This window comes from Phyllostomus discolor, chromosome 4 (genome assembly GCF_004126475.2).
Source record: "Phyllostomus discolor isolate MPI-MPIP mPhyDis1 chromosome 4, mPhyDis1.pri.v3, whole genome shotgun sequence".
NCBI classification, from domain to species: domain Eukaryota; kingdom Metazoa; phylum Chordata; class Mammalia; order Chiroptera; family Phyllostomidae; genus Phyllostomus; species Phyllostomus discolor.
In genome coordinates, this window is record NC_040906.2 from 124,760,666 (window position 1) to 124,891,684 (window position 131,019).

General features: G+C 40.4%; 1 protein-coding gene and 1 long non-coding RNA gene across 2 annotated transcripts; both read right to left on the reverse strand.

Moving 5' to 3' along the window:
* Nucleotides 1-8,712: 8,712 nt before the first annotated feature.
* On the reverse strand, nt 8,713-53,553 carry GCLC (glutamate-cysteine ligase catalytic subunit). Its single transcript, XM_028509331.2, has 16 exons — nt 52,935-53,553; nt 30,505-30,617; nt 29,528-29,710; nt 26,189-26,302; nt 24,277-24,335; nt 24,041-24,174; nt 19,742-19,816; nt 19,153-19,269; nt 17,457-17,595; nt 16,887-16,999; nt 16,305-16,397; nt 15,917-16,021; nt 11,728-11,809; nt 11,537-11,640; nt 11,342-11,462; nt 8,713-10,334 (listed from the first exon to the last, which is right to left on the reverse strand). Exons 1-16 carry the CDS (start codon nt 53,082-53,084, stop codon nt 10,123-10,125), a joined length of 1,914 nt encoding a protein of 637 aa, XP_028365132.1. The 5' UTR covers nt 53,085-53,553; the 3' UTR covers nt 8,713-10,122.
* On the reverse strand, nt 12,788-15,909 carry LOC118500217. The gene is made up of 2 exons (XR_004902773.1): nt 15,607-15,909; nt 12,788-14,596 (listed from the first exon to the last, which is right to left on the reverse strand). It is a non-coding gene; the product is annotated as an uncharacterized LOC118500217 (long non-coding RNA).
* Nucleotides 53,554-131,019: the final 77,466 nt, after the last annotated feature.

Below are 131,019 nucleotides of genomic sequence, written 5' to 3' on the forward strand. Positions count from 1 at the left end.
TCTCTTTCTCCCTCCCTTCCCCTTTCTCTAAAAGGTAATTAAATAAAATCTTTTAAAAAAAGAACACTCCACCTCCTAAAAAATGATCTTCTGAAAGTCTTAAAGGGGTACACAATTTTCCCAGGTGTGGCCAAATTAGGTAGGTGAGAGTTTGAGACCTGCCTTACCTACCACGTACCACAGTTGGTGAGTGTCCTTAGACTAGCTGCTTGGGTTTCCTAAGCCTCAGGTGTCAAAAAGCAATGGTACTATCCATTTCATTGGGTTCTGTGTTGATTGAGTGGCCTTGCAGTGTCAGTCTTTAGCACGTGGAAAGCTCTCAAGAAATGACTGCTATTGTTATCTGAAATTGGCTGTGCTGAGTGTTCCATAGGAAGAAAGAGAAAGGTGACAGGGGAAGGGGCGGGGGTGGAAAGGAGGTGCATCAGTAACCCAATAGAACCAAAAACTCAGTGTACACCTTGGAGCAAATGAGCAACGTTGTGGGCTGGGGACAAGAATAATATCACAGGAGATGGCTCTAATTGTCAAAATGGGGACAAAAACTTTCTTTTTTTACTATTAGTTTAGAGTCAGGGAATTATATAAATATAGAATGCTCATGTGGTAATGATTCTAGAAATGTACTCCAATTTCTTTTTTTCAAATGGAGCAACCAAGTGATTGAATCACTTCTCAAATTAAAGTGTAGCTCAATCAGTAGCACACTGAGATTAGAACCTAAGACCTTTGACAAATCATCTGGGCCCTTTATAAAATGCTGAAATAATATGAACCAAGCAAACAACTAGAACAGGAACAGAATCACAGAAATGGAGATCACGTGGAGGGTTATCAGCAGGGGTGGGGAGGATGGGCGAAAAGGTATAGGGAATAAGAAGCATAATTGGTAAGTACAAAATAGACAGGAGGAGGTTAAGAATAGTATGGGAAATGGAGAAGCCAAAGAACTCATATGTATGACCCATGGACATGAGCTAAGCGGGGAGAGATTCTGGTGGGAAGGGGGTTGCAGGGCAGAGGGGAATAAAGGGAGGGAAAAAAATGAGACAACTGTAACAGCATAATCAATAAAATATACTTAAAAAAAAGATTGGCCAAATCAGGACTGCCCTAGATTTAAAAAAAATTCCTTGGGCAAGTCTGTGGTTTCCCTACTTCAGAGGGTTGTAGTACAGATCAAATGAGATACTACATATAAAGTATTTTGAACTATGTATTAAATGCTCACCAGTATGATACCCTGACAGTGGAGGTCACCTCTGACAACTGATCTGTCTCCTGGATGTGACCATTCAGCCTTTGCCACCATTTGAACCATTCACTCCTAACTCCGGGTCTCCATGATTAGAAAAAACTGATGGCAAGAACATGTGCTGGTTACTTCTTTATACATCCTGGCAGCTGGCACAACTACCTTTTTTAAACTATGCTTTTTTATTTTGAGACAATTATATTCATATGCAGTTGTAAGAGATAATACAGAGAGATCACATGACTTTTATCCAATTTTCTCCAATGGAGACAGTCTGCAGAATCACAGTACAGTATCACAACCAACGTGCTGACATCGACGTAATCCACTGAGCTCATTCAGATTTTCCCCGTTTCAATTGTCCTCGTGTATATTTGGTTCTTTACAATTCTAGTACACGTGCAGGTTTGTATGTTCATCATCAGTCTAGGCTCAGGGCAAGTCAATCATTCACGAAGGTCCCTCATGCTGTTCCTTCGTAACCACACCCATTTCTCTGCTGCACTCGCCCCTGCCCATCCCTAAACTCTGGGGACCACTGAGGGGTATTGGGCCTATTGGGTCCTTTTCACTCCACATAACTCACGGGGGAGCCATCCAGATTGCTGTTTGCATCTATAGTTTGTTCCTTTTTACTGCTGATGAGTATTTGGTGATATAGATGGACCACTGTTTGTTTAACCATTCACCCCTTGAATGACATTTGGGTTGTTTCCTGTGCTTGGCCACTAGGAGTAAAGCTGCAATGGAAGTTTGTATACAGGTTTTGTGTAGATATATGTTCTTATTTCTCTGGAATAAATGCCCAAGAGTGCAACTGCTACGTCAAAAGTAATTACATTTTTATTTTGTCTATTTATTTCCCACCCCCACTCCTGCCACATACCCACCCTTCCCCTTTGGCAACCATGGGCTTGTTCTCTACATCTATGGGCCTGTTTTTTTTTTTAAATAATTAATTTGTTCTGTTTTTTTTAGGTTCCACATTGAAGTGAGACCATATGGTATTGGTCTTTCCTTGACTTATTTCTTTAGCATAATAACCTCTAGGTCTATCCATGTTGTCACAAATGGCAATATTTCATTCTTTTTTATGGCTGAATAATATTCCATTATATATATATACGCCATATCTTTATCCACTCATCTACTGATGGACATCTAGGCTGCTTTCAGATCTTGGCTGTCACTAGTAATGCCACAATGAACACAGGGGTGCATATATCTCTTTGATTTGTGCTGTTTTCTTTGGATAAACATCCAGAAGTGGAATTGCTAGATCATATAGCAGCTTTATTCTTAATTTCTTGAGACATCTCCACACTACTTTCCACAGTGGCTGCACCAATTTACAGTCCCAGCAACAGTGTACAAGGGTTCCCTTTTCTCCACGTCCTTGCCAATGCTTGTGATTTGCCAATGTATTGATGGTAGCCATCTGAAGCTGTGAGGTGGTATCTCACTGTGGCTTTAATTTGCATTTCTCTGATGATTACTAACATTGAGCATCTTTTCATATGTCTCTTGGCCATCTGTATGCCTGCTTTGAAGAAGTGTTTATTCAGTCCTTTGCCCATATTTTAATTGGATTGTTAAGGGTTTTTTGGTGTTGAGTTGTATGAGTTCCTTATATATTTATTTTGGATGTTAACCCCTTATTGGATGTATCATTCACAAATATCCTTTCCTATTCAGTAGGTTGTCTTTTCATTTTGCACATAGTTACTGTTATAAGAAACTGTGAAACTTTTTTTCTGGAGTGACTGCACATTTTGCACCCACCAGCAATGTATAAGTGATCTATTTTTTGGCACCCTTGCCAGTATTTAGTATTATTGCTGCTTTTAATTTTAACTTGTCTACTAGGTGTGTAGTAATATTGTGGCTTTAATTTGTATCTCTCTATTGGCTAATGATGTTGTACATCTTTTCAGATGCTTCTTTGCCTCTTTCCGATGAAATATCTCTTCATATATTTTGCCCATCTTAAAATTGAACTATGTGCTTTGTACTCGAATTTTGCAAGTTCTTTATATATTTTAGATATAAGGCCTTATGACATTTTGCTTTTAAGGTACCACAATCCTGTTGGACTATGAGTAGCATAACACATGTAGTAGTAAAATATATGACCATAGCACAAGAATGGGAAGGGGTAGATGAAATATACTGTTGTGTGGTTCTTAGCATCACATGTAGACTGATACAGTGTTAATTCATGCTAGACTGTGATAAGTTAGAGATGTATATTTTAGCCATTTAAAAAAATTCAGAATGAGGAAACATAAAAAAAAACCCCAACCTAGACATATAACTAAGTCAGTAGAAGAAATAAAATGGAATAACCAAAAGAAGAAAGGGGAATTAAAGGAACAAAGAACAGCAAATACAAATAGGAAACAAATTACAAAAAGGTAGACATAACCCTAACCATATTACCATATTACAGGAAGTGTTCGTGGGTGTGCACTTCAGTGAAAAAGGATTTAAAAAGTAAGACCAATAACTAAGCTGTTTACAAGAGATACAACTTAAACATAAAATCATAGATAAGTGGTAAGTAAAAATGATAGAAAATAATTATTATGCAAACCCTAATCATCAGAAATTTGGTGCAACTATCTTAGTATCAGACATAGTGAACTTCAAAACAAGGGGAGTATTACCAGAGATAAAAAGGGGTCCTTTATTATGACATCAGGGTCAACTGGTCCAGAGGACATAGCAATTCTAAGTGTGAAAGTACCAAGCTTCAAAACACAGGACACAAAACCTGACAGGACTAAATGGAGAGATAGACAGAGCCACAGTCATATGTATGAGTCACAATCTCCAACTGAGATTTCTTCTCTACTCTTTAGTAGTTGCTAGTAAAACAGACAATAGGAAGTAGAGAGGATATGGAGACCCTGGACAGTGATTCAGCCTGGTAAACAACATTACACATTGCACATGTCAAACACATTTTTAAGTGCCCGTGGAATATTCATTAAGAAAGACTGTTGAGCTATATAAAAGAAGTCCAAAATTTAAAAGTTTGAATACAGAATATTCTGTGGCCACAATTAAATTGTTAGACATAAATAATAAAAAATAAATCTAGAAAATCCCTGAGATTTTTTTAATAAAGTAGCACACCACTAAACAACCCATGAATCAAAGAAAAAATCACAGGGGATTAGAAAACATGTAACTGAACAACAATGAATATACAACATAAGAAAAAAATATTACCTCTAAAACAGTAATAAAAGTGAAATCGATAGCTTTAACTGACCATGCCAGAACACAAACTTATTTCCATTTTAAAGTGGGAATAGAAATAAAATAGATTTCAATATGGATTTTCATTTCATAGCATCTTTGTTCAGAATGAGTCTCTGAATTGGGAAGTACTTGTAAACCAGTGAAACTAAATAAAAAGGCAACTACAGAATAGAGCACCAGAGGGCACTATTATCTAACACGCAGGAAAAAGCTTTTCACTGTGGAAAACTTGAGTTATTACTTCTGCAACAGACCTGAGATAGCACCGAGGTTTGTATCCCTTTATTTTTGAGAGTAAGACAGTTGAGTCCACAGGGAACAAATTAGTTGCCAAACAGCACACAGATAATAGGAATTGTATTAGAACTAGAACCCAGTCTCCTGATTTCCATGAAAGCAGAGACAGACCCAGACTTTCCTATAAGGCTTATGGCCCTGAGTTCTGTTCAGCTACTGAGCTGTCTGCCTGGAGCTGCCTGGCTGTGGGGACAGGCAGGTAAGGAGGGAGGAAGCACGGGCTCTTCGGAGAAAGCCTGCCTGAGTGCAAAACCTGGAGAGGGGCAAGCGCAGGCCAGTGATGGAGCAGCTAGGGACTGGTGGCATTTGAGCCCCAATAAGCTGTGCTTGAAACTAGTGATTGCCTGGGTGTTTCAGTTGTGCAAACTGGCACCAGCTTTCACCCATGGGTAACCACTAGTGGGGCTGAGATAATCGTCACTTAGGTCTTTGTCTGTTCTTGAGCTTAGAAATTGAATCATATTCTTTTTTTTTTTGTCTGACTTCTGAATGTGACATTTCTGAGATCATCCATGTTATCTGCAACTGTTCTTTCTTTTCCATTATTGTGTTATAGTCTATTGCTCTTTTTTTTTATGGAGGTATAATTGATGTATAACATTATGAGTTTCTGGAGTACAACACGATTTGATATTTGTACACATTGTGAAATGATCGCAAGTCTAGTTAGCATCCAACACCAGTCACAAAAATGTGGTGTTGCAGCGACTTTCAAATAAGCAATACAGTATTATAAACTATAGTCTCCATGCTGTACACTATAAACCTATAATACATTTATAACTGAAAGTTTGTACCTTTTTATCCCCTTCACCCATTCACCACCTCTGGCGACCACCAATTTATTCTTTGCATTCACGAGCTTGAGTTTTTGGTTTTGATTCCACATGCAAGTAAGATCATATAGCATTTGTCTGACTTATTTTACTTAGTGCAATATTGTTGCAAATGGCTAGATTTCACTTTTCATGGCCAAGTAATATTACATTGTATATATACTACATATTTATCAATTCATCCATTGATGGACATTTTGGTTGATTCCATAATTACCTTGGCTACTGAAAATACTGCAATGGACATAGGGGTGCAGATATATTTTCAAGGTACTGTTTTCATTTTCTTCAGAATTGCTGGGTCGTATGGCAGTTCTACTTTTAAGTTTTTTAGGAGCCTCCATACTGCTTTCTATGTGACTGCACCAATTTACATTCCCAGCAACAGTGCACAAGGGCTCCCTTTTTTCCAACACTTTTATTTCTAGTCTTTATCAAACATCCATTTGAACAGGTGTGGAGTAGGTGACATCTCATTGTGATTTTGATTTGCATTTCTCTCATGTTGGTGATGTTGAGCATCTTTTCAGATACATGTTGGTCACCTGCATGTCTCCTTTGGAAAAATGTCTATTCAGATCTCCCCCGTATTTTTTAAATGATTTTTATTATATTTTTTCCATTGTCACTATCCCTCTTATATCCTCTTCCACCTCCATCCACCCCCACCCCCCACAATCACCAAACTTTTGTCTGTATCTATGAGTTCTTTTTCTTTTTGCAGATCTGCCTATTTTTAAATAGGATTGCTTGGGAGGATTTTTGTGTTTTTTGCTATTGAGTTGTACGAGTTACTTATACAATTTGGATATTAACCCTTATCTGATACATGACTTGTAAATATTCTCTATTTAGTAGGTTGCCTTTTCATTTTGTGGATGGTTTCTTTTGCTGTGCAGAACACTTTTTAGTTTAATGTAGTCCCACCTGTTTTTCACTTTTGGTGTCAGATTTAAAATAAATCATCACCAGACCAGTATCAAAGAGCTTACCACCTACGTTTTCTTCTAGAATTTTTATGGTCTCAGGTCTTGATTTTCAAGTCTTTAATTCATACTGAATTAATTTTTGTGGATGGTTATGATAGTGGTCGTTTCCCCAATGGCATTTATTGAAGAGACTATATTCTTGGCTTGTCATAAATTGACAATATTTATTGTATGGAATACAATGGAATTGTATGGAAATATATCCATACAATGTATGTATGGATATATTTCCAGGCTCTCCATTCTACTCTTTAGGTCTGTGTGTCTATTTTTAAGCCAATACCACACTGTTTTGAGTATTATAGCTTTGCAATTAGTTTGAAATAAGAACAAAGTTGGTGGCACCATTGTTCTTTCTTAGTGCATCTTCCATACTTAGCTGTGTAATGTTTCATGTCATAGAATGTTAAGAGTGAAGGGGGCTTTAGGGATTATCCAGTCTATTTCAGCTCCACTTAACAAGAAACGTGAATGGGCTAAAAAGTGTATCTTTGCCAGCCAAGGCCGCCCACCCAGGTTTCACTTCTAGTCCAGACCTCATCAGCTCCCTTAAAATTTATACTTTTCTAAATATCACTTGGCATGTATGTTCAGAGAATGTTAAATATTTACACAAGCATAATGGAGAGGAGAGAGCAGCTGGCAGAACTCAGTGGCTATCTTCAGGGAAAGTGGAGACAACCTAAATAAAAAGCGTATTAGCAGCACCTCTAACAACCTTGCAATGAAGCAGCCTATTTAGTTCTGAAAAGGGCCCCTTATCTATCCAGAACTTTGAAAGGCCTGGCATCAAAAGGCTCACTTCCTGTGGTTCCTTCCCCCAAGTCGAGCACTACTAGCAGCCTGGATGCTTTCACCTTCTCTCTGCAAGGTTTCAGGTCCCCAGAAATCTACCTACAGCTCAAGTATAGCCTAACCCACACCACATCCTGGATTTCCACATCTCACTTGGTTAATTTTTCATCAGGTGGCCATTTACATGGGAGTGGCCAAGGCAAGCTCCCTCCATTTCTGAAGGGAAAGGCTCACTAATAGTTTCAGGGATGAGCCAAAAGGGAGGGGCACAGGCATCCTGGGGCTGGGAAGAAATCTCTTATTAATTCAGGAGAAACTGATGGGCAGGAAACTGGGCTTTGAGTTAGAAGTGGAGTAGGTTGTTTATTCTGAGGGTCTAAGAGTCTTTGCTGGGCCACTGAGGAGGGAGCCCGTTAACTTATCTTAGTGTTTCCAGCTCTGTTCCTAAAACTTGAGTCCTCAAGCTGTGTTCAGGTGATAAAGCTCAAGAAGGCGGAATTCACTTTCTCATCTTAGAGACAGAGTACTATTTATTCCCTGGTTTTTAGCAGCAGAAAAATCTAGATACATTCCATTAATTGAAAAGCAAGTACCATCTGAGATGTACAACTGATGTGTTTAAAACTTGGGCTTGGAAAAGTGATCAATCCCCGTCACTGGGTGTGGACCACAGACCAGCAGCAGGAGCATTACCTGGGAGCTTACTAGAAATGCGGAGACGTGGGCACCACCCCAGGCTGACTGAGCCAGAATGTGCACTTGAATAAGACTCCCAAGAGATTTGTATGCAGATTAACCTGACAAGCACAGCCCCAGGATCATTCAGGTAAAGTTATAGCTCTGAGAAAGGTAGATTGGCCCCAGGAGGAACATCAGTACAGAACTCAGGTGTGAGAAAAGGATGTGGATGCAAAGCCAGGGGTTGAAGACAGCTCTCTTGGGGGACTTGCTGATTCTCAACTAAGTGCCTCCCACTTGGATGGGAGTGTGCAACAGCACCCAGGTTGTTCAGTGTTCCCTGGGTGGCCACTGGCTCCCACAGGCAGCAGATTTGGAGGGGGAAAAAAAAGCACTTCCAGTGTCCCAGCAGTCACTTCGGTAGAACATTAAGTCCCTCCCTTCCTCCCTACAGGGGCTGACAGCTAGTAGAGGAGATGAGGCATCTGTTTTTGTTACTATTCTTTCCAAAAACATCTGAGGATTGCAATGAAAAAGATAATTTCACAGAACATCTGAACTAATTAAAAAAATGAATCCCAACACACACACACACTTGAAAGTTTTCAGACTATTAATTCCATTCTTTTATTTCCTCATACCACAAACACTTTAGTTTATCTTCCTCTTTACAACCTGATTTACAAGCAAATTGAAATGAAAAAACAGGCATTCTTTAATCTTCCAAAATACAAGTAAGAAATATAGCATAGACCCTAGTATTTATACATAAATAGGTTTAGCAGAAGCAGCTTTGACACAATCTGGTAAAATTAGCATTATAGTTTAAATATTGATGCCTGTTAATATTTGCATAATCTATGATACATAGTTGTTTCTGAAGCAGATAAGACTTTTAACTAATTGGAAAAAAAACCTTCAACAAAATGCTCTAACAACAATTATGTGAAACTTAAGTTATTTACAATTAAACATTTAGAGCCCTGATTCACAAACTTAGTGCATATCATGATTTATGTATGAGTTTCACAGACAGTAATAAGCAGCATGTAGACTATCTGCCAGGTAATGTCTAGATTGTCAATATGCTTACTGGAAACTGAAAAAGTAACAAAACAGACACTTCAGCAACTGCCCTTGATCTGCAAACGAAACACACAGCAGCAACCAGAATAGACATGGGCCACATCAGGAGCCCTGGTGCCGTTTTCGACAATACTCTGTGGATTATGCACAGGAGGAATCCCCCCCACCCCTTAACAACAGACTCACCCCAATAATCACTACATGTGAACTCAGGGTAACAGGTTCCTGCCTTCCTACAGAGTTCCCTGTACACTTAATGGCTGAATCAAATATATCAAATAAAGACAGAAGTATTGTATCTTTCCTAACAGGCATCCGTTCAACGGTGGCGAAAGCTTGGAGCAGGGTAGGGAGGTGGCTAGCTATTCCAATCACAGCAGAAACGGATAAGGTGCCAGAAATCCAGGGTTAAGTTACCCCTGAAGTCCTTCAATGGATTCAAAGTGATTCTGCGTACAAAGCAAAGGCGATGACTCAAAGAAAATTAACAAGATGAACTGTTTTTAAAGTGAAGTAATAAATTTCAGTGAATCAGGCCCCATGTAAAGTCTTTAAAAAAATTTACAGTAAACATTGTGAACTCTGGAATGCAGGTATAGTACAATTACTAGTACATCACATTCACGAAACTGCTCAGACAGTTGTTGCTCCAGAGTATGAATTCAAAAATGTACAAGCCAGTTCACAATGACTTTAGATGTGTTAATAAAATACACTGTTAATCATAAAAATACTTTACTATGTACATGTTCACTGTATAAACTCTAGATTTACCTACTGATGGAAGCCTCGAACCCACTTGTGGCCGACGGCCCGGAAACAGCGCAGCCTGAGTCTCGGCTCTCACACCCCGAGCTGGCCGAGAGACTGCAGCCGGCTCTGCAAAGAATGGCCACATGTCCTCCCTTCCGAAAAATGTCTAGTTGGAAGAGTCAGTTTTACTTCCGCTATATTTCACTTTCCTAAACGCTGGTCCAAGTAACTCTGGGCACTCACATAATTCATTTGCAATTTGGTTACACTTTAAGATAAGGCTGTAGTTCATTTTATCAGTTATTACACTGTCTTGCTTGTAGTCAGGATGGTTTGCGATAAACTCCCTCATCCACCTGGCAACTGTCATTAGCTCTCCTGAAAAAAGAAATTTAAAGACACTTTAATAGTAGGGCTTTTTAAAAATAAGTTGACATTTATTTAGTGGCCAGGAAAAACACAATCCTGAAGAAAAATCGGTTTGACCTTTTGGTGTAGCCAGATGGCAGGGGCTGGGGAAGAAGAATTTCAGGGTGCAGGCAGGCACCAGAACACATCCACCCATTGCTACCTGTTGGATGCTCCCCAATGACTGACCATGCCCACTGGTGAGAAACGGGAGACAACTCGGGTGCCAGGACAGGGGTCCTCCCATCTGGCCAGGGGGCTAAGACCACATATGCTGGTTGGTGCCATGAGACTATCTCAGGACGGCAGGTTGAGTTTTCCAGAGTGATCTTTGGTCAAAGGTGTGGAGCAAATAACTAGTAAGTGGAGTGGGTGAAGAGAGGAACTGGCAGGTATGCCATTTGGGGGGCATGTCTTTGTGACTGCAGAAGGTTTAGAGAAGGCTCAAGTGGAATCAGATGCCATAACCGTCATCACTGTTGCTCTTCTCACAGCTGACTGCTCCCTTAGGCCCAGCCAATGGGAGCTCCTCTCAGATAACAAGGCGAGTTGCTGGGGGTGCCTGCTGTACGCATGCAGGCTGATGACCCACACGCCCTAGCTGTGTTGCTCCTTTAGCCTCCGGAGTTACTGAGCCCTGAGAGAAGAGCCCGTGACGGTGCAGAGCGCACCCGGACAGACTTCGGTGACAGACAGGGCCCTCTACGTACTGTGTGGCATTGTCTACGATGCCACCAACTTAAAAATGGATGTTTTATGAACCAGTATTAAAAAAAGAAAGCACTGCTAATTAAGCTGTGACTGTCGAGAGTTATAAAGTATATCTGACTGCAGAGATGTCAAATGTGAAAAGGTGTGCACTGATAAATGCACCTCTTGAAAGACCACTTTAAGAAACAGTACTGTAAGCCTGTGAGGTTCTGCCTACATTATGAGATTTTTTTTTTTAAAAGAAGAGAAAGCAAAGGATACCATACCAGATGCTCTCTTCTTAATCAGCTTTAGGTAGTTCAGAATACTGCATCGGGTGTCCACATCCACTTCCATGCTTTCAAGGTAGGAGTTCAGAATCGGAATCAGCCCAGGAAACACGCCTTCCTACAAGAAGCAGGACATGCCGTCAGCCCCTCGCCCGTGGGTGTCATGGTGAAGGGCGCTCACAGGAACCCTACCTTCCCGTTGATGATGGTGTCGATGCTCATCAGGGTGTACTCCTCTGTGGCCAGCTCCGGGCTGTTCTGGGCCCTACCACAGCCATCCACCACAGCGTTGCCGCCTGCGGGGGGGAGGTGGGGGTGGCGGAGAGAAGCTTTTAGGGGCTTGGCGTAGCCTAAAGTGACCCAAGAAATCCCAGAGAACGTACCTTTGCAAATATCTTTCCTGAAATAGAACATTCCCTGCCGAACAGCATCTCGTCTCTGTGCTACTTTCATGTTTTCATCAACCTAAGGGAGAAAACAGTCATGGCTAAGTCTGGGTCCCTTGACTGAACAGGGGTCGTGCCTTCCTCACTTCTGCAGTCAGGACTCGCCCCCCTTTAGAATTCCGTCCTGTCAGTGCTCTCTGGTTGGAAAAACAGACTTTCTACTTTTATGTGGGGCCCTGTCACTCAACCACAAGTTGGTATGTGCTTTTCAATAACAATGGGACGTTCTAAGAGAAGCTTAGAAACAAAAACCCTACAATTACTAGGCTGCCTGCATTTCAAAGCACCTTTGTGAGGAAGCTTACAAGAAACTTGTCTTGTGTTGGTGGCTGGTTGCTTTTATACACGGGGTAAGGAAAGTCAGAGAACCCAGTCCTCCTGACTCCTCGTTCCACACTCTGCCCTCCCTTCCCCTGCAGTTTTGCTGCCCCCTCTGCTGTTGGATCTGGAACAAGGCTAGCCCTGCAGGGCCGGAGAGTCACGAATGCCGTTTGCCCACCTAGTGGCACTTGCCATGTCAACTAATTCCTGAGGCCAAAAACTCTTCATTTGTGAATTTTCCATTTCTCCAGCAACTTTTTAAGACAAAGTAGAGCTTTTAAAGCTTCTTAGAATCCCTTATTTCCTATAATGAAATCTCAGGGAATCTCAATATATAAAAGACATAAGGTAGAGGGTCACATCAAACCAGCACTGGCAGTACAAAGTCTTTGCTTACTTAGCCTCTTTACTGTACTCACTAACTCCTATTGTTGTTGTCTGTGTGTGTGTTTAAACCTCAGACCCTAGGATATGCCTGTTGATATTAGAGAGGGGAGAGTATGGGGAGAGAAAGAGAGAAACATCATTAGTTGCTGCCCATAGGCACCCTGACTGGGGTTTGAACCTGCAACCTAGGTATACACCCTGACTAGGAATCAGACCCACAACCGTTGGTGTACAGGATAATATTCCAACCTACTGAGCCACAGGGCCAGGGCTGTTGCTTTGTTGTCTTTTTTTTTTTTTTTTTAAAGACACGCATGACATGAATAATCTAGGTAGTTCCAGGAGCATATTCAAACAGTCTAAAATTCCACCATGGTTATGAATGTTTTCATTTCTAATAATTTTTTTTAGTTCTAACAAAAGTGCTTAAGATCACTGCCTTTATTTTAATTTCTGCTTTTGTGAATTCCTTTTTCAAAGTATATTTTCCTATTGCTCTTTAGATCCTCACTTTGATTGCCTAGGTTTGTTTACTTTTCCATCTTTCTTTAAAGCATTTAATAGTGTAATTTTCCCCTCAGTTTAGCTTTGCCAGCACCTCCCTGCCATTCACTCTCCTATACAATCTATAATTCTAGTTTTTACCTAATGTGAAACCAATTAGGAAAAACATTTAAATTTACATTAACAGTTAAATTTCTCAACATCTTGTTGTTGTATCTGGGTGGGAATGCGCCCTGCACGGTATCTACTTTTTAGAAGTAAAGATTTTCCGTGATTAATTTTTCTAAACCTGCCTCAGGGCATCTGAATAAATGACGTACCATGGTATGAGACCTGCGATGAAGGTTGTGTAGCTTATTAACTGAGTCATTCATCTCCCTGCAGCCTTTCTCCTTCTGTGTGGGACCTGTCAGTTACTGAGTAACACTCAAGGCACTCCTCTGCCAAGCGATGGACGACGACCTTGACTCCGGCCTGGCTGACAGCCCCCACTCACCCGACCCTACACTTGCAAACCGAGGCACTGACAGGATAAGGAACCTGCCCGGGTAAGAAGCTAGTAAGGAGTACAGTGATTTATGAGTTTACTGCTCACACCAAAGCTGTGTCTTTCTTACCATACTACAGTGCTTCTAAATGCTACCTCTGCTTCTCAAAACTGTGTACACTTTACAGTGTAAAAAGAATCACAAGCCTAACATTATCTTGGAAAAGCATAGAAAATCGCTGTGTCTATTTCATTTAATACTTTTGATTTCACATTTCATTTTCTGTTACTGATTTGTCATTCTGGCTATCTTTTTAAAGGTCACACCATGGAAATCTCTATTTTCCACGTTTATCCTTATTTTCTGCCTATCATAGGCAAACAACATATGCCATCATGTGGCCATTTTATATCATGTCTTTTAGCATTTTAATAGAGTGTTCAGATCTATTGTCTTCTTTCCTTTCTTGATCATTTTACGTTCTCGGAGCTGTCCTGTCTTACCACATCCCCGGCCCCACACCTCCTCTAAGGACTGGGAGGTTTCTTTCTTCTTTGCCCACCCCTTTTAGCTGGCAGATTAAAAGTAGTAAATCCTACTTCTATACTATTTATGGTTTGTCTTATAGTTTTAAACAAATAGTTTTAAAATTCTTTCTAAATGCCAAGCATTAAAGAGCATCTACCACCCCTTTCCTTCGCTATCCCTTCACGAGATAAGACTTCCAGCATGCTTTTAGCCCTAATAGTCTATTAGGTTTTGTTAGAATAACCTGAGATCTAAAGAATAATTAGTCTTGGAAGAAAATTCAATGGTTGAAATTCTTAACCCCTCAGGATTCTGAAGGCTTTTCTCAATCTCTTTTAGTATTTATGTTTTAGATGAGAAGTGATATCAATTGATTTTTCCCCCTTCTTGACAGCTACCCTAATTTTCTCTCCTATTTAGACAGCTGATTTTTTTTCCTTTGAGATTCAGAAAGTTCTAGATTTAGATTCGTCTTTAAATATTTCTGTCTCAACCTTAATGGACTCTTACAGGGAAAATAACTGTCTTATTTCTATGACTATTGTATCTCGCATTTCTTTTATGTTGACCATTCTTTTCTTCTAAATTATTATACAAACACTGAACTTTCCAGAGTGATTCTCCATGTTTGTTTTTCCCTTTCATTCCTTTGCCACCTGCTGGGATGAATCTCAGTTTGGTTTCCTAAATGACTGACTTTGATCTTCACTGACACCTGCCCTACTGGTGCACGTACTGGGTTTTAAATGTGTGGCTGCCATGTTCTTTGTTTCTGACAACTGTCCTCCAAATGCTCTGTGGTCCACAGTCCTTATTTGTTTCATGGATGTGACCCCTCTCTAGAATTTCTTATAGGGCACTAGTCAAAATTTCTTTAGGAGTTCTTTCCAATTTCTTGAATTAACTATGTTTCACTGAGGATAACATACTCAGCAGTCCCAGCTGGGCCCTTCTCTTTAAGGCTGTTAAAAGTTCTTAGTTCTCTATTGACTTTCAGACATCTAACTATTTATATTTGTAAACAAAGGTTTAGACTGGTAGCTTTCACAGACTGTCTCAGATGGGTTTCTCTCCCGAACAGAGCGAGCGTGATTCTGTGGCCACCACTGGCCTGGATGGGAAGAGCACACAGGGACAAGCTGACTGCCAGACTTCCTTCAGGTGTGTGGGTGGGACAGGTGCAGGCTGGAGCACCCTCCAGGAGGCAGGAGGGAAGAGGGAGCAGATGCCAGGCTAGGCAGTTTTCTTCCTCCTTCCGCACTTGCCGTGACAGGGCTGCTCTGCTTCTTTCTCTGCGCTAGCACCTCAGCAAACGTCTCACTGTGCCCACCAGCGTCTCCAGCCACTCTCTGTGCCAAGACACCTACTGCCCAGGAACCGGAGGCCTCCCTCTATTCGCTGCCTGTTCCAAGGCTCTGCCTGGAAACTGCTTCCAGCAAGCTCCTTGGGCTGGGGCCGATTAACTCTGATCTGTTTTTCTGATAGTGCAGGGTCATCTACATTCTCCAGAAACATCTCTAGTTTGGTTCCACTGAGGTGACTGCTCTCTGCATATTTTCTTCTCCCATCCTAATTTTCATACCAAAACCAAAATGAGATTTGGGGGAGAATGAAATCAGTTTGTGGGACCCACTCTAGCCATCATCTTTCAAACAGGCTGAGTAAGAACTAATATTAGCACTTTTGTTTTTCAGGAGTCTCCACCAATGTATTGTAGTACCAAAGTCTAGAGCATAAAATTAGGTTTAAAAGGGAAAAAAAGATAGGGTGGAGGGAGAAACATTTTATTCTACAGAGTGAACAATTCTAAATGAGGTCAGATTTAAAATGCATATATATATATGAACAGAATAATCTACACATATCTAGAATATTATGGTACTGAAATACATCTTTACCTTTGACAGTGGAATGAGAAAATCCAGTTTGTACGAAAGTATCACTCTGGTGAGCAGCACCACAAACACCACATACGCAGAGTTCTCGAAGTCTGTTAACTGAACCTGGACAAGCGGGAGCCCAGAGGGGTTACAGACCAACCACACAAACATGCTGTTCCCCAACAAAGCCCTCTGTGGGTCACGTCACTCCCTAATTCCCCATCTGCCCACAATCTATTCTCAGAAATCAATCCTCCTTAGCTTTTGGACTTGCTTATAGCACGCACACACTTGATTTGCATGGCCTTCCGACTAATTTGAGAGCCTCTGAGAAGAGCACCAGAAGGCTGGTAGGCAGTCAAAAGACAGGTGCACGTGAATTGGTTCCCGCTGTCGCATGTCTTACCTCCATGGGCCGGAATTCTACTCTCCATCCAATATCTGAGTTCGGAGGAGGAGGCTTAAATCTCATTGTCTGCCAATTTGTGGACTGAATATTCTATAATAAAAAGGCAGAGAATAAAACCACCTTTGCATAGGTCCAAAAAAATACTAAGATGATTTGATCTTTGATGAGGGAAGACTGTTCACTGTCCATACCTAATACCCTTCAATTTACAGTTATAAAAAGGTACAATTAAAGATTTTCTTGGAGTGTGACCTGCTAGGAAAACAAACAGCAAGTGTTCAACAAAAGTTGGGTGGTGTGTCAGCAGCACTGAAGTGACTGCTCAGGTTATTTTTACGCAGCATGTTTGAATGTTTCACCATTATGCAAACAAGAGAAAATACTGAACAAGAAATTTAGAATCAGAAATATAACCTGTATGAATCATAATAACAGCACTTGAAACCGATTTAAAATTTTCTTCAGTTCTTTACTGCACTGGGTAATGTAAGGCATATGAGATTTCTACTGTCACTAAGGTATAGAAAACTGCCTCCATCTTAGTTAGTGAAATAAAAATGCATTTAAAACAGGAAATACCTCAAAATGGTCAGACTCATTGGCATCATCCAGGTGTATTTTCTCCTCAAACAGAGTCAGTGGGTCTCTAATAAAGAGATGAGCGACATGCTGGGCCAGGAGATGATCAATGCCTGCAAAGAGAAGTCACGCTGGACTCACTTCAAAGCTCAAGACTCCACTGTTCTCTAAGCTCCGTAAGAAGACAGGACAGCTCAGGAAGTCTGAAGAGAGGGCATCTAGAAGCTTAGGCAACGGCTGGTTTGTTCAGTGTTCTGTTGTGGAAGATTTTATCCTACGGGCCCTGGGGAAGTGCCAGAGTTTCACTCACTACTTACACAATGCCTGCTGGGGCACTGAGGTGGACCTAGATACAGACCTCCAAAGTAAGTTCCTTTTGCTAAAAGTCAAGTAGATCTCACAAGTGTTTGGAACTTGAAACTTTAGGAACAAGCAGCCTCCTAAGAAAAGTTAGAGACTTCACACTAAAAACAGAAACCAGACCAGGAGTCAGCAAAAAAGGTTTAAAAGAGCTTTGAAGAACTGAAGGCATACAATAAAAATCTAGGAAAAAAAGGCATGGATGCTCACCTTCCTGTAACAGCTGTTTGTAGATTTCTTTATCTATTGTCAAGTCAATGTCATTGTATTTCTCGCCACACTCAGATAAATAACTGTCTATTGAATCATATCGGGATTTACTAATCCGATACTTATTGTTCTTCAGTGGCTAAAATTAAAAACATGTGAGTGAATGTCATATAAAATCATCTGGAAACAAACTAATGCCCCAAATAATTATATTAAAAATGCCATATGTTTTTATATATAATAATTATATAAAAGCATCCAAACTTAACATAAGACCCTGAAAGAAAAGTTAACATTGAAAAATACTGTTAGGAAAAATTATATTTAAAAAGCCTGGAGACTAAGTAGCCATTTTCCCTGATATAATTTAAATATACTTTAACTTTTTTCTTTTTTAAAGCAGATCAACTTCATTCTTGTTAAACTTCGAAAGTAAGTGCCAAATTGACAACAAAAAAACAAAAAAACTAAAACAAAAAATCTGTATAAACAGTTTATAATATAAAACACAGCTATCAAAATGATTTTTCCTTTAAAATTCTTTCATTTTACCCTTACTGGTATGCATCAGTTGGTTGGGCATCATTCCACAAAGTGAAAAGTCACCAGTTCAATTCCCAGTCCAGTCCCTGGTGTTTACAAGAGACAACCAATCAATGTATCTCTCACACATCAATGTTTCTCTCCTCATTCTCCTTCCCTACCCCCTTCTCTGAAAATAAATAAAATCTTTTTAAAAATTTATTTATTTTCAGAGAGAGGGGAAGGGAAGGAGAAAGAGGGAGAGAAGCATGAATGTGTGGTTGTCTCTCATGCACCCCCTACTGGGGACCATGCCCACAAACCCAGGCATGTGCCCTAACTTGGAATCAAACTGGTGACCTTTTGGTTTGCAGGCTGACAATCCACTGAGCCACACCAGCTGAGGCCAAAATAAATTTTTTAAAAGTTCATTTTATTTTGCTTTTAGAAAGCATGTTCAACAACTTATGAACAATTACATAAAGATCAGAGCAGCAGCTGCATGGTCCTGGTTGAGAAAATCAAGACCAATTATTTGTGAGGGCTCCTTTAAAAACACCTGTCAATAGTTCTTGTCCTGGAGATACTCATTAGGTCTAAGATGGGCCTGGGGGTCTGTTTTCCAAAGATCTCCAGAGGTGGTTGTGACAGACATTCTTGGATGGAGAAATGCACAGTCACAGTTCAACATGCAAACAAAACCACTAACCAACCATTATTAGGCAAAACCTAACCCTTTTATCAGATAAAAAAAATCTTTGATGACACAGTACACTTTCCATAGCAGAAAGCATCAAAAACAAAGCACTCCTGTAGCACCATAAAGCCTTGTGGTAAAAACAGCCATCAGCAATGACTTCCAAAATGTTAAAAAAAGAAAACAAAAACAAAAACAAAACTGCACTATTAATTTGAAACAAATAGATGTCAACAAATGATGAAAATTAATTCCCCACTCAAACCAAATCACATTTCCCACATATTCACCCCAAAACAAACACTATAAAGCCAAGACTACAAACAAAAAGAGGTTTATAACCCATAAATTTCACCCTATATGTGACTAACATATTCAAGGCAAAAAGTTAAAGGAAACTTCAAAATCGCAAGTAGTTACAATAACTCCATTTTACCTGCTTGATATTAAAAGGCTATTAAGGAAAATCATTCCCACCTCCAGGCCTCTTTCCTCCCGAGTTCTATCATCTACAGATGCAGAAATGACTCCCCAGCGACAATCAATGTCTGACACATAGCCTCGGTAAAAAGGAGACGCAGCACTCAAAGCCATCTAAAAACAAACAAAAGTCAGCACCTGCAGATTCAAAGTATCACTTACATGCTGAAAATAGCTCCATGCAATTATCTCTGATGAAGAAGACTCAGTTATGCAACACATACAGAGCCCTACTACATTATCTGTGGCTATTTCCCACAATGAAATAAACACACGAGAAGGGACTCAAACCCTTGGATCTGATCCATTTAAATCCTCTCTGTCATGTGAGGAACTGAAGGATGGGAGAGGGAAGATGGCTACACTCGAACTTGACACTTTCACACATGAATGTCTTACTAGCAACAGTAAATGCCTATGGCTTAGACTCTTAGACTCTTAGTCCGTTGGCTCTTTAACTATTGTCTGTGTTAGTTCATTTCTGAATGAAGTCTTAACTGGACTTAAATAGCACATTCAGCAAATTCTGCACATGCGGTCTTTATTTTATACAAAGTATTTACAATAAGATGTGATTTCTACTTACGACAATTGGGCAGATAGTGGCCAACTGATCATATAGGTATCTAGCCTCAGATATGCTGCAAGCCTGGAAGGTTACCTGTTTAAGAATTGCAAGTTATTAACAACAAAGAATGATTAACCTCCTTCCCCAAGGAGCGAAAGTCTGAGAAGGCGGCTCGAGAAGGGAGGGGACCTGGTATGTAGTGGTCATTCCACTAATGAAACATTTCATACAGGAGTTTTCTTGAAAAGTGGTCTTAGATGAACTGTGCTAGAAAATGGTATTTAATCATGTCCACAACTAATATCAATGACCATGTTCCTAAGCTAAGTAAGATTTTTAAAGGTGAAGCAAGAAAAACAAGGCACCAGATAAATGATGAAGTTCAGTAAGGCATTTCCTCTTCTGTTGAAGAGGAATTCAGCTGTCTTTCAAGAGCTTCCCATTCACTTTAGTTGGCTGAGGGGTTATATAGGTTCTGGTACAAAAGGGATTTGGAGATGCTAAGGATGGGTTTCAAATTCACTGGCAGCAGTATGAGGAATGGCTTAGAAGGGCAGCACTGGAGGAAAGCTGAACAGTTCAAACACTGCCACCAGCTAAGAAAATGTGGAGCACACCAGAATTAAAGCAGCAGGTTCTACCGCTGAGTACAGATAGTGAGGGCTTGACTTAGGACTTGGCTTGGGTGTTCCCAGGACAGACGGAGGAAGAAGCACCATGACAGATGGGGTTACAAGCCAAAGAACAATCAGACAAAGAGGCCCTATAAGTGGCCGGGCCCCAAGGCTGGTGCCTAGCAGAAAAACCTGAGCTGGGGAAATATCTGGGGAGTAGACTCAGATGATGTCCTGAAGACAGGCAGATCAGCAGAGTCTGTGCAAGGTGGGTAAGTAGTATGTTCAAGAGTTAGGCAAAGAAAAAGATCACAAAACAATTACTAGAAATATTCCATAAACAATTACCAAAAAGAAACTAAAAAAAATGTCCTACCTTCTTTGGGGTGGGAGCACTGGGCACGGTGGAGGAACAGGGTTACAAACCGTGGTTGTGTTAGCACATCTGTATTGACTGGACATCGGGAACAGTTCTAATTTCCTCTGTTGTTGTTATTTAATAATGACATTTTGAATTTAGTGTGGATGCAGGAAATGATTTAAGTGCTTATACTTGAAGTAACAGCTGAGTGAACATGTTTATTGTGATAATCCCAGTATGTTAGATCCAATAGTTTTAGCTGGGTCTCAGCTTTGCCTTTCTTAAACGCTGAGAAACTGTTGGAGAGTCACAGGTGTGCCTGCTCAAGCACAGTGGCATTTCATGTCCCTGTGGTAACTACAGAAGACAACCACTTAGACGAGATCTTGTAGCATAACGACCCAGCCACTACCGATTAATTCAACATGGAGTAGAGCTGTGTCACAGTCATCAAGGAATAGGAGTATGCATGGTTAAAACAGGTAAAGATTGAGAAGGACTGCAAATTAGGTCACTGATGACAAGAAGAAGGGTAGTTTCTGCAAAGAGGTAGGAACTCAGAAATCAGCTTGTGCCTGGGTAAGGGTTAACTGAGAAGTGAGGAGACGGGGAGGTGAGCAGAGTATTTACACACTCATCTGCTGTGACCCACCACGAAAAGCTCCAGCACAGCAGAGATCTATCAGCCTTGAGTTCTCGGTCTCAAGTACGCAGAACAATCTGACATCTACTTAGCATTTAATAGATATTTATTAAATGAGCAGTACATTGGCTTGAAGGACAGAGGATGCTAAAGAGAACACAGAGACAAAGATAAGTTGTATTTTTATACAATGGCTGAGACACTGAAAAACTATGACCTTACAGGCCAAATATATTATAGTACCTAAATGTTCCCCAAGTGTTTTGACTGCTGAATTCTTCTGAATATGTATCTCTAGTTTATTTAGGTCCTACTTCTACACTTTTGAGTTTTTTTAGTGTGTGTTTTACTTAGTTTTTAAGAAGATACTATGATAAGCACCTTCTCTCTTCAGTTTTTTGACTGGCCTCTCTGAGCTGGCCTAGTGCCTATCAGACGACCCACAGACAGATCCTGGAAAAGTCTGTAGAAAAGTACACTTCAGAAAATCAGCACCTGGAATTCACAGTGGAGTCACAACAGTGAAGGAACTTATACTGAATCTATTTACTAACATCTATTTGCTGCCAAGCTTCCTCCTTATTCTAGAGGCAACACGGTCATTACCAAACCAAACTCGACATCACGGTGGATAACAGCGTTAGCCAGGGGAGGGAAAACATGTTCCCATACCTTAAAAAGGTGTGAATATATGAACAGTTGGCTTCTGGTATCCTCTTAAAGTATATAAAGAGGAGAAGCAATGTCACTAGGAGACTGATGATGGGGGGAGGGAAACGAGGAAGTATAGAAAATAGATGTTAGAAACCTAAAGTATCTAGAACACAGTTTGAAGGCACACGATTTTCTTGAGGGCGGGAGACCTCTCACAACATGCATGGACTTACTGACACGAGCTCACGAAATGACTCCTGAAAAGCTCCCCAAGGGTCTAGAATCTGAATGCAGTTAAAATGACTTTTTGTTTTGTAAAGTAAATTTTCCATTAATTTTTAATTACTTTAAAACTATTATTTCTGCTTTACTGTAATAAGCAGTTTCTTGAGTTCCACTTGATATTCAAAGCAGGATTTCTGTGTGGATTTGTGGAAGTTGTCCCGTTTGCCACACGCTTCGCATTATCTGTGCTGATTTTTTTTGAGTACTGAAACCGGGGTGCTTGATATGCCACTGAGAAAAAAAACTTCATCTGGAACCCATATCAAAGCTTAAATTGGATGGGAAACTAGCAATAAAAGTGGTAACTCCTACCACTAGAACACATTTCTTTATTAAATACAGGATTTCAAAGGAAAGAACAGCCCTCTGGAACAGAAAAACTGTGATGTCCATGGCAACACACCCTGGTTTAATATTAAACTGAGAAAAGGCAAGCGGTACCCCCATGGCACCCGTACGCTTTTAAAGCCGCGCACTCTAAATTCTAGAGCTTAATGGTTCCCTTCGGAAATATTTGTAATTAAGATAGGAAAGCAGATATTCAGTTAACAGTCAAAAGGTCTCTTTTTTATGAAGTATAAACATTTGTAAGGAAACTTTCTGGCCTATGTTTGTTTGTAAGCTACATATTTTATACTACCTATGTAGTCAGGAAAAAATTTTATCCTTGGCCTTGGTTACCAAAGCACATTCACATGGAAAACTCTGACTCTGGCATTCCATTTTGATACACACAGCTGTAAAAATAAACACAACAGAGAGATGTGCAAGAAGGTGTGTGTCTACGTTGCAGCTGCTTTGGGATGAGGGGATGCTGGGTTTCCTGGCCGCTGCGGAGAGCGCTCAGGCTCAAGGCCGCGGGGGCCTTGCCTGGGGCCAGGCTCTGCACTGCTCCATGGACACCCTTCTAATCAGCCGAAATAATTAGAACTAGATAAAATCTCCTTGGAAAATAACAGGAGGCCTCTACTTTATTTTTCAACTTGAAAATTTTTATTTTTGAATTTTCAGCTCCTGTTCTAAACACTTTAAATAAATTAAAGGTTAAAACAAATACTTCTGTTAATGAAAACAATGAAATAAATATTAGTTTGGAGTCAGACCTAGAAGGGGCCTTAATATAAACCCTTCTTTCAACTGCTGAGAAAACTGACGCCAGAAGAACTGAAGGAAGTTACCCAAATCCCTGGGGAGCCAGACCTGAGCACCTTCACTGCCCGGGGCACCGTAATCTGATTAGAACCACAAAGGCCCTCCCACCTCCTGTGTACCTGAGCCAGGAGCAGAGCAAACTGGGGTTGCTGATGTTTATTCTTCATCTACTGCTGGATGGCCTTGCATGAATATAAAAATTTAAAGTGCAAAGGGCCCTTGCATTACACCCATCAGAGTTCATTTTCCGAAATAAGAGATTCGAGCCATGTTTACAACCTCAAAGCTGCACTGTCACTATGCCACTAGATGGCAGCAAAAATCGGGCATCAGACAGAACAGAGACGATGACCTGAGAGTATTTTGCATTTTAAGTTATTAAAAAACTACCTAACTTTGGAGTGAACAATAGAGTCTGTAAATTCTGTCGAGAGATAGCTTTCAGTGAATTTACTGAAATAATTTCATTGGTTTTCAGAAAGGCATGCTAGCTACCACTGCAACTTGATTAAATGTGATTTTTAAAAAGGAAGCACAAACACGTAAAGAGAAATCACACACAGAAATGGGTGCATGCACTCTGCCTCGCTGAGGGTTTGACACAATACCTGAAGACAGCAATTGCCCATCCCGAATCCCATGGCATCCATGTAGATGTGATCTGGCTTTGAGGCCTTTGCTGCCTCATCATCCTCAGGAAATATTTCTATAAATGGAGACGGTGTGTTCTTATCCTTAAATACTGCATTTAAAAAAATAAAATAAAAAAGGAAATGGTGAGACCCAAGGATTCAACACCAATGCAACAGGGACCTCTCCCGCTGCCACCTCCCTGTGGACCTACTTGGAACATTGATGACAACCTTTTCTCCCCTCCTGTGTCGGATATTTCTTGTCAGGGTGCTGAAAGAGACACCAAATGTCATAAAACTGGTCACCAAAGATCCATTATGTAAAAGATGAATTTGATCATATACTAGTAAATGAATGAAATCCTATACCTTCAAACTACTTCTGAGGCCACTGTACAGGTAATTTATGTGTATTAAGCTACTCTGAGGGATCTCCGAATGAGGGCTTCACCTTAATGCCGCTTCCTTGGGTGCTTACTCAAGAACACCACTCTCTCTCACCGGCTCAATCCCTCCTTCCCTAGCTCCTTGTAACCCAGCAGGCCAAGTGTTTCTCGTCTGCCCTGGTCAGGTCTCACCCTACCTTTCTGACACTCCCCACATGAACCAAACTTTAGTACTTGTTCTCCCCAGGCCCCAGTGTCTCTTTACTCCCTCCCACCCCAACCTGAGGCTTTAATACTTATCCCCTAGATCTGCAATGTTGAATCCGGAAACTACCAGGCAAATGTGGCTACCGAACACTTGAAATGTGGCTAGTTCTATCAAAATATGCTGTGTGGTTAAAACACACCAGATTTTGACAATTTAGTACAGAAAAATTTCTTATACTTTTTGAAATACTGAGATTACAAGTTGAAATGATATCTTAGATATATAGGTTTAAATAAAACATTATAAAAGTAAAAGTAAGTCTCCATTATTTCCTTTTTAAATGTGGCCACTAGAATATTGAACTGTGGCTCACATTCTGATTCCACTGGACAGCGCTGCTGTAGACTCAGCTTATGTGCCACCTCTTCCAGGACGCTGCTTTGGTCCCCTCAGTCAGAAGCACCCTCCTTTCTCCACGGAGTACCCCTGGTGCTGCCACTTTTTTTTTTTTTTAAAGATTTTATTTATTTATTTTTAGAGAGGGAAGGGAGGGAGGGAGAGAGAGAGAGAGAGAGAGAGAGAGAGAGAGAGAGAGAGAGAAACATCACTGTGCGGTTGCTGGGGGTTATGGCCTGCAACCCAGGAATGTACCCTGGCTGGGAATCGAACCTGGGACACTTTGGTTCCCAGCCCGCGCTCAATCCACTGAGCTACGCCAGCCAGGGCGTGCTGCCACTTTTTAACACAGTGATAATCTATCTTTTTTTACAGCTGAATATCTATCTGTTTTTTCCCCTTGGCACATTCTAACATTTGAAGTTGGGAGCTATGTCTGTAAACCTTTGTCGCCCCCACAAGACTTTGCATATGGCAAGTGTGCAGCCTTCTTTAAAAATGAATACTGAGAAGTCCCAACATCCCTAACTCTAGGTCAGGCTCCTGGGTTCAGGATAATGGGTGAGACTCAAGGTACAAAGCCAAGATCAGGCTGGTGTGGGCCCTGAAGTAACTTAAAACCTAAGAATTAAACTACAAACTAATAGAGCTAGAGAACAGAATAGAAGGTAAAGAGTACCTATTATATGCATATGTACATATTTTACCTTATTATCAAGGTACAGTGGGATGTGTAGATCACATATACTGGTGGTAACTTACAGAGGGAGAAAAAGAATGAAATAATTAAGAGAAAGCTCCCCAAATAGGTGTTTACAGAACTAGGATCTCCCTAGAAAAGAATCTGATAATGAAAGGAGAGGACAGTGGCTAAGTTAATGATTTTAAGATGAGCCGGGCTCGGGCAAGCCAAGCTCGGCACCACAGCAGCAATTGAGCAGCCTTGGCGGCACTGAGCACGCAATGGGGTGGGGTGTACGTGTGTGCACGTATCTGCTGTCTTCTCTGCTCAATTACAAAAAGAGCCAGAAATCAGCAAATGATCAAAGAGGACTCCTGTGCAGGAGCGTGGTCCCTCTGAGAAGGCAGGGACCTGAGTGAGGGGCACCTGTGTTGGAACAAAACCATACTCACCTGAAGCGGGGGTGCTTGTTTATTGCTTCATCAGGAAAGAAGAGCGACTTAGAGGCTCCACCTTCGACCCGATTGGGTTTGAACTCAGGCAGCGTGAACCCCGGGCAGCCTAATCTACAACAAATTTAGGAACTAAATAGATAGGCATTTTTTTCAAGGGTTATTACGCCTGGCAATCACTACACCTGTGCACCTGTTATAATAACTTGTGTGTATTATGCCCCTTTTCAGAGGGTCAAGCACACAAACATTTTGTAAATACTGGGCCCCATTACAACCACCCCTCTGCACTTTATCTTATTCACCAAGATGTCCTTTTGTGATGCCAGCCTTCTACTGACCTTGTCAGAGAACTTCCGTTCACACACTGTCTGCAGCACACCCTACCCATCCCTTCATTTAACAGCCACACCCACAGCACAGAAGTCCCTTCCCTTCCTCCTGTCAATTGCCAGGAGTTCCAGGTCCCCTTCCCCCCACAGAGCTTCTGCGGCTTCCTCTTTTACTAGCTATAAACTCTCAACTTATTTTTTGACCCCTGCACACTGTCACTGCCTGCAACCTCCGAGTAAGTTTTGCCTGAATCTGAAAGGGGTCTGCCGTTTTTTTGTCTCTGCAGGTCACCTCATGAACCCCTCAAGATTAAGGACTGTCCCTACAGGTGTCCTCATCCACCGGAAGCCTGAAACCCGACCCTATTATCTACTGGACCTAAAGAAGTTTTAACTCCAGCCTAGAAAAAAAAAGCGCTGGGTGTAATCCTAAATGCAGTGATACCACCAGTCAGTTCTTCAGAATTAAGAACTTTAAGGTCTTTGTTAAGTGCGCTGTGAGGGAAGACAAAGACCAAAAAGTTGGGGGAAGCAAAACTGGGAAGGGCTTTGGATCAGTGATGAGAAACTTTTGGTTGAGAGCCAAGACCAGTCTGCCTCATTTTCAACCCCTACCTTTTATAAAATGAAGTGCCAGTTGGCTGAACTTCTGCCTGTGAACAATCGAATTTGCTGATCTTATCTAGAAATAGTTCCCAGGGCTGCTGGGAGCTCCTGCAGCTCTGCGCACTATTTACTGGGAGCCCGCACCCTTGGGGAAAGGCCCTCAGGGAAGTGACAAACGTGCACCTGGGGGGTTCTCAGCCAGCCAGCAATTGCTGACCTGGCCAGTCAGAGCTCAGATCCCTGCTTCTCCACTAGACCAACCTGCACAGCCCACAGAGCCTCCTGCAGAGCAGCCGGCAGTGTGAGAGCCTGCGGGTCCAACACCAGCGCGGTGGTCACTGGCGGCAGGCGGCTACCGAGCCCTGAAATGCGGCTAGTGAATGAGGACTTGGATTGTTCAGTTTTTGTGCATTTGATTACATTTAAATTGACACAGACTATAATTCCACACTACAGTTTTGCCTCTTTACAGAAAGAAAAATCACAACGTTTACACTTAAAAGTGTAAATAATGGCTTTCTAAATAGATTTTTAGAATAAAACTTTTAGTTTGTCTCAACTCTCCCTCATAATAGCTTAAGAAAAAGAAGCTAAATCTTAAAAATAAAAAAAGGGGGGGTGGTGGCAACTATTCTATACGGAGCTGCTCTCACAGGTAGAAGTCACATTAGGTTTAATCAAAAGTTTCCCTTTGTGGCCCACTGCCACAATACTATACACTCTGAATTTTAAAGTATGAGCTAAAACCATTCTAGTTTGTATCACAAATGTCATTTTAAAACTTGCTAAGTAAAAGGCAGAACTCTAACGTTAAGGGGAAAAAGGAAAACCTAAGATATTGACTTTTCCAGTTCCCTGAAACTTGTCAAATGACATCTGTAACGTACTTCTTGGCCTTTATTATTCTAAATTTCATAATAATTACTTAAACAACAGCCTTGACATCTCTCCTCTCTGCCCTAGGTTTGTTGATTTTGCAGTCTCTTGATCTCCCCACCCACCTCACATGTCTGCAACTGTCCCCCTGCCTGAGGGTTCCCCCTTATTCCCCTCCCAGTGAGCCCCGTACTGTCCAACAAGCATGCTGATGCCAGAGCCCGAGTGAGCACTGCAGAGCTGAACTGTGATGCTTGCTGCCCAACGCAACCTTGCCAAGGTCTCCCATTGCTTTTAGGATAGCAACCAAAATTCTTAGCTAACACAATCTGGCCCACCAGCCATCTGCCCAGCGTCACCTTACCCCATACTTCTACTTCACTCTCAACATCCTTGGCTCACCAGCCTTCTTCTAGTTCTCCAGAGGCTCATGCTCCCTGGCTCATCCTAGGACTCATGTCCATCTGTGCTGCTCCCTCTCCCTAGGATATCCCTTCCCACTCTACTATTAAACTCCCGCCAGAACTTGGGGCGTCACTCTAGTCATCCTCCCTGGGAGGGGCCTTCCTCACTACGCCTTCCCCTCACTACGCCGGGTCTGGTGTGCAGCAGGCACTCTGACGTCTGAGTGAATGACAGTCATGATTTCTTTACCCGCTCCTTCAAACATCAGGGCAAAGGAACATACCAATTCTCTTCCAAGAAACCTGTCCACCCTCAACCAGCTAAGGAGTTTTATTTCTGGCAGGGAGAGGGGCATGGTCTGCACAAATGGATGAAGGAATCGCAGAAAATAAGAGACGGTTTTCTAAATGTTTGGTGAGTTGCTTAGCATAGATTTCAACTATTCAGATGTGACAATGGAAACTCCAAAAAATTGTTCAAGTGTCCTTCTGAGACCAATGGTATGTATGGCTCTTCCTGTGTTCATTACAAACACTTATCAGAAAAAAAGGAAGATATGAAAGTACGTTCAAACTGTTCCAGGACATGGATACTAATCCCTATGGATGACTGCCTCCCCTCACCCAGTTCACAGTTAATTCGTGTCTATAGTGCCCTGGGAGCACTGATGCTAGCCCTGCAACGGGTGCCCCTTTGATCGGCCACCAACATCATTATTTGCTGGTAGGCAAATGAGTGAGAAGAGCCCTTGATAATCATCAGGGACTCAGCGACTCCTTCACGGGGTCAGAGCTGCGTGGCATTAGGATGTGCTGCTCCCACCACCCTGCCTGGGGTGGATGCTGCCACATGCTAATCAGTCAACCAGTCACTGTGGTCCTCGCATCCTTCCCACCAGGCCCAGAGGAGGGCTCTCACCACAGCGCTCTAGGCCACCACCACCCACTGACGCTGGCGTGCGGCTTTTGCCCGTAGCTGTAACATTAGAGTCCACCCAAAGCAGGACTGTGCAGAATGACCTGTCTGTAACATATGAGAACTGCAGGGCCAAAGGCTTGGTCACGACGTACTCTCTTTATAAACTAAATGTCTGCCGGGGCAGGTTCATGGAGGAACTAACCTGGGAAATGAAGTTATTGTGCAAAGAGCTTGATTTTCTTTTAATAAAGAAGTCGCCTCCTGCCGGCGTTTTCTCATGTTGTCTTCAACTGTGTTGAACTCGGACATGGTCCCTCCATACGGCTGTCCGGGTGTCCCTTCAATCATGTAACTCCCATACTCAGGTCTCCAAAGTGTCGGGTGGCTACAGAGGAGAAAAAAATTCGCTCCATCTTATTCTTTGGCTGTAGTCTATTCAATTTTTAGAAGTTCCTTTGTTTTTTTAAAGCCGCCTCAACAATTTTAGTAACTGTTAGGTATAAATGAAGCTAAAAACTTCTTTATAATCCCCAAAGGCCACTCATTTTTCAGTTCTTCAACTACATAAGGGTTAAAAGTACTGGGTCCAAAATATTTATAAATAACTGAACAGGCATACAACAGGGCACTTGCTGTCTAAAACAAGCTCGTCCACTCGGCAGGAAAGAGATCAGGCCTTCAGGGCTCTTTCAGTTCTACGCTGAGGCCCAAACTCAGGCGCAGCCCACCCAAATCTGGTGAGGAGAGGAAGGCCCCTTCACCTCTGTCTACTTAAATATTTAGTAAACATCCTGCTAGCCAAACAAAACCCGTATGCAAGTTTTATCTGGTACCATAGTTCGTGATTTCAGTAACACTATGGCAATTTCTAAAAGCTTAATACTAGTAACAGGCTTTATATTGAGTTTACTATTGTAAGTGTTTTAAATATGTTAAAGGATTTAAAATGTCAATACCATACATGGTAGATATTATTATTATTCCTACCGCACAGATGAGGAAACTGAGCCGCAGAGAAGTGACGTGACTTGCCTAATAAGGTAACCTGGCCAGTAAGTATAGGAATCAGGGCCTGGGCTCAAAACTGCTATGCAATCCTGTCTCCTTCACATCTGAAGAAAGAGTCTGTTTTAGTAGTTCCAACAATTTCAAAAACACTAAAACAAGTCTTCAGCTTACTTTGGGTTTGTCCTTTCCCCCTTTTCTTGTAGAGTTTCAAGAAGTTCCTCTCCAAACAGGATCAATTGGACTTTTTCATGTTCATGATCAAAAGACACCAACATGTATTCCACCTATTGAAGAGAAGGAGAGAAAATTGAATGCTCTTTCAGATTGGTGCTCAGTGTGACCTTTAAGAGAAGAAGGCAGGAAAATGTGAAGTTCAGATAGGACTGACAGTAACTTGAGACTGTCACATTGCTTTAAACTACAGCAAATAATAAAGTGTTTGCATAATGTGGAAACCTAGAGAAAATGGTCAATGGTGGCATTGTGTGAGGACAAGAACTCCTGTATCTCGATTTCCTCTTTCCTGTGTTCTACTCCATATCCTCTACAGAAAGGTTGAGATGCCATGTTGACAAATTATACTTCGAGAGAGAAGTATTTCAAAGCTCAGATTCTTTACAGCTGCAAGAAGTCCAATTTTTTTCAACTTTATTTTACTTATTTTTACTTCATCTTTACTGTATTCTTTTCCACTACCATTTAGTCCCCTTATGCCCTCCTCCCCCCAGCAGCCACTACACTGTTGTCCCTGCTCAGCTGGCTTACTCTACGTTTATGGAGGCGGTTATCTGGGCATTCTGATCAAGGTACATTATCCTTACTCACAGGCAGGTTATTTAATAATCCCAGTGTAAGCCCTACTATTGGAGAGTTCAACACACCAATATAAAGCAGTTATTTTAGGAGTTTCAACCTATTAGTTTGGGTTTTTCAAAAATAATGTAAGACAACTTTCCGACTCTGAAATCAGATTAAATTGACAATGCAAGGTGCATTAGTGCATCTACAATACCTGAGGGAATTCTGATAAAAATCAAGAGTTCAAAACCAAAGTAGGACTTTTCTGGGCAGAGTACAAACAGAACTTGCTTTTGTTTTCCCTGAAAGCACATACTTTAGATCATCATTAGTGATAATAAACAATGAAGATTATGGATCACTATGGTTGAAATAAAACACACATTATGTGTATGTAAAGGAAAGGTATGGAACTGGATCATTCAGGCAAACGTTTGCAAGTGCTTTCTGCACAAGACAAAGAGGAGGAGGCAAAATGATGCTCCATGAGACAGACCAGTGCACGGATAGGTTTTGTTTAGTTTATCCTAATATTTAAATTAAAATTTTGAAAAAGGCTAGCAACAACATATCTACTACCTGCCTGATAGTTCACATGTGAATCCAGACTCTGTAGTCCTGCAGGGCTGGGGCCAGGCCGCTCTCCTTTGAGGGGGCACACGTGGTCTGCAGGGGACTATTCCCTCATTTATGTGCGTATGCCCAGTCTTGGAAGGCATTTACCCAGACATCCCTATCAGAGACTTGGTAACGATCAGAAAACTGTTTTGCCCTTTAGCTAAGAAATACAATTATGAAGGGGAAAAAAGTTAGTAATGATAGGAAATAGCCTGGCAGGTTTAAACAACAACAGAAAAGTATACTTTCCATTAACTTTTATTAGTTATTGCTATGGACTGAATGTTTGTGTCCCCCGCCCCCAAATTTGTATGTTGAAGCCCTTACTCTCCAGTAAGGGTGTTTGAGGTGAGGCCTTTTGGGTAATTAGGTCAGGAAGGTGGAGTCCTCATGATGCAATTAGTGCTCTTATAAAAAAGGATGAGGCCCTGGTGGGCAGCTCAATTGGTTAGAGCATCTCCTGATGGGCCAAGGTTGTGGGTTAGATCCCCCATCAGGGCTCATACAAGAAACAACCAATGAAGGCATAAATAAGTGGAACAACAAGTCAATGTTACCCTCTCCCTCTAAAAATAAATCAATAAAAATTTTAAAAGAAAGAGAGCTGAAAAATGATCTCTCTTCTCACCCTGTGAGGACACACCAAAAACACAGCCATTGGTAAGCCCGGATGAGGGCCCCTTACTTGGAACTGAATCTGTCAACACCTTTCACCTTGGACTTCCCAACCTTTTAAACTGTGAGAAATAAACCTCTGTTGAAGCCACTCAGTCTATGGTATTTTTTACAGCAGCCTGACAAAAAAAAATGAGGTTAAGTTCCTATTCATATTCCTTGATTAGAATTTTTTAGTTGGGGGGGAAAAAAGTAAGACTACTTGATTTCGGTACACGAACCGGAAATGTGAAATTTGTACCTGTACAATCACTCAGTGTCAAATGCCTGAAACCTATAGGCTGTAAAATCTGGAAGTGCTCCCAGTTTTAAGTACAGGTTTTCAGATAACATCTACAGATCCAAGATTCCTGAAGAGCTAAAACATGATGGAACAGGAAACTCTGTTAAATCTCAGGATGGGTATATAAAAATATAGGTATGAGAAACAAATTTATTTTTAAATGAGCAAAATGAGAAAAGGTATAACATGAACTTTTCATATATGGATCCTAACCTTCAAACCCATATGCAAAGTAGGCATGAACACCCTTTTTACAGATGGGCAAAGAGACTCAGAGATGCTAAGTTTCCCAGGGCCACAAGTATTAGGGCAGTGATTTGAGCCCAGCTTCTCTGGACTCAAGGCCCAGCACACCTTGCTGCTAGGACTATAGAGGATGCCAGTCTCGGTTAGTGATAAGCTTTTAAAAAATTGTTGTAAGGTATATGAAGAAAAGAAAGGTTATAATACTGCCTGAAAAATCTCTCAAATTGACTACGCTTCAATTTTACAAAGTGGGCTTGACATTGTATCATAGAGTTCACAGTTATAGATTTACATAGAGGGGCCAGCCCATCTCTCAGGCCCAGGACAGAGCACACTATGCAGCATTCCTAATTTTCCCAGTTAGAAGGAATCTTCTTCCTTCAGCACTTCCTCCTTCCATCACCGGTTCCAACACATCTGCTATCGGGATTAAGTTATCTTCTTCACCAGATAACCTGCTTCCTGATGATGAAAAGAAACTTCCCAGCATACTGGGTTCCCATCATTCGCTATTACAATGAGCAAGAACTTTTACACCAACTGTATAACCTCAATTGCAATAACTTTTGTTAGTTTCCTAGTTCTGAAATAGTTGAAGTCCCTAGTTTTCAAAAACACTCTTAGCCTACAATTTAGAGCATAGGAAAGGCAAAAAGAACAAAAAGCTTAAACTCAGTCTGAGTTTTAAGTATCAGCCAAATGAATGACATTTAAAATGCTAACAAACCAAATTCTCCTTAATTAAAAAATAATCATTCATGATCTCATTAAGTACGTGAAATAGAAAAACATCAGAATATTTATCAAGTGGAAAGCAAAACAAATTTACTGTTAGTAGCCTTAAGAATTCCCTAAAGATTTCTCAAACTCAAATTTAAGGTGTTCTAAAGTAATTGTCCCCTTTCCGCACCAGTGTTCAGAACGGTTCTTTAACCTCTTGGCTTTGTGTTATTTTGTTTAATCTTTTCCTCACCAACTTCAATACATTTATGTTTATTTCCAATTCTAGTTCATGCACTCAAATAATTAATTCAATCTTTAAGAGTCAAACTAGAGCTGAACTGGATTTTGGTTCAGTAACCTAGTTGTTAAGAGATAATAAAAAGTGATACAATAAGATAATCCTTTCCCAGTATAAAATACCTACAGCCACAGTAATTTATTTTCCTGTTTCTGGATTTTTGTCCCCAACCTAAATTTTCTTTTTGCATTTAAACGATGAGAGGAAAAGACAAAACTAAAGAGAAAATAACAAAACAGGATGGAGAGGCCCTTCTGCACAGAACACGGATTCTAAGGATTAACTGGCACCGGCTTCCTGACTTCGAGTATCATGCAGGCTGTTCACCCAGGGTCATAGCAACATCACATGCAGCGCACATGCACACTGCGAGGAGCGTGGGCCCAAAGAGCATTATTAATGGACTGCAGAGTGACTTATTCAAGTTTGTATAATTAACACATCATTTGGAAGAAGCAAAAATAGTACTATTCTCAGTGCACAGACTACAATGCCCCTGATGTACCTGTGGAACACTACTATTTGGTGCCCATCAGTTATCTCTTTAAACGGGGGAGAATAAGCCCAATAAAAATAACCTACCTCTCCTTGTGAGGCACTCAATTTTTTAAATGTACACAATTTTTTCTACAAATGAAAATCAAAGTCCTTTACATTTCACCGCTAATGGGCTTAAGTGGCTCAATTTTACCCCCCTACAAAAATAGTGATAATCACTAATGAGCTGCTGAATCAAAGACAAAGGCACATTCAAAAGGCTATCATACAGTTTACGGTTACATACTGTTGGTAGGAATGGACTGGACAGAGTAACTCTCTAGTCATTTAATACAGGTTTGGACAAGCACAAGGTGCCTTACGCTCACCTGAAATTAGGCCAATAAATATAATCTTAATTGAGGGTAATGTAAGTACCCAGTACATTGCTGAACACAAACTGTGAAATACTCAAGGCATTCAAGTTCAAGATAACAGTTAAAATATTAACTGTTAATATCACAATATTAAAACTTTTAGTATTTATGTTGTCTTTAAATGGCATTTACCCATAGTTCAAAATCAAAGTTTTCCTTTTTAAAACAACAAAAACATTTTTGATACTCTACCATTAAGGTAAGGGTTTCAGGTAGAGCTTAGAATTTAAGGAATGGCTCGACATTTTATGAAATACAAATTTTAAAATTTCTACTCTCTGGAGGTGAAAGCAGTGCTTCACTAGGAAAACAGTCTAGTTCCATATGACCCAGAAGCAGTTATAGGCAGGTCCCTACTCAGGGAGGTTATACTCTAGTCTCTGGCCACCCTACTGAAATCCGAATTCTGGGTGCGGGGCCAGCTCCTTCCTTCACTGCTGGCTCTCTCCCACTGGCCCAAGCCTGCAGTCCTGACTCCTGCTGGAACCACCTGCTGCTTCTCAGAGACCCAGTTTTCTCCCTACGCTAACTTGAAAAAAAAAGCCCACTGCCGTTTTGAGGGTTAAGGCTCTAGTGAGAGTTGATGACTAAATCAGTGCCAAAAAAGCATCTTGCTGTCTCCCTCTGCTGTGCCCACCTCCCTTACTCCCCCACCTGCCTTGTCCCTTCACCCCCTCAAGAAAGCCCTGTGCTGGGAATACTGTGGAGGGCCAGGCAAGTGTGGTTCCTGTTCTCAAGCTTACACTGCCGCTGGAGCCACAGTATTAACACAATAGAGCCAAACGATGTGTGGGAGTGCTTGAAATGTGCACATTACAGGAGAGTCAGATCCAGTCTGGGAGACCAGAAGGCTTCCAAGAGGAAAGCAACTCCCTGGGCAAAGGAAAGGGTCTGCTGCTGCTAGAATATAAACACAGCCTCCCACAGGGACCCTGTGCTTTCCTGGCCCAGCATTCTGACTGCTGCAGCAGAAATCACCTGCCTGGCTGGTGGGAGATGCAGATGAACTGGTCCCAACCAGCAGAGGTCAGGCCACAATAGTCCTTCCCTGGATTATACACTGTTTTAAAGCTAGTGACCGTGCTTTCTGTCCACAACACTGGTTCCCCACATGGCAAAATATTAATGACCAGTATTTTTGAGCACTCTCAACCACCTAATTGGATGGCATCCATTTCCATATCAAGCACAATATGGACACTTGGAGGGCCCAAAAAGGTGCTAGCCACAGATACACTTTTGAAAAAAATCACCTATATTTGGGGAAGACCTGAATTACAAGACCAAAAGAGCCACTGAGCCTAAAACAATGGCTACACGTCAGCAAGAAATTCTAACACAGACGTAATAAAATTTTATATGGCTCAGAATTTAGTCAAGCAGACTCCCAGGTTAGATGTATCTAAGGATGATATTGCTTCTGCTACCAAAACCAGTGTTTTATGTGGTAATATTTGAGCACTTTGGGGAAGCAAGTATAAAGCAGAAACTGTAACATGCTTTTTGTATTGTTGTGTATATATTTCAAGATGGTAGTTGTTGATATGTCAAATTAAACTGTCCTATGTCTCCCAAAGAAATGTTCTAGTAGTGTAGACTAAAGTTGTATCAAGTTCTTACGATGGGATATATTTTCACTCTCCCCCCACCCATCACCATGAAATGTCATTTTATACCACGGACTTGCACAGGTGAGCTCCAAAGAAGTTCACGCTTTTAGAAACCAAAATCAACGTGGCCTAACCCTGACCTTATCTTTGCTGGTATCCTAGAATACCTAGACTTCGGCTTACAGAGCAGCCTAAGAACAATTAATTTCCTTTATGATTAGGTGAAGTAACTTCCTTGAATCATTATCTTGGCCCACATTGAGAAAACAAATTCTTCACATGCCAAGATTAGTGATAGGAAGCCTCGGTAAAAAATCTGACTTTGAAAGAGAAGATACTGGGAGCTGCTGGAAAAATTGTGGTGACTCTCATAAGAGGGACAATGATACCTTTCACTAAAGAGAAGTAAAAAAAAAAATCACGATGTCAATTACCAGGCATGTGTGGCTATTTAGAGTTAAAATTAATTAAAATTCAGTTCCCAAACCCCACTAGCCAACTATGGCTAGTGGCCACCCTACTGGCTAGTGCAAACATTTCTATTACTGCAGTAAGTTGTACTGGACAGCACTAGACTGAACCCAACAGACACAACCTTTGAGCTGTACCTGGACACATGGAGTCATTACACAGGAAATCCCTGAATGTAGATCTGCTCTTTCATGGCCTGCAGATGAAATGAGACATTTCATTTCTGGCCCTGAGAATTTACATAGGCTGACTTTTTAAAAACAATACTATAAATGTAAATTGTTTTTATTGACCTCAAACCACCTGTACTTTAGACTACAGTTTCTGGGTTCCAAGGACAAGTGAATTCCTGGGAACATATTCCCCTGCCCGAGTCCCAGTTACTGCATGGCTGACAAGAAAGGGGGTATCCTGGTTCCCAGAGAGGGTGCTCCAGATCAACTGCTCTGCAGTGCTCAGCTGGATGTAGGGTAGAAGAATGTGAGGGAGTGAGGCCACATCAAGAACCTCTGAGGTGACTCCTACCAGGTGCAGAAGAGCTTAGGATTTGAGCAGAGGCATGGCTATTGCTAGAGAGAACACCCTCCATGGTGGAGCCCAGCTCAGGGCCTGATCAGACCTGAGCAAGCAAGAAAGCAAGCACATTCCCTTGTGACATGTGTTTATAAATTAGTTTGGCCTAACTTCAGGGACTGCCTATGTGAAAATCAGGGTTTTAGTTCTCAGCAACTGGTACAAAGAAGGGAAAGAGTGCTTTCTAAAGAGACTGTGATAATGAATGCTACAATACAGGAATTCTAACTCCCAAGTAATTGCTGTGCTCAGAAGGGGCCCACCATGTCCTCAGTGACAGTGATTCAAGACCTCCAAGTTTAATGTTAGTCCACCCTCATAAGAATCTGAGTGCAGTCACTCTTGCATGATCACATCTCATAAAGGCAGCACCAGGGCTCCCCTTAGGGAATTACTCCTGGATGGCAGGGCAGATCCCACCAACAGACCTGCTTCAGATGGGATTTGGAAGATGGAGACTCTTGCTACATAAACTCCTGCACTGCTGTATTTGAAATGCATGTTAAAGGAGCAAAAATACAGGTTAAGTCCAAGCTCCTGTCTTGGGCCTCTGATTCTGGCCCACTACCTGCTGCCCTGGGATGAGGCAGGCACAGGCTGCATAACTATCAAGTGAGGTCAGCTTGATCTTCATATAAAGGGCGCATCCATATCTGCCTTTTCATGGGACTCCACTGCCAGCAGGAGATTAGCTGAGAAGGCCGTGGCCACATTACTAACCCTGTTAGCATTCGTCCTGCAGACCGAGACATTAACCAAGCACTTTCAACATTATAGTTTTGAAGGAATGCTGGCTCGGTGGTGAGTGTACATCTCCTGCAGTGTGCTTGCCAGCTGCTGTGCTACCTGCTCCCTTGCACAGCTGCCTATGGCTGATTCTCGATTCTTGCAGGCAAGTAGGTCTACAGTGTGACGATAGGGTGGGAGGGGCAGGCGGGGGTGTTCACGTAGACTGGTATGTTATCCTCGAAGAAAGCATGAGCTCCCGGGACAGTGCCCCTTCCCAGACTCACCACTAAACTGGTGACTGAAAGCCTAAGGTTACGCTAGGCATCCCAGGGTAATGGTTCCTGCCACTTCAGGCTCTGACAAGAGCAGCCTAGTCAGACTATTATGGTGCCCCAACCAGGGACCTGGCTCACAACCCAGGCACGTGCCCTGACCACCCTGACCTTGTGTCAACCGCTGACCTTTTGCTTTGCGGGACAACTCTCAACCAACCAAATGATGAGTGACGGAGGATTCTGCTGACACAAAGTATGCCCTTGATCTGGTGTTGGGCAGATGCTAGGAACTTCCTGCATTAGCCAGCATGAGCAGCTGTCAACTTCCTGGAGAAAAAAACTGCCTTGAAATTTGGGGGAGCTTAAATATCATTTAGCTTTCTCTCCTCACTTTGTCTTAAACAAGTACTTAGTTTTATTAAAAAGATTCCAGTAATATATAGTAAAGAAATAATAACAAAAAAGAAAGAATGCTGGTATTTTACTAAAAGGGAACCATTGGCTACCTGGTAACAAAAATTACTTAAGCCTGCATTTGTGGCTCTAAGACATTTACATTTTCATTCAGAAACAATCACCTGCCCCCAGCCCCCAAGAACCCCTACTTTCTTTGTTGATACCACCCCTTCCTCTATTCTTCTTTTCCTCTCACCTTCCAGCTCATCTGGGCATGGAGCTGGGACCACTGTCAGAGCTCCTTTCCTCCCAGGTATCGGGAAGGGACATGCTCCCTGGGGGAGCAGCCAGGTGTGCAGGCTTTGGAGTCAATCCGTTTGAATCTTAGTAACTCTTGAGTTTCCGGTTTTGCTTTTGTAAAAGAGGGATAGGGCATAACAGCTACCTCAGAGTCACTGGGGGGAGGATAACAGAAAAGGATGCACGGAAGTATGTACACCACTCAAACGTCAGTGGTTATTACTTTCTAGCTCTAGGGCAGTGACACACTTATTGAGATAGAACAATGTCTTATAAATGTTTTTTCAATTCTGGTTACAACCCTTTAGTGAGCCATGGTAGGTGGCAATCAACATTATTAAAAAGCTTTGAAATAAAGTAGAATAAAATATCAGAATATGTCACTTATGGGAAGGGAAGTACTATTTTACCAACATTGTTTCAAACAGTTTCAAATAGCACTTGTATCAGGTACTACTGGTCTCAGTCAAAAGTGAAAGCTGCTAGAGTAGAATACTGCCTAAATCTGCAAGAAGGCAGACCTGGCTGGGCTCTTTTACCAGGTAGATCAAGTCACTCCCTCCTGAAGCTTACAGGTGGTTCACACTCAGCAGAAAATCCAAAGTCCCTTGCCAAGGGCATTCGGCCCTTCTTTTGGCCTCTGACTCCTCCATTTCAACCACCACCACGAAGCCACACTGTTTCTCCATCAACCACTTCAGGGCTTTGACACACTTTCATTCTCTCTGTTGGGAAGATTCTACCTCAGCCCTTCAAATAGTTTGCTCCTGTGGGTCTCAAGCCCAGCGCCACCTCTTGAGAGAAACCTTTGCTGACACTCCCCAACACTGTGACCCTCTTCTTGTCCCCACCCTCAAGGGGTCCCAACCACACTAGTGCCTCATGGACTTGTGCAAGGTGGTTACCCTGATCAGGGCAATCTTAATTTATCCTCTATTTTCACAAGTATTACAATTATAGGCACTAGAATGTGTTCTGATCTCTGGGCCTTAGTTTCATCATCTGAAAAATAAGAAAAAAATGTCCTTTCTGTAATTAAATTCTTCTGGAAATCCTCTTAGTATATAACCATCAATTTTTATTTCACTCTCAAATACATTACTTACTCTGCATTGCCAGGAACGTAATTTCATTCAAATGCATTTCTTGTTACTTATAGTTTATCCCCTCTTTTAGGAATACGATCTCTTAAAAACCTGTAAGTGTGTATCGGTGGAAATCTGTCTAAAATCAATTACATGCTCTTCCACTATCAATAAGGACATCTTCACTTTCCATTAAGGCCTCAGGCTTCATCAGCCACTTCAGTTCTAAACAGGGTCCTAACCGAGCCAGGTCCTAGAGGCCCACAGGGCTGCATCTAGATCTGCTTTTCACAGCTGCTCTCTGTGAATTGCTCTCATTTCTATCTCACATGATTTTTTGTAAGTTCATCCCGAGCTGGGAAAGGAGATGAAAGAGCTTGCAGGAATTGTGTATGAAGTCAGTGACCTCTGGGTAAGGAAGGACTGGAGATGCTTCCAGGAGTCAAGTGCACAAATTCTGTACTTACAGAACTTTCGATTACTTTCCAAAGTCAGCAGATCATGACCCCTAGATGGCCAACTTCACCTGATCGAAGTGGCCCTGGGAGCACAGAGGAGAGAACTACCATGCTTAGCACAGGGAGGCCTGTTGAAAAGTATTAGATCAGGGTCCCCAACCTCTGTGCCTGTTGGGAACTGAGCCATACAGCAGGAGGTGAGCTTGAATGCAATGCACTTGAATCATCCAGAAACCATCCCCCACCTCTCACCGCTGTCTGTGGAAAAACTCTTCCATGAAACTGGTTCCTGATGCTGAAAAGGCTGAGGACTACTGTATTCAATAACAACATACCTTCCAAGTATCTGATTTGTGTAACTATTTAGAGAGACAAATGAAGGAAGCCCCCTTAAATAGCCTCTTTAGGTCATCTGAAACTTACAGTTCTCTCAGAGTATATACAAGATTTTAAAAAACATAGAAAAACATCCCTTAACTTTGCAGTGTTTAAGGTCAACTGCTACAACCCCTAGCTCTTTAAAAAGTTTCCAAGAAGAGCCAGCCAGCTTTCACAGGTACTTCGAGATCTTCACTACCTCATCAGAGCGTTAGAACATGTGAAGTTCTGTGCGCTCCAGCCCATGACCCCAACCCTTGTGAGTGATCCAAAAGTGACAGGGTTGCAGCTCAGCTGAGTCTTACTAACTTCCAGGAAAGGGGTCATGGAATGCCTCTTGCTTTAGGGTTTTGTTTTAGAGCTGCAAAATCAGCATCCAGTTCAAAAAGAAGTTAACTGACTCCAAAGGACTGAAAAAGGAGCTGGGGGAAGGGAGGCAGAGAAGACAGTGTATCTTTGTGACTACTTATGTAATCAGGAACATCTGGTTTGGGGTTCTTTTATAATCTTGTAGTGGAAATAAGTTCAACTTCCAAATCCTGACCGTAACAGACACAAGTATCTAAGAATACAGAAAGCTTTCCCAAGAGTGTCCAACAGAGTAGAACCTTTGCCATATGAACTCTCCAAGGATATAGTGATCTGGACCAAGTTTTCCAGATACTTAAAAAGATGTAACCAAAATAAGCTCTTCTGGCTAGAAGTTTGAGGCTTATTCATGTTTTCCTATCTTCTTAAACAGTATCTAAGAAAGCTGACCTTTAAGTGGAGATTCAGGGTCACCATCCCAGCATACTCGATCCATTACAATCAGTTTCAATATACAACAGAGATAACTTAGCAGTCACATAGATACTACTTAAATGACCCAAGCTCATATGCTTTCTCAGTTCAATCCTGTTTGTTTCTGAAAATTATCATCCTGATTTCAAGGACTCTGCAAGCTGTGAAAACATGCATGGGCTCTGTGCTATTAATTTTGGCCTGAAACAGATTTTTGTTCTTTTCCCAAGTTCCTAATATGTTTGAGATAGGTTGCTGCCAAAGCCTCCATTTCTATCTAACTGGGAAATCCAATGGCTTCGCTTCAATTCCCATCCTTCCACACACGGCAGTCCTACTGCGCTCATCAGGATCCCACACCAAGTCCCTGTACCTTACCTACGTATTCATCAGGGGTCTGATCACCAGCAACACTTCCTCTCTGGGCTACCTGGCTCCCCATCTTTACGTCATGGCTGCGTGGACACATGCACAGCCAGCTGAGATCTTGCTCCAGCTGTCTCCCCACTATCCACCTGGGAGAGGTAGCACTGGGCTCCTTAAATTAAGGGTTCCAAACACTACCCAAACCAGTTCCCTCAAAAACTACCTCCACAGGGATTCTTACTCAGTTGGTCATCTAAGCTACCTGGGTGAGACATAACCAGGTGCCAGGTACTCAAACTCCTCCTCAAAGTGGCTCTTTAACATGCACAACTCTTTCTGGAGCCTCAGATTGGACTCCTCTCTCTGTAGAGATGTCCTGTGCAGTGTGGACCCCTGGTCCCTAGTGATCCTTCCAAACTCTTTTTCACACTATTACCAAAGGGGTCTTATCTAGAAAACAATCTCATACCCTTCCTGGACTTAAAAATGCCCTCACAGGCTATTATAAAGGGCCTCCAATAGCCTGAACCCCGCCCACTTTTCTAACCCTACCTTCCAGCCGTTCCCTAGTCCCTGCTTCAGTCCTGTGTTTTGGCAGTACTCCCTCAACTTTAGGAACCTTCACAGATTCACGTTTGCACATGCCCTTTGAGAGTCTCCCCAAAGATCCCCATCTATGCTCCCAGGACCCATGTATAGAGCAAACCCACCCCACCAACCACTGGAATTCTTCAAGGGCAGAGAGCTTCTCTCTTTTCTTGGTTTCTCTCTTCAACCCCATGACCTAGCACAGGAAGCATTCAATATGTAGGAGGTATTCAATAAGCACTTTTTATTTTAAAAGTCATCTACCATGGAAACAAAGGCTTTAGTGTTTTACCACATATAAGCAAAGGTTAAGTCTTAGCTTTTCTAAGAGAAACATTTTGTGATACCATCTTGCTTTTTATAAAAAAAGCTGTAAGGCTCAAACAGAAATGAGAAAGCTAAAGAAAAAAAATTCTAGAAATCTAATATCTATGGCTTTATGATTAGATTAGTTTCTCAGTAGCCAGTAAAATATGTTATCTTAGAAAAATGCTAAAACCCATAAGGTGATGGGGCAAGGAACTAGATTCTACCACTTCTGTATAATAGGCATTTCCTGATTTTCATTAGTTGTATTGAGTTTAAAGCATTCTGTCAAATTGTTAAAAGACACAATTAGAAATACATATAAATATATGTTATCTGTATATAAAAGTGTGCAATTCAAAACAGGATTTTTTCAATTTGTCTTACAGATGAGGAAATTGTGGTCCTAAAAATTTAAGTTCCATATCTAAGATCACACAACCATTTGAGAGAAGACTCAGGGCTTGGACTCCTATCTTCAACTTAAAGTCCATTCTGAAAATGTATGCAAACTTTCAAAATAATTGTTTTCACCAAATACCTGGTCAATATAGGATGATAACAGTGATACCAAGTGTTGAACATTGTAAGAGCAAAGAAAATCCTGACTTTAAAAATCTGTCTACATCTTGGTTGCTGGAGATACAACCACAAGGGTAGCCAGACTTTGGACAAAGTTTACAGACAAAGGAGAGCAGAGCTGAGAGAAGAGGACTTCCACTTCTGATCAAGATGGTGTAACAGCAACCAATTTTACCCTCCCATCTGAAACAGGGCAGGTGGTGGGGGAGAAAGGGAAGAGTCCACACAAGAAAGCAAGAGCATGCGAATAAATATGAGTGAAAATATAAAAGAATAGTTTATTTTTCAAGACACTGGACACCAGATAATCAAGGGCAGAAATACCTGAGATACAGGGAGGGGAGATTAAGTGAGCCCTACAACTGCCCCAACTTACTGACTGAGGGGAGACTCTAGATTGTGGCAGAGAGGTGAACTGAAGCATTGAGGACTCCCTGAATTGAAGAGATGGAGCAGAAGGTCTGAGGAAACCAAGTCAGTTAGAGTTCACAGGACCAAGTAAGTACCAAAGAGGAGAGAGCTGCACATAAAATCCCACAGAGCTGCAAAGGGAACCCCTTAAGGATTCAGCAGTAAATCAACCCATGCATGTGAAGCAAGCGCTCAAAGCAGCAACACAGTGTGTTCTCACAAATCATAATGGAGTAACTCCTAATTTTGGGCCACTGGGGAAAGTACTCATGAAGGACTTGTCTCAGTAGAAGGGAGTAATAGCCTTAAACTGAGTTTTCTCTGGATCTGCCTAATAAATTGTAAAAGCGAGTCCTGAGAGAGGAGTAAACTATCTCCCAATAACTATATTCCAGAACCAATACTTAAGAATACTTTTAGGAATACACAAATATCAAGTACCCAACAAGGTAAAATTCAGAATGTCTAGCACCCAATCAAAGATTACCACACATGCAAAGAAGCAGGAAAACATTCAAAATGAAGAGGGAGGGGAGGAAAAAAAACAATCCAACCTGCCCTTAAATGACAAAGATATTACAACAGTGATTAGAGCCCTGACTGATGTGGCTCAGTGGGTTGGGCATCATCCCACAAAGCAAAAGGTAACTGCTTCAATTCCTGGTTGGAGCACATGTCTGGGTTATGGGTCAGGTCCCGGATTGGTATGCAAGAGGTAACCCACTGATGTTTCTCTCCCTCTCTTTCTCTCTCCCTTAAAATTATTTAAAACAAACAAACAAACAAAAAACAAACAGTGATTACAACTGTTCTCTACATGTTCAAAAGTGAGTTTAGTAAAGCTGCAGAATATAAGACAAATATACAGAAATCAATTTTATTTCAATATACAGTATAGAGCAAAAATAGGTTTACAGTTGTTCATATGGAAAATAATACAATATAAATAATATAAGAATAAACTGTTTCACATATTCACAACTGTAAACCTACTTTTTAAAATATTTTATTTTTAGAGGGGGAAGAGAGAGAGAGAGAGAGAGAAACATCAATCAGATTGCCTCTCGCACGTGTCCTGACCGGGACCAACCTGCAACCCAGACGTGTGCCCTGACCAGCACCTTTTGCTCTGCTGGATGATGACCCATTAACTGAGCCATACCAGTCAAGAGCTGTAAACCTACATTTGTCTCACCCTGTATTAGCAATGAGCAATCAAAAATCAAAATGTAAAAGTAATAATACCATTTACAATAGAATAAAAAATATGAAAGTGATAAATCTGACAAAGATGTGAAAGACACTGAAAACTACAGACACTGATGAGAGAAGTTAAAGAAACCATAAATAATGAAGAGGTGTATTTGTTCATGGGTCAGAAGCCTCATTATGGTTAAGGTATCAATTTTCCCCAAATTGACCCATAGATTCAATGCAATCCCAGTAAAAAAATCCCAGCAGGGTTTGTTTTATTTGTTTCTGGTAGAAATTGCAGCTGGTTCCAAAATTCGTGTGGGAATTCAAAGATCCAAAAGAGTCAAAACAAGTTCAAACAGAAAAAGTTGTAAATCTAAGACTACCTGATCTCATGACTTACTGTAAAGCTTAGCAATACGAAGTGTGGTTTTTGCCATAAAGATAAAGCAATCAATGGAACAGTACAAAAAACCCCAGGAATAAAACCACACATACACTAACAACTGATATCAGACAAAAGTGCAAAGGCCATGCAACTCTGACAGCGGAGAAAAGATGGTCTTTTCAACAAATGCTGATGGGGTAACATGCAAAAAAACCAACCAAAATCAAAACCCATACTTTGCACCATATACAAAAATTAACTCCAAATGGATTATACAACTTCTAAAGAAAATATAGTAGAAAATCTTTGTGGCCTGGGAGTTAAGAAAGATTTCTTAGATACCACACCAAAAACATGATCCATAAAAGAACATAAGAACAAATTGGGCTTCATGAATATGAACAACTTCTGTTCTTCAAAAGACACAGTTAAAGAGAATGAAAATAGACTAGAACATAGGTGCAGAAGCATACTACTTACATCCAGAATACATAAGAAACTCTCAAAACTCACTAATAAGGAAATAGCCCAAATGGACAAACGATTTAACACAAAGAAGATAGAGACATGGCAAATAAGCACATGAAAAGATACTCAACATCACTGCTCTTTAGGGAAACACAATTAAAAATACAATGAAATACCACCACACACCTCTTAATGGCTAAAATTAATGAGATCGAGTATACCAAGTGTTAGCAAGAATTCAGAACTGGAACTGGTATATACGGCTGGTGAAAATGTAAAATGTGATACAACCACTTTGGAAACATTTGGTAGTTTTAATTTAAAACGCATCACTCCTAGATGATAATCAAGATTGAAAGCATAAGTCCATACAAAAACTTGTATGTTTATGTTCATGAATGTTGTGTTCGTAATACCTAAAAATTGGATACAATCCAAACAGTGAGCTACGTTGAAACAAAGAAAATCCCCTGGGGAAGGGGGGAAAGGAGAAAGTACAAAGGCCACAAGGACATGTTTGGAGATGAAGGATATGTTCATCATTTGAATTGTGTAAGGGTTTCACAGGTGGATACATATATCAAAAACTTATCAAACTGTACATTTTATATATGTGCAGTTTATTTTAAGTCAGTTATATCTACACAAAGCTGTTACAATGTTGAAAAAACAAACCAAAAACAAAAACTTGGCCTCTGGTCAGGTAGCTCCGTTGGTTAGAATGTCGTTCCCATACACCAGGGTTGTGGGTTTGATATCTAGTCAAGGCACATCCAAGCAACCGATGAATGCATCAATAAATGGAATAACAAATTGAGGTTTCTCCCTCTCCCCCAAAATGAAATTTTTTAAAAAAACTTGGTTAAATCATGAGTGTATAAACAGAGAAAATTAATTAACAAGCTCATTAGGATGATACATCCAATAATACCAACATCAGTAATGCCCCATATACAGTTTTCTAAATTAACAACAGTCAGATGACTTGAGTATCTAAAAATGTTCAGAAACACAAATTCTGAAGTTAAAGGTTCAATTAATATTCTGGCATCTTTTATTAAGATGTGGGGTCTTAGTGAGCTTTACCTAAATTCATACCTCAAAATGAAGCTACACACAGGATACTAGCAATTGCATTTGCTAATACCACTTCTTGACATTGCTGTAAGTGGCATCAGAAGTAATACGCCAGACATTCCTCTTCACAGAGGTATGCAACCATGGTATGGTAGGGATGTAGTAACTGGTTCAGAAACGTTTTCTAGAGGAGCCAGATACACAGAAGCATTAAATCTTTTCTTCCACTCTACTTTCCTCATGCTTTTAAAATACAGCAAAACCGCTACTTACCCAGAACTACATAAAGACCTGTACAAACTGATCATACCTATTCACAGCATGTACAATATCTAAGTGCACATAACCCTCACGTGCCAATGTTATTTCTCACCTTTCTTCCTTTATCACATTGGTTTTTTTGCCTGGAAGGCCTTTCCTTCTCTTCATCTAATTAAGAGCCACAGATTCTTAGGGCAGCTTCCCAGAGGTGGTGTCTGAAGAATCAGAACCACCTGGAGGGCTGTGTTTCTCTTTGTCCCTCTCTCACAAACATCTGCAAAGGAGCACAGGAGCTTCTGGATGGTGATGGAAGCATTATAGATACAAATGTTTTATTTTTAAGTTTGACAGTGTCGGCAGATATCTGGTCATATACACTTGTTAAAAGTCACTGAACTATACATTAAAATGAGTTCATATTATTTATGTAAATCATAAATCAATGAAATTGGTTTAAAAAGCAAGTCCATGCAAAACTAACACAAAATGAACAGCAAAAATCTGAAATTTACCCAGTCAAGCTCACATTTAAGCTTTAAATTCTCCACCTCAATACCTAATGTAAACACAGGGTCAGTTATCTGATTTCCTAACCTTCAAACATGAACCTCTTGGTACAAACAGTAATTATGGGGGGAAAAAATCACCAGAAGGCTCCAATCATGTTCCACTCCTTTCCTTCATTTCACCACTGTGCTTTAGGCACACACCAATAAATGCTATTAAACTAATATCCACAGTGACAGCTAAGAAAGAGATTCAACAACTTTGTTTTATGTGCCACAAACCCAAACTCTCCATAATGACTATCAAAAAATAATGAATTTGTGTCCAATCTTATTCTAAGAAGTAAATGTCAAATAATGATTTTTAAAAATAAAATTTAGATTTTGAAATGCAACTTAGAAATACCATCAAAAATTACTAAACCAATGGATTGTAATTATATCTAAGGAGGCAAATTTCAGTTAATTAGTTTAGAAAACCCATATACATGAAATTCCTCATTCCCCAATGACTATTCTATTTAAATGAGATATACCAGATATTAAACTTTTCAAGTAACATTTTAAGCTACTATTTATGAGTATTTTGTAAACTATTTCATCAACATTATCTCACTCAATTTTATCCCTTAAGGAAGGTATTATTAATGTCCCCATTTTATAGATGAAAAAAAATAAGGTTAAGAGAGATTAAGTAATTGGCCCAAAGCTACACAAAACTTTCCGTTAGACTAAAATGACTATGCCTATTCTAGATTTATAGCTCAGGATTACGTATTTTTGTTATAGGATCATAACCATAATCACTGACAAGCTACACATTTTTTAATTTAAAATATTTTTATTTTATTTTTAGACAGAGGGGAAGAAAGAGAAGGAGAGAAACATCAATGTGTGGTTGCCTCTCACACACCTCCTACTGGGGACCTGGCTTGCAACCCAGGCATGTGCCCTGACTGGGAATCAAACCGGCGACCCTGTGGTTCACAGGCCAAGGCTCAACCCACTGAATCACGGCATGCATTTTCTAAATAGTCACTTAAGCACTCTTAACCTACACAGGCAAATATGCAGTGCAAAAATCAATGGAAGATATTCCAGCCTTTAAATCCCACCTCAGTTTTATTAGTTTTATGCATGTTAAGAACATACTAATAAACATTAAAGACATTATATTTTCCTCTCAAAGTTCACATGCACTTTTCTACTAGAGGACAATTTACCCTCTTGCCTTTGAAAGCCACACTACATTGGGTTAAAAAAATTAAGAAAAATTATGTTTGCTTTTAAATGCTGTGTTCTGGTACCTCTGTATCCTGCAGAGTTTAAACTCTGTAAATGGAGATTTGATGAAATCTCATACATTGTAAATAATCCAAAACCTGGTATAAGGTGTTTAAGAAATGGACCTGGAGTCAGACAGATTTCAGTTCTGATAATGCCTCTGCCACTAAATAGCTGAAATGGCCTGGCAGGTAGCTAACAGTGGAGTGATTATTAAGAAAAACTCAAGAGTTGCATTTATTGCCACATTTGCAGCATAGATTTCCTAGGTTTGTCTTTTAATGTGCAGACTCCAAGTCATAAACAAAATCTGTAACTCAAAAGTTGTGTGTGAGCTGTGAAGAGAGGAGTGCTTACTTTTGGCATACACACAACGCTTAGCAGGCAACAGAGCACCCAGGAACATTCATCTTACTTCTCCCCTTTACCGCACCCCCCATCCTGGGGCAAAGAGAACAGATGAGTTCCTGGCACCTAGGAGTTACAACTTCTATTTCCCACAGAAACAGCACCATAAATGGTGGCAAAGCTTAGGACATGTCACACTAAAGGTGAAACACACATCTCTAAGCTGATCTGGGAATCTCCCTATTTACAAGGTTCTCACCTTTTGAGTTCCAATAAGCCAGCATACACACACCTTTATCATACAACCCATTTTTACCATGGCAGTCGATGACAGCCTTCTCTTTACTCGGCAGTCTAAAGATTATCTACAGGTGAATTTAAAAGAGGAACATTCCAGTTTGAAAGTTGTACATATTTAAAAATTTATTCAAACTGTACTTACTCAAACTGTAAAAGCTGGAAGGGAAAGAGGGTCCAACCCTCTCATTTGCCAAATGAGGAAGCCAAGGCCCAGAACCACACAGGCAGTTTTTGGCAGGCCCTGGAATACGGCAACACGAGTGAAACTCCAGATCCAGGGTTCTTTCTGAACAAACACTATCAGATAAATAACTGTCCTAGAAACTAGGGCTGAGCATTTCTAAAGTGGCAGTCTGTCCTTCCACGGTTTCAAGGCACTTTTTCTTTTTTTTTAAACATCCAAGTTCATGCCCCTGTAAGTACACCAAAACTTTCCATGAAGAGCAGTATTTGGGTATCACACTAACAACATCCAACATAATCGCACCCCAAACACCGTTTTCTGCCTGGCACAGCCATCCTTCATCTCAGGGCCCACACCACCCACCACACCCTTCTCTACTCTTATCTGCCCAGCCTGTTTCTCGGCTATTGCCCAAAGCTTCTGCGTCAAAACAAAGCTTGCTCGCTGTCTGCCCCTGCCTGAAGACCACTATTCAACAGCTGTGATAGTCAATTCCTACTATGTGTAAGGATTAGTGCTAACACTGGAGAAGTTGTAACTATGGCTTTTTTTTCGGAGGCTCATCTCATCAAGGAAGGCTTCCATGATAAACCTGGGACTCTGACTTTCAAACTCTTAACTGCGACCATGGTAAGAAATAATTTATACATGATCCAATTACACATGTCAAATAAATAACTCAAAAGTGTGACGTGATAGTCTTTCTATGTATGATAAATCAATATTCTTCATCCTACTCCATTTTTATAAAAGCCCTGGATAGAAAAAAATCTAGGGGATAGAGAAGCTAGATAATAAAATACACAAATACTTATATAAAATGTCCAATGTAAAGAAACAATGAACTTTAGACTTCTAAAATCTTTTAAATGTACTTCTTGACCCACTCACTAGAGGATCATGATGTAGTTTAAAAAATAATGCTCTGTAACATAAAAGTGATTCTGACCTGATGCTAGAGAAATAGAGGCATCAATAAATACTTAAGCGTGAGACCCTCCTCATTCCCAGGAAATGTCACACCTTGTGTCTGCCCCAAAGGATGTAGAGACAGAGATACTACAATGGAGAATGAGAATCACACTAAAGGTGAAGGATGGCAGAGAACCAACTCTGGGGGGAGTCTAAGGCTTCACTGAAGTGCCATTTCAGGAGCAGGAAGTAAAGTGGGTTTTTTTTCCTTTAACTACCTGGGAATTCTTCACTCTCTCAATTCTGTCTCTTGTGTCAGGCTGCCTGTTTCCAACTGGACTGTCAATATGCACAAACAGAAATTGTATTCCTCTTGAAAATCCTACACTCTACCCAGACATGACTGAACCAGAACTTAACAAACAAGAAGCAGGTTTTCTTTAAATCTAAGACAACTTTTCTACTTCATTGTTTCTATTAAACAGTAAACTCCCGACACCAAAGGACACCGGTTTATTAATGGGGGGAAAAAAGGAAAGGGAGGTGGGGGAGAGGAAAAAAAAACCTAGGGGGAATAGAGGATAGATCATAAAATACATACAACACACAAATGAGTATATAAAATGTCAGATGCCGTAAAGAAACAATGAACTTTAGACTTAAGCTGAACAATTACCATCAAACACATACTGTACACCAACACTTATAGTATCAATGTGAATTATTGGCCATTGTATTTTTTCTAACTTGAAGCAGCATAATTTCTTGCACTGCAGAAATGGAATTATGTTCCAATCTTGGAGAATAGAAAAACTTTTTGCAGGGATAGATTCTGTATTGGTGAAGCACTTCATTCGCACTTAGGTCAAGAGTGATAACAATGACTACAAGATGAATCATTAACACCTGACCAAGGCTACAAAAAACAAATGATAAAAGATTTAAGTGGACTTTTCAAAAAGTCAATTATCTGAACTGTACATACATGTGATTTTTTAAAAATGAGAGAGCACAAGATGCTTTGGCAGAAAATAATTTAACTCTAACGAGAGGCGATGCTTTCCAGATCATTCCAATTAAACAATGGTTCAACATATTGCGAATCCAGACACATTTCACCTCTAGGTAAAACATACGTTGATGAAGCACTGATTTGTCGAGTTTAGATGCTGGATTTAGGCCATGGAAAGGTACTAACAAATCCCGATTATGAAGAGCTACGAGTTCTCTGTTACAATTAAACAGGGCCAAAAAGGTTCCTCCCCTTTAGGACAAACGATTGGTTAATTTCTGTTTCAATTTATCCCTATAAGCGTGTGAGTGTTTGGGGAGGTGGACTGATGCGGAGTTGGCTGTTTAAAAGAGAGCTGGAATGAGGGGGGTGGCAGGCAGAAGTGACAACATCCTTTAGACCTAATTCCTAATAGCGACGGGCCTTCCTAGGACAACTTTCCCTTCATATTAACAGCAAAAGCGCATTTCGAGATGGGACAGTGGATAGCGGAAAAGAGGCTGTAAACTCCCCCAAGCACCAAATGCCACACTTTTCTCGGTGGCGCCCTGCAGGTGCCCTGATTGAATGGGAGAGACAAGTGTAGCCAGAAGGCTCAGAGCCGGGCCCCACGCCCTAGACAGTTTTGGACGCCCAGAGGGAGACGGCGCGCCCGGGGACCCTCAAGGGCGCAGTGCAAGACGCGGACAGCGCGGGGCCCAGGAGCCAGGGTCAGGGTGGCAGGTTGGGCCTTGCGGAACAAAGGCAGCGTGAGGTGGGCTGACAGGGGACCCCAGAGGAGACGGGGTCGCGGGCGCTCACCTCGTCGCCCCACTTGAGCACGTCCTTATGCCGGTCCTTGACGGCGTGATAGATGTTCAGGAACTGGAGAATCCCGTGCCGCCGCACGTGGTCGGCGTGGCGCTTGGTCTCCTCCCAGCTCAGCGGCGAGCCTTGGGACAGCAGCCCCATGGCCGCCCCCTGCTCCTTCTCCTCGGGGCTGAAGGCAGTCGCACGCTCCGGGCACGGGGAGCGAGCTGGACACTCAGCAGTTCACCGGAGGCGGCGGCAACTGCTCCACGCCGGGGATGCGCCCTCGGGCCGCAGTCGGTAGCAGGAGGATCCCGCCTGCCTCTCCCGGGAGGGATCTTTACCGCCCAGGTGACCGACCCAGGGGTCCGGCACACCTAGCGGGCTCAGAAGCAGAGGACTGGAGGGCAGGCTGGGCGGCTCTCGGCCCGGCAGCCTCGTCCCTCGCCTGCTCCAGCTTCCGCCCCGCTGTTGCTCTGAGGAGGCAGCGACGGACCCTACAGCCACCGTGCCGCAGCGGCTCCCGCTTCTCTTTGCCGGTGTCGTGCACTGGCTTCTTCCTACTTGTGACCAAAACCTGCGCCGCCGCGGAGCATGCCCAGTCCCGTCCGCTCACTCGCCCTTCCAGACAGCGATCCGACGCTCCGGATCTTATAAACTACGGGGCCGGGAGTGGGGTAGGCAGGGGGCGGGGACCGGAAAAAGGGGGCGGTGCCGGAGAGAAGGCGTGGCTGAGCTCCACCGGAGACCAAAGCAGACTGCAGAAGAGGCGTGCGCGGGAGTGGTTGGGCGGAGTCAAAGGGAAGGAGCTCTACCAGCGTGGCGAGTGTGGGTAGGCCTCGCTGGAAGCAAACGAGAGGTGTAAAAGTCCTGTTTTCTGTTATCTAAAGAGATCAACTCTGGTTTGGGGAAGAAAGTTGATTACTTGAATTAATGAAGAGCAGACCAGACTTTTTTTTAGGTTAGAGGGCCTTCACACTTATAAAAGCAGAGTGAGGACAGCAGGATATGTCAAGAAAAAATACTAACTTGGTAATCAGATGAAATACGTTCATTTCCAGTCTCCACCATTTACCGACGATGAGACATTGGACAAGTTATTTCCACACCTGTACAAAATTATATTCTATCTTTTATATATGTTGTAAAAGTTGTGCAGTGAAGAGGTGCATTGAGCTAATGTTCATTCAATAAATGACCTGGTTATTAAGAGGAGTCAGTTTGTCTACAAGTTTTTAGACATGCGTATATGTTACAAGCATTTGTGTATTCTCTATTTAATGATATACATTTTTTGGATGACAGACATGATTGATTGCAACAAAAGGGGCTTTGTTAATATCTCCAGATGGATCATTTGAAGGAAACATCTCTAAAAGTATATACTCAGTCCAAGCCTAAGAGTCACCCATAGAGTAAATTAAAATGATGTTCATGTGACTTTAACCATGGGGGTAGAAGATAGAAGAAACAACTGGGTTGGCCCCATCCTGGCAAGAAAGGGAAGATATGAGGCATCTTGCCCCAAAGTAATTGTTCAATAGATATGTGTTGAAAGAGCAATGAACACAACAGGTCAGAGGAAAAGTGACAGGAACTAGAACATACAAGTACTGAGGCCGGAAAATGTGTACTAATTGTGCCCACTTCCTTCACACTTTTACAAAATTAAAATTTAATAAGCACTTATTAACTGCTGAATGGATATATGATAGTAGGAATCTCTTCTTCCACACCCTTCATTCGGATGTACCTATCTCAGGGCCTGGGGACATGGGTTCCTAAAGTCTGGCTGTAATTTCCGCAGCAGGATGTATGTATGTGTGGGAGATTGTGTGATGGTGTTTGAAGCTCAGGGATGATGTTTCATTCCCCAAGAGCAGAGCCAGGATAAAAACCAAGCCTCATTTAATTTGTCCACAGCTGATTTAACATCTTCAACTATTGCCCCTACTCTTCCTTGTACCTCCCCACCAACTTCTCCAGACCTGTGTGGCCCTCGCTTTCTGTTGTTTGTTTCCTCTTGGAATGCCCCACCTGACACATTCCTGTTCATCATTTTGAGTTGCAGTTACGCCTTCCTGTATTTTGGTTACATTTATACATGCCTCTATTTCTACGTTATGATAGAGTCATTTAAAAAATATCTCCACACTAGAGAGTGACTTCCTCTGTTATAGAGACGATTTATGCCTTTGTATCTTTAACTCTAGAAAAGTGCTTTGCATAAATGTTTGCTTCCTACGAAAGGAGGGTAAGTGTGGGGGCAGGGGTGGGGACAGTGTTGGTCATTGTTTGAAATACAGGGGAGTCATCCAAAGGATCATTTTGTTATTCTCATAATCTCACCACATATTTGCATAGACCTGCATTGTCCAACACAATAGCCGTCCCACACAGGTGGCTACAGAGTGTTTGAAAGGTGGCTAATTTGACTGAAAAACTGATTTTTAGTTTTTTTAAACCACTTAAATATAAATTTCAAAACTGGTATCCCATTTGGTTGCTGGAAAACTTTTAACTAAATTTGGAAGACTGGGAATGTGAATCCACTTTTTCATCTGTTAATTTTATGCAACCTAAACACAGATCAAGTATTTCCAATGAAAATTTAGTGGCCTGGGAGATGTGCTGTGGATGTAATACACCCAATTCAAAGACTTAGTACAAAAAAGATATAAATATTTCAGTAATAATTTTATAGTGATTATGTTATTATACTAGTATTTTAAATGTTAAGATAAATTTACTGTTTCTTTTTAGTGTTTAAAGGTGGCTAATGGAAAATTTTAGATTACATATGTGGCTGGCAGCCCACTTAATTAGAACAGCGCAGGTGTAGACATTTACACTTTGCAAAGCACACACTTTCCCCCTACACCTGCTTCATTTCCTCACAATACTGTGAAGTTGGTCTCCTGGGAAAGTGTCAGTTTCACTTTAATAAGGAAACAGAGACGGGGAGGTGGGGGAGGGGGGAAGGGGAGTCAGGAAGAGACAGTTCTCTAGTCTAGCCAAAGCTCTATGTGATACTTAATATAGTGAGTGAATGCTATAATTGAGTCACTCAGTCTCAGGTTCCGGTTGATACTCACAGAAGGGTGCCTCTCCCACCCTGTGCCCAAATTCCAAACCGACATCCCAAGAGGGTACTCCTGGGCTCTGGACAATCCCAAATAGGCTACAGCGTGTTAGCACCATCTGGCAGTTATGTCATATTAAAACCATGATCTCTACAATGCCTTTGCCAATTACTGTTACAGGGTAAAGAAACTTACTACAGATCAACGAAGGTCATATTGAACAACAGTAATTCCCGTCTATTTGACAGTCTTTTGCATTTTTAGGTTTATTTCTTCTCGATTTCATTCTGTAGATTGCAACCAGAACTGGGTTTCGACTACCGGGAGTGAGTTTTCAGCAGACAGCCTCGCACTGATCATTTAGGACTTTAACGATCATTAAAGAGAAAAGAAGGAGCTCATATCTAATGTAATCAGCTCCTCCCCAGGTTTGCCCAAAGGCAGGTTCTTGGTCATTTCTTCTGCAGAAAAAACCTAGACTCCTTCGACCGGAACCACGCCCTGATAGTAGTGGTTCAGAAAGCGCCTCCAAGGCTCGTAGCACCCAGGGCAGCTGCCGGGAAAACCCGGACCGTGGAGTAGAGCGGCCGGGTACTCCGCGCAATCGCGCAGCCGAGCTGAGCATGCTCAGAGAGCTGGTTTGTCGCGGGAGGAAGAGGCGCGGGCTGCACGCTGCGCTGTTGTTGTGGTACAGCCCCTGCCATGTGACTGCACCGGGCCCGCCTCCCGGCGCAGCGCGGCACCGCCTCCCCGTGACTCAGCACTTTGTACGGGAGCGGTGCTTGAGGTCAATCCCAGGGGGCTCCTTGGGGGCAAAGTCACAGTTGGTCAATCCTGCCCCGGGCTGCTGCGAATGCTGGTATTCCCGCAGCCATATCAGGCTCCTCATTTTCGAGACTCCTGACAAGGAAGGAAAAAAACCCATCATTTCCCTGTAGTCACGCTGTTCCCATTTCCCTTAAGTCAGCGCTTCCGTGGAGAGCCTGGAGCTGGCTGAGCAGAGGTTAAATAAGGAAAGCAGAGGGGTGTGCCTAGGTGTCTCTGAGGGAGGAATTTGTAGGTTCGTGTCACTTGTCACTCGCCCCAGACCATACTGCCCTCTTTGGTCTGAGCATCCCCCTAGATGGTGTCTGGAGGTCTAAATAACTTGCTCTTTATGGAGCACTTGGTTTATGCTAAGCACTCTAATCTGGAATTCAAAGAACAGTCCTTGGTGCCGCATTTTATTGATGAAACAGCTGAATCCAGTACAGTAGTCCCCAGTTACTCCTGGGGGTACATTCCAAACCCACAGTGGATGCTTGAAAGCACAGATAATACTGGACCCTATATTTAGTGTTGTGGGGGTTTTTTGCTATATATACACATTTTTACAGTAAAGTTTAAATTACTCTTGTATTTTGGAGCTATTATTAAGTTAACTAAAGTTTATTTGAACATAAGCAAGCGAGATAGTTGAACTAATAATCGAGATGGCTACTAAATGGCTAGGGCAGGTAAGATACACAGAGTGAATGAATACCCCAGACAAAGGGATGATTCACATCTGGAGGGGGATGGTGTATCACCAAACTACTCAGAATGGCACACAGAATTTAAAACCTATAAATTAGTTTTGCAATTTTCCATTTAATATTTTCAGGCTGCAGTTGGCACTGGTAACTGAAACCGTAAAAGGAAAATCAAAACCCTGAATAATGGGGGATGGGGGGCTACTGTGACCATAAATAACAGGTAGTGGCTATGCAGGGATTTGAGCTCCAGAGTAATTTCAAAGCCTGTCCCTTTTCTACTACATCTCACAGCCTGGGGAAAACTGAGGGCCCCGTTCCGTGGGACTCCTCCTGAGGGTTGATACCACCTCTACAGAGCTCTCCTTCTGCTCTGACACACGGGTTCCCCAAAAGACCTCTGTTCTGCCAGTGAGGTGCTTAAGACTTACTTTTTGATTTTAATTAATTGGTAGGAATGAACACAGTTATTTCTTAACTTCAGTGTAGATGGTACAAAGTGCAAAAGGTGTAGAAAGGATTTCTCCTTACAATTGCATTATTCTTGGAATTTGATTTAATCACACTGAACAAGGCCCCCAGGAACTTATGATAGAAGGGCAGTAGCCAAAAGACATCGGAGTCTTCACACTAGCTCACAGGGTAACCTGCTGTGTTGATTTAAGCAAACTTCTGTTTATCTTCAGGGACCCCTCCCTCTTCAACTCTTCAAGTGAAAGTCTAGAATGAAATGATTATTCCCTTCTAACCTAAACATTGTCTGATGTCAATACTACTAAATTAGCCAGGAAAAGCACAAATCTTTTTGTATTGTGTATTATTTTTGACATATGCTTCTGAGATGCACTATTGCCATTTTAAGTAAATACATACCATCTTTTGATTTTTTAAAAGCATGTTATTTATTTACTTTTAAAGATAGGGTAAGGGAGGGAGAAAGAGGAAAAGAAACATCAATGTGTGAGAGATACATTGATCAGTTGCCTCTCACATGCCCCCAACTGGGGACAGGACATGTACCCTGACTGGGAATCGAACCAGCGACCTTTCGTTTCACAGGCCAGTGCTCAATTCACTGAACCACACTAGCCAGGGCTAATTTGGTTTTTAAAGCCATTTTTTTTTAGCTCCTGAAGGTTTTTAAAAATAAATATGGTCATTTTCTTGTAGAGTTACAAAAGGTCTGCTCTGTCAAATGAAGGCCTTCATTAAGATAGGGAAGCTTGAGTGAATAGAGAAGATGGATAGGAGTCAACGGTGGGGGGCAGGGTAAGATTAAAGATGTGGGAGTGAGGAAGGATGTGTTTAGCCCAAGGTGTCTCAGGAGACATAACTTGATGGGACCCAGAACACACGTGAAGTGGTGAGCTTTGTTTTGTAACAATATCAATGTTTTCCTGTCAGGTGCTAGGCAAGAAAGTAAGAATGCCAAAACAGTGTGTTGGGATGGGAAAGGTGATAGCTGGGTCAGTAGAATCAATCTTTTCACTGGCATATGGCTAAAGAAACACAACTTTTTATAATGGACTTTTTTCCAAATAAGCACAAAAACAGAGAGAACATAGTGTAATGTACCAGTTACCCATCTCCAGAATCACCACATGGCTAGTCCTTTTTCAGATATTCACCCTCTTTTGTTAGTTTAAAGCAAATCTCACTGGATTATGATCTGAGGTAGTTAACTTGATGTGAGGGCTGAAGAAAGAAAGAGGGACATGAAAGGCAGTTTGAGCAACTGGTATGAGGGACGGCGATCCAGGAAGATGGAAAAGAATGAGCAACAGGCTAATCCCTTACTGGAAACCAATTTCCTTCATTCAGAAATTGGAGACTACTGATATTAACCACTTGTTTTTATTCCAAATTGCTTAGCTATTGTGGTTCTAAATTATGGTATGTTGTACTTACAAGCAAAACTAAAAAAGTATGCTTGTTACACGTAGCATAAACTATTTCACAATGGCTGGCACAGATGATTATTATGGTCAAAGTAGGCCCATTGTTGAAAGGTGAGTGAAGTCTTTAAGGCAGTATTTACCCTTTTAAAGATTCCTAATCTGAGTTACCACCCTTTTCCTCCTATTTCACTCACCTTGGTTCACATAAAAATATGTAAATTTTATTCTACTTTAGATAACACCAAATAATTAATATTTGGCACATAGAAACCCATCATTTGCGGGTGATGAAATGTGAAAAAGTGGCTAACCATAATTACATCTATGCAGAAAGGCAATTATACTGGATATTGAGCAATTTGGCTTCAATAAGATCAGTTCCTCACAGATTAGAAAAATAACAGAATCATACTTCCTGAAAGTATTGTATTTTTCCACACACAATTCCCTCTGCCACCTATTGCAGTACTTAGGCTAAAATGTACCTGGTGTCTTTGGGGGGAAGGGGGAGGAGTCAGGTCATCTAGAAACAAGGTGTCCTACAATGTACAGGTCAGCCCCACACGAAGAATCATATATCCCAAAATGTCAACAGCACCAACGTTGAGACACTTTGGTCTGTGTGCATCAGGATTAATTCTAAGTATTACATGAGTCCCTTCCCTTAAATATTTGCAAGAGTTTCTAAGGTCATCAAAAGGATTAGTTGAGAAGTGAATATATGCAGCGGTTAGAATCATTTTCTGTGTAGTTATGAGTAGAGACATATACAGCTATCTAATATCCTACTGGGCCCTAGTGTGCTGATGGGCCCATTAGGAGGGGTTAGCACCCCTTCTTTATCTGGTTTCTTTCTCCCCCGTAGCCACTTACTGGTCTGTTCTCCACAGTGTCTCATTTTCTGTCCATGTGAGACTAGTTATATACTTGTACCAGTATTAACATTAACTGCAGAGTTCTTAGTCCCCCTTAAGACCATTCTTAAAGATTCAATTTTAAAGAATGAAAACTCACTAGATCTCTTAGAAGCTCTGTTACTACTCCAAAGGGAATATGGGTGCTGGGAAAAACCCCAGCATGAGTGTTAGAACTGAGCTGGCCCCAGCTCTGCCCACTTCCAGCTCTGTAACCTTGGGTAAACTACTCTGCTTCAGTTTTATCATCTGTTTAATGGGTGGGGGTGGGGGGGTGAGTGACACTTTGCTGAGTGGTTGTAAAGATTGAAAATAACATGTAGAGCATCTGGCACATATTGGGAACTCATTAAATGGTATGTCTTTTGCCTCAATCAAGGCAAGGTAGGACTTTGAGGAGGAGCAATACTGCTATGCTCTAGTATCAGTGAGCTCGGAAAACACCTTCCAGCCCTGGTTGCTTCTGTTGCTGCAGTGGCAAAAGTTCAGACTTTCCAGGAAAAGACACTCCCCTGTTACTCAAAAGCCCAGCACCTGTGAAATGCAAGGTTATAAGCTCTCTGCTGGCTACTAAAAGCTGCTTCTCTGGCACTTTAAGTTTTGAGGTTTTGTGACTATTGCCTATTTTTTTCTGCACATGTCATTCAGGCAAACCTTCCCCGGCTCCTCTGTCTTCTTCCTCCCCAAGTAGCACGCTGAACAAACTAGAGAACAAACTGCTATTCAGCAGCTGCTTGCATGGCCTCGGCAGGGGTGTGATAGAACCTTGCTTTAAGGAGGGCAGATGGCAGGGGGGGCCAGTGAGTTCACCAAAGAGATAGTCACCATGAAGCATCACTCGGTGTGGGCATCTCTGCTCTAGCACAACCCAACCTTCAGCCTTCAGAGGAGTTTTCAGCTAGGGTCATGGGCACGAGCTAAGCGAGTTGCTCTGTTTGTCCTTAATCTAGGGAAGGAAAGGAACTAAGAAATTATTTAACATCTTTTAGGATCAGGAAGGTTTACATTTATTTCTCTCCACAAACCAAATAGTGCAAAGCTTCCCAAAGAGTATGCCCAGATCCTAACGTGCCCTGAGTAGTCACGGAGTGCCAAAATGCCCATTCCCCCAGCCTTGCAATGGCAAAGCAAGACCCGATTTGGTGTTCAGAGCCCTCTGGTCTGGCTACATCTCACTGTGGGCAGTAACATCCTTGGCAGGAAAAATATTCTCATTTTCAAGACGTGCAGTATTATGAAAAAGGTTGGGAAAGATTACTACTAATGAGGTATGTACCCATTTTACAGAAGAGGAAACTGAGGCCCACTGATTAGGAAGCATACTCAAAAGCCATGCTTATAAAAGGCAGGTATATAGCAGAACTAGGATTTGATTCCAGGCCTTCAAAGTCCAAGTTCATTCTACTTCCCTTACATTGCTAAAAACAAAACAAAACCATATAAACAGTAATACCTAAATTTTGAATAGGCATTTATGGTCTATGAGAGTTTTGATAGAAAAGGGAATTAAAAGAGAAGGGAATGAGCATTTTTCAAATACCCACACTATAGCTGTGCTTTATATCAACAGTTTCATTTAATTTTCTAACAGTTTCAATTTCTTATGTATAATCTTGTGGTGGATAGCTTTCATATGTTTTATAAATTTAATATGCCCTTTCATAATTTTCTCTCTATACCTCACTCTTTCTAAGCTTTAATATAAGGTCTATCCAGAAAGTATCCTGCTATGTGCTATGCAAAATAGAGACAGTTATTGAAGAAGATACAAGAAACCTTGTACATAGGACAATGATGCCTCAGTCCCCTTCAAAGTGGACACCTTGGGACCTCACACAGTTCTCCCAATCACCATCAGCTGCCCTGTTATATTTCTCTGAATATCATTAATGGTCTGAAATCTCTTCCCTTGCAAAGGTGATTTTAGTTTTGGGAAAAGCCAGAAGTCACAGGGTACCAAATCTGGGTTGTAGGGTGGCTGAGTCACTTGGGTCACCAATCTTTGTTGATTGCAGCCCATACACATTCAACATTTTCAAGTGTTCTGCTTGTGGCAGGCCTTCCAGAATGTGGATCACTTTTAACAGATGCTCAACAATCTTTGAAGAGTTTGTGCCACACCTTTATTTGCACTGCACTCATTGCATCATCTCCAAAAGTCTTCTGAATCTTCCAAATAGTTTCTAGAGGAATGTTCAAGCTTAACGCAAAATTTGGTGCAGACTCATTGCTCGACTTGCTCAGTCATTTTGAATGCAATAGTCACACAGTACACATGCTCACTCAGTGGCATCTACTGCCTCCACTGACTAGTACTGTGAAGTCTGGTTGACATTGTTCACACACACATATTCCGTCCACCCCTCTTGGCTGCCAGGTACATCGATGTTGCACAAGCTGCTCTCATTACATTAACAATGGCTGGACTTTTTCTGGACAGACCTTATATATACACACTATTTTATATGCTCTATTTTCACACTGGATTATATAATCTTGAAGAATTTTAAAACAATTTCATTTTAGCGGTGAGAAAACTGAGCTAGAAATGACTTTAATGGTAGAACTTGTGCTGAAACCCAGGACTTTTGACTTCCAATTCAGGACCCTCTTTGCCCCATGAGTGATGGGGCAATTTCATTTAGTAGAAACTTTCAAAATATGATAGTCATCTTTACTGGGTAAACACTATACAAAAGAAACTCTTAAACATGATGACATTTAAAATTTTTATACATTTCTAATTTTCTCTCTATACCCTTTGATTTCTTTGCCCATAATTTCAGGATTTTTAGAATAGTACCTATGTCATGTGCTGAGAGAGGAAGATATAGAGAAAGAAAAAAGGCACATCAGATGTTAAATCATCAATCACGTGAACAGGCTCGAGAAGTGAGAGTACTTACCGTGAGCCCTAGTGTAGGTAGAAGACCCTTAAGAGATGATTCTTTTTAAAGGAAAACCTTCATTAAGTATGATTTGTAAAGTAAATCCGTGGATGGAAAACAACTCCTTTTTTACTGAAAAAGGAAGCTGCTGACATTTAGTAATATCATTCACTAAAAGAGAGAGAGAGAGAGAGAGAGAGAGAAGAGAGATGTCTCTTGAGTACACAGCAAAACCTTTTTCCTGCCTGGGAAAACCAAAGACAACTTTCATGAGCACTCATGAACCATTCTCACATACAGGGAACCAATCGTTGTTCACACGGACCTCAGTAAGGTCAGGGACACAGTCCTGTAGTTGCTGGCAAGTGTTCTGGGGAAAGTCAGTAGGTTTTCTGAGTCATGATTAGATTGCAATAATAATGGCAAATGCTGAAGCCTTGAATGTGAGAATTGTCCTTGGAAGTAAGATTATTTTGAGGTTAGATTTAGGTACTATCTTTTTGTTTTCACTGTGCAGAACAAGTAACTAAGAAATCTTTTACAGATGACTTTTAACATTTAATAGCATGGATTAAATATGTCAATAAGTTAGCTATGAAATCAGTATCAATGTTGATCTGGGTTACAAAAAACTGGAAGTTTGGACACTACATAAATGTCCATGATTGCATAACTAAGGTGACTCCCTGCCAGTTGGATTACATTTCTGATTATTGAACAAACATGTACTAGGTTCCCAGTCTCTACAGGTCTAGTTCTCGGTGCTGGGATGTCGGGTGAGTGGGAAGGGCAACACTGCTGTTCCCATGGAGCTTTCCTTCCAGAGGGAGAAGGCAGACAATAAACAAGGAGATAAACTCCTCCATTTGAGATGCCATTTTGAAGAAAGTATTGTTATTGCGGTGATTTTCGTGTGCCAGACGGTCTTCTGGTTAGTTTTGCTAATGACTTAGCTACCAGGGCTGGGGTTTTTCAGGCTGAAAAAGCTGCCAGTTCCAGAAAATTTTCCTTTGCTCCAGCTGGGGGTATAATCTGTCTGTTAAAGTAGAGAGAAAAAGTTTCCCCCCTTTTTCTTCAGATAGGGCACATACCTTCCTTCTTCAATTCCTTCAAAATGAGAAAATTATTATGAAAAGTTATTGAAAAACAGATGTTTTAGTTACCTTTGAGCATCCGTACTTTATGTTATAAATCTATAGATCGTTAGGAACATAATATCTAAACAATTTCTAAAGCCTGAAGGTTTTCTGAGAGATTTATGGTATGGTTTACTCAGAGAGCCAAACTGTGTCAAAATGTCAAATATTTGATTTGATATTTTAAGTTTGTTGATGAAATTGACTTATGTTGTTACATGGGTAAGATTTTAATTTTTTCACAATTTACTTGGGATGAAAATGATGATTAATTGCATGTCTTTACTAATATTACACTAAAATATTCTGTTGGCAGACAATATTGTTATCAAGTTCCTAGCATAGGGTGGCGGAAGGTACCCAGAATGTAAAACAAGAGAGAAAAAGTACAAATGGTTTTGTTCTTCAGAAATTCAGTGTGTTTGATAATGTCAGATTTGTAATAAATAGATAACCCATATTAAGTATATTACACCTAAGGGTACTTATAAAGCCCATTTTCTTTTCTTTAAAAGAAAGCAACAAATTCTTCTTTAAGATGGAATTCTCAACAAGACTTTTATCTCTTTTACCCATTTTTTGTGTTTTCTAGCTGTGAAAGGAGATTCAGGGTCATCACATTTTAACTAAAGTATTATGCTTAAAGGTTTCCAAGTTTTAGTTTTCAAGTTATGCCTAGTTTATACAGTTTTAGGCCTGTTTTATAGGCACATGATTATGTGGTAGTTTATTTAAAAGGCGAAAGCAATGCCAACGTAAGCCTGAAAATATTTACTTCAACATTCACAGCTCAATTCAGGTAACATGTTGTTGCATGATTCATGAAAGCTGGGTTTCTTTCAACTGTACTTAGAAAGAACACTGTTGCAATAATAAAAAACAATGGCTGTTATGTTTTGTTTTCTTTGAGGCTTGTAGTTTAGTAATCGCATTACTGTTGCATTCCAGAGTCCCAGAGGAAGCACATAAGAACCTGTGTAAATTATGGGAAATTACCAGAACGAGGCAAAGAGAAAGAATAGAGGGACAAATAGCAGAAGAAAGGGAGAAAAGGGAAAGGAAGGAGAGAAAACAATGATAGTATGGATTAGTGTCTTAGATTACTTGCTTACTACCTCATAAATTAACTCATTCATTTCTTCAAATATTAGTATGCTACTGGTAGGACTTTGGGCCAACAAATTAACCTCTTAGCCTGAGTTCTGGGGTTGGGGGATAGATTAAGAAAAAAAGTAAGAAAAAAACCCTGGAAATGATAATAATACCAGCCCTGTCTCACAGTGATTGTGAGGGTTAAACTACTGAACATATATGAAAGTGCTTTGAAAAAATTCTCTACCGAAGAAAATTCTCTATAGATACTATAAATAAAAGGCACAGGCCCATTTACCATTTTATTTCTAAACCATACTTGAGGTATTTCAAGGGGCCGCCGGGTGGGGCCCAGGCCCTGTGGCACAGAGAGTGAGGATGAACAACCCTGATCTTGTGAGAAAGCTTGCAGAGTGTCTCAGTACTCGAGCTGAGTGTGTGAGGATACAGTAGGAACAGAACATTATCTCTTTGATTGGTGCTTATGGTAAAATTTTAAAGAGCTATACTTTTGCATACTTAAATGTGCTATCTCATTGTTTGGGAAGAAATTGGGTAAATGATTCATTCCACAAGACAGGAAAGATTAAGGGGGCTGATTCATCTAATTCATGGTCAGGATCAAATCCTTAGGAAGACTAAGCTCCATCATTTGAGGCCAAAGTGTGTGTTTGTCACTGTGCTCAAACTCTTATGGATCCCCTATTTCAATTCTCCCAACAACCATATGAGATGGAATAATATCTCCATGTAGAAGCTGAAAAAGCAACTTTTGGAGGATTTAAGCATATTTTTAGAAGTTATACCTAATAAAAGGAAGAATCCCAATTCAAAAGTAGGTGTTCTCTTCCTTGCATTTCCAAGTATCCCTTTGCCCTCAGCTCCTCCCCAGCTCCGTGGGGGAACAAAGGCACTGGGCCCAGGGCTCTCCTGTAAAGTCAGCTGTGTGCTCTGGGGAGATCAGGGTCAGTGACCCCTCTTTCCCCACCCCTTCCCTATTTCCGGTAGCATTTCCAGAGAGTGTTGGTGCTCCTCACCTCTCCTGGTGTTGGCATCATCGTGGAGAGCAGCTGTCCATCTAGTTAAATCTAGTCATCCCCTGCCTCTCAGTCATGTTCTCTTAGCTGCAGTAGCCAGTGAATATTTTGTAGAGGTCATAGCATAGTTGGCCATTGGCCTGTGCTAGACCCTTCTCTTTTATTCATTCATTCATTCATTCATTCAATTTAATTTCCTTTGATTTCCACTTCTGATTCCATCTCCACTCCCACCAATCTAATGCACTTAATGTTTATACTTTTGGTGTTATACAAATACCACTATTTGTCAGCCAACAGCATGCTTTTGAATATACCCTTTATTATGAACTATGCATCATCCATTTGTAAGAATTGTAAATTTATGTCTAATCTTGCTTTATCTATAATCCAACCTACTTAGCAGTCCCTCCTCTGAGAGTATTTTAAAACAAATCACAGATATCATATTGTTTCTTCTGTAAATATTTCAGTATAAATCTTTTAAAGATAAGAACTTTTAAAAAGAAACATAACATTAAGGCTATTGCTTGAAAAGTAGTGACAATTTCTTGACTATTTCTTAAGTAAGTGTTGTTCCTATTTCCCAAATAGTTCTGCAGAATATTAGAAGAGATTAAAATTATTAATTTATAAATTTGGAAGAGGAGTCCGATAGAGCTGAATTGAGACCTCTGAATATTCCATTATATGAATGTACTGCAATTTGTTTATCTGTTCATCTGTTAATGGACATTTAGATTGCTGCCATTTGGGGCCATTACCAATAAATTCGTTATAAACATTCATGTAAGTCTTTGTTTGACCATATACTTTCTTTTTCCTTAAATAATGCATTAGAGTGGAATACCAAGTTAAACATATAGTAGTGTATGTTCAACTTTTTAAGAAATGGCCAAACTATTTTCAAAGTTGTTGCGCCACTCACATTCCAACCAGCAGTGATGCGAGTTCCAGTTCCTCCACAACCTTGGCAACAGTAGGTGTGGTTGGTGTGTGGAAGTATTTCATTATGGTTTAATTTGCATTTCCCAAATGACTAATTGTGTTGAGCATCTTCTCATGTGCTTATTTGCCATCTACATATCTTCTCTGGTAAAATATTTGCTCGAGAAAGACCATATTTTGGGCCATAAGACAAGTCTCAATAAATTTAAAAGGATTCATGTCACACACGGTATATTTTTAGGTCATGTGGAATTAAATTAGAAATCAGTAACAAGATAATATCTGGAAATTTCCCCAATATTTGGCAGTGTTGCTGTTAAGAAATGTGATGCCAATTGGGTTCTTGTACTTTTGTAGGAAGCTCTTATAATTCTCTCTTTTTCTTTGATGCTCTTAAATTTCCCAATGCTGTATATGAGTGCTTAACTTCTCTTATTTAGGACACAATTCTCTTCACCTAAGTTCTTCCATCTTTCTTTGATTCAGGAATATTTATTTTTATTATTTCCTGAAATATTCTCCCTCCTTTGGATTCCATTTTTGATATGTTAGCATGTCTACTTTTATCCTCCATGGCACTTAACTTTTTATTTCTATACTTATCTCTTTAATCTTTTTTTTCTGCTTCTGGGGGATTTTCTCAGTCTGCTCTTTTAGTTCTGCAATTTATCCCTTGGCTATATTCAGCTTGCTATTTATTCCATCTACTTTCTTTCAAGTGTTTTTTTTTATATATACTTGATCTTCCATTTGTTTCTTTTTAAATTTTTTACCTGCTTCCTATTACCAATATACCAATATCTTTTGATGTAATAAGGTGTGTTTATTTTAAATACGTAACCTGTTTGTTCTAGTATTTCTGCTTGATGTGTTGTATGTTGTTCGGTTTGTGGTTTTCCTTCTATAACAGTTCAAACCTCAGGTACTTTAAGCTGTAAACTAGTGTTCCCTTAGAGTTACCCCTTGGGTACCAGGATGAGATACCAACTACCAGGCCCTACTTTATGGCTTCCTTGTAATTTTAAGAAGAAGTTAGAAGATGAACCCAGCGCAGACAGTCCTAAACAAGAGAACTACAGTCAACCCATCTGTTGCCTCTCCACTAGGCATTTATCTGATAAGGGTTCACCTCTAAAGTTTTAAAAGGCGAAGATAGTCATCTTACACATGATGGGCCATCCCTCATCTAGGCTTGGTGAGAAGGATCGAAGAGATGAGTGCTCTGAGCAACTGGTCAACCTCCCCGACATTATGTGGGCTGTTGTTGCTGCCTTCTGACTCACAGTGGTCATGGAGCAGGCAATGATCCAAAGGAAATCTGAATGAGAAGCAGAGCAGAACCTAACAACGCTCTCTTTACCTGTTATTCCACCTCCGCATGTCTCTCCATCCAAAGTTTATGATGGCCTTCAGTCTTTTCAGGAATTTCTCAGTTTTTAAGATAAATGCATTCCTCCTTCTAGTTTCCTTAGAGCTGACTCCCTGGGGCCTGTGCCACATAAACATCTTGTCTGTACTTCATGGGGCGGCAGGGGCGAACAGGTTACTGAGAGCCTTTGGGCTATGCTGTGAGAGAATTAATTTTGCAGCAGAGTACAATAAAAAAGGAAGGAAACACACTTACTAGTCTAGGCAGGCAGTAATGAAGATCCAAAGTAATAGTTTGTATGTTGACGTGGGAAGATTTTTATTTCTGTATAAATGATTTGTTAGTCGAGCCCAACCTTGAAGAAAGCTGTTGTGGAAAGCTGTTATCCCAGGAACTGATATGCATGGTCCATGTGACTCCAGAAGGTCAACGAGCAGTTCAACCTTTGTGTAGCAGGGTGTCTGTCCGCAAGTGGTGGAGATGGTATCTGAGTTATTGATCAACTGATAAATTGATCAGCTGCTGTTTTACTTTCTATTTTTTCTCTGTACATTTACTCTTAGATTTTTTTCTTGTTTGAGTGAATTACAAACTCAGCACTGGCACAAAGTAGAGATGTGAAAAGGGATGCTAAGTAAGGCCAAACCAGAGAGCAAATTGTTATTATTTAAAACTTATGGACCACTCTGAATACTCCAAGTTCTACTTAAGAAAATAGAGAAACACAATCTCTTCCATTTACAGCTAACATTTTCAGGAAATACATGCCACATTTCTATGTGTGTTTTATTCCATATACCACTGATATTTACTCTTGTTTTGTTTGAGGAATTCCCTCAAATTTTTTGAGAGTGGTTCCCTTTTTCTTTCTGCAAAAATAAAGACCATGCATGAATGTTATTATATATATTCATAATTTAGTTGGTAACTAAACCACCACCTTTATCTGATGACTTTTCATAAATCAGGTTAGATGGAGTGTTTTTGAGCCCCTGGTAGCTGTTCATTGTGTTTGCCCCTCCACTCAATAGTGACTGGTTGGGGTCTATTTTTATTTTAGACTAAAATAAAAAAATTGAACTGTAACATGCTAGATTTGTGTTAACTATAAACATATGAAGAATGTTCAGTCTAAGACAAACAATTTTTTTTCTTGCCTATCAAGCTGCCAAAGATTACATGTAAAAAGATTTTGGCAGTAAGGACTCTCATAAAATACTGATGGAAACATAACTCTGCTGACCATGGAGGAGACTCACAGGCACAGCCTCTGTGGAGCAGATGAGCCCCACCCCTGGCACATCCCATACACGGGTGGTCCTAAAACTTCAGCAGGCATCAGAGTCACACAGGGGCTTGTTAAAACATGGATCGCTGGGCCTCACCCCCCAGATTTCTGACCCAGTAAGTCTGGGGGAAATGCCTGAGAATTTGTATTTCTACTAAGTTCCCAAGTGACACTGATAGTCCAGGACAAGCTTTAAGAACTGCTGCCATATAACAATGGTTCTCAACCCTGGATGTACCTGGGGATCTTTAAAAGAATACCTTTGCCAAAATCTACCAGAAGGGTCACATAGTAAACCTGAGAAGTTCAGGGGAGGAAGGCCTAGTGGACTTACAAACTCAGAGACCAAAAGTAACCACATAGGATGGTCTGAAATTAAAGCTTTCTAACTAAAAAATGTTCATGGTGGGTAATGATGTCCTAGACTGCTATATTTACCTAACAAAGGTCAATCTTTACCTTAACTGAGCCTGTCTGTTGTCTTTTCCCCCTATCTACAATAACATACCTGATAACAGTAACTTTGGAATATCAAATTTCCTTTCCTCTAGATTCCTCAAAGCACAACCACTACACCAGAGCAAAGACCACAAATCCCCCTCATTGTTATTATTATCATGTTAATTGTTAATTGTTAACTATCCTATACCCACCTACATAAAAGAAGTATGTGTCTGTCTGTTTCACTTTTTATCCAATCCTAGAGATTTCTCTCCCTCCCCACCCCCTAATCTATTGCCAATGAATTTCATGCAATCCCCTTAGGTCTCCTTCATTGGTTATAATGTGTAAGGTAAGGTGCAAAATTGCCATTCTCAGATGCATTTTCTTAATCCGTTGAGATTTTGCTTCCGGGCAATTGTCACTTTTGCTCAAGTAAACTTCTAAAAATTCTTACAAGTTTGGACGTTTCTTACACTGACATCGCAACAATTTCAACTGATTAGGAATGGGGTCTGTATATATTTATTTATAAAACTCTTCAGGAGATTCTACAGTGACCTCAAGATTGAGGACCACAGCCATAAACTCATTCTCTACCCATCATCCAGAGGAACTCATGCAGTTGCTGCTCCACTCCCATTCAAGCCTTCAGCATTAATGTATTATCAAGATATTTTTTTTAATTTGGTATGCCCATTGGTCTTGGTCACCATGAACATGCATCATTAACTTTTCTTTCTTACTCCTAATCATTTCCCATGATTTCTCTCCTCCTTTTTCTCTCTTCTCCCTCATCCTGATAGGGGAATTCAAGAGTTAAATATTTTAGCTTTATCAATAGGCTTAAGTGATTAATGCAAGTGAAAAGCTGTTATCCCAGGAACTGAAATGCACGGTCTATGTGACTCCAGAAGGTCAACGAGCAGTTCAACCTTTGTGTCCCAGGGGGTCTATCTGCAAGTGATGGAGATGGTCTCTGAGTTATTGATCAACTGATAAAGAAGTACTAGGAAAATCACCCCCAAACTGCAACTGTTATCCAATGAACCTTTTTCCAAAACCCTTACCTTCCATTTCTTCCCCTTATAAAAATGTCAGCTTGAGATGAGATGTTAAGATGTTTTTTGAGGGTACATAATCTGCCATCATCTCAGATTGCTGGCATCTGAATAAAGTGCCCATGGAGATTCAATCCTTGTCTCTACTCCTTAGTCCTGGTAGTGGCAGGTAACACGAGTGCTGACACGGTTTCTATCCCTCTCTCACCTTCCCATTGCTTCCTTTAGAGTTCTTCAGTAAGAGGTTATTAACAATATCACCTACACTTTCAATCTTCCTACCCTTTTCTCCTTTGCTGTGCCTGAACTTGGTTTGTTTCTGAAGTCAGTGCTTCCCTGCAGCCCTTCCAAATGCAGGCCAAATTTTTCCCACATTTCCTGGTTATTGCAATCTGGAGCCAGTTTGCAATCCTCTTTCCATCTCCCTGAAGCTTCCAGACATTCACTCTTATGTAAAGTTCCTGTTATGGAACTTTAGGTTATGATTTAGGAACTTTAGGTTAGGAACAGAGGTTATGCTATCTGGCTATGTATGCTACCTTCTTCCCTATATATTGTAGTTGTCCACCAACCTCCTCATCTCTTCTTTATTCACTAGAGTTTTTTATTTTTTTATTTATTGATTTTAGAGGAAGAAAGGAAGAGAGAAAGAAAGAGAGAGAAACATCGATTCGTTGTTCTACTTATTTATGCATTTATCGGTTGCTTCTTGTATGTGCCCTGACTGGGGATTGAATCCAAGAAGCTGAGTAACCAACTGAGCTAACCAGGTAACCAACTGAGCTACCTGGCCAAGGCTAATAATTATTTTTTGGTAGAGACAGTCATGTTCTGGCCCACTATACAGAAACTGGATGCACAGAAAGATAGGAGATATAGTGGGATTGTGGAAGGCGCAAAAGACCGGAACTCAGAGTGAGAATTTTTCGACTTACTAGCCTCACGATTTGGGGTAATTTACTTGGGTTGTGTGAGCTTCAGTTTCCTTACCTGCAGAATGGGGATCAGAGCATCTATTTTATTTTCCTCGCAGGGTCATTGTGAGGTTGAAATGATTTTATGTGTGTGCAAGTGCTTCAGTAATAGCAAGGCGCTAAAGATAAGGTGTTCTTATAGAATGGAGCATGGTGCTCTGCCGAGCTTCAAGGCGAATAGCAAGCCAAACTGACTTAAGAAACCTGTAAGGTTGATATATTAGTAATGATGCATTATAAATTTGAAAAATGATTGGGATAAATTGTAGTTTTTGGAATTATAAAATGACTAAGTGAAAATGAATAAAGATATCAGATATGTATTGAATTAAGAAGTATTTCAGGTTTTGAAATATTCTACATAAATAGAAGCAAATATTTTACTATGCAAATAAAAACACTTAGTCCTTGCATAAGCCCTTTTCTTTTATAATAATGATTCCTTGTTTTTTAAAATATTAAAAAGTTGGATGTAGGAATGGTTGAAGTATTCTACTCTACTATCAAGAATAATCTTTTATATTTTACATTAAAGAAAGACCAGTAAGTTTTCACATAGTGTATATGACAGTGTCAACTGTTTGGAGCATCTCGATTTCTGGAATCTCATTGGTCATGTAGGTTTCATACTCTATCAAGTTTATGATCCCTTATGAGCCCTTCAGACCAAAAATTCTCCCTACATAATCTCATTGTTTGACAAAGAATATGAATGCTCCTCTTAAGGAACATATCTCCTAAGACACTCTAGAAATAATTGCCAAATAAATAAGTAAAGAAGTAAAGAATAGATGTTCAGTGTGTCAATTGTGGCAGGAAGCTTGAAAAAGTTCAGGGCTAAAGGAAGTCACACAAATGTAATGGCAAATGCTAAGATTATGGGTGACTGAGAGAGTAGACACAGCAATCTATCTGCGGCAAAGTGTCTTTGTTCCTCCCAGCAAGACGTCATTGTTGGTTCCCCATCTCCCAAATTCCCACCAAAAGGGTTAAAGAAACATGAATAGGGGAAGTTAGCATTGTTCCCATGTGAGAAATAATCAAGGAAGTTCAGCCAAAGCTCTCATAGGGAGAAAGGCAACAGGGTAAGCAGTGGGGCCGTGGGTGGCATAGTATTGGGCCTCTCTCCTCTTTTTCATGCCTTCTGTAAGCCTAAAGTCTTCAACATTCAGGTTCCATCCAGAGACCCTGTTCTCACTGCCTTCTGCAGCTCACCCTGCCTTGTCCTATTGGAAGGCTGTAATTGCTATTTCTCTGGCTTTCTTCACTGCAGTCCACAAAGAGAGGAAGGGAGGGGCTGAGCTGACTATTAACTCCAGTCTAAGAGCTGAGTGTGAGCTGGGAGGCTGTGCCTGGGGTTCGAATTCCAATCTGTGCTTCTCAGGAGAACTGCTAAGGGATGTCCCCTTACTGAGTTGGGAAGAGCCGAGCAACGTTAGAAGAAAAGAAGTGATGTGAAGGAGGGTGGTCCTGGGAAAGAGGTTAAGGAAGAGAGAAGGTTAAGGATGGAGCTTACTTCCTGTTAGCATCAAAGGAGAAGTCTGGTGATACAGGAACCTGGAAGGGAGTGTGATGCACAAAGGGTGAAAGGACAGTCTGAACCCAGTGAAATAAATTGCCACTGTGGTCTGAAGCAACTCTTCTGTGTGTTCATTGAGAATTCTCTCTCTTCCCTCCCAAGTTTCTGTCTACACCATTGAGAACCAACACCACAGAACAGAGGGAAGAGTCAGGTCAGAGTCCATCTCTACAAGCCACCATCTATGGGCTTTGGTTCTTTGGCCCACTGGTTTCTACTAAGGCCTGTGGTAATTTTGACCGCAGGAGATGATTTTATGGCTCATTGCTGAGTACGTGAACGTACTTCCTTTTACACCATTTTGGGGAGTACGTGTTTTCTTTTTCTTTGAAGGGAGTTCATTCTCAATGCTTCTTCTTAGGAACTGTTCCTTGTGAGAAAACCCAATAGCCAAAGATCACCAGCAACAAATCAATATTTCAAAAAAGTTAGATTTATTTTATTCTCTCCCTTGTCTCCTCCTTCCTGGGTGATTGTGCTAAACCAACTGATACCAAAGTTGCATATGCAATGAATGAGAATCACTTACAAGCCTTCTGTTATTTGGTAGCCCACAGATGACACAAAGGAAGAACTGCCATTATGAAAGAAGGCTCTGACCGGGGCCAAAATGGGAAGAACACTGCATGGAATGCATTCTGTAAAGAGTGGTTTCTGCCTTCCCCAAGTCTATTTCCTTTAGCTCTTTCAGGGGAGCGCTGACAAGTATCAGCATATAATGAATGTGCCTTGCCAGTAAATATCTATCTGATATGTAGAACCTTGAAATAAAATGTACCATTGTTTCTTTAGTTCTTTTTTCTATTATATTTATAAACAACACAGAAGTTTCCTATCTAGAAACCAATAAAATAAAACTGAAACATATGCTTCAGTGTATTATTATATATTCTAATTTTATGTAATTCTTTCTTCTCTATTGTCAGAATGCATGAAATTAAAGGTCTATGAGAATCAGCAGCCCTTATTGTGTTTTTCCCTTGCTGTTTTGACTTTAGTAGATATAGGCTACAAACCATTCATTCAAATAAAATTACCGTACTGTTGCAGATGCAGACAAGAAGCAGACATGGATCCAGCCCTTAAGGAGTTTAAAGCCCACAGAATACACTTTCTACCTTGAACTTTGGAAGAAGCACAATTCTTCTGTTTTGAATACATGGTATATGTATGACTCATGATATTTATGATTCCTTTAAACTTAAATTAAGAGCAAGTTCCTTGAGTGACTATTTTGTACATTAAGCAAAAGATAGTTGTGATGGATTGCAAAGAGAGGCACAAATTATTTCATCCCTGCATGAAATGTGAATTTATCGTCTTTCCAGCAAGAGGTAAACTCTATTCCTCAAATCAGTAAATTTGAACTTGGCCGACGGGACACTGACAAATGTATTACAAGCAGAGACTTGAAAAGTACTTTAAGGTAATTAAGGCTTGCTGTCCTGCTGTATTTGGAATCCTGAGACAACCATGAATGAACGTCAGCTCTCTTGCTGGTTGAAAGGAGACACACGGTCATGGTCATGTCCATGTCACTCCAGCTAACATGTGCCAACCACCAGGTGTAAGACTGAGGCAATCCTGCACCCTACAACCCCAGCTGAGCTGCGATCTGTCTGTAGGTGTAGCCAGACAGACCCAGATGCTTCCCAACCCACAGAAATGTGGAAAACAATAAATGTTTGTTGTTTTAAGTCACGATATTTTGGGGTGCTCTTATACAGTAAAAACGAACTGATATAATAGTATTTTTAATCTCTTAAAATTTATTAAAATGCATTTTAACCTGATGCAACTGCAGGATTAGGATGAGTTTAGAAAGTAAAAATAAAGTCCTCTAATGTAACATTTCTTAAGACTGCTTGTCAAATCTATTGAAATTTTTACCTTAGGAATTAAGTAATTGGCAGAGGCAGAGGTCTTTTTTAAAAAAAAAATCTAATTAAGATATTATCAACATATTAAAAAGCTGTAGATATATTTATTATTTCTAGCACAAGATCTGAAATTAAAATGGGTTAGGGGTAATATTTTGAGTTAGTAGATGAATACAAGAATAACTTTTACTCTACCTATGCCTAATACATTATGACTTAATGTTTGCTTAATGAGTGATCAATATTTATTGCCTTTCAAGTCATATGTTTTAAATATAAAAATTACCATGGTGAGTTATCTGCACCAACCACTTGTCACTCAGCTACTCATTCCCTCTGTGCAATGGCTCCAAGGGATACATTCTAGGAAGCGATAGTTACGGTGCTTGGCTGGAAGCCCAGGGGATGCAGCAGTTGTCCGTGCTATCTTCCTCGCCTGCTGTTCTCCATCCTACTTTGACTGGGTTCCTGCTCTGCCATGCCAACAAAATGCTTCTCGTCAAGGTCACAAAGAACTCTATTGCTACATCTAATGGACACGTTTCAATTTCTATTTTAACCTTTTAGCAGCATATGACACTATTGGCCAATTCCTAATCCCTCCTGTAATTTCTGTTACTCCACTATGTTCTGGTTTTCTTCTTCCTTCTCTCAATACTCTGCAGTCTCCTTTGAGGGCTCTTTTTTCTTTTTTGAATCTCCCCATCTTTTAAGTACTGGTGTTCCTTCAGGGATGCTGTAGGCTACCTTCTGTCCTTATTCTATACTCTCTTTCTGGGCAATCTCATTCCTTACATAGATTTTTATCTTCTATGTATTAATCTCTTCCAGATTAATGTCTATGGTTGAAATCCCTATCCCAAGCATGAAAAATCAAGCCATCTACTGAGCAGCTTCCCTTTGATATCTCTCAAGCACACCATTCTCAACATGTTCAGGACTGGAGGCTGAAGTATGAATTGATAGTTATAGAATATCTCAGGTAAATACATTACAGCACAGGGGATATAGCCAACAGTGTGGGGGGCCTGGTGGGTAGTGGAAATATTAGGAGCAACACTTTGTAAAGTATATGACTGTCCAACCACTATGCTGTACACCTGAAACTAATAGAGAATCATATTGAGTGTAAACTGTAACTGAAAATAAAAATAAACAAAATGAAAAAACTTGAAGGCTGAATTCTTCTTCCTTTCCCCAGGACTCATACTGCTTTTTTCTTCCCCCATTCCTCAACTTCTTTCATGGTCCCAACTCTAATGAGTGGTGCTGCTATGTAATTGGTTACTGAAGAGAGAGACCCAGAAATCATCCTTGACTTTTCCTTCTCCTCTATCACACCCTCAACTAATTAACCAGTCTTGTCAATAGTTCTTAAGTGCATCTAGTCCTCCTCTACTTTCTCTCTCTCCATTTCAGGGAAGGCTTGTTCCCAAATCACATATGTCACTAAACCAACCAGTGTTCTGATTCTTGAAACTACAGGCCAAACTTCTTGACTCCATTGTTATTTTCATTTTGCCAAATATTACCTGCCCAGAAGTTATAAAGAAAATGCCCTGGATGACTTAATCTGAAAGGGCCAGAGACATGGAACTGTGAGTGGGTGCATGGGAACCTCTTTTATTTCAAAATATTATCCAGCTGCATCTGTAGTCATTTCTATAGCTTAGTCATTTCTCCATTTATTTTTGAGAGCTCCATATCTACTTTATGTAAATAACCCTGTAAATAGCACAGATTGCTTTTTTTCTCTCAGTAATTTTAGCTTTGAATTGCCTTTGTTGAAACTCAAATGTTTGTTTTCTAATTTCTCACATATTCTCGAAAGATATTTTTCCAGGCTGTTGGAATTTTTCATCCTCACATTTTTCACCCTATACTGCCTAGTGTACATGGCAAAATTAGAACTCTGTATAATAACAGATCACACTTTCAACTATAGGATGACTCCTCATTGCTCACAGTTTATTTTTTACTCTGAAAAGTGCTTATGTATACTATTTCCTTTTTTTGATTCCAAAAGATAATTAAAATCAAGAGGACTGCTTAAAAAATCTCCATATGTAGATATCACTAATACTTTGGGACTGAGAAAAAAAAGGTGGGTTATGAGAATATCTTCTTCAAAGATTCTTCTTATTTTCCTATGCTTTAAAGTACTTATTAGGTACCATGTGGCAGTCAATGGGCCTATAGAAATGGTGTTACCATTTGCGAACTGTATGAGGGATAGAATCATGGTGTATAGACTGCATGGATGTGTTTGGTGTATATGGGACTCTTGCGTGCCCCATCTGGCATCAGCAACCAGATGCGAAGGTGTAATCTAGCAAAGCCTTGCCTCAGTTGTACTGTGTGTCTCTTGCTGCCTGTTTCTTTTCTCTTCTTACAGGGTGTGAGGTCTTCAGGAACTCAGAGACATTGTAACAGATACATAAACCAGAAGTGAAAGAAAATAATACTCCAAGGGGCGATCTTGGACCAATGAGGGATGAGAGCCAGGCATATTGTGAATAAATATACTTTAATTACTTGATCTCTCTCAGCCTCAGTCCCCTGCTCTGTAAAGCAGAGAGAAAAATTTCTACATAATAATAAATACTCTCCAGCACAGAGAGGGTTAAATGAGGTAAAGTATGCAGAGGTTTGTCAAATAGTAGATGCTCAATGAATGTTAACTTTCCTCTCTGTTCTCACATTTATAAAATTGCGATAATGAGTGTTATTATTTGGTTAGTGGTTTTACTCTTAGATTTCAAAAATAATTTAAAGAAAATAATCTTTTAAACTTAAAACTCTTGGAAAATGGGAATTACTAACAATGACTAATAACTATAGCCCAATCGTATTGTTGAAAGAGATTCCTTTGTGTAATCAGAAAAACCTAGATTCTAGTTCTGGTCCCGACGATTGCCATCTGTATCACTTTGGACAATCTGTGGAGACTTATACAACATTGGATGAGGACATAGTCTTGTTTTAACTCCCAAGCAACTGTTGGCTGGAGAGGGGAAGCAAGATGGAGAGAAGAATGTTTAATAGTAACACAGTCAACAGGGAATTTATTTCCAGCTTTCACTCCAAGTAGGAAGTGATTCTTCACAACCAAAATAGGTTTAAAACCACACACACTTAGTTACAGCAGGCAAAATGATGATCCACAGAAAGGACACCATGACTTCAGATCCCTCAGGTGAGGCAACAGAGCTCAGCAATTCACGGCCAGAATTTTGCTGCTAATGAAGGACAAAGCCTTTCATGGAGATCAGCTGATAAAAACTCAGTCTTAACAGAATTTCTGTAAAACATCCAAGAAGCAATGCCAATTGCCTGAAATCCCCACTAAGGTTGCCTAAGCAAGAACCAGATATCTACTTGATTGAATGGCGTAAGCATATCGTAAGTCACACAGAGAACCCAGACTGAACTCTAACTAGTCCCTTTACTCCACTAAGAATTTTAGGGAAGAGGAGCCAGAGATGATATCAAACATGCTCTATGTTCTTTAGAATTTGTTGTATATATGGGTGGAGTGTGAACTGTATGGGAGTCTCATTATAAGGTACCATTTTGGTCATTCTCACCAATTGTTTAGTTGCTTTAAAACCCTTAATTAACTATTTTAGGGTGTTTTTTGGGGTCTTTTTATTGTGGTAAAAATATGTAACATTAAATGTTCCATCTTAACTATTTTAAAGTGTACAGTTCAGTAGTGTTAAATTTATTCACATTGTTGTGCAACAAATATGTAGAACTTTTTCATCCTGCAACACTGAAATTCTATACCCACTAAACACTAACTCTCCCTCTGTCCTAGCCCTTGGCAACCACATGTCAACTTTCTGTTTCTATGATTTTGACTACTCCAGATACTTCATATGAATGAAGCCATATACTATTTGTCCTCTTGTGATAGGCTTATTTTGCTCAGCATAATGTCCTCAAGTTTCATCCATATAGTAGCATGTATCAGGATTTCAGTTTTTCAAAATTGCATAATGTTTTATTGTATGTATATACCACATTTTCTTTACCCATTCCTCTCTTTATGCACATTTGCGTTGCTTTCCACCCCTTGGCTATTGTGAATAATACTGCCATGAACATTGGTGTCCAGATATCTCTTTGAAATCCTGCTTTGGATTCTTTTGGGTATATATGCAGAAGTGGAATTGCTGGATCACATGGTAGTTCTATTTTAATTTTTTTTTAAAGATTTTATTTATTTATTTTTAGGGAAGGAAGGGAGGGAGAGAGAGAGAGAGAGAGAGAGAGCGAGAGAGAGAGATATGTGCGGTTGCTGGGGGTTATGGCCTGCAACCCAGGAATGTACCCTGGCTGGGAATCGAACCTGGGACACTTTGGTTCCCAGCCCGCGCTCAATCCACTGAGCTATGCCAGCCAGGGCTCTATTTTAAATTTTTGAGAAATCTCCATTCTGTTTTCCATAATGGTTGTACCAGTTTACATTCATACCAATGGTGCACAAGGGTTCTGATTTCTCTGCAACCTTGGCAACACTTTTTATTTTCTGTTCCTTTAACAGTGGTCATCCTAGTGGTTTTGATTTGTGTATGTCTAATGATTACTGATATTGGGCATCTTTTCATATGCTTGTGGGTCATTTCTATATCTTTTTGGGGCAATACCTTATTCAAGATTTTCTCCTATTTTTAACATCAGTTAATTTGTTTTTTTGTTGTTGACTTGTAGAAATTCCTTATATTGTCTGGATATCAAATTTTATGTCAGACATATGATTTGCAAATATTTTCTCCCATTCTGTAAATTGCCTTTTTATTCTGTTAGTTGTTTTCTTTGATGCACGGAAGTTTTTAAGTTTGCTTTTGTTGCCTGTGTTTTTGGCATCGTATCCAAGTAATTATCACCAAATTCAACGCCTTGAGGCTTTTCTCCTATATTTCCTCTCTCTTCCCTCCCTCCCTCCCTCCTTCCCTCCCTCCCTCCCTCCCTCCTTCCCTCCCTTCCTTCCTTCCTTCCTTCCTTCCTTCCTTCCTTCCTTCCTTCCTTCCTTCCTTCCTTCCTTTCCTTTTCTTTTACATGTAGGCAGCCAAAGAAAGGTAAAGGAAGTTATGCATCACCTTCTCCCCCGGAAATCTGAGGCATGCCAGTCCCCTGTATTTTCTTTTCAGAGTTTTATAGGTCTTACAGGTCTTACATTTATGTCTTTCATTAGTTTTTACTTTGTTGTGGGTTTTTTTTTTTTTTTGCGTTTAGTGTAAGGTAAGTATTCAATTGTACTCTTTTGCACGTGGATATCCAGTTTTCCCAACATCATTTATTGAAGGCTCTACCCTTTCCCCATGTGCAGTTGTGTTGAAAATTATTTGGCTACATATGCAAAGGTTTACTTGTGGGCTTTCTATTCTGTTTTTTGGGTCTGTATATCCAGCTTTATGCCAGTACTGCCGCATCACCTTGATTACCGTTGATTTTTAGTATGGTTTGAAATCAGGAAGCATGAAGCCTCCAGTTTTATTCTTTTACAAGACCATTTTTGACTACTCAGTCCTTTAAGATTCTATATACATTTTACATGGTTTATTCTTTTCCTGCAAAATAGCCATTAGGATTTTGATAGCCATTTCACGGAATCTATAGATTGCTTTAGGTAGTATGCCCATCTTAATAACATTGTCTTCCAATCCATAAGCAAGGGATATCTTTCCATTTTTTTATCTCCTTTGATTTTTTTCCAAGCAATTTTGTAGCTTTCAGTGTACAAATCTGTTACCACCTTGGTTAAGTTTATTCCTAAGTATTAGTCATAGTAAATGGCGTTATTTTTTTTAAATTTCCATTTCAGATTGGTTATTGCTAGTATATAGAAATGCAATTGACCTTTATGTGTTGATTTTTCTATACTGCAATTTGCTAAAATCTTTTATTAGTTGTAACAGTTGTGTGTGTGTGGCTTTTAGAGTTTTCCGTGTATGAGATCAAGTCATCTGCAAACAGAGATCATTTTACTTCTTTTTCAATTTGGGTACCTTTTGTTTTTTTATGTTTGTTTTAGACATTTGAACAATAGAATTAAGATTCTAGCCTGATATGAAACACCTGGTGAGAAAAAACCAGAGCCTTTGCTGTCCCATATGGCACCTTTGTTTAAAGAGAGAAGTGAGACACTTCCTCCCCGTAAGTACAGCCTGCACCAGGGCTCATAATGTGTGAGCAGAGCACAGGATGAATTTCTGTTCCTCTAATCCTCTTGACTGAACGTTCTTAGATAATGGACACTTATGTATCACTTCACATCCTTTTGGCCTCCTCTCTAATTCCAGCCATAGCTCCAGTGACCAGTTCTGTGCAGGCATCAATGAGTTTCATGCAGGTGCCACTGAATAGTGCCTCACCTACCATCCCAGGCCTCTCAATTCCTGTTTGGGGTCTTTTGTGATTCCCTCATGATAAAGCCCATAGAAAACTTCTTGGAACTCACACATGTACAAGATTGGAGTGTGGAGCTGAGGAGGGGCAAGGCATGTGGGAGGGGATAGGACAGAGGAGTTAATAACATTCCATGGGGCAACCCTTGACCAGTGGGGGAGAGGAGTCTGTGGATAAATGCTCTGCCCACTCCACAAACTTCCAGGGGAGGTTCTGAGACATGGTTCACAAGAATTGTCATCGGGTTCCCCAGGATAGAGTAACTGATTGTCCGAAGCACTGCTTTGGGGAGCCTATACGTACTTGCACACCTGTATGCAGCAGTTCTGACAGCAACCCCTGACCCCGACCTGCTTCAGTTTCCCTTAAAAAGACTCATTTGTCTCTGGTGCTTACATGCTACATAACTTTGCATTTATTTTTTAAACTACATTTGACATTCAGTGTCATGGTATTATAGTTTCAGGTGTATAGCATACTGGTTACACATTGCCATCACTTACTGTTATATTAAACTTTTGTCTTATTTTTGTTATCAAAAATAGCCATTCACAGGGGAGAGGAAACACTGAATAAAATTTCTTCTCTTTATGCATTATAATACAATCAGACTGTGGGCATTCATTAAAGTATGTTTGCTTTTGATCCTTTGATGCTAAGTATTTTCATGACTGGAGTCAAGCTAGTATCAGAGGACACAGTGTTTATTGCTTTTCGTGACATGAGATCATCACATCACTGACTTCACGGTCACATTTTTGGTACAGTGCTGTGAAGACTGGGTGTTTAGGGACCTCGGCCTATGCCCATTTCTGCCACTGGCTGCGTAACCTTGGATAGTCACTTAATTTCTCTTGGCTTCAACTTCCACTTTTATAAAATGTGACATCACCCACCTTCTCTAAAATTCTGTGATTATCTGCTCTCTGAATTGGGGTCAACGGAGCACACACAGGGTCAAGGTCATCAATATCAGTGGGTCCTCCTTTCTTATTTTCTCAGTTATTTTCATTTTTTAAAGGACTTATACCAGTACTTTGCTCTGAATCTTATAAGGTGTATTGTCCTGGAGTGGCAAAGCCTTTTTTATTGTCAAGGCACGATACATGCCATGTATCTTTCCATATGTATTTCTACTCATGGAATACTCTTCAACATAGTCTTCCAGCCATGTGCAAATGTTCTGATTTCCTATTTAGCATTGGAGCAGTGAGAATAGTGACAATTTCAATTTAGTGACCTCCCATCTTTTGTCCACTCTGTTGTCAAAGAACACATTTCTTCGGGAGTATCCAGTGAGCACAAAGCAGGAGGGGCTTTGCTGAATGAGGGGCTATCGGAAGCAGCACCTCACTTCACCCAGGTGAGAGACTTAGGTCAAGGGGTTATGTTTTGTCTATTAATCATAGGAATAGCCTACAGAAGGAAGGTGCTTTGCTTGAAGACATGAGTTAACAAGTCAGTTTGAACTGATAAATGAAGTCAGGTGGCTAAAAGCAGAAGTTTCTGTCTTCATTTTTTATTCTTAACTTTAATTATACACTATTAGACTAGATGGTGAAGAAACCCTGAATTACTGTAAGGGAAAGCATATTCATAGATGAAATGGTGTAAATGTTACAGAACAGACCAGGGAGAGGGGGTGAATGATATACTATTACCAAGTGGACCCACCCTCGTGCGTCCCCCACCCCGTACTAGGTTCGCCTTGCCCGCCGCCAGGGAAAGATGTCTCTCAATGCCAGAGATTGGTGAAAAGGAAAGGGATTATTTATTTAAAGAGTTACACAAACTTAAGAGTAATGACTTAATGTCTTCATTGAGATCCCAAAGTCCTTTAGAACACCCATAAATGCACAATTCTTCCTTCCCCCTCTGCCCAGTCTGGGATACTGTATCTCAGAAAAAGAAACAGAAGTCCATGGTTCTTCTCTGACCAAGTCTTGAGTCCCCCAAAAAACCCCCATGGCTGCTGCGCCTGGGTTTAAATCCCAGCCCCAATCTTCCTCTGCCACACCATTTCCGACTCCTCCCACAATTGGCCACAGCTGCCAGCATTCCCATATTTTTCCAGCTTTCCTAGGCTGCCATGGTAAGTCTGGGCAGGTGTGGCCCTGTGGTGTGGAACCAAACATCTCCAAGCTCTTATGCAGGCTCTGTAAACAGGGGGAATTGCCTTCTAGTTACATCCCGGGTTGAAGTCACTCCCATCCCCCTGGCTCAAAGCATGGCCACAGCTATTTAACATATCTATGAAACCAGTTAAAGGTTATAGAAATGTTAAATGACCATGCCAGAGGTTAGCTTGCAAAACTCTTGCTATGCAAAACAGCTCCCAATGGCCCTATTCCAGGTGTCCTATCCCCCAGCTCAGACTTGTGGGGGTAAGAACATCCTATATATATATTTTTCTAATATTTCCTGGATACCCTGAGTTCTGGACCCCATTACAAACCCCTTTTTGGTATTTGCTGCACCCTGTTACATAAAGACTTTAATTAACTGTAACATCTAACATCTCTTTTTTCTTTTTTGCTAATTGGGTAAATGCTCTGTCCTTTTACTTTATAATTACAGACATCTTCCATTCATATACTTTAATTTTGGGAAAATTTTGGGAAAAATTTCATGGCTGCCATACTCTTCTATAGTTATAAGGAAAGTTCAACATTATGCATTTATGTTATCCTTTTCAAACTACCACTACTAGAAAATAACTCAAAGCTAATAGCACTATTTTCCTATGCTAAATAATTTATTTTTAGAACTGGAAAAACTGATCTGAAAGCTATAGATATCAGAGTATCTAGCTTTTATTTTATTGCTGCCTCCTCGTGTCAGATTGTGTGAGGTTCAGTGTTTCTGCTAATGCTCCCTAAATGTAAACTTCGAGGAACTGGAGGCAGGACATGTTTAGAGAAGGTGACGTGTTGTGCTCATTGATCAGATTTGCATGGCTAAGTTTTTTTTTTTCTTAATTTCTATGACTCAAAGAAGGTATAGATTAGCACATTAATTTGGGCTGTTTCCTTGAAATTTTAGTTATTTTACATTTTATCCCAATTTCAGAACTTATCACACCAGGATATTTTGGTTTTAAATGACTCAATTTTAAATTAACATTGGATTTTGAATAACTAAGTACCTCTTGGATGTCAAATTGATAAGTATCAATTTGAATTTTCACAGTAAGTGCCCATGGGCACAGCAATAAATTGCTGTCAGGAGGAAATTACTGGATTTCTGGGATGTGTCTGAATTACCTCAGAGGAACCACAGAAGGAGGTGAGGCCAGTGATGGACGTGCTAAGGTGACTTTGTAAGTGTACTGAGGGCTAGTCTCAGTGTGGAATAGACTATTCAGAGGCTTGCTTAAGCTTCAAAAGTTAATAATAAATTCTATAGTTACAGATTAAAAATCATAGTTTTTCCTTAAGCTTTAAAATTCAGCTTATAAATCTTATTTTGTTTATAAACTAAGCAAACTTCTACAATCACTTGCTTAACTTTGACAAATATTTGGTATTATTTATGGATTTGTAAGTTCTTTAAGAAATGGTTTGATGCATAAGTCTTTACAAGTACTTAAATAATTTTTATAAATCCAACACATTAAACTTATAAAGGTAACAAACTTAAGATCCTCTTAAAGGTTTCAGAGCTATTTCCTAAATTTAAAAGATCTTAACCAAAAACAACAAGTCTGTATTGAGTACTCAATTATACACTGAAATTCTATTTAGGAGGTTGAGACTGATAGACTTAATTCTCCTAAATATTCTCAATACAGAAAAAAACTAGATTTGCACACACAGTCCAGTCTCAATAGAGCAACATATGGCCTTGATTATCGTAAACATGTCTGTGTTTGACTCGGAGTCATCCTGGAGTCTAAAGGTGCTTGTCCTCGTGGAAGCAATTTCATCACCCGCGCAGTGTGGGGGCTGCTGTCTTGCTTGCATGAGTCTCCATAATGCCTGGAAACCTCAGCCAGGAGGCTGTGTTCTGTTTGGGGAGTTTGATGGGACACATGAAATCTTATTCCTGCAGATTTGTCACTGACTCCGTCATTTCCAGAGCCAGGTGGTCACTTGGCCTCTAAACATCTCATTCTCTCCTCAGGGAAGTCTACCACCCTTCTCTCCTCGACTCTCAAGGTTTGTTAATAATTATCTTTTACATGCAACTCTGCAGTGCTTTTCATTTTATGAAACCTCATAGAGCTATTGCCCATATTAAAATGATATCAAATTGAATATTGGAACTCTTGTGGCTTTGCACACTAGTTGGTCACAACTTCCAAAGTCACATGCCTGACAAGTCTGATAGGGATTCCTGCCTTATGCTGTACTAGGTGACTGGCCAGAACCCAGTAACCACGGATACAGGAATTCTATGATTCTCACAGGAACATCATTTGTTTGTTGGAACTGGGCATCCACAGATGCCTCATTTTACCTATGTAACAGGGGTTTTTCAAGAAATCTGGCCATTCAGTTATGAGCCATCTTAGTTTACAGCCCCGAGGTATTGTGTTCGGTGATGTTCTTCCTCTCGTCTTCCCTCCACCACCTGCCTCTCCTTTTCTACACAACACACATAGGCATGATTCTGGAAATAAATATGTAAGCAATGTTGACACAAATGGAGATTAAATCTGGAGAGGCACACTAATAATATTTTAAAATTTAAAAATATTGAGCTATAACTTTCATGTAGCAAAATGAACAAATCTTAAATATAAGTTCAATGAATTACCAATAACTTATGAGTTTTCATAAAAGCTAGAAAACTTATTCAGGGATAATGGAAATTTTACCAATGAGCACAATATCCCACATAAAATAAGTGGACTTTGGCTTGAAATTCCATTTGAAGGTCATTACAGAGATATCTCTGAGTCATTGGTTTAGAGCCAAATCAATAAACTATGGCCTGTGTGGGGGGCGGAACTGTTTCTGTGTGACCAAGGAGCTAAGAATAGTTTATATTTTTAAAGGATTTAACACAAAATAGAAGTAAAAAAGAAGAAGAAGGAAGAGTGACTATATGTGGACTGTAAAGTTTAAAATATTTACTGTCGGGCCCATTATAGAAAGAGTGTGTTTGCTGACTGTGGACCTGGAGGAAGGAAAGGTAGCTAGAAGCCAAGGATAATCGCTCCTCTTCTTTGCTCTCTAGCCTAGTCGGCCAGATATGTCAACAGGTTCTCTTGGACTGACATTAATATGTTACGCAATCGGAAAAGGGCTTAAATTTTCACTAGCTTATGTCAGCCCCACCTTGTGAAATTTAGTACAAGGAAGAGTGTGCTGAAACACTCACTGCCCAAGCTCCTGTCAGAACCTTCAGAGGCTGTGACCTCAATCTTGGTATGAATTCAATTTTTCAGAAGGATGGGAAGAGTGAGGGCTATGTTTAACTCTCGTTACAGCCACCTGTGTGTTCTAATGACTTTGCCACAGATGTTGTCATTATCTCCTGGCTTGAAGATCCCCTGAGACCTTTGCAGCTGATGAGGGGAGGGAAGGAGGCAGGAAATGGATGTGTGGGGCCGTGATTCAGCAATCTCCAACCATATACCCTACCCCTCCTTTTCTCTCCAAATAATCCGCATGCCTTTTCCTCAAGTCTATCCCAGCTTGGAGTGCGCACCAGCAGTCAATATTCTACTCTCCAGAGGGGAATTTATGCTCAAATCAGGCCAATCAGGCCAGTATTTGGCCTGATAACTGTTAACCGGTAAGGGGCAGCTAAGGAGTTTCCTGATGTTAGAATTGTGACTGTGGCTTGGATTGTTCTGTGTTATTGGATCAACTGTGGTTATGGCATAGAGAGGGGGCCAGAAAAAACTAGGAGAGAGTTTGAACCCTAATAAAATAGGTGGGTCTTGCCCTGACCTGTGTGGCTCGGTTGGGCGTCATGCCACAAAGCGAAAGGTCGCTGGTTCCATTCTTGCTCAGGGCACGTGCCTCTGTTGCAGGTTCAGTCCCCAGTGAAAGCATGTACGAGAGCCAACTGATCCGTGTTTCTCTCTCACATTGATGTTTCTCTTGCTCTCTTTCTTCCTCCCTTCCCTTCTCTCTAAAAATAAATAAAATCCTTTTAAAAAATGGGTGGATCTTAGGGGAAAGTTTGTCTTGGAGAGAAGAAGCTAGGGTGCAAGCCAGGAAGTTTGTGCAAAAGCCAAATTACACAAAGATATCCAAGGAAGAGAAAGATCAACGTTTGTTGGGCACAAGCCTCAGGATAGGGTCAGGAAGAGGAACTATAGACCCTCCCCATTTGCAAGGTCTCTAATAATCTTGACTTAGCTGTTGGGACTGAGCTTGGCAGTTAGAGGCCGAATGGCAATAGCAATAGCTGGGTGTGGTTGGGTTGGTAAGGCCCAGGATTCACAGGACATAGTATTATTGATATTATTACTAAGAAAAATACATAATGACACTTGCCATTTTACTGAGCAGGTGCTATGTGACAGACACCTTATAAACAATATCCCTACTCCTTACAGAGCAGACAACTGTAGGTCAATGAAGTGAAGTGATGACTTTGGGCTGGTAAGTAGCAGGACTGGGCTTTGTGTCATATCCCTCTGGGTCCAAAGCATAAAAACTACTTAATGTCATACCCAGTGTTCTTTTTCTGATGCACATTTAACGAATGCTGTAACCAAAAAGGTTACTTGTCACACATCCCAGAGTAGAGATACCTACCCTTGCGTAGATTTGGGTCTATTGAGGGACTTTGGATACAAAATACATCCACAGTACCTCACAACCCTCTGAAACATTAGTGTGAAATACCTACGTAGCCAATTTTAGCTGAGGATCTTTTTGTGTGTGTTTGTGAAGTACTGTGCTACCTGCTGTGAGTATGACAGCAAATGAAATATGCACAGTTGTAGCCCTCATTGGATAGAATGAATGTGTTAGACATTAAACAAGTAAGTAAGATAAAAGGTACATAATTATGAATTGTACGAATGTCTATTGAGGAAAGATCTGAGATGATAGAATAATAGAGGGTTTACTTTAGGTAATCAGAGAAGGCTTCTAAGAGGAGGTGACATTTAAGTTAAGACCTGGAGGATAAGCTGGAATCAGCTAGAATGATGCTGCTCAGCTGGGCTGATTTTGCCCCTGAAGGACATTTGACAATGCCTAGAGAGGTTCAGGTTGTCACAGCTGGGTGGGAGTAGGGTTCGGTGGGCTAGTACTTAACAAGGCTCAGAAATGGGAAATGAAGGCAGCAGGGCTAGAGGCTAGTCAGTGAGGTGGGGCCAAGGAGGACCTGGCCATGCAGGGAGGGCCAAAGCGTCCTGTCCTAATAAGGATTTAGATTTTATTGAAAAATGCTCAGTGAATTTGCTCATTCATCCATTTCAAAAGATGTGATACAATTGAGTTCCCATTTTCCGTAGGTGCTAACTCCAAATAAGGGGGATGTCTTACATGAAACATTGTAACAACCCTTCCTTACCTGCTTTTACAGTGTATAGTTGAAAAACAGCTGATACAGTTTTAAGCCTAAATTAACCAGGTCCAATGCTGTCTACTGGCTTTCTTGCATCCTTAACAAGACTTTTCTATCAAATGTTGCACTTGCCACTTTGGTGTCTTTCACATGTGCCCACAAGTTTCTTGCTGGTCTATGTACCCTATGGGCAGAGTCAGACTGAGTCATTTTAAATGGTTTGATATGACAATCATTTCTAGAATAATGCAGCATTGTGGAAATACATGAACTTTTCCTAGATTAAGTAGGAGCAAAAAGGTAAAAAAAAAAAAAAAGAAAGCTTTCCACAGTTGTTTTTGTGCAAGCTTCTAAATGTGATTTTTCTTTTCTATACAGCAGACTTTTGTTTAGTGGAATAGTTTTGGTATTGTTGCAATTCAGAACTAAGGTCGAAAATCCTAATTGCTTTATGGAGGGGATTAAAGAAAATAAAATATGAAGAACAAAAAATACCCGCCTTTACTCTGCCAGTGGTACATTTATACACTAGTCAGAAAGAAGTAATTTGATTAAAATGAATACATGAATCTAAATGCTCTGTGAGTAAATAGGTGAGACAAAGTGAGAACACTGTGAAGGCCTTGGTGTTCGCTCTTTCACTTGGGCACAGACGTGGGAGAGGAGCCAGTGATCCTTGGCCCTGGCTGCGTTTTCCTGGCACCTTCCCTGACCAATCTTCCCTACTCTGCTGGAACGCCTCGTGTCCAGGGACTGCTTCTTTCTTTTCTCTTTTCCAATAACTTGAAGCTTTTTCCTGGCCCTTTGGTAAGCACCCGACATGTTGGGATAGAGGTTAGCTGAATGGATGGGGGACTGAATATTAATTGTGGAACTGTTCTGTCCTTAATGCTTTTATTTGACCTCAAGGACAAACACGATGGAGTCTCTTGATAGCTGTGCAACCTGTCCATCTTTTAACCAGCGCACACAGTTCTGCCAATGACCTTTTGGTGTCCTGTGGAGTTCTCTTAGCCTCTGTTCTCTCCACATCAGATTATTATCTTGAAGACTGAAAGCACAGCAACGTGGATGGATTTTGAGGGCATTATGCTAAGTGGAATAAGTCGGACAAAGACAAATATTGTACTATCTCACTTGTATGTGGAATCTAAAGGGGGAAAAACAAGCTCACGGACACAGAGCCCAGGCTGGTGGATACCAGAGTTGGGGGTGAGGGGTGAAATGGGTAGAGGGTGTCAAAATACACACATTTCCAATTGTAAAATAAATGAGCTGTGGGTGTAATGTACAGCATGGTGACTGTAGTTCACAGGACTGTATTATCTATTTAAAAGTTGCTGAGAGAGTAGATTTTAAAAGTTCTCATCACAAAACAATTTTTGTAACTATATGTGGTGATGGATGTTAGCTAGAATTGTGATGATCATTTTGCTACGTATACAAATATTGAATCATTGTTGTATACCCGATGCTAATATAATGTTGTATGTCAATTGTACCTCAATGAAAAAGTGTGAAAAAAGGTAGTGGGTGATAAAAAAAAACTAAAAGTGGGTGTTATTGAAGAATTTTCTTTATTGTGTATTTTCTATGTTGTTCACATACTTAATTGCTTGTGATTTTAGGTTTTAATTTTTAGTTCTCAGCTTACATATTAGAATTACTTAAATGTTTTGGTATATATTTTTATTGTTATTGTGAGTGATTTTATTCTAGAGTGAGATTCCATTTCTCTCTAGCCAGCAGCTCTGTCCTTTTCCTGACATTTGACACACAAGCAGCTTTCCATCCTCTTATCTCATTCAGACCCTTATTTTTTAACCTTGATTCTTGGAACTGCAGCAAATGTGTTGAGACACTGTAAACATATCTAAGTAAACATAATATTGACAAGCAAGGGCAGTGTCCGGACCTAATGGGGACTACATAGCAGGTCCTACCTTCTCTTTGGCAAATACGACCAAGAGCGAAATACGGCTCATGGTGTGCACAGGGTCTACAAAGAGAAAGGAGGCAGTGTAGTCATTAAACAAACTGTCACCATCTGCTTCACCAGGCAAACAAGAGCACTTGTGCTTGAAAGTAAGCTGTGGAGAAAATACCCGCTTTCACAAGGCGCAGGGGTCTGGTTGCTGGACCAAAAAGGGAGAAAAGACTGGGGCTGGGAGAATGGGGGCTGTGTAAGAAGTGAAGTATAGGAAATAGGGAAAATGAAGTCTCTTCTTTCTCTTCAGAAGCACAGAGACTTAGGTTATGGTGAATGTGTGGAATGGCATATTGATTTTCCTTTGTGGGCTGACATGAATGTTGGCATTCATTCATTCATTCATTCTTCAACAAATGTTCATTGAGCACTGACTACTGGCCAGGTACAGCTCTAGGTGCTTGGGATACATCAGTGAAAAAAAAAACAAACACAAAGAGCTTAGATTTTTACCAAGAAGAGACACATAATGCACACAGGAAATGGGTAATTCTATAGGAAGTAGAAGGTTGTAAGTGTGAGGGAAAATACCAAAAATTAGAACAGGGGACCAAGAGTGTGAGGCTAGGTGTGTGGTCAGGACATGAGAAGGCCTAGATAGGGTGGCCAGGGTAGTTAGACCTCCCTGAGAAGGAGGCATTTGAGCAAGGGCTTGAAGGAAGTAAGTGATTCAGCCAAGTGACTAAGTGAGGGAAGAGCATTCCAGGCAAGGCAAATAGCCAGTGGAAACACTTGGGCAGGGAGCATGGCTAGAGAGGTCAAGGGGCAGCCAGCAGGTCAGGATGGTGGAGGTAGATGAGATAGGGGAGGTGACAGGAAAGGAGGCAAATCTGGGAATCGAACAGGGCTCTGTGTACTCCTTCTTTGTTCTCTAGTCTATGCCCACCCCACCCCCAACTTCTATAACCCTTCTACATTTCCTCTAGAATTCACAACCCATTATCATAAAACATATTTCCAATACCAGACTCTAAATATCTTTGCCTTCTTGTTCTAATGTGGGCTGTACTTCAGTAACTGTAAGAGGGGGTTTCTTCCACCTGGGAATGGCTCGGTTATTCTTATGGGCAAATAATTTTCCATCCTTTTATTCTCAACTGATACAATGGCTTGCTGTAGTTCATTTCTCCATAAGTGGTGTTCAGGAACAAAATCCAAGCTCAGGTTCGTGCTGTGGCAGTTAACTGTGGCTTCAGCAAGACATTTAATGACTTGTATCCTCATTTTCATTGAAAAATGTGGATAATAAAATCTGTCTTTTGGGTTTGTAGTGAAAGTAAAATGTGATAACATCTCTGAAAGTTATGTTACTTTCGTAACATTCTTGCTACTCTGATGGCTCAGTGGTCAGTGACCCACTGTGATGTGTCCTGACACTTCCATCTACATGCTCAAGCCTGTTCACTATGAATGCCTGAGACTCTCTACCTGAGATCTTTGTTTTGATCTTGGGATGTGCTCATTCAGCAGCATGTGAGACCAGCCAGAGTGCCAGAGAGTTAATGCCCCCAGGAAGAACCCTGAGCCAATGATGGGCAAAGGTTGGTGAGTAAATACCCCAGCTTCCTAGCACCTGGCTGGGCTCTGAGCTATGCTCTGTTCTGTCTCCCAGGATCCTCCAGAAGGATTGTGTTCCAGTTGCCCCCTGCGATAGTTGACTTGATAATACCCTTTATTAGCTTCCTTCCCTTTCCTATTCTATTTCTTTACTCCTTTGCAGTTGCTTCCAGGATTATCTCCAATATAAATGGCAGAACTAGAACTTGATCTCTGCCTATCTAGATTCAGAGTCTATGCCTTTAACCTCTAAATTATAATGCCATTGATATTGCTTTAAATAGTGTTTGAGATAAGGGTTATGTTATATGTGTAACTGGCTTTACCTACTTCAACTTGAGTATAGTTAATCACATTCTTTTAGATTTTCATATTAAGTTCAAGAAGACCCCCAGTTGCCAGGTTAATAGGAAGTCTAACAATCCCCTTTTCAGATTCCTTTCTATGAATTATTGAAATAAACCCCTCTAACATTGTGGTACTCCTGAAGTTTGAAGGGGCCCTTGTCTAATTTTCATAAATGATATAGCAGCTGTTGCCATTCATTCTTCCCCAGCCCCAGGCCCACTGTGCACACACTGTTACAGAACAATGAATCCTCCTCAACCCACAGATGATGATAGTGCACTCTGAAATGGTGCCTCCTGGTTACCTCCTGGCTCCTCCATTCATTGACCATAGGTGGGAGACCCCAGCCCTTGGTTCTGGGCCTTGATACAGGTGCATCGCTGCTTCTTTCACAACCCTATGTTCAGCTCCTGTTTTGGGGTCACAAACACCATGTGCTACTGGCTGACCAGGAGGTGTTCCAGCCTAAGTGGAATCTATGTTTAATGCATTCCTTCCCTATTGACTCTGGGGCCCTTGACCTGAACTTCCCTCACTCGTTTAGACCTCTGCTATCCTAGAGTTAACTGAGTTTCAGAGCCATTCTAGTCCACCTTAATAGCTCCTTGTCTTCACATATCAGAGAACTGAAGGTGGTTAAAACTTCGGTTTCTGGCTTCCCAGAAGATCCTGGACTCACTCAAATCGATCCGCTGCGTTCTCGGTGTTCAGTTTTGTATAACAAGCATCTCAGGCTTGACTGAAACACAAAAGTTTGGGTTCCATCCTGATCCCAGGACAATGCCTTCTTTCTTGTTCAGTGTTCACCTAAAAATGTTACTCATGTGACCATCTCAGGGCAAAAAAGGCTCACCTCTCTGGGAGAAATGATTTGAAAACCACTCATTGGTGCACATGCGTTTGTTAGATCCCAGACGAAGCTTTTTGGCCAACCTCTGTATTAAGGAGATACTATTTTCCTCCGAAGCTCTGATTCCAAAAGAATAAATGATAAAATAGGAGAAGGCTTTTTCCTGTCTTTGTGACTGGGAGAGTATATAACTTGTAGTTTTTTATTCTTCTGGACCCAGTTTCGAATGTCACTTTCTGCCTGTAAATTGGGACAAGTGTGGTCCTGAGAATAAAAGAGAAAAAGGAAGAGAGTTTTTTCAGAAAAACTCAGAACTCACATGTGAAGAGACTTTGCTGATCAGCTGCCGCTGCGGTTGTGTCCTTCCCATCCTAACCTGCGGCGTCCTGAACCACGCAGTCCGGCACAAGACTCTGTTGCAGCAGGCACAGTTTCCTACTTGCTCTCTATATAATCCTTGCCTCCTCAGGTGGGTTGAAAACCTCGGTTTCAGCCTCAGTGTCCAGCACAGTGTGAACATAGCAGCCTTTGCTTACGTCCAGGAATTCCAGTGTTCTTATTTTCTGGTAACATGTACTACTGTTCTCAGACTCTCGCAGAGTAGGGGGAAAGGAAGAGGGCCCAACATGGGATAGCAACAAATTTACAATACTCCTGTGAATAAAATGTTATTTTCCACAAAGGCTTCTGATGAGGACACTTGTACTATCTTCCAGAAAATATGTTTTCTTTGTTCTGTATTTTAGGCACACTCGTTTCTTTTCTCACTACTTTTAAGTTATTTGTAAATAGGCATTCAAGGATCCATCTGTCAGGTACTCTTGGGCAGCATTTAAAAATCCCACTTTGTGGGATGTGTAATGTGTACTTCCCAGTGTGCAGACACTGTTGGTTGATTAAGCCTCCTAGAGTCCACTTACTCTGGATAGTAGGGGTGGCCACATGGCTTACTTCATAGGCAGAATTCTTCTAGATGAAGCTGGTGAAATAGCTTTGACTTTTCTAGGTAAAAAGGGACAGATTTAGTTGTCAGGGCCCTGTACCTTCTGCTTCCTGTCTTGGCATAGGTGATGTTGCTTTAGCACATCTGTAAGATGCTGTGTCTCTGTGGGCTGCAGCTGTGGGAACTGCTAAGCTACCCTCAACCAACACAGAGATTTCTTCCAATCCCATTGCATCCCTGCTGGAGCCCATGCATGCCTCAGATTCCATGTAAGGAATGTGACTGATTTGAACTCTAGAGATGAGGAAATTGCTGAGGTTTTTTTTTAAAATGGGTTTTGATACAATTTTTCCATAAAGAGGCATGGATTTTATTTCTTATTTTCAGACAGTTTTTAGTTGTTAAAGTAACACATGCTTATAAAAAATTCAAACTATCCTAAAATTGTTAAGTGAAAGTCTCCTCTTTTCCTGCTAACAGAAACATGGTTAACATTTCATGTGCATTCCTCTAAAACCTCTCAGTTGCATGTATGGATATATGTTTATTTACACAAACATGATCATACCACGTTGTAGGAGACCATTCTGTGTGGTGTGGGCCCAGCTCCCACTCAGAGATGCACAGGACCCACGTCCACAGATAGGTTCTCCTGTGGGGAATCAGGCCTGCAATGTACCTAGGCCCCTTTGAGTCTTGCTCTTGCTAAAAAACTCCCTCACCCTGAATTGAGGACAATTACTGCAAAGTAACTTCCTAAAATCCATGCTAAACCTTCAAAGGATGAGTGTAACTGCTTCAACCACTTTTGCCTTTTCATTTGGGAATATCCCTCTTCTGTGATGTGATTAGTGGCATTGGCTCCTTACATTTTCTGTAAAATGTAACCACCTAAAGTGAACCTGTGCATAGTAAATGAAGACCATCATGTAATGTGCTGAGAAATCCAATAAAAACCAGTCATGGCAAGGGCCAAGGCTTTTGCTCCCCTTGAGAGAAAACCATGCTGTTTCTTTTCCTCCACTAGACTCAGTAGTCCGTGTGAATGTCCCATTTCATCCATAATGACTTGGACACTGCAGGCCAGTGTCTGCATCACCACATGATATTCTGCAACTTGCTTTTTAAACATATCTTTTCAAACACAGGTACACATACCATATTTTCAATTGGCACATGTTATAAAACACTATAGGGAGGACGGTCAAGGTGGAGGCATAGGGAGGAGACATACTTCGCCTCCTCAAACAATCACAGAAAGAATTACAACCAGATCTCAAAACTAATAACACCCAGAACCATCAGAAAAACAAGCTGTATGGAAGTCCAACAACCAAGAATTTAAAGAAGCCACATTCATCCAGCCGGGTAGGAGAGGCAGAATCGGAGAGATGGGGTGGAGAGGCAGTTGGCTTGGAAAGGCATCAGGGGCAGAACAGTTGGGAGAGATACCTTGGGAGCAAGTGATCCCAGCCCCAGGCCAGGCTGTACAGGCCTGGGCTCCACTGGGAATATAGATCCCCATTATCTGTGGCTGCAAAAACTAGTGGGGATTGGGGTGGTGGAAGAAACTGCTGGATTTTCACTGCCTAAATGTCCAGCACAGTCTTAGAATGTTCACAAACCCACCCACTCCAGGATTCACCATGGGGACAGCAGCTGGAAGGGCACCAGTTACACACGGAAAAGGGGCAAAGTGACTGGAAAAGGGGCAAGCACTGGAAAAACCATCAGAAGCCAGGTGGTAACATTGTCTCCTCTTGGAGCCCTCCCCACACAGCCACAAAGCAGTGAAGTGGTTGCCTCACCCTAGCAATTACCTAAGGCTCTGCCCCACACAATCACAGGTGCCTTTTCTATATACACCATACTCCTAAGACAGGGAGTAAAAGCAGCTCTACTTAGCAGCTGTATTAGCAGCTCCTAATACATAGGAACAAATACAGGAAGGCTGCTAAATTGAGTAGACAAAGAAAAATGACCCAAATGAAAGAACAGAACAAAACCCCAGAAAAAGAAATGAATGTAATGGTGATAGTCAACCTATCAGATGCAGAGTTCAAAATACTGGTTATCAGGATGCTCGGAGAACTCCTTGTAGGCAAAATAATAATAATAATAATAAAGAAAGAAATGAAGGTGAAATATAGAATAACCCACAGGAAGCCAATAGAGAAGGGAAGGAATCTGGGATTAAAACCAATGTTTTGGAACATAAGGAAGAGATAAACAATCAACCAGAACAAAAAGAAGAAATAAGAAATTTTTAAAATGAGGATAGGCTGAGGAACCTCTGGGATATCTCCAAACGTGTCAACATCCGAATCCTAGGGACGGAAGAAAGAAAAGAGGAAGAGCAAGAAACTGAAAACTTATTTGAAAAAATTATGAAAGAAAATTTCCCTAATTTGGAGAAGGAAAAAGACACACAAGTCCAGGAAGCACAGAAAGTCCCAAACAAGTTAGACCCAAAGAAGACTACACCAAGACACATATAATTAAAACGCCAAAAGCTAAACCTAAACAGAGAATCTTAAAAGCAGCACGAGCAAAGTAGTCAGTTCCCTATAGGGGAGCTCCCATAAGACTATTAGCAGATTTATCAAAAGAAACTTTGTAGGCAAGAAGGGGCTAGTAAAGAGTATTCAAAGGGATGAAAAACAAGGACCTACAACCTAGATTACTCTATCCAGCAAAGCTCTCATTTAGAATGGAAGGGCAGATAAAGTGCTTCCCAGACAAGGTAAAACTAAAGGAGTTCACCATCACTAAGCCATTATTACAGGAAATGTTAAAGGGACTTATTTAAGAAAAAAATGAAGATCAAAACCAGAACATTAAAAAGGCAAAAATTCAGTACTGGCAACAACTGAATTTAAAAGAAAAAAACCTAAGCAAACAACCAGAACAGGAACAGAATCATAGATATGGAGAGATCATTTGGAGAGTTACCAGCTGGGAAGGGGTAGAAGGAGAATGGGAAATGATTCAGGGATTAAAAAGCACAATTAGTAGGAACAAAATAGACAGGGGAAAGTTAAGAATAGCATAGGAAATAGACAAGCTGAAGAACTTACTTGCATAACCTATGGACATGAACCAAGACGGGGGGCGGGGAGAATGCTGGAGGGAAGAAGGGTACCAGGTGGAGGGAAGCAAAGGGGTAAAATTGGGACAACTGTAATAACATAACCAATAAAATATACTTAAAAATAAACACTGTATGGATAAACCATAATCATTTGCATTAGAGAAATGCAAATTGAAAGTACAATTTGATACTGCTATAGACCTACTAGAAGAACTCAGGTAAATTTATAAGAACCTGACAATATCAAATGCTGACAAATGCTGACAGTGTTCCTTCCTGATGGAAGTCGACAAGCTCTTTCCGTAGAATGTAGTCCACAGCACTTTAGAGTGAAAGGGGAACTTTTATTCCAAATACATGTTTGTGTGATTTTAAAAATATTAAGAGAACTTAGGTAAGGTGTACAAATTTTATGTATTAATATATCTTGCTTTTCAGAAAGGAAACAATCAAAATCAGACATTTTATAACAAATATTTTTTAACCAGGAGAATAACAAACTTATCAGAAAACTTCTACACTTTATTTACTTAAAATACTGATAAGTAGCTCACTGTTTTTGCATATCTTTATATAAGAAATATATTTCACTACTTTTTCTTTCACCAATTTGTCTGGAAACCTGGTGTGCCATTTTATGCTGTTTGTAATTATTGACATGTATTATAGTTTTAATAAATTAAATACATTTAAAATTGTGGTAAAATACACGCAATGTAAATTTACCATCATAACCATGTTCAAGTGTACAGCTCATTAGTGTTAAGTGTACAAATATTATGGAGAATATTCATATTGTTGTGCAAACAATCTCAGAATGTTTGATCTTGCAAACTAAAACTCTCTGACCATTGAGCAATAACAGCCTGTGTCCCCTTCCCCCGACCCCTGGCAATCACTCTTCTCCCCATCTGTCTCTACGAATTCAGCTACTTGAGATACCGCATGTAAGTGGAATCTTATGGGGTATCCTTTTGTGAGTGGCCTATTTCAGTTACCATAATGTCCTCAAGGTCTATCCATGTTGTAACATGTGTCAGAGCTCTTTTCTTTTTAAGGCTGAATTATACCTATTGTATAATACCTGTTGTACTGCATTTTGTTTGTCCATTTTGTTTATGGACACTTGGGCTGTTTCCATCCTTTGGCTTTTGTGAATAATGATGCTATGCCTATGCTTGTACAAATATCTCCTTCAGATCCTGCTTTTAATTCTTTGGGGTGTACAAGGTCTTTCTACAAAGTACCCAGCCATGTAATTTGAAAAACAGAGACATTTATTGAAGAAGATACAAGATATAAGAAGCATTGTACATAGGACAATGATGCCTCAGTCCCCCTCAAAGTAAGCCTCTTAGGACCTGACACAGTTCTCCTAATCTCCATCAGTGGCCCCAACGTATTTTCCTGAATCTCATTGATGGTCTGAAATCTCTTCCCTTTCAAAGGTGATTTTAGTTTTGGGAAAAGCCAGAAGTCAGATGACGCCAAATCTGGGGTGTAGGAGGGCTGAGTCACCTGGATGTTTGATGTTTCACCAAAAAACTCTACACGAGATATGATGCATGAGCAGGCCATGTTATTGTGAAGAGGTTGCCAATCACTAGTTACCCATAGCTGCAGCCTTCTGAATAGTTTTACTGGAGGAATGTCCAAGCTTAATGCAAAATTTGGTGCAGATTCGTTGCTCTACTCACTCAGTCATTTCAAATGCTATGGCCACACAGTATGTATGCTCACTCAATGGCATCTACTGCCCCCACTGACCAGTAGAGTGAAGTCATCATCGTTCATGCACATACATTCCAGTCCACTCTCCTTGGCTGCCAGGTTATATCAATGAATGTGCAAACCATTCTCTTATGTTAACAATGGCTGAACTTTTTCTGGGCAGACCTTGTATACCCAGAAGTGCAATTGCTGGATCATTTGGTAATTTTCTGTTTTATTTTTTGAGGAACTACTGTTTTCTATAGCAGCTGCACCATTTTTACCAACGGTACATCTATTTGATTATTAAATATTATGATTTATGTGAATTAGGCTAATTCATATAAATTAATTCTAATTTACTATTTACTATATCTGTTTGAATTAAACCTTGTATTAAAATTAATATGTGGTAAATCTCTGCTAAAAATTAAGTTTCAGAAATATAGCATCTAAAAACCAAGTGATACAATGTTTGGAAAAAGAAGAAAGAATACATGGCAAAATGGATCAAAATTTTATGGGGCAGTTACAAAGTTTGCTAGAAAACACAGTATTTCAACCATTAAAAATAATTGGGTCTCCAGGAGTGACATTATTAAAATAGAACAATCATCAAATTCAGAGTCAACTAAAGAATTGTTTTTAGAATTGTGAAGAAAAAAGGAAAAAATGTTAGATGTTTTAGTAACTAACTAGTAAGCAGAAATGTGAGTGAGAAAGTTAAGAAAATGCCATTTGTAATACATTTTGATGATACTCCATTATGGCCACCAATTTCCAATAAAAGAATAGTGATTTTAGTAGAACATACACTAAATTCAGGATAAGGATAAGACACAGATTGTAGAGAATTATTTTACATAAAGGAGGAAGATTTCAAAAGAATTTTTGTTTGTTTATGTTCTAAAAGCATGTAGGTTTACTGTGACTGGCTCATTTATTCTTAAGATGCTTTGTCTTAATTTTGCTTTCCATGCATACTTCTTAGCAGTAATACAACAAAATTAGGTATTTGCTACTCCAAAGGTTTTGAAGATTGGAATAATTTTAACTTTTTTGGCTATAAAAATTTCATGTTTCATGATGATGCTTTCTAAAAATATTCAAAATGATTAATAAATGATGTTTTGCAGAAGGAAATAAAATTAGAGAAACAAAAAATAAGGGAATATTTGCAAGTGTTTTCAGATGTTATGTTTTAGTGAAAAAATAATTTATTTCTTAGAGAATGAGAAGAAATTATCAAAAGTTCAGACGCTGGAATGTTTCTAAACTTAGTTTATTTTAACTTATAGGTCACTAATGTCAATAGAGCTAACCATCCAGCTAATCACAGAAAATAACTCATGATTTATCTAATAAAATTCAAAACAAATTAGTAACACTATTGGGAAATCATAGTAAAACTGAAATGTTATTGAGAATAGAAGAAGCAAAATACCGTATTTTGATTTTTCACCAGATGTAGCCCATTGTGGACAAGTGTGTCAGATTATCTATTAGGTGTGCTCACATTAAGAATAATGACATAACAAGAACCATATGATTTCAGTCATGTGCGTCTATAAAACAGCAAGCCACAAATGAACAAACAATCTCATAGACACAGACAACAGTGTGGTGCTTACCGAAGGGGGCAGGGGTCGGGGGCAGGTGAAGAGGTTAAAGAAAGTCAAATATGTGGTAACAGAAGGAAAGTAGACTTTGGGTGGTGAGCACACATACAATTCACAGGTGATGCATAACTGAATTGTACACCTGAAACTTATATAATGTTATTAACCAACGTTACCCCGCAAAATATAATTTAAAAATAATGTCATCAGTAAAAGAATGTTATGTTGATTTTATTGAAATAACAAACTTGATGTAGTCTAGCTCAGCGGTATCTAACACATTTTCACCAGCGGCCACATTAGCCTCTCGGTTGCCTTCAAGGAGCTCGGCACTGCGGCTGGGTAGAAACAAGGTGCCAGGCCAGATAAAACAAGGTGGAGGGCCGGATTTGGCCCGTGGGCCTTGTGTTTGCCATCTGTGGTCTAGCTTGTGAAATTATTAATCCATTGAAAAAATGATATTAACATAAAAATGCTCATACCCAGGCATATGATAATGGAACGAACATGGCTGGTGTACACAAGACTGTCTAAGCCATTATTTCCTCCCCAAACTGACTATGCCAAATTCCTGCAGTGCTCAGCTCTTAACCTTAATTTACTATGCAAAACCACTGCCTCTGTGAATTGAAATATGAATAGCTTTTAGTATTGTACATAGCATATATGCTTTTTTTGTGAGTTCAGTGAACAAATGGAACATTGTTATGAGTGTTCAAAAAATTCCATTACAGATACCTAATGGACACCAAGATCAACTGCAGTCAAGGCTCTTCTTCAGCTGTGTTAAGAAATGTAAATTCATACAAAAAGATTCCAGAGACAAGGGCATTGGTTTAAACCTAGTATAATATTCTTTGTAGAAATTGTTCATTCTGAATTCCTTTTTGTCTTTTATTTTTGTGTTCTTCACTTTGCTCTACTTTTTTATGGCCTATTATCTAGCTAACGTCTTATTTGTTTATGGGATCTAAGTGTTCCTTGCAAGCGCCAGACCTGAGGTGTTGACTGGGTCCTCTGGAATTGCCTAACCCTACCGAGGCTGAGAGTTCAAGAGCCTCTTTAGAACAAATATTTTCTCAAGGTTGGACCTAATTAGCTTTTAGTTAAATCTTGGCATAGGGACAACCATATTCTGGGTGCAGGTCAGAGCAAAGGCTTCTAATCTTTGGAGTTTTTTGTCCGCATCTCAATTATGTTTTTCATTATCGTCTTGGCAAGCCGGCTGGATTTCTAAATCACATGGAGCTCTCCTTAGACTTTGTATATTTCAAGAGGTGTTTTCCTCCTAAGTGACTAACAGTGGTAAACTGTTATTACTCTGTTTTCATAGTCCATTTCACAGATAGATTATATGAACCCTTTTATAAAGGATTATGATAACTTAGGGCTGGAAGAAGCTTTAGGACTTTGCTATTCAAACTGTGGCTCATCAGTAGGAATCTGAGTCACTTGGGAGTCTGGGAATGCAGCATCTTGGGCCCAGCTCCAGGCCCACTAAATCAGAATGTGCATTTTAACATCTCCCGTGGCCTCGGTTCGTGTGTACATTAAAATGAGAGGAGCCTAATCCGCTCCTGGTGCTGGGCTCTGCTGTTGCAGCCCTACAAAGAGTTTAATTAAGTCCGGTTAATTTGTTGTATTTTTGTACCTTACAGCACTATTGGTATACAACTTGTATAATACAATGCTTGTATATAGAATGCAGCTATTGAGCAAGATAATATATTGAATATCTTGGCTATCATTCATCATATAGATAAATGTGTTTTGGCAGAAGTTTGATAAGCACACAAAGTATTCAGAGGGGACTATTAGGTATCATTTGTATTCCAATGCTGAGAAATATGTGCTTAAATATTTTCAGGTAAAGGATCATATCTCAGAGTAAGAAACAGCAGCCAAGAATTCTTGTGCAATTGTTGTACCCTCACCCTTGTGACATCCTATGGTGACATGGGGTGGGGGACGAACATTAATGTTAAGTCATACTGGTCAGTGATAGTTCTGGGACTCATTAGCATTCAAATATGTATAATGTTCAAAATTTAGAAATAATTCTTGAAGCCTTTTTTCTAAGTGACTGATTTAAATAAATGGCTTAAATCACTCACACTTAGGCAACATATGCATCTGACCTTATTCCAGGATTTTATAATTTCAAGCTTTTTTTCAGATTATATTTTTAATTTCTGCCTTCTTAATTTAAAGTTATTACGTGAATACCCTTCCCCTTCTGCCAAACTGTGTACTTACATTAAGGCCATCTGTGCCAGTGAGGTTCCACAGCCTCCCATTCAAACCGTTGGACCTAGTGGTCTGCAGGAACTCAGAACTCCTACATTTAAAAGAGACTATTTACTACATGAATTCCCAAGAAGGGTCTAGGGTAGCATCTCTTAATCGCACATTATTATTTTTTCAACATTTAAAATAGACATTCACCCTAAATTATATAAAGCCTCTAAATAGCCTCTTTCTAGTCAAATCAAGTTTTGCCTTTATTATGTTTTTTCTTTGCCTTGGTCACAAAATTTCTTCTGTTTTAATAGTTTTCGTTTGTCATGTTTTCACATTTTGCAGTTGTGGCTAAAAACAGTAAAGCTGTTAATAACAACAAAATTAATAGAAAAATTTGGAAAGCTTTAGTTCACCTTTTCCCCGCAAATTGGGAGGAGGACTTAGCAAAAACTAATGAGTAGGTGTTTATTCAAATAAACTATAGTCATTCTCCATATAGTTTAGTTCATAACTTTCTCAACATTTAATAATAAGCATAGTCATAATATATGAGGCTGGGCTTCACCCTATATCTGCTGATGCCAATTCTCATCATCTCTTTCTAGAAGAGCCTAAGTTTATCCAATGTGCCAAACCAAACACATTTGCTTCACCACGCTGTCAAGCAGCTAGAGGGACCGGGCGATCCGGTAGTGTCCCATGAAGTATAAGCCGAGGCTTTCCGTGAAAGCTTTTGTTTTCCTGTAATGGATTCAGCCCTTTCCCACCTCCTTATTCCTGACTCTCTGCCTGGAATACAAATGTAATACCTGGAGGCGCAGCAACTATTTTGCAACAAAGCATGAAGACAAAAGCCTCTTCTCAGGATGGTGGAAGTAGAAAACAGAAAAAGCCTGTTGAGCCTCCTTAGCAATCTTGGACTGCCCTGGAATTCCTGTTGCACAGGGCAAGCTTATTATTTAACCTATTGTTCTCAAGCTTCTGTGATTTATGGCTAAACTCATTCTTGAATGCCACACTATATCACACTACCCTTTTTCTCTCATTTATTCTTATAAACAGTAAATTGGCTCTACCCACATACACTCCCAGGCATGATAATTACAGCTCAGTGCTATGTCCATGCCCCTAATTACTTACCTCACCAATTAAAAACACCTTTAATTTGCACTAGTTCTCAAGGTTACCTTTTATCTGTGAAGAAGAATTACTACACAATGCTTCCTCTCTCATCTTTTGGGCCACTCTGATCTTAAACACATGTTTTCTCAGGTAAAATGAAACCCTTTTTCTTCTAATTCAGGAAGAAATTAGAATGAGTGCTTTTTAATAATGTTTTATAGTACTATTAAACAAATAACTAGAACTTCAGGCAAAAGTTTAGAATTATTTTAAAGGTTTTTTTCTAAATAACTTTAGATTAACAATTTAATTGTCAAATTCATATTTGTTTTCTTCGTTTTTCTATTCTTTTTTCTGTTCTTATGCAATGTTAACAACAAAAGTATTTAACTATTTAATAATAGTTTAGTATTCAATTCAGGTCAGATCAGTGCACTATAATTCAATCCATTCCATGTGACCCTCTTTCAAGTATACTTGTTCTTTTCTCAAAGTGTTCTGTTCTTGCCTTACAGATTCTCTTCCTCTTTCTTTTTAACATTTGAAATGTTTGTTTGAAAGCTGCCTTCAGATGTCCTGTTGTGTTTAGAGTGACTGTGATTCCTCCTATCGGTGTGTCTGCCGACTCTCCTGGGCCTCTTGTTTTCCATGAGCACATCTGCAGAGGTCCTTGTGACCTCTGTTTAGAAGAACCTTCATGGGCTGGTTTCTTGTTGCTTTAGCTGGAATTTGACTATAGACTGAATATTTGTTTCCCCTAAAATTCACACGTTGAAAGCCTCATCCCCAATGTGATAGTATTTGGAGATGGAACACTTAGAGTGATTAGGTCATAAGGGCAGAGTCCTCATGAGTGGGATTTGTGCCTTATAAAATAGAACTCATCATGCCCTGGCCAGGTGGATCCGTTGGTTGGCGCATCATCCCATACACAAAAAGGCTGTGGGTTTCATTCCCAGTCAGGGAACATACCTAGGTGGCATATTTAATCTCTGGTCAGGGTGAGTAGGGGAGGCAACTGATTGATGTTTCCCTCTCACATTAATGTCACTCACTCTCTCTTCCATTTGCTCTAAAATCAATAAACACAGCCTCGTGTGAGGATTAAAAAAAGATACCCCTTCATGTAAAGTTATAGTGAGAAGAAAGCCATCTATGAACCAGGCAGAGGGCTCTCACCAGACACAGAATCTGTCGGTGCCTTGACCTTGGACTCCCCAGATTCCATTACTGCGAGAAATAAATTGCTGTTCTTTTAGAGCCACTCAGTCTGTGGGATGCTGTTGCAGCAGCTGGACCAGACTAAGACAGGCTCCATGGTGTTCACTGTTCCTGCATACATTTTTACCTTTGTCTCTTGGTTGGAGGCTTTCATACTATGGAAAGAGAGAGATTGGGAAAACTTGGGTACTTACCTAAGAATAGTGACAAAGGATGGGAAATCCAAATTAGAGTTTGCAAGCTAAGCAGTCCATAGGTTATTCAGCCCTCAGGTGTGTTCTGTCTGTTTAACCCAGTGTTAGCTCACTGAGTCTTTTAAAAAACAATTGAATTTATTGGCAACATTTTGACCTCAGACTACTTCCCTTGAAATATGGACTTCGAACACCTTCTGAGAAGACCGTGAACACTGGTCTCCCAGTCCTCCGTGATGACCTGGGGAGAAGGAGCAACTCCCCTCACACTCAGATGCTCTTCCAGTTTGCAAGTCTCTCCACTCTCTTTTTGACTCCAAGTGCCAAGCCTTTATTTGTCATTTATCACCATGTTTGTGGTAGGGTGTTATTTTTTCTGTAGGTGTAAGAAGAAAGTGCACTATTTCTTGAAACTCTGTCTTTATAAATAATGAGAAATCAAAGGTCGATGAAGACAACAGCATGTTTAATGAGAAATGAGAGACTAATGATTAGAGAAAATGAAGAATAATTTATGCATTTAATGTTCAGACAGATGTGTCTCTTTTGAAAGAACACAATTGGGCCAGTTAACTCACTTTAATTATCAGCCTGGCTCCTACAGACACTTGAGTTTTTCTGCTGCAGGAAAAACAGGCTCTGAAGTCAGTGTAACTTATGGGGCTTTGGACAAGTTGGAAAGCTTCCGAGCCTCAATGTAATCATCTGTGAAACCAGGACAATAAAACTATCCAATGTAGAAATGAAAATCAACTGAGGTTGGGGAGGAAAGCACTTCAGGAATGATCAAGTGTTATTAAAATGTTAGTATCATTTTCATACTTTCACTTCCTTAATTTTCCTTATAATAGCTCAGAAATTCTGTCTTAGTACTTGTAAATGAATGTTTGCCTTGAGCTTCATATGAAAAATTCTCTTTGCCTAAATGTTAGTTGAGAGCATGAACCAAATAAAACAAAAGCTTACTCTGGGTTTTGCATACTCACAACTGTGGGCCTACTTTTGCTCTACTCTGTACGGTGGAATATTACTAGTAATGAAAATGAATGAAATCTTGCCATTTATGACAACATGATGGATCTGGAGGGCCCATGGAGGTTCACTTGATGTTAAGTGAATTAAGGCAGATAGAGGAAGACAAATAGCATATGATTTCATCCATATGTGAAATTTAATAAAACAAAACTAAAGAATAAGCAAAACCAAACCAAAGCAGACCCAGAGATACAAAGACCTCGCTGATGGTGGCCAAGGAGAGAGGGGAGAGTGACGGAAAAAGATGAAGTTATATCCACACCTTACGCCTTATCACCAAATAAATTCCAGATTAACCAGACATGTAAACATAAAGGAAAAAACAAGTTATTAAAACACCAAAAAAATCCATGGGAGAATCTCTAATGATCTTTGGTGGAAAGGTCAGAAGCTACGCAATAAAATTCAACTGCATAAACAAATCTTTATAAATCAAATGCCACCATAAGGAAACAAAATGATAAACAATAAACTAGGGAAAACGGTTGCAAGACATTTCATAATTAAAGCCTAAATTTCTTAATATGTAAGAAACATCTTCAAAGTTATAAACCAACAATCAAATAGGAAAATAAAAAAATAAAAGGGTGGAACACAGAAAAGAAAATAAAATGGTTCTTGGACCCACGAAAATATACTCAGTCTCATTCACAATAAAAAACATAAAAATCTGATATGCTCAGAGAAACCTTCTTTTCTTATCAGATTGGCAAAGATCCAAAAGTTTACTACTACCTTGAATTGGAAAAAGTGTGATAAACAGGCCTGTGGAGTTTAAATTGGAATTTAAATGGAAACGATTTCTATGTCATTGTGATAATTTTGTAAATCAATAAAAACTGCAAATGTCTATCTCCTTTGCCACAATAATTCTGGCTTTAAGATTTTTCCATAGATTTATGTCTATGTGTGGAATAACATCTCTAAAATGTTTATCGGAGCAAAAGGAAATAACCTAAATATTTATTAGCAGGGGACTAGTTCAGTCATGGAATACTCTGCGGCAGATTAAAATAGGGCAAGTCTTGAAAAGGAAATAGTATCCATAATATCTTTTGTGTGTGTGTGTGTGTGTGTGTGTGTAAAATACAAGGTATGAAACATTATGTATACAGCATTCTACAGAACTCCCATGAGAGGAAGAAAACCATGTATACACATATGCATTTGCATGAATATGAATGAATATTTCTTAGAGATGCACAAGAAGCTGCTATCATTAGTTGCCTTTGTGTAGAGGAACTAAGTGGCTAAAATTCAGAGCTGGGAGAGGGGGGAAAATCTTTTTACCTTTTGAAGGTATTGCATTTTAAAAAATTAAATGAAATTGAAAGTCAGTGTCTTACAGATTCACATTATATAAATGTCAAGAACAGACAAAATAAACTGTGGTGCTAGAGGTCACAGTAGTATGACCTGTATGGGGAGGCATTGACCAGGGAGGGGCAAGCAGCAGCCATCTGGGAGGAGAAGAGCAGGGATGTCATCTACCTCAAACTGATTGGATGGTGGTGATAAAGGTAAATGCATGTGGACAAATTCATTGGCTCCACATTTAACATCTGTGTACTTCACAGTATGTGTATTACACCTCAGTACATTTTTTAAAGCATATAATTTAAATAATGAGAAAGGAAACTGATCTCAGTAGTTCTCCCTTATCCACTGGGGGGTATGTTCCAAAACCCCCAGTGAATGCTCGAAACTGCAGATGGTCCGAAACCCTGGCTAACTGGTTTTTCCCTATACACACATACATACCTACGTAAAAAATAGTATAAATGGAACCGTTTTAAAACAGAGTCAGAGCTGCCATTCCTGAGGAACCGCCTGCATATCTTACTCCTCAAACCTGTGGGATGTACACAGGGCAAATGAACTTTGGTCTGGGCCTAAAGCGGCACTGCACCCCAAACAACCATTTGTTATGACTAGCACTGGAAATTAAAGACGTTCTTTAGAATTAGCATCACTGTGCTAGCTTATCTGCACCCACAGACATTCCTCTCTTCTCTCTGTGTAATCACTCCCCTTCTTTTTCTCATAAACACCCCCTGCCTTCACCTCCTAATCAGAGCACTATTTGGATTTATGGAAAAATCAGTGCTTTCCTAATATTCCTTCGAATTAAATCATAATCAGAACAAATCACGTCATTCCCCATCTATTTAAATACTATTCTTTTGGATCTCAGATAAACACTGGTTGCCTCTCCTTCTGGCCTTTTATTTTTAGGTTAGCACCTATGATAAAGTTTAATTTATAAATTACCCACATAAGAGTTAACAAGAACTAATAATAAGACAGAACAATTACAACAATAGACTGTGATAAAAATGATGTGAGTGGCTTTGGGGACATGATTAAGTAAAATAAAGGTCAGTCACTTGAACACAAGCAGTGCCTTGGCCTTTGGGACAGGAGGCTATACAGCATGAACACTCTGGGCAAGGGGATTACTCACGGTCGGGGCCGGAAGGAGCAGGGTGCTGAGGAACAGGTGAGATTTCATCACGCTATTCATAACAACATCGAAAAGCAGTTTAAAACTCGAGAATTGTTTCTGTCTCAAATTTGCCATTTAGTATTTTCAGACAGCAGTGGAACACTGGAACTGAAACTGAGGAAAAGGAGACCAGAGGTAAGGGGGACTACTGTGTGCAATGAAATAGTAATGTTCTAAGGACTCCTTAGAGCCTGAAAGTGTTAACTCTCTCCATTTATCTGGTCTTAAGTTTTTTTATTAACTATAATTTAGAAACTTTTTAAAAAGGTTTTTTAAAGATTTTATTTATTTACTTTTACAGAGGGAAGGGAGGGAGAAAGAGAGAGAGAGAGAAACATCAATGTGCGGTTGCTGGGGGCCGTGGCCTGCAACTCAGGCATGTGCCCTGACTGGGAATCGAACCTGCAATGTTTTGGTTCGCAGCCTGAGCTCAATCCACTGAGCTATGCCGGTCAGGGCTGGTCTTAAGTTTTTTAAAAAGAGTTTTCATGTGAGAATGTGTTTATATACATATGAATATCAATGCAGAGGGAAGTTGTGAGTAATCTCTGGTGTTTTTTTCTTATTTCTTATTTTAAAAAATAGCCCTTTAATGACCTATGCGGTGGAGGGAGAAACTTTTCTCTATCCTTCTAAATCCTTTCAGGTGGTCTAATAATTAAATCTATATGAGGTAGATTTGCAAAACAAAGTAACCAAATTTAATTATGTACATATATATGGGAACCCCTCATACCTGAGAGAGTCAGAAACCCTCACATGAGAAGTTCAAGGGCAGAAAATTAAAATGAAGTACATATGGCATTCTGAGCTAAGGATGAGGTAAGGCTCCCAGGGGCTTCAGAGGAAAAAGCACCTCACAGGAAGAACAGGCAGTAATTAGAAGTTCTATCTGTCATACAGCTAGGTCATAAATGTTATCTCTGACAATCTCATTATGGGCAAGGACCCTAATTTAAATTCTTTTAGGTAATTGGGTTTGAAAAGAGTGACTGACATTTAAATTCTTTTAGGTAATTGGGTTTGAAAAGAGTGACTGACCAAGGGGTCTTGGTTGCCTTTAGCTCAAAAACATTGTGCGTACTACAGAAGCATGTATTGGGGTGACTTGTGAACTTCCCTGCCTCACTTAGTGTCTAGTTATCCTTCTATTTTTCTATAATCATGCTGTGTGTGTGTGGGTGTACCTAGACTCATGACTAAGTTTATACCAGGTGTGATTAGGGCAAGTCACATGCTTTTAAGACTTTGATATTGGACTTTGTTTGCATACCAAATGAATTTCTAAACATTAGCTCAGTGCAGCTTTTAGTAGCATACAATAAGTCAGCAAGAGCTTAAATGTGAGAGTGTGAGCCAGTGAAAAATTCCCCTCGAAAGGGAACTTTGATCTTTACCAGATCACTGCCTGCTTCCGATATGCAACCTCTATCTTTGCTTTTGGTGGAACGAATATGTTTTCCTGCACTGAGTACGTTTTCCTAGCAACAGCAGTGAGTCGTGACAAGGTGACATGTTTGGAGGAATGTTGGGGCCCTGATAGTGTAATAATATAAGATACCAGTGACAAAAAATCTGATGTGCTGAGTCACTGTGATTCAGTAATTCCCCAGTGAAAAAGGCATGCAGAGAGTTTACCTATCACTGCCTTGCTTTTGCTGAAATAATCCCGCAGACACTGCCCTATGATCACCTTTCATTCACTAAAGCTCACATTTCAAGTGTTTCTCCCTCTTACATAATAAAACACAAAGCACACGGCAGGCCGGCCACTTCACTGGGGCAAACTGAACCTGCCCGCTGCCTTGGAGATTTGCCTGGGAACCTTAGGCAGGGGTGTTGTGGTGGAGTCGGAATTGATGCTCAGGCATCAGGACATTGAGATTTAGATTAATGAGCCAGGAGTGAGGGGGAGAGGAGGTTGGGGTATGGGCGGGGTGGAGGGGTGAGAGGGTGGGGGGATGGAAATCTGAGTATGCACAGGTGTGTTTGTCTGTGTTTCTTAACCTCACTTCACTGCTGGTTAAGAAAATTACTGGAGGTTGAACACAGTAAAGGATTTCAAGTTGCTTTAGTGAGAAAATAACAAATAAATAATCTTTAGAAGCCAGAAAACCTTTGGGAAAACCAGTGAGACAGCTCTAACTTAGGTGAGAAGAAGGTTCTCTTGGTAATAACAGCAAGGTCCACCCAGCAAAGGTGGCTGCTTGTGGTAGAGGTGGCAGTGACAAAAGGCATGGAAGAATTGATTGAGACTATGTTAGTGGGGGCGGGGGAACTGGAGACACCTCGTAGTAGGACAGTGCTGAGAATGTCATGGAGCATCATGAGTGAGTGATCCAGCGTCTTCTCAGGAAAGAAGAGGGGCTGGAAGGCTGGGAGCTCCTGGGAGTTTACTGAGTGGAATCCCATGCCTCGGCAAAACAAATTTTCATTACCTTACGTTTGTTACTCTCTCATTCATAGCTGTTTTTGCAGGGGACTGTAGTTATCTGCCTGTTCCGCTGGATTGGAAGCTCCTTGACTGAAGGGGCTACAATGAATGAACCTCTGTATCCCTGGTGTTTACTAAATGTTTCTGTTGAATTAGTGAATCACTCCATCCCCCCTCTACTTTTTGTCAGAACTCTGAGATGGGATGAAAACAATCAGTGTCTCTACTAGTGTTTTACTCCTCTTCAGGGTGCAGAAGCACTCCCGTGCAGAGTGAGTGCCACATGTCCGCCACGTCTGCCACGGTTACTGTGAGTCCTCAGTTTGCTCTGAGTTTTCATATGTATAAATTTAACATTGCTGTTTTAATCTGATCACATTCCCCTGGTTCCTTCTTTTAATTTTAAGCATATGCAGTGTGGCTTTTGCACAACAGTATGAAGTTTTATTTCTACGATCCCCTCTTTTTTCTTCACAAATGTTCATGCTTCTCATACTTCCTGTTTCTTCTGAACAGTCTCCCAGGGACTGAGATTGTGACGACAGTCCTCAAGAGCTCACTGTGTATTTACAGCTCTGGTTAGACAGGATCTCAGACAGGGACTATGTAGCCAGTCTGCAGTGCTCCCTCTTCACTTAAAAAATATCCCTCTGTTGACCTCACTTCAGTGTCCAGTTACCATTTCATTTTCCACAACTCTCTGTAACACTAGGTATAGAGTGGGGACTTCCTCACGTCCACCCTCATTTTCTCCCCACCCTCTTTCCCCTTAACTTGCCTGTTGGTAGTTTTACCACTTACTCAAACATGTATCTTCTTCTTAACCCTTGGTACTTTTCTCCTGGCCCTGATCCAGTGGGCTATTTGCATACCCCCCTCTCATGCTTACTTAGTTAGATTAACATTGTTTAAACAAAGCAAAACAAAACAAAACAAAACCCAAAACAAAACCAAAGATTTCCATGTTTTGCAATGACAGACTCTTCTTCCTGACATCTGTGACCCTGAGCTCATCTGCCTGTTTAGCCCATCTGATGAATGGGTTAATGCTGACTTTTCATTGTCACACTTGCTGTTAACGTCCGTCAGCTTTCGAGGTGAGCCCGTGACTCTCATCTCCCTGTAGGTCTGCAACGCCTTCCACGGTCCTCTCACAGCTCTGCATCTTCATTGCACTCAGGACCCTCTTAACTTTACAGAGCCCCTTGGTTTTTTCTAAACCCATTTAAAAATTTACATCTTCAAGGAAAGACTTCTTAAACTTTCCTACTCCTATAAGTTTCTTAGGGCTGTGTGAACAGAATTTTCCTTCTGTCACACTTATTTATCAACACGTGCATGCATCTTTGTAAACATTCTCAAGCTTTTTTTTCTTTTCATGAATGTGTATTGCTCCCTCACACCTTTTCTTCTATTTGGTTTTTTTCCAGAATGCATTGTATGGCCTTCCTTACGCAGAGGACACTAGTTTAATGTGGGTTACAATGGATTACAATTAAAAATGTAATATGTACTCCTTCCAGCTGAGTAAATATTTAACTTACTGAATATGACTTACTGAACTCTGTGACAACTTGTCCAGACACTGCCGTTTCCGGCTTTCAGGGAGCTAACTTGTTTCTGTGGCTAACTTTTTGCTGCTCTGGTCTTTACCCGCCCGGTTCATGTGGAAAGGATGGGGCTTACACAGGAGACCAGGGTGTTGTTCTTATGCATTTTGTTACCTACATCACATGCCAACCTATCATAGAGGCCAAGTCCACACCAGGCTGAATGCTTGTAAAAGAGGTGGTGACATTGGGAGGGACGGAACCCACAGGTTCCTCTCATGCCAGATTGCTGGGGTTGAAGTTCAGATTTCCCACATTCTAGCTGCATGCATTTGGCCAATTTACTTAATTTCTCTGTTCCTCAGTTTCAGTTTCCTCTGTAACATGGCAGTGATGATCATTGTATTGATCTCCTAGCGTTCTTCTGAGGATTAAAGTATGTAACACAGTAAGCACTTTGTAAATACTAGCTACCTCAGCCACAGCTATTTTCACATTTCCCTTAAATTTTGGTTTGTACATGTGGATTCAGATGCAACACATGAAGATTTGAAAATGAGTTGTTAGGTTTTCCACCCCTAAGCAACAGGTTCTAGAAGGTTAGAATAGCACATGGCAAGTTTTGTTCATGAAGACAAAGCCAACTCCAGAAGGGGCTGTGATGGAGGAAAACTAGTTCCTCCTGTGCGGCTGCTCTGTCCTCTTCAGAACCATTCACGTCAGGACAAAGACAGGCTGGGGAGCCACTTCAGAGCAGAGGAGACCGAAGATGCATGACAACTAAGTGAGATCGTGGTCCTGGGATGGTCCCTGGGTTGCTGGTAAAAGACATTGGAAACGCTGGAGGAATGGGAATACAGCCTGAAGCATCATGACTGTTATTTCAATATCAACTTCCTCATTGAGATAACTAGTGTGGTTGTGTAAGAGAATGTTCTAATTCTCATAATATATATATGTGTAAGTGTGTATACCCATGGAGAAAGAAGAAAGAGAGAGATGAAGAAAGACTGGAAAAGTAAACATGAGAAAATGTTTATATTTGATGAACCTGGGTTACATGGGTTTCATCTGTTTTTTTTTTTTTTTACTCTCTTGTATTTTGGCAACTTTTCTATAAATTTAAAATTATTTCAAAATGAAAAGTGAAAAAATAGTCCTGTGATTTGTAGGCTCTGTTTTCCAATTTGAAATATGGATGAATTTTCATTTACTGTCTTTAAAAATAATGACAGAATTTTTTGAGCTGCAAATTGGAAAATTTTATCTGAAGAATCTCTTTAAATGTTTTTAGTATAAAAATCCTCTAAAGATGACAAGGTAGTGGACATTAGTGAACATACTTCTTTGGAAAAGAATAGAAATACATGAGAAGAAATAAAATTTAATAAACTACATTTATTGGTTAGTAGAAGAGTTGAATTTTCATCCATCCATTCTAAAGTTGGTGGTATATTGAGCCACCCATATTGTCCAAAAAACTCAGTTTGCTCAATAACTAGGTTTCCTCCTAATTTGGGGGCAAATATCAGAGTTAAGGAATTGAATTATTGTTGAAATTTCCAATTCATCTGAAGTTCATAATGTAAAATTATAAATGTTCTTAAAAATATGTACATTCTTAAAATGAAAATACCCAAAAGTTAAAGGACAAAGTCATGTATTTTCTTTGATTCTGAAATATTCACATTCATGGAATAAAAATCTATAAGTAAATTTTGTCACCTGTGATATATAGTTTTTTGTGCCATATTCAGTTATTAGATTCTCTTTAAGATTTTCTAATGCAAAAGGGGAAGGGTTTACAGGAACAAGTATAAAGGACACATGGACAAAAACTAGGAGGGGTAGAAATGGGAGGGAGGTGGGGAGGGTTGGGGGGTGGGTTGGGATGGGAGTAAAAGGCAGAAAACTGTACTTGAACAACAACTAAAATAAAAAATAAAAAAAGATTTTCTAATGCAAAGTTAATTTAAAATTATATTATCAAATAGCAGGGAATGTTCAAAACACAAGTTGGCTTCAAGTTTAAAATGGAATGTGTTCTAATGCAAACTTTTCTAATTTTATACATCCATGATCTCATCCAGACATTGAAAAATGATGAATCTGCACAACTGTGACACTGGAAATGAAGCCGGAGCAACAGCCAGATTCTGAGAGGAAATATCATTATGTGAAAATCTTATGGAGCTTGACTGAGAAGCCCTGTCAGGAGCTGTCAAAGCTTTACGCCGACACAGAAAACATTAGTGGAGGTTGAGGGAGGCTTCTGCCTACGTGGTTCAGGAACTCAAGACCAGAGTCAGCCAGAAGACAGGGCAGCTGCTCTGCTGTGAAGGGGAAAAATAAAGGGGGGAACAATATAACCCAACAGGAAAAAAAAGGAAAGAAAAATGCCAGTGGAAATAATATGTGTCATTCAAAGCAACATTTATTTGCCAGAAAAACAAGGATAATTTGATATTGATAATATACTTCACAATGAAGATGTAAAATTCGTGAGTCTTTGTAGTAATATTGACTTAAATAAGGAAAATAGTTTATGAAAAATCAAGGAGAAATGGACAGAAATCTAATTGTCGTAAAGGGTACTAACATATCTTTCTCAAGATTTGGTGGACACTGAAAAATAAAATGAGGTTGAATCTGTAGGCAGATATTAAACTGGAGTCTTAGAAGCAGGGACCAGACCCTTCTTGTGTGTCTGGGGGCCATCTGCAGCAGCTGGCCGTATACTGGGACACAAAGGGAGTTTTACTATATAATCAAAATCAGAAAATGTAGAAGCCACATTGATATGAGCACAACTAACATATACTAAGAAAAGTTTAGCCAGACAAAACTCTTCGATCTATGAATTATCTAACAATTTCCAAAATAAGGTCTTAGAATATTTACGTTTCTGAAACTTCAACCCCCATCTATAAGTTAGAGGAGGGTCTTCACTGCAGCTGTTTCTAACAATGGGATGCCGGGGGGGACCCAACAGGGTCCTCCGACACCCATCAGTGGGCAGTTCTGCAGCTGTAACTGAGGGACATCTGTCTCTGTGCATCGCTGTCTCCACGTACTATGCAGGGTGCATTGCTGCCTGAACAAAACTAGATAGAGGAAAATATATAATCTGCTACCATTTATTCAGAAAAGGTGGCAGGGATATGAATATATAAAATCACAACAATGAAAGAAGAGCATTATTTTAAAAACTGAAAACATAAAAATCGGTACTTATATTGGGTAGAGGGCAGAGGAAACATGGATAAAAGCTACACCTTCTGATTATACCTTGTTTTGTTCATTGGACGTTGGAACTATGTAAAGATTTTATGTAATTATAAAAACAAATTAAATTTTTTAAAAAAGCCCCTCAAACAGAAAGCAAAATCAAAATTACTGTATTGAAGTAGCAGCTTAACTCCACAGAGAAGAATGTTTTCAACTGGCTTTAAAAAATAGTTGTTTAATGTATAAATCTAGTTTAATATAAAACCTAAGAAGAAAAGGAATCGGAAATACACTTTAAGGTACTTTCAATTACCATGACGTTTGTAATAACAACAGCATTGTTGTTCTGAAACTATGGTGCATGATGTAGGATATGGCAAATAAATCATTATGGTTACATTATTAAGAATTGAGGTGTTAATATGTGGGAAAAAAGATATGAAATCAAAGAAGTGCAAATCCTATAATCCTAAACTTGAATTGAAAAACATCAGTAAAAACTTCGGATGTATTTCTCTGAAAAAACAAGAAAAGTGTTTGCTAGCTCTGCACACCAACAAGGCCTAGAAACAGTGACCAGCCTGGTAGCAATGAACTTCAGTAGTACCCAAACAGTGATCTCTAATACTATTTCCTGCTAAAAAGGGACCCAGATTCCTGAAGAAACAGCTAATTTCAAGACTGGGGCAGGAAAAATGCAAGAAGGTCCTGAAACACATTGTCATATAATAAAGCCAGCACTTTTCAATGACCATGAAAGTAATGAAAAAAAGGACTCAGAAGCTGGTTTGAATGGCCAAAAACAGAAAAATTTGAGCATATATGCTTCAGTCTATGAGTTCATAAGAAATAAAGAACTGCCCTGGCTGGTGTAGCTCAGTGGATTGAGTGCAGGCTGAGAACCAAAGTGTCGCAGGTTCGATTCCCAGTCAGGGTACATGCCTGGGTTGCAAGCCATGACCCCCAGCAACTGGACATTGATGTTTCTCTCTCTCTCTCTCTCTCTCTCTCTCTCTCTCTCTCTCTCTCTCTCTCTCTCTCCCCTTCCCTTCCCTCTCTGAAAATAAATAAATAAAATCATAAAAAAAAGAAATAAAGAACTTATGGCCAGCTGTAGAGGGTTTGGGAGAATTGGTAAATGCGATGACAGGATCAAGCATTTATCTTAGTTGAAGAAGGGAAGTTTTCCTGCTAAAACGTGGATAAGGAATGAGAATCAGAGCACTTGGACACTAGCACTTGCACTTTGTGCTCTGCACTTGCAGAGCACTTGCACTTTGGCTAAATTTCTGACATCCCACAATGAGGAACAGCTGAGCATTATACATCTGCTGATGAAAAGTCCTGTCACTATCATCAGTGATGTCTTCTTGCTAAAATATCCACTGTTTAAAACAAAAAGAAACTAAGCAAACAACTAGAACAGGGACAGAACCACAGAAATGGAGATCACATGGAGGGTTAGCAACAGGGGAGTGGGAGGAGGACAGAGGGGGAAAAAGTTCAGAGGGGGAATAAGTAGCATAGATGGTAGGTAGAAAATAGACAGGGGAGGGCAAGAACAATGTGGGAAATGTAGAAGCTAAAGAACTTATGACCCATGGACATGACTAAAGGGGGGAATGTGGGTGGGAGAGGGTGTGCAGGGTGGAGGGAAATGAAGGGGGTAAATGGGACAACTGTAATAGCATAATCAATAAAATATATTAAAAATAAAGTAAAATAAAATATCCACTGTTAAGTGATCCAGTCTTTAACAAAGTATTCATTAAAGAGTGAGAACACGGGAAATGCAGGGGACCGCAATATGTTAAAAGGCACTATGTGGAAGCAATCAGCAAACTCCAGAATGTTGGAAATTCTACAGGACAAAGTGACCCAGTTTCTTCACCATGTAAATGGCAAAGAGGGAAGAGAGAGAGAGCATATGTAGCAGGGGCCATACTCTTATCTTTTGTGCCTTCACTGTGTATCACCTGACTTCTGGCTGTCAGTAGCTGCATCTCTGTGCCAAGGAGCTTTTTCCCCCTGAATCATGAAAGGCTGCTCTGCTGGGTTTGGAAGGCTGGAAGGACAGGAGTGCCAGGAATTTAATGCTGCAGAAGCAGACTTTAACCAATGGCTAAATGAAGTGGATGAATAAATAAATACCCAGCTTCTTCAACTCTCAGGGAGTTAATTCTCAGAGGGAGGTGTGTGTGCGTGTGTGTATGTGTGTGTGTGTGTGTGTGTGTGGCTTTAGTTATCTACTGGTAAATGGTTTAATAGTTTAATATGCATTATGTATAACACACATTTTAGCCAAAACACTGGAATATGGGGGATATTTTGATGATTCGGTGGTACAGAATATGAGACAGAATACTTATAAGTAAGGCTGACAAAATCTAAGATCGTGAGTGCTAAACCCACCTAGGAGTTATGTGTTTCTAAAATTTGTGAGGTGACTGCTTTTGTTGGGACCAAACCACATAGCTGATAAAATTCAAGCTTTATTTGGGGAAAATCTTTTAAATACAAAAATAGTTTATTAAACGGACGGTTATGATATGTGTGAAGTCTTAGAAGCCCCTAAAGAGACATTTGCAAGCAATATTCCATCATAAAAAATACAGAAATTTTCCATCTTAAAAAATGTAGATGTATCTCTATATCAGTCCCTAAAAAAATCCTATCACTACCTGGGATTCACAGTATTAGGGAGATCTGCTTTTGGCAGGATTGTCTAAAGATTCTAGTCCTTTGTTTCAAGTGATCAGGTAGAAAAATAGTAATTTAACTTTACAATAAGATTTGATTTTGATTCTAAAAAGATTCATTAGAAAATTCTGAGATGTACACTGGAATACTTTCGGAATGTCCTTCAAGTAGGCGAAGTTTAAACTGGAAAGAATAAAAGGTTAAACAGTTTATATTTATAAAAAGTGAAACTATTTTTCCCCATCTAGTTAAAAAGTTGGTGCCAACGTGACAAAATAGCTTCATATCAAACACAATTAATTTTTGTTAGATTCTATTTCATGTACTTATCTTTGTTTCCCACTTTTTTTTCACTGCAGTGTAACTTACATTATCAAGTTATATTTTATAAAACCTTGTAAGTGGCCTTTTCTTCTTTATGGAAAATGGTGTGGCAATAACTAACTCACGAGTTAAATTTATAAATGACAACACACTGAAGACCATCGCAACAATGTGCATGGACTGCTGTTCTCACACTCACAATCGCAGACTCTATTTTCTACAGCACTGATTGCAGAGAATGAAATTTCCAGCCACATCGTCAGCTAAATTGACTCAAATTCACTCCCTGGATTTAGCTGTTTGGCCTGTATGGTTAAAGCTTATTAAGTTTGCAGTCTCTTGGAATTAAAAGTTATTGAATGAACAAAATTAATTTCAACGAATGACGGATTTAAGTTTATGCCAACAAAGAGTCAAATAGATTTATTATAAACCCTAAAAAAAGTATTTTAATTCCCCTAACATGTTAAAAGATATTGTAGTTCACCCAAATAAATGTGAATTGGCTAAACATTTAATAATAAGAAGGATTTTAAACTGCCTTTCAACTCAGTATATTAAAAATCAGCTAAGACAGTAGTTAATTCTAACTTCAGAAATTGTAATTCCTATTAACTCACACATCTTTCTTTCACATAAAATTTTATCTGCAGAATTTCCATTTTGACCTTTATGCACAATTATGCTGAGTTCTACTGCTCACCTTCTTTCAGCCTTTCTGCTGCATGGCTTCCTGAACTTTCTCTGAGGATCTGAGTCCACAGTAGGTGTATGAAAGCCCATTCTGCCAATGCAGTGGGATGGGAGGGCACAGAAGTCCCCTCTGAGCAAAGGTCCTCTCTCTTCTGCTACTTCTCATTGCCTCGTAAACTTGTCCTTAACTTCCATGCACTTCCGCACCTACATACAGTAACTCTAAGGAGACAAGTACTTGTTTATTTGGGGAGGGGATGGGAGGAGGCCAAGATCCTGTAGTGTATCGTGTAGACAGAGTCTTCTGTGCACCTGTCCCCAGCCTGGAGATTTGCATTTGTTGTCTCATTTTATCTTGTTAGCAATCCTACTAGGAAAGAAATACTCGTTTTATACATTAGGAAACTGAAGCCCCAAGAAGGCACTGGGCTACCTGGCTGTGTGCTGCCAGCCTGTCTAAACTGGAACCTTTTGTCTTCACCACCCAAGGTCGCAGGCAGAGAGCAGAGCCTTGAGGAAATGGGCCACCGACCCCCCAGCACTTGACTTTGACCAGGCCTGAGGCACCAGGCACATAAAATGGTTATGGGCTGTTGGTGGTGACAGTCAAGGAAGTACAACAATAAAGGGGATGAGGGGCACTGAAAGAAGCTGGGGAAAAACTTTTTTTCAGACTCCACCATTCCCCCTTACTTCTAGGCCACATTGGAGCTTGTTTATCATAGAAGTCAGGGTGCCCCCCGGTCATCGGAGCAACAATGTTTTTGCTGAAAAGTCCAGGTAGTGTTACTCTCCTGGAGCAGTCTTTTTCTAAATTCAGGATCTCTCTTTTGTGTGCTTTGTTGGGTGCAACGTGCATGTTTAAGAATATATTTGCCGTAATTCTTCATGCTTGGTTTTATTTTTCCTCTCCTTGTTATTTAATGTCTCCTTTTCCATTGCTGTATCCAAAGATACCAGTCAAAGGAGCCAACCAAAATACTCCCTCTGATCCAGAGCTGGAATGTTCAGATATGGGTAGATGGCTCTGTTAGGTAGGAGAGCGTAACATCCAATTATAATAAAACAAGGCAGCACATCAGTGATTCCTGACACCAAGGTCACCTCTCTCTCTCTATCTCTATCTCTATCTCTATCTCTATCTCTATCTCTATCTCTATCTCTCTCTATCACTATCTCTCCTGCTGCCCACATGGTGCTGTGCTCTGATGGCCAGAGGAGAGAAGACAGGAGATGAGCTTGCCAAAGCTTTTTACTGGTCTCCACATACCCTTTTTTTTTTGAGTGCCAATTCAGCATGATCTAGACAAGGAACAATTGTATGCAAGGTTTGAAACTAGCTGTAGTCAAAGGGGATTTATTGCAAGGATATGCATAGACATCCTGGAATACTTTTGAAGAAAGTTTGTCTGGACCTCCTGGGAACTCTCTCTCTCGCATTTTCTCCCAGATGGAGGTCGCAGCTGCTCCCTGCTATTACTTGGGACTGCTGCAGTAATGCTCATGCAGTGACCACCGTGTTGTAACAGCTACAACTGCTCAAGTTCATTTTTAAAATGGGGCTCCTTTTAGCCAAGGTGCTGCAAGTTGTTTCAAGGGAAGCTATAAAATGCTTGCAATAAAGTCATGTTACTTCACATTCATTAAAAAAAAAGAAAGCATCTATGTTTTATAATGTTTTTCATGTAAGTGCAGGAGTGGTGGCAGTCATATCAGGACTTGATAAGTAGATAATGATAGGGTGCCAGAATTCCAGAGGCTGGGAGTCATTGTCGGGCGTGGTCAGAGAATTCACTCCTTCTCTAGGCATGTGGCTTTGAGCCAGCGTACCTCCTCATCCGTTCCCCTTTCTTTTCTGTCCTCTTTTAATACTGTCTCAGTTTTAACCGGGGGAATGTAGTATTTAAGGTATTTCTGTTAGCCCTTTTGATATCCAGATAGCTCCTTCTGAGACCCACGGTGACTTGTAAGGGCTGGGTGTGCCATTCTAGTTCTTATCAAGTCTGCTCTTCATCCTGTACTAAGCATTTGATCAGAGGTCAGAACAGCAGGCTGAGATGGTAAAATGATGAGTCGTAAACAGCTACACAAAGGCCATGCATTGAATCTAAACACATCTAAAATGAGAGACCAAGATTAAGGAAATGGAAGGCAAATTTGTTCTCATTAAAAGAAATAAAAACATAAAGGGAGTATTCAAGGGGATAGATGGGTGATGGAAAGAACTTGCAGTGATCTTGGTTCTCTCATAAATGACAGGTTGGTCACTTCTGTTGCAAAGACTACAGCCCTACCGTACTGTCCAGAATACTGTGATAACTTACAGAGGATGAGACCTGATGAGTCAGACATACTTCCTGAGTGCCTGGTCAGAGAAGCACACTGGAAGTACTAGGATGGTCAATGCTTTGGTCATATTAGATAAAGGACATTCTGGGACACAGGGATATGGAAGGAATTTTCTCCTTTACTAGGAAAGGATGATGCAATAGATGACAATGATCATTTGGGTGAATCCCTCCATGTAGGCTCAGAGGGAGTTTGTGCCATCCGGCAGGTGGAAGGTTTCCTTAGTCCTAAGTGTCTCTCCAGGGCCCTGCTTCCAGGCAAGAGTGGGACCAACCTCCCCAGTCCACATGTGAATGACCTCAGGGAATGAGGTAAGGGAGAGGAAGATACCCCTTTTGATCCACCCTGAAGGACTCCCCAAAACCCCTTTAGTGTCTCAACTGTTTGGTCTAACCCTATAAAGTACAGTGTTCTTTTAATGTAATATTAGTTGATTAGTGAATTGATCGATAAGCATTAAGTGTTTAAACATGAGAAATATGTAATTGTAACTCTTAAGGAGTTCATAGTTTACTGGGGAATATTGATAAATATTTATGATGTCGTGCGATAAGTTTAATAATACAGCAAGTACACATGTACGGAATCATTTGGGCTCTTACATAACATGTCTCTGGGTGCCTTTCACCCACAGGCCAGTATGGGCTCAATTCCAGTTATTCTAAATGAGACCTGAGTCCAAGGATCACAGATTACCTCCTCTCTGGAGCCATGCCCACTGTCTGAAATTTCCCAAGTTTGGTGTCCGTGGGCCCATTCATTATTACACATTCTGCATTGCTCCTTCTGGAGCAGACACCTGGCAGGTGGTGTCAGGAACAGTACAGCATGTGTTTGTCCCAAATGATCTTTGCAACAGGACTGTCCCCAGTCTGGCTATTGCTGGAGAACTGGCATCTTTGCTTCCTGATTTGTATCTCACTCCCTGCAGCCCTGTCAGTCAGGGCCAGTTGGTTGAAGAAGTCAAAGGGGAAGATACCAGGAAAGGAGAGACCCGAAACTCAAGAAATCAGCAGTAAACAGCCCATTATAACATGGACAATTCAGCAGCATATGAAAATAGATGAGCCTTGCTATGAGTGACTGCAGGTATGACAGGTAAATACGCTGTCTCTCACTGTCAGCAGTCCTTTCTGTGCTAGTGTATGGGAAAAATAATTCTTCTTGCATGCAAAATTATAAAGGGAATACTGTTAAGAAGACAAAAAAAATACTTCTGTTTTAGACAAAGCTTATGAAGGTTCAAGGATCACCTATTAGCCCAACTGAGTTTCCATGGCTTAAAAAGAAAATAAAAGTGAATGTCTTGCCTTCTCATTCTACTGTGCAAAAGGCACATTTCTCAAGCCTTTCTTCTTCACCTGAAAGTAGGACTTGAGAAATAGTCAAAAGAGATACTAGGTAAGACTGGAGTCTGACCAACCTCAGGACGAAACCTGTTCTTAGAAATAGAAAGAGATGCTTGCTTCCAGAAGCTCTCTGAACACCATATAACACTGAAGAAACTATAATAACTTGATAAAATAATAGCTAACATGTATCAGGTGCTTATTATAGTCCGTATACTTCTAAGTGGTTATTTTGCTAATTTATTTATTTTCTTAGGACATAAGGGATTAGCAGATCCTTTAGTTTCTCTTATGTTCTAAGATGAAGCTGTCATGGAAAGACAGGTTCAGTGAAAAGGGCACAGGCAACATATTGTGGAGAAGTCCCTGCGGCTTAATGGTGGATACTGGATATTGTGCCCTTAAGGGAAAAGTGATGAGGTCAGAACAGACTGGGACTGATCAGGTCTGGTATTTTTCACAGAGCCTGGATTATTCAAAGATGATCTGATTGAGGGGATCCAGGCAGACAATTCAACCGAGGCATTCATCCGTAGGGGGTGGCCAGAAAGGCCGTCTGAGTTGAGAATAGGGGCATACGAGGCCAAAGCAAGAGGCATGGGAATGGAGAAAAATTTGCCCCTGGGACAAAGTGGCAGGAGCTTTTTATAGAGCACTGGTGTTTGGGGTACTCTGGGAGGACTCTATGAAGAGGTCTCCAGCGGTTATTTGGGTATCTTCTCCCTTGGTTTGGTGACTCAGGTAAAGAAGGTGACAAAGGGTAAGAATGACAATGGCAGTCAGGTCAGACTTCAGGATTTTATCTTCAAGCCTAAGGATGTACTAGACTGTGATTCAGTTTTTGATATCAGTTCTGGGATTCTGATTCTTCATAGTACTATTTGGCATCCTTATTCTTATGGTTACTAGGAGTTTTCAGTTGTTAAAACCCTGCCTGATTTGCACCAATACAAACCAAGGTAATGCCCAGCTTTTACCCCTAAGCTCATAGGCTTGTCAAAGAAATGGCAACACCAATGGTCACTGCAAGTTGCTGCTTATAATTCATGTGTAGGGTGTTTGGTGTCTTGGGCATTCTTTCATTCCTAACTCCCTAAATTGAAATAAAGAGTCAGCAAACTTTTTCTGTTAAGAGCCAGATGGTAAATATTTAAGGCTTTGTGGCCATTGTAGTGGGGAACAGAGATAGACAATGAGACAAATAAGTGTGGTTATGTTCCAGTAAAACTTTATTCACAGATCAAGCAGCAATCAGATTTGGCATGTGGGCCACGGTTGCTAACCCGTGATATAAATAAATGAACAGACAAACAAATATAAGTTTCATGGTTTCCACGAGCAATTTTTTTTAACTTTTAATGGTCTTTTCTTAAAGAATAGGAGAAAGGAAGGACCATTTTGCTTGCATGGAAATATAAATATTGTCACTCCCTTCTGTCTTACATTTCTAACTTTGGAAGATAACAGCCTGAAACCAACTCTCTGCCTGCTTTTAAGACACAGAGGGAATGGAATGTGTTGTTCCAGGTTTTCTTTAAAGAGAGGGACCCCTATTGTTTCCCTCCCATCCACTGAAGTTCTTTGCACATAGATGGCCCCTGGGTAAGAGTTGAGCAACTTCTCTCAGATGGCCTGTATTCTTTCTTTTTCTTATTGGCAACAATAATCAACTTTGCAGTTTTACTTCTTCAGGGTGACCTGTCTACATACAGAATTAGTAGATAATGAAGACAAGGCAAATACCCTTTCTTTTAAAACCCTGAAAAACACCAAAACAGAACTTGAGTGAAAAACTAGTCAAAGAAACAAGTCCAGAAGTTAAACATGTCTGACCTCCTTTTCTAAGGAATGAAGATATTGAGACCGATGGGCAGAATTTGATTAATTCTAAATTCTTTTTAGTAATTAGCCAGTCCACCATCTGTTATTGGTTGAATTGTGACCTCCCAAAAGACGTGTTGAAACCCTAACTACTGGTAATTGTGAATGTCACCTTCTTTGGAAACAGGATCTTGGCACGTGTAATTAGGTAGATCGATATCCTTAGGCTAGGTCCTAATCCAATTTGGACAGAGTCACCCACAGAGGAGAGGGTACTGTGAAAACGCAGGCACTTAGGGAGACAGGAGCAGGGACTGGAGGGTTGTAGTTACTGGCCAAGAAATGTCAAGGATGGCTGGTAACTTCCAGAAGCTAGGAGACAAACATGGAACAGACTCTCCCCTCAGAATCCTCCAGAAAGAACCAAGCACCTTGGCTTTGGACTTTTAGACTCCAGAAGTATGAAATAATGAATTTCTATTGTTTTAAGCCACTCAATTTTTGGTAGTTTGTTATGGTAGCCTTAGAAAACTAATACACTGCCCTTGGGCAGACATCAAATACAAACGCAAATTCTGTCGAGTGTTCCCCTTTGCTCATGTTAAGCATCTTCCTCTTCTATTCAGATACCTCAGTAATGGAACAAACTTAATAATCCTGGCATATACACAGGGTGCCTTCTGGTTTTATTTTGATTTATCTTTCAGATAGTCTGGGGCTCTTAAACTCAAATGGAAGTGATCATTTTAATACTCTCCCTTGCTTTGTTTTGTGCATTCAGAGCCAATGCCAAGGGCAGTTTGGCAAACTGTCAGCAACTGATAATATGACTGAAAAACCTGATATGTCAGCTATTGTTCTACTGTATTAGCTTCTTTGGGTGCTATGAATTCATGAAATATAACAAAGCACTGTATTGTCAGGACTCTTCTGAATATATGGCCACTGTTCACATAATTGCTTTTGTGTTAGCCTGTGCCTGTCAAAGGGTAATTCTCTGCTGCCTTTGTTTGCCTTTAGAGCTTTCCCCTCTAATTTGATCTGTTCTTGATGACATGGTTATAAAGAACGCTGAGCACCTGGTGTAGCAGGCTCTCACAGAAGCACTGCTCTAGTCGTTCTGCAATGTTCCACTGTTACAACGGGCCCCTGTAGAATCAAAGGAAGGAAGTTTCCCAGAAAGAGGAATAATAATAGCTAATAGCTAACATTTATTGAGTGACTCCTACATGACAAATACTCCTCTAGGTGCTTGAACCCTTTTTGTTCCCTCAAGGACCCTCCCTATGAGGCGAGTGCTATTGCTACCCTCCCCTTATCCTCACCCTATTGCTAAGGAACAGGAACAACAGCAATTAGTAAGACATGCCCGAGGCCATAGGCTGGTGAGGGCCAGGGCTAAGATTATGAACTCAGGTTGTCTGGCTGCAAAGGCTTTAATCATTACTCTGTTGGCTTTCTATCTGGGAAACATTCCTATCTTGGATCTAAATGTTGTAATATTTTCCTCACTGAAAATCAGTGTTTTTTATGTCCTTTTCAGCAAATGCAAAAGTTAGATCTATGTGCTTAGCCAAGGTGGCAGCATCACCTTTGCCAGAAGGAGACTAAATTAGGGTGTCCTCTGGAGTCCAGATTGAGGGGAATTTTGATTGGAATATAGCATGGATCTTTTGATTTTTGAATGATCAAAGGCACGTGGGCACCATTTTTAAGTAGTTTCATTTTCTTCAACTAGGCCCACTCACTGAAAATACCACAACTTTCTCAAAATTAAATGTTTTATTTTTAACATGTTATTATACAATAAAATGAGTGATAGTGACAATTTGTAGGTCTGCTTGTGTACTTACAGAACACACATTTAGGAGGAAGGGTATCAGACCCCCAAGAAAGAGAGGGCTAGAGTCCAGCACCTGTTCTGGGAGCTCCTGCAGGCCAGCAGCTCCTACAGCTGAGGGGGCCCTGAGGGAAAAGGGTTAGGGATGGGTGAGGCTTGGCCCTAGGGCAGGAGTTCAGTCCCATCACCCCCAATGCCTCCAATCTAACAAAAACTATTCTAATTCCTTTAACTATCCTCAAATAACTTTCATAGAAAATATAACCTACTTATACACACAATTAAAAATCAATAAAATGCTCCAACTGAGTCATAAAGAAAAAATAAAAGAAGAGTAAGTGCAAATTAAGTAGTTTGATATTTATTTTTCAGGGCCCACTATAGTTAACAATGATGAGTCAAAAGTTTGCACCCATATGCAAATTATGCAAATGTCCCTCTGTAAGAAGACACTGATCAGAGAGCACACCACAAGAGAGGCTTCCTCAGGAGAGGGTTTTTTTCCAGTGGCGAATAATCTAAGTAAAGTCATTAACAAAACAGTATAGAGTCTTCCCCAGATTAGAAAAAAACTTGTCAACGAAGCAACGTACAATTTTCCTCTACTTGAGTGTTATTACTAGGATATTCAGCTTATATGGAAACCAAGCAAAAAATACTAGGTGTTAATATAAAAAATAGAATTGGGTCCTGGAATTGCACCTGCCTGAATTAATTCACAGTAAGCAGGATGTGGGACTATTTGTGTCGTGGGACTATTCCATGCATTCCACAGTGTCTGCTGGATCTGACCTTCATGGTTTCCACAACATCCTCTATGTCACAGTACTCCAACAGACACCCACCAGGCTAGGGCCTCCTAGTGCACAAATCTCTCCTGACCCCTGTCCTTCCTGCCTCTCTCCTCTTCCTCCTCTTCTCCTCCCGTCTCTTTCCTTCTGCAACCATTCTTACTCACCTTTCTTGTTCCCTTACCTTATGCCCTGCTTGCTCTGTTTTCCCGATATCCTCCTGTTTTCTCATCAGGGAGGAGGTAATGGCCCTCCCCTATCACCTAAGCTGGGTACTCAAGGTATGCTCTTCATTTGGGTTGAGTACACACTTATCTTGTAGTTGGGCCTTGATTGCTGTTGGTAGGTCAAAGGGAGAGATTTACCCAGACTGGTCAGCTTTGAGGACTGGCTGTGATCACTGACCACCAACCTCTGCCCTCCCATGGAAAATCAGCTGTGCAGGGGCATGGTGGTGGTGCTCTGACATGGTCTGTAGCTGTCCACTGGGTGTGCAGGCCCCGGGGGTTTCCAGGTGGTGCATACCAAGCCCCCACCTGTATTTTGCCCGGGACTACCCTGCCTGACTATAGAGCAATCTGAGATGGCTGCTACTTGTGCTGGGTTTGGAGATTCCCAGGTGAAGCCAAGCTATGAACCTAGGTATACTGCTGCTAGTGCCATGCCTGGGGCCACTTAGCAAGAAGTACAGGCATTGGGGGCTCACTGAGGTTGGCTGTTGCTTGTTTGAAAGGATTTAGGAAGTTGTGAAGCATGAGCCAAGACCAGCCATTCATATGGAAAAGCCACTGTTAACAGCTGTAAATTGTGTGGGTCAGAGCTTCTGAGGATTTCCAGGGCAAGGAAAACTTTGTTAGCCCAGCTGATGGAATTTCAGATATGGTACCAGCCACAGGCTCTGTGGCTCATGTGGGGGAAAAGTTCAGAAAAGGGACAGTGGCCTCTGCCTATCTTTCAGTCTGAGAGAAAGCTGTCTCTCAGCTCTTGCCTTGATGCCAGACATTTCAGTTCCTCCCTGTATGCCACTGGTGTCTTTCAAGCTGCTACCCTGTTGCTGGAGCTCAGAGGGAGTAAATCTGAGTAAGTTTTTGTGTGGGTTCTTTAAGAGAAACTGTGTGGAACTCCAAAAATTTCTTCCACCAACTTAGTCTCTGCTGGTTTTTGCAGCCAGAAGTTATGGGGACCTATGTTTCTGGCACTGGAACCTTGGGCTGCGGGGTGTGGTATGGGTATTCCTCTGAAGTTTTTATCCACCACTCATGGTTGTGCGACCAACTCATTCCATGTCTCCTCTCCTCCTACTAATCTGGATGGATGTGGTTTCTTTAATTCCATAGTTGTCAGACTTTCATTCAAGTTGATTTCCAACAGTTCTGAGTGACAGTTGCCCTATATTTTAGTTGTAATTTTGATGTGAATGTGTGAGGAGGTGAGCCATGCTCATCTATGCAACCATCTTGACTGGAAGTCTCAAAATGTAGAAAATTTGACAGCTAATATTTATTGGGTATTGCCATGTGTTATCAAGTATGCTTTACATGTATTATCTTATTAGTCTTTTTAATAACTCTATAATGACAATGCTATTACTAGCATTGCCACCAC

Coding starts and splice junctions, on each gene's coding strand:
- GCLC (XM_028509331.2), bottom strand. CDS start 53,084: ATGGGGCTGCTGTCCCAAGGCTCGCCGCTGAGCTGGGAGGAGACCAAG. Junction 29,711..30,504: donor GGGGAAAGGACAAACCCAAA/GTAAGCTGAAGA, acceptor TCTCCTCTGTAG/CCACCCGACACTTTGGAGAC. Junction 16,022..16,304: donor TAGAATTCCGGCCCATGGAG/GTAAGACATGCG, acceptor CCGCTTGTCCAG/GTTCAGTTAACAGACTTCGA.